Raw genomic sequence first — 103,396 nt, 5'->3', positions numbered from 1 at the left:
AATACTTTCAACCTTTTTAAATGTGGAGTCAGTTAGTTGTATCACCTTCAGGGCAAAGTAACCAGTCTGTCTGTAGTAAGCACTATAATTCTGTCAGTCTTCTCTGCTCCCCATTTGAGAGAGCAGAGGTCAGAGGGGGAAAGTGTTGTTCCCGGGCTTCAGAGCTGATTATGGAAGCAGGATGAGACTCACTCCAGGTCTCCTGAGTACTAGCCCAAGGCTTAATTAACCCTTAGGGACCTGCCCGACCAGCTGGGAGCTGAAGGGTGGAAGGACTGGGCAGTGGGGAGGCGGGCCTTAATAGACTGATCCTGGAAAACAAATAGGCTTTGGCCTTGGTTTCAACATGCTTATGAGGGGCACCTTTACACAAGAGACCCCATCCGGGTGTGGAAAGAGCTAGAACCACAAAAAAGCTTCTTGCTTGCCCTGGGCCACCCATAATTGGCCTCTGATCTGAAGGGATCTATAGAGAGAGACTCTCACTTCCCCAAATATGCTTCTTCCTGTGTCACAAGGAGCCTTGGGTCACCTCCTTCCTTTGTGCAACAAAAAAGAAGTTTCTGCCTCTGCTTCTTTTCTTTCCTGTTACCACTTTCTTTGCCTTTTCTGGGACCCAATTCTCAGGACACAGCCCTGCTCCAGCCCTGGTTGGTTTTCTCTATCAGTAGCCTCCCCCTGGCTTCCTGACCTGCACAGAATAACAAAGGCTCTTGAGCCCTGAGGCCCCTCCCTTTCCCTGGGTAAAACAGGCTCTCCTGGGGTAGTCCAACCCCTCTGCTTTTGATCTGCCAGCAGGAAGCAATAAAAGGCACTTTCCACGTGCCTGCTGTAACCATATTTTCCATGTTCAAAAGCAGGATTCATTACCCAGCCAGGACACGTGCCATTCTAAGGACTTTCGGACAAAAGACAAGAAATTGGAGCATGCCAGGAAACCCAGGATGGATAGTTGCCATGCACGTACCTCATGGGAAATTCTCTCCTCTGGGAGATGCCTACTGGAAGTGCCATCTGCTTTTGCCACAGATTCAAGGCTATGAGTGTGACTCAGATACTAGCCACAGTAGACCCTTGGTTAACTACTGCTCAGGTTCTGCTAGGAAGCCAGGGATGAACAGTTGTGTCCAGGAAACCTCTTTCCTTGACTTCGCTTGCTTGTTTTATCTGTGTAAAGATCCTAGTCCCATGGGGGCTTTGCAAGGTGTTTTTAAACTTCAACTCAGTTATAATTCTTTTAAAAATATCAATCCAATGACTTAAGTATACCCCAAAATACTGTAATGACCCATTTCACATGTCAGGTACTTGGCTGTGTACTGCCAGAGATAAAATGGTGAAAATGCCATTCATTCCAACTGTTTTGAGTCCCTACTATGGGCATGAAATCATGCTCATACTCAGGGGAGGATCCAGTGACTTCTACCCTTTCACGCTCAACTATAATGAAAATAATCATGCTATGGTAGAATGAGAGCCAGACTTGGTGTCAAAGGTCTTGGGTTCAAATCCTACCTCTTCTGCTTGATGGCTATGTAGTACTGAGCAAGGTGGTAGATTTTCAACCTCCGACTCCTCATCTATCAGTAAGGAAGTCGTAATATCTGCTGGCAGTGAGGTTGGGTGAGAAATAAATACAGGCAAGTTGTCTATGTGCCTGCAACATAATAGATGCTGAGGGAAGGTTTCCTTCCTTCCTTCCTTAAGGAGTTTAGAGGCTAATAGATAAGAACAGGTTCTGCTATAACTGACACACACTGTAGACTGACATACAAGCTCAACTAGGGATGCAAATTATGCCAAGACTGCATTCTGTGGTTTGTTGCACACAGGGTGGGGAGAAACCATTCAGATTGGCATCACTGGGGACTGTTGGCTGGTTTCCTTCCTGCCAGTTCTGTTCCAGAGTCTCCACCCAAATCCACTTTGTGAGGAGTAAGTTTCAGGGCTTTCATCAGCCACACATGATTAGAGCACAGAAAGAGCCGGTGGGTTGGGTTACCAGTGACTCTCACCCCAGAGAAGGATGAGAGCCCAGGCGCCTGGAGAGAGGTATTTGGTCACAGCGGGGCAGGCTAACCAGGAGAAACAGATAGGACACACCAAAGTATTCCCCTTTGAGTGGAAATACAAAATAAACATTTCAGATATGTGGTTTTCATCCTAAACCAAGCTGGGGAGCCAGCACCAAGTGCTCACAATTAAAAAAAAAAAAATGGAAAACCACATCTGGGTGTCCTAATGCAGTAGCATTTCACTTTTCATGTGACCTCACAGCCTAGGCTCTCAAAGATGTGAGTTTGTTTGGACCTCCCAGCACACCAGTAAGTTAAGCCGACTATCGTTACCTAATTGTACAGAGGGAAAAACTGATATTCAGAGAAGTTACACAACTAACCAAGATCACACCTAAGTGGCAAAATTGTGGCTCTAAGCTAAGTGATCTGACTCTAAATCCAGACTTCTTACAGAAAACATAATGACTTATCAATTCATGCAAGAGTTTCCCAAAATTATTGTGGTGGTGGCTATCTGATCTCTCCAATATCTATTCTCTTTTTCATAGCAATAGAAGTTTTTACTGCACATGTGACAACTCAGCTGAAAACTACATTTCCCAACTTCCCTTGTAGCCATAATCATCCAGGTAACTATGTTTGGATTAACATGAGATATAAGTAGAAGTGATATGTGCACTCTTCCAGGCCATCCCCTTAAAATGAAGGTGTGTGTTCTCCTCTTTCCTGATGGCAGGGATGCAGAATGTGATGGTAGGAGCTGAGACAGCCATTTTGGGGTGTTTCACCTCTGGACTACTCATCTGGAATTTTATATAAGAGAGAAATAAACTTAAGTTTAAGTGATGTATTTTGGGTCTCTTTGTTACGCAGCCTAACTAACTCTTAACTAATGTGGGTACCTAATAACAGTAGTAATGAGGAAAGTAGTCTGTGGGATGATTTAAAAAAAAAAAAAAAGGATGGAAGTTAAAGGAGAACATTCTGAAGGATTTGATACCAGTAGGTTTTGCCTGATGCAAGTCACCTGAATTATAACCACTCACCCTTAGGCACACAGATGGTGCCTCCAAATTCTTATTGTATTGAAATTGAGCCAGTGATTACCTGTCTTCTCAAAATAATTTCAAGTGGTATAATTCAAAGAGCACCAAACCTAAGGTCAGAAAGCCTGAGATCTAATTCTAGCTTTGCTTTTTCTGCCTTATACAAGTTATTTAATCTCTCTGAGTTTCCTTATCTGTAAAATGAAGATGATGGTACCTGCCTCCTGGATCACTGTAAAGTTTGGCTTAGCATAACAGACATCACTACTGTCTCCTGCCCAGCCCCTCTGCCTTGCCCCCCACAGAACAGCCTTGTGACACATGAGTGTTGGACAGAGTGGTAGCCCTACCCCTACTGTCTCGTGTCTCACCAGCCCACTGTGGACAAGCACACAAGGATGCATCAGCCCTTACCAAGGAGCCTGAACTTTGATGAACACAGAGAAAGTCCCAGAGTAGTGCTGGCATAGTCCAGGAATCTTTTTACAAGCAGAGTGGATCAGCGAAACCTGGAGGGAAGAGAGCATTGTGGCATTTGGGAAACATAACAGTGGGGGCCATTATGTGGCTGAAGTGCTGAAATCATGATCAGAGCCACTGGGCTCTCAACATGACCCTTGGGGTCAGAGGTGCCTGAGCAAGAATGGCTGGTTGGTTTGAGTTCAGGGTGCCCCAATTCTGGTGGCTCCAGTCTCCACCGAGAAACCTGGGAAAACCTCTCTGTTGGACAGCCCAGGGACTGACATCAACCTGAACTGCTACCAAGTATCAGGAGAAGCTTTCTTAACAAATCCAGAACAATTGGACATTGTGCGAGCAGGTAGATCAACAGTCTGTATCCAAATCCCAAAGCAAGCATTCTTGGATATCAGCTTACAGCCCCTGGGGAGAGAGGTTGTTTCCCTGGGGATGTAACTCCTCAACCCAACCTCCAGCTAAGTTCTCAGCCCTGACTGGTCCTCGTGCAGTTCTTCTCAGGCAGTGGGGCTCCACCACATATGTGCCTCTGACCCTCTGGGATCTGCTGGACTCCTGGAGGCTGAGCTCCAGTCCCCACTGGCCCAATCCTTATCAGGGGCCTGTCCATCTCCTCCTAATCTAGTAGAGTCAAGTGCAGGTTTATAAGCACACCAGGCCATCCTCCTCCTCATCTGGACAGGGATCAGGGCTCAAGACTGGTTGGGTATGAGTCAGACCAGCCCAGGCATGGCCCTCCCGACTTTACTGGAATTTCCCAAAATGTACATGCAAATCTTAGTTTGTAAGGGAATAAAAAATTTACTTCAAAGTCATACATTTATTTTAACTGGTATAGAAAAAAATAACTAGCCCACTAAACTGGTGATTTCATGGATATCATTACTTAGGACAATGCTAAATTTAAAATTGAGTAAATTTAGTATAGATCTAAAAACCATATTGAATAAATGATGCTACAGGGCTTCCCTGGTGGCACAGTGATTGAGAATCTGCCTGCCAATGCAGGGGACACGGGTTTGCGCCCTGGTCCAGGAAGATCCCACATGCCGCAGAGCAACTAAGCCTATGTGCCACAACTACTGAGCCTGCGCTCTAGAGCCTGTGAGCCACAACTACTGAGCCCACGTGCCACAACTACAGGAGTCCGCATGCATAGAGCCCGTGCTCTGCAACAAGAGAAGCCACCACAATGAGAAGCCGCACCCTGCAATGAAGAGTAGCCCCCGCTCACCACAACTAGAGAAAGCCCGCGCACAGCAACGAAGACCCAATGCAGCCAAAAATAAATAAATAAAAATTTAAAAAAATTTTTTTTAATTAAAAAAAAAAGAATGTCTAAGAAGCTTTGAAAAAAACTGACGCTAAGATAAAAATGATGCTCTTCACTAGGCTGATTGTCCTGCTGAAAGCGAGAAATATGATTGCTCAGTTGACACAAATACTCTTTCCCGCTAACAAGTGCAATCTCTTTCCAGGAGGATTATTTACCTGGGGAGCCGAATTAAGATAGCAACGGTTTACTCTTGCACTGTTGGTGGGAATGTAAATTGATACAACCACTATGGAGAACAGTATGGAGGTTCCCTAAAAAACTAAAAATAGAGCTAATTTATGACCCAGCAATCCCACTACTGGGCATATACCCAGAGAAAACCATAATTCAAAAAGACACATGCACCCCAATGTTCATTGCAGCACTATTTACAATAACCAGGACATGGAAGCAACCTAAACGTCCATCAGCAGAGGAATGGATAAAGAAGATGTGATACATATATACAATGGAATATTACTCAGCCATAAAAAGGAACGAAATTGGGTCATTTGTAGAGACGTGGATGGGCCTAGAGAGTGTCATACAGAGTAAAGTAAGTCAGAAAGAGAAAAACAAATATCATGTATTAAAGCATATATGTGGAATCTAAAAAATGATATAGATGGTCTTATTTGCAAAGCAGAAATAGAGACACAGACGCAGAGGACAAACGTATGGATACCAAGCGGGAAGGGGGTGGGATGGGATGATATATAGCTGATTCACTTTGCTGTACAGTAGAAACTAGCACAACAATGGAAAACAAGTATACTCCAATAAAAATTTAAAAAAATATAGCAATGGTTTAAGCAGATCAGATTTGCATTTTAGGGAGATGATTCTGAAATAGAGTTGCCAGATAAGATACAGGACACCCAATTCAGTTTGAATGTTAGATTAGTCATTACATGGGACATACTTATACTAAAAATTATTCACTGATGGTCTGAAATTCAAATTTAAGTGGATGCCTGTCCTGTATTTCTGTTTGATAAATCTGGCAAGCCTACCCTGAGAGTTTAAGTAATTCTCAGCACCTCCTACGTATCCTTCACGCCAGTCCTGGCAAATCAACCTTGTAATATCTTTCAACCCCTTTCCTCCTCTCCAGTTTAGGTCTTCATTGTGTCTCAGCTGACGTCTGCAAACATATTGCCTCTGATTCCTTCTGCTGCCGGAGTCATCTTCCTAAAATGCAATTCTGGCCCCTGCAAAACAGGCTGTGCCATGTTGCCCCCTTTTCTACTAAAGTCCAAACTCCTTAGCATATCCACATCTAGTCCCCGTTTTTGTCCACCATCCCAGCCACACTGGACTCTGCGTTTCCCTCCCTACTGTGTACCCTTTCATGTATCCTCTGATTTGCTTCTGCTGACCTCACAGCCTGGAAAAATCTGCTTTTGGTCTTCATCCGTAATGCCAGTGTGGACTCCTCAGTGAAGCCTCCCCAGGGCCTAGCTCTCCCTGCACCTGGCAGAGGGCGTCTGGAAGCCACTGGTCACATCTGTGACTCCCCACCCCAGGTCTGCAGTGGAGCACCTGAGAGGAGGTGACTGAGTGGGGTCCTGACCACAGCAGGAGGGGTCTGGGGACCCTCGAGGCACTAGGAGGTTAGGAGCAGAAGAAAAGGGATGAGCAGAAGGATGTAAAGAAGAAACTTGGACGTGTGGGCGCTTCCTCCGTGGGCGCTTCCTCCTCCTCTTCTTTTTTTCTTTTCTTTTTTTTTTTTTTTTTATGGTACGCGGGCCTCTCACTGTTGTGGCCTCTCCCACTGTGGAGCACAGGCTCCGGACGCACAGACTCAGCGGCCATGGCTCACAGGCCCAGCCGCTCCGCGGCATGTGGGATCTTCCCAGACCAGGGCACAAACCCGTGTCCCCTGCATCGGCAGGCGGACTGTCAACCACTGCGCCACCAGGGAAGCCTTCCTCTTCTATTTTAATCACCGTTTATCGAGCGACAGGAGCTCACTAGCCGCTCTGTGCAGACGATCTCATTAATACTCATGTCAGCCCTGCAGACATCGCGCCCAGTTCTCAAACGGGGGATTGATGATAACAGAAGTTGCATGATTTGCCCTCAAAGGCACAACTCGTCAGAACAATAGCCAGACTCAGAGCCCAAGTCTTCTTACTCTATGTCCAGCACTGTTTATGGAACTCTGCATCCCCCTCCCCCATGTCCCCTCCTCCTCGACGCCCCTACTATCCCAGAATGAGTTCCTGGAAAACAAACCATTTCTTCTTCGCAGGCTGTATGTTCATTTTCTGTACATGACAGCTTCATTTGGCTTAATATATTGACTTGGCAATGATTAGGATTTTGCCATGAATGTTTTCAGAAAAAAAATAAACAGGAAAAAAGAATGGACTCTTTAATGGCTCCTAGGGAAAACAGCTGGCTAAACAGGGGGCTGATGCATTTTGCAAAAGAGAAAAGCAGGATGGAAGTCTGGGGTAGAACAGGAACCGTTTCTCTGACCCCCGGGCTATAGAACATTCCAGGCAGCACTTCCCTAGGAAGAGATTTTTGCTTTCTGAGTCACAAGATCAGAATGGTTTTTTAGACCCCAAAAATATTGTCTTAAATTTCACCATCACTTAGGTCTCTCTTGAAAATTCAAAACACTTCTAGGGATTTTTTCTTTTCCTACTTTTAAAAATTATTATTTTAAAAATTGAGTTATGACATATACTATAGCATAGACTGCACAAAGCACACTGTTAAATGTCCAGGTCAGTGGGTCCTTGCATATGTACACACCAGTGCTCAGATCGAGATGTAAGACATTTCCATCGCCTCAAAAGGGTTCCTCAATGCTCTTCCTGGCCAATACCACTGCCCAGGAATAGCTATTCTGGCGCCCATCACCCTCAATTAGTTGTACCTCTTCTTGAACACAATATGTATTCTTCTGTGTCTGGCTTCTGCTCTGCACCATGTTTTTTGTTTGTTTGTTGTTGTTTTGGCCACACCATGTGGCATGCTGATCTTAGTTCCCTGACCAGGGATCGAAGCCGGGGCCCTAGCGGTGAGAGCGTGGAGTCCTCATCTCTCCACCGCCAGGGAATTCCCTGCACTATGTTTCTGAAATTCACCTATGTCATGTGTGTCCGTAGTTTGTTTCCTTTAATCGCTAAGTAACATTTTATTGTATGAATGATCCGCAATTTATTGACTAGGTATGGGGTTGCTGGGTTATGGAGCTGACTCTCAGAGTTTTAAGGGAATGAATAAAGTAACTCCTCCAGCAACCATATGAAGGAGACTGCCTTTAAGCAAAGCTGTAATGTAGATAAAGATGTGTTTGTTGACCTTGAAGTTTTTAGTGCCCCTTCCCTCTCCTACACCAAGACCTGTCCTGGGTACCCAATCAACCTGAGTCTGTTCACTGTTTTCCCATGACTATGGAAACGTATAAGGATACAGAAACCCAGAGAGAACAGTGCTACGAATTCCCACATGCCCACATCCAGTTTCAACAATGATCAATACATTCCCAGTCAGTCCTACCTCATCTATTCCTCTAACCATTTTTTTTCTAGAATATTTTAAAGCAAATCCTGGACCTCACATAATTTTAGCATGAATACTTCAGTATGTATATCCAACACATAAGAACTTCTGTATTTAACATCACTCTCACATCTAAAAAAGATAACATGGATTTCTTAACATCATCTGTGTTCAAATTTTCCCATTTGTCTCAAAAACATTAGTGTGTTTGAATCAGGATCGAATGAAGTTCTGCGCATTGCGTTTTGTTGATTCTTCTCTTAAGTCTTTAAATTTATAAAAGTTCCTTCTTTCTCTGTCTTTACTTTTTAAATGTCATTTATTCATTGAAGAAACCAGTTCATTTGATCTACAGAAATCCCCCATCCAGGCTTTGTTGATTAAATCCTCATGGGTCATACATGGGCCATATGCCATATTTCCTATAAACTGGGAGTTAGAACTAGAGGCATGATTGGACTCTAGTTTAGTATTTAGGTTTTTTACTTTTGCGAATATCACATCATAGGTGGCCCCATGTACTCCTTATTGCATCATATCAGGAGGAACATAATGTCCTGTTTCCCACTTTGACAAATGCTAAGATTGATAGTGCTGTCCACTTTTAAGCATCCCTTCCCCTCTCACTCCTCCCAAGGCTTTCCTAGCTTCCTGATCTATTCCTTGCCCCTCCCTCAGTGCCTGAATACTGCCCCCTCCCCAACCCACCAGACACACCTTGAAATAGCTCTTACACCTATCCACTCAAATGGGGCTTCAGTCTGTGGCTGCAGCAGTTAATCTTACGGCCTAATCAGAGAGAATGCGATAGTGTGCAAAGCCAAAGGGCCTTTTGCCTCTCCTACTGCCACTTCTCAGCCCAATTTTGTGGTTTATAATCCAAGAATCTCCACTTTCTTAGTTGGGAACTAAGAAAGTCAAGCAGTTTGAACCTATCGGAACGTAGATGCTTTATAACATCCCCCTAAGTGATTGCCTGAGATTGGCTTGTGATCTCTGCTACTGGAGAGCACACTCCTTCTTCAGAGACCACAGCTGGAAGGCTAGTTGTTATTAGAGGTTGATGCCTCTTTGTTGATGACAAGTCTGCTTTTTAAGAAAGTTTTACTCAGTCACAGGCCTGGCCTTTGAAGTAAACCCAGAGGAGTGGCACCAATGGAGGTGATTTATGGTTAGGCACATTCAAAAGTTTATACTTTTACTTCTTGTTTTCTCTTTTTTAGTTTTAATTGTGGTAAAGCACACACACATACACTATAAAATTCCTCCTCTTAACTATTTTTGGTCTTTTTTTTTTGTTTTTTTCTCTTAACCATTTTTAAGTGTACAGTTCAGTAGTATTAACTATACTCACGTTGTGTAACAGATCTCTAGAAATTTTTCATCTTGCAAAATGGAAGCTCTATACCCATCGAATAAAAAGTCCCCTGTTCCCCTTCCCGCAGCCCGTGGCAACCACAATTCTACTTTCTGTTTCCATGAATCTGACCACTCTACATACCTCATAAAAGTGGAATCACACATTGCTTGTCCTTTTGTGACTGGCTTATTTCGCTCAGCAAAATGTCCTTAAGGTTCATACATTTTGTAGCATGTGACAAGACTTCCTTCCTTTTTAAGCCTGAATATTATTCTATTGTGTGTGTGCGTGTCTGTGTGTGTGTCTATGTGTGTGTGTATCACATTTTCTTTACCCATTCATTTGTCAATGGACATCTGGGTTGCTTCTACCTCTTGGCTATTGTGAATAATGCTACAAGGAACATGGGTGTGAAAATAACTCTTTGAGTTCTTGCTTTAAATTGTTTTGGATATATACTCAGAAGTGGGATTGCTGGATAATATGGTAATTCTATTTTTAGTTTTTTGAGGAAACTCCATACTGTTTTGCATAGTGGCCGCACCATTTTACATTCCTACCAGCAGTGCATAAGGGTTCCAATTTCTCCATATCCTTGCCAACACTTGTTATTTTCTGTTTTTGTTTTTGTTTTTTTTTATAGTGGCCGTCCTAATAGATGTGAGGTGATGTCTCCTTGTGGTTTTAACTTGCATTTCTCTAATGATTAGTGATGTTAAGCATCTTTCCATATGCTTGTTGGCCATTTGCATATCTTCTTTGAGAAATGTCTAGTCATGCTCTTTGCCTATTTTTAAATTGAGATACTTGGTTTTTTGTTGTTGAGTTGTAGGAGTTCTTTATGTATTCTGAATGTTAACTCCTTATCAGATATATGACTTGTTATTTTTCCCCCCATTCCATAGATCGTCTTTTCACTCTGTTGATTGTTTCCTTTAATGTGCAGAAGTTTTAAAGTTTCATGTAGTCCCATTAGTCTATTTTTGCTTTTGTTGCCTGTGCTTTTGATTTCATAGCCAAGAAATCATTGTCAAATTCAATGCCATGAAGTGTTTCTCCTATGTTTTCTTCTAGGAGTTTTATAGTTTTAAGTCTTAAGTTTAGGTTTTTAATCCATTTTGAGTTAATTTTTGTATATAGTATAAGGTAAGGGTCTAACGTCATTCTTCGCATGTGACTATCCAAACACGGTTTGTTAAAGAGACTCTCCTTTCCCCATTGTGTAGTCTTGGCATCCTGTTTAAGAGCATTTGACCATAAACACAAAGGTTTATTTCTGGGTTCTCTTTTTCTGTTCCACTGGTCTTTGTGTCTGTATTTATGCCTGTACCTCACTGTAGCTTTGTAATATGTTTTGAATCCATGAAGTGTGAAGCCTCCAAATTTGTTCTTTTTCAAGATATTTTGGCAATTTGGGGTCCCTTGAAATTCCATATGAATTTTAGGATTTTTTTCCTATTTCTGAAAAAAAAATGTCTTTGGGATTTTGAAAGGGATTGCATCGAATCTGTAGATAGCTTTGTTAGTATGAACATTTTAACAATATTATCTTTCAGTGCATGGACACATAATGCCTTTCCATTTATTTGTGTCTTCTTTAGTTTCTTTCAGCAATGTTTTGTAGTTTTTAGTGTATTGGTCTTTCACCTCCTTGGTTAAGCTTACTCCAAAATATTTCACTCTATTTGATGCTATTGTAAATGGAACTGTTGTCTTAATTTCCTTTTTGGATTGTTCATTGTTAGTTATAGAAATGCAACTGATTTTTGCATGTCAATTTTGTATCCTGCAACTTCGCTGAATTTGTTTATTAGTTCTAATAGGTTTTTTGGGAGGCAGTGGACCTTTAGGGTTTTCTACATATAAGATCATGTCATCTGCAACAAAGATAATTTTACTTCTTCCTTTCCAACTTGGATGCCTCTTACTTCTTTTTCTTGCCTAATAGCTCTGGCTAGAACTTCTAGTACTATGTTGAATACAAGTGGCAAGAGTGGGCAAACTTGCCTGGTTCCTGATCTTAGAGGGAAAGTTTTATGTTTTTCATTGTTGAGTATCATGTTAATTGCAGACTTATAGTTTACTTTTTTTTTTTTTTTTTTTTTTTTTTTGCAGTACGCGGGCCTCTCACTGCTGTGGCCTCTCCTGTTGCAGAGCACAGGCTTCGGACACACAGGCTCAGCGGCCATGGCTCATGGGCCCAGCCGCTCCACGGCATGTGGGATCTTCCCGGACCGGGGCACAAGCCCGTGTCCCCTGCATCGGCAGGTGGACTCTCGACAACTACGCCACCAGGGAAGCCCTAGTTTACTTTTTAAAATATAGAATTCCTGTACAAATTCTGAAATATAAAATTTGGACAAACACTAGCAGGCATTTGAAATGATAGCTCAGGATTACCAACTAGCAAAAGAAGATCTGTATATGGATTTTCTAGATGTGGTTTTATGGAGACATATGGTACCATACCTGTTTTGTGAGCTATGTTTTATCGGACTTAGGTTTCGAGGACAGGGATTGACAAAGCATATCCAACCTGTGTGACTATAAGTCATTTGCCTCATGTGATCCTTTAAAAACCAACCTTGGCAGTTTACACATGTAAGTTCAGTGGACCCTACTATAATGAATGAGGGATACTCTCTTCTTGGGTCTGTTGAAGAAGAACTTGGAGAGAGACTAATCACCACTTTCCTTCTAGCCACTTAGTGGCTTTAGAGGTTCATGGTCTCTAAGTTTAGAGGTCCTTCCCCTCTAAACTTGAATGAGAGGCAGTAGGAAGAAAGCAACCAGGCCAGAACAAAATGATGCCCTCATGAGTCTTGGAACAATGTGCTGCGAATAAAAAATAGACTTTCAGCAAGTAAGGAATTTGCAGCTACAAGAGATTCCGGGATATTATCTTGAATAGACCAAGTTGCATTTGGGAACTGTCTTGGCTTTTTAAGTGTTAGGCTGACTTGGGATAAAAGGAAGGAGAGAAGCTTCATTTGTTTATTTCCCAACTGCTTCCTAAGAGAAAGTAAGTATGAATAAGCCATCTGCTGAGTAGGCACTGTAGAATATTGAGAAGACATGCCCACACATCACTCTGATATGAGGTACAGATAAGCACCCTGAAGCAATGAGGAGGGGTGGCTCTGGAAGTGCACATTGTTCATGATTTAGGCATTCCTCCTCAGCATTTACAGCTTCCCCTCAGTAATGATTCCGGAGCAGTTGGTCACCTTCCGTAGCTCATCAACAGCTAGCGTTACAGTCCCTAAAGTGCTTTCTTCTGCCCCCTCCCCATTTCCTTCTTACCAACCCGACTTCTCATTCTGGTCCACCAGCCTTAGGGTAACCACGACTTGGTGCATGGGTGTGAGAGAAAAAGCACCAGGCAGACAGACAGACAGTCCCAAGACACAGAGCCAGACAGAGAATTCATGAAGCCTTAAACACAGCTGCAGAATTAAAACAAAAATGTCAAGGGAACAGAGTGTTCCAGCTGACTTAACTTCCTGTTGATAAGTCTCTGGGGAGGAGGGCTGAGGTCTGGAGTTCTAGAACTGGAGTGGAGGAGTGCAGGGGGCCTGGCCAGAATGGGGTGGAACGCCTTTGCAGTCATGGTCACTAGGAGTTGGGTTCCCATCTGCAAGGCTGTTGACACTCACTTCCTGAGCCTGGTCGTGGTCAGAGGAGGCTTTCAGCTACTGATGTGCCCAACCCTCAGAAAAACAGGATATTCGCTTTTTTCAGATCTGATTAAGCCATGAGGTGCAAATTCCTTCCCCACCCGGACTGCGCTCCCCGACCCCTGCCATCCACACCATTCCCCCTTCCACAGCAGAGATACATCCATCTCCCTGTGTGACTTCCAGCAGGGGCTGTCTGCGTCCTGTGCTTCATTGCCAACTCAGCTGTGCGAGGCCAGATTGAGTGCTTAATCCATTACATTATGGCTTTAGATTTATGGTCATTTTGATTAGGAGTTCCTTGCCACATCCCTGGGTGACTAATGAGAATTATCATCAACTAGGAAATGAGAATGGTGAAGTAACTTTGCCCTTTAGGGCTTCCCTGGTGGCGCAGTGGTTAAGAATCCGCCTGCCAGTGCAGGGGACACGGGTTCGAGTCCTGGCCCGGGAAGATCCCACATGCCACGGAGCAACTAAGCCCATGTGCCACAACTACTGAGCCTTCATGCCACAACTACTGAGCCCACGTGCCACATCTGTTGAAGCCTGCACGCCTAAAGCCCCTGCTCTGCAACAAGAGAAGCCACCGCAATGAGGAGCCCGCGCACCGCAACCAAGAGTAGCCCCAGCTCGCTGCAACTAGAGAAAGCCCGCACACAGCAATGAAGACCTGACACAGCCAAAAATAAAAACATATAAAATAACTAAATTTATTAAAAAACAACAAGCAAAAAAACCTTTGCCCCTTAGAAAGCACATATGTGGTAGGGTCCTGGAGTCCCCAGTCCTCAGCTTGGTCCCTTTGCCTACAGAGTCTTTACAGGTAAATGGTTGTCATGTCTCTTTCCCTACTCACTCTCACCCCATCTCTTTGTCTTTACTGCTGCCTAAAATCCCCACCATGTGCAATAAAGGAAACAAGAAACAGAAAATATAAATCAGAATCAACTCTGCTCAGGTCAGTAATCTTCAAAATGCAAATATCACCTATTTTTACAGAGGCAAATACCAAGCATAAAACATTCTCAGAACAAGACTCCAGGGGCAGCAGGCTCCCTATAAGGAAGCCAGGAAGAATTCCAAACTTTTTGCCCACTTAAAGGGCTAATGTGTGCCATATTGGAGCAGACACTGCAAACCTGAGAAGAACAGTCAAAGCTGGCCTCTGACAAACCCTCTTGTCCCTCTCCACCCCCTCCTCCAGGCTCCCGGAGCCCTCTGCTCACACGACCCTTCAAGGTACCCAGAGCCCCACCATCCCCATCTCACCAAGCTCGCCTAGGTCAGCTTCCTCTTCCTCCTGTCCCCGAGGCTCTCCTTGAATCCTCCATCCTTGTCCCTCTGGCCTTCCTCAGGACCCAGGAGCATTCAGTTTTATACTGCTTCAGGACATTTAGCATTTAGTTTGCATTATGATTCAAATATTCCAGGGTCTATTAATTATTGACTCCTCAGATAAATGATAAGTTTATATGATAGGGCCCCTATGTGCGCCTCACGGGCTGAATGATGCTGGAGAGACCAAGATGAGAAAAATATGAAAACATCTCAAATACTATCACAGGACAGAAAGCAGAAAAGGTGAATGAAGATGGATGAGGGTAGGAAATGTAATAATGACATACTCCAAAAGTGGAAAAACTTTGGCACCAGGAGTTATGAGGTTATACAATGGGATGAGAGCAAGCAAACTAGTCAATAAGTGGTAAGATTTAGGAAAGAAGGTCAAATCCTTGACTACGCCAGAAAAAAACCATAGTTTCTGTGCATTAAATTTATACATTATTTAAATCAGTGTAACTTAAAACTGGTTTCCAAAATGAAACACTGTTCAAGATAGTGAAATTTATTCAGAATTGAGATGTGAGGAACTCCCTTCCCACCATTTTTTTTTTAATTTTTGGCATGTACAAGCAAAAAATACAGAATTGAATCTCAACTTAGAATATTCTAGAACAGTCAGATGAGAAGAAATAAGACAAAGATGAATCTTTCCTCCAAGGTGAGGCTGCAGCCAAGCAGATAAATTTATTAAAAGGTGAAAATTGGGAATTCCCTGGCAGTCCAGCAGTTAGGACTTGGCGCTTTCACTGCCGAGGGCCTGGGTTTGATCCCTGGTTGGGGAACTAAGATCCCACAAGTTGCGCAGCATGGCCAAAAAAAAAAAAAAAAAAAAAAAGTAGGTGAAAATCGTGAGTGGATAGCTTGGAACTGAGAGATGAACATGGAATCATGTGGAGGCAGCTGCATTTGGTAACTGCCCCTGATTAGAATCACTTCTTCATGATAAAATGCTGCTCCTATTATTCTATGACAATAATGACCCAGCCTTTATCACACTTATTATTTGTTAATGTTGTTTTAAGCATTTCACATGTATTAAATATAAATCCTTACAACTCTATGTGGTAAATTCTATTATTATCCCCATTTTACAGATGGAGAAACAGAAGCAAAATTAAGTAACTTGATCAAGGTCACAGTTAAACTCAGGAAGTCTGGTTTCAGTGCTGATCTTTAAATCTCTGTGCTGTCTTCTGTGTTACAACTTCCCATATTTGTACTACATTTTTAGGTGGACACTCATGAACTGGATTACAAAATGGATTATCTACCTCTTTTGCATGGAGCCAGTGTCCATTCACTCATCCAACATGTATTTACTCGCCAAATTTGAACCCAACATCAATCATAGGAACTTAACCAAGACAGAATGGAATGTGCTGTCTTTAGGAATAAAGTTTTGTGGTAGGATAAAGAAAGTAAATAGGTAATTATAAAGTTATCCTTGCAAGGACAGGAATAGTGCAGGCATGAGGTGCACATAGGAAGCACATCTCTTCCAGGTGGTGGGAATTGGAGGGGGGAGGTCAGGACCATCTTCCTGGAGGAAGCCTAATCTGAGAACGAAGAGATGAATAAGAGTTAATTTTGTTCTTTGTGCAAAGCAAGGAATGTGTTGCAGGCAGAGAAAAGAGCTCATTCAGGGACCTGAAAGCACATCAGGATGGCTTGACTGTGCAGTACTGGGTGTTCTCTGTTGAGAAGAGGCTGGAGAGGTGAGCATTACCATGTCAGGAAAGTGTGTGAGTTACACCCTCCAAAGTAATCTTCAGAAAGATTACCGCCTGTGGAGTGGAGAATAGATTCAGGGAGATGGTGAGACACTGTTGGAGTCAAGGACAACAATTAGCAGATATGCAGTTGAACTACGACACAGTTTTCTTAATCCAGATGAAAGATGGCAATGACTGTGATTGGTGGGAGGTTGCGGGGAGGAATGTCATTATATTTTAGAGCTAGAATTGTAGCACCTGGTTGGTGAAGATGAAGGAAGAATCAGGAATGACTCCCAGGTTTCTGGCATGAACAAATGGATGGATAGCAAGACCACCACAAGAAGGAAAGAGAAACAGGTGGGGACACAGGTTTTTAGTAGAATTTTGCAAATGCATACTTTGTGCAGAAAACTTTCCACGTAATTCTTTGCCTGTTGCCCATGAAAAAAAACAAAGAGGATGAGTGACCAGTGGGAATTGGATACTATTCTTTCTTATAACCTGTTTCACTTTATTAGTGTAGAATCACTGAAGATATTCATTGTAAGGCCATGTGGGTAACCTCCAGCTTTGGACAGCTCCTGCCCAATTCAAGCTACTGATTCATATTAGCAAATGCCTTTAGTGGCAAAACTGCAACATCACTTGACGTTACTGACAATATCCTAATAGAAATTGTGATATGAAATAACTTCATGAAAACATACCTTTATTTATTTATTTTCTTTTGGCCAGGCTGCACGGCACGTGGGATTTTCCCCGACCAGGGATCGAACCCGTGCCCCCTGAAGTGGAAGCATGGAATCTTAACCACTGGACTGCCAGGGAATTTACAGTTCTTTTCCTTTTTAATAATAAAAAAAGATAAAGGACTGTATAGCACAGGGAAGTATATTCAATGCCCTGTAATAAACCGTAATAGAAAAGAATATGAAAAAGAATGTATATATATATGTATAAGTGAATCACTTTGCTGTACAGTAGAAATTAACACAACATTGTAAATCAACTATACTTCAATAAAATATATATATATTTTTTTTTTTTGCGGTACGTGGGCCTCTCACTCTTGTGGCCTCTCCCGCTGCGGAGCACAGGCTCCGGATGCACAGGCTCAGCGGCCATGGCTCACGGGCCCAGCCGCTCCGTGGCATGTGGGATCCTCCCGGACCAGGGCACGAACCCATGTCTCCTGCATTGGCAGGCGGACTCTCAACCACTGTGCCACCAGGGAAGCCCTAAAATAAATTTTTGAGAAAGAAAAAAGACAATGGATTATCTAGACCACCTATTGTCTGAAATTTAGGTAGGAATTAAGACATTTAAAATTCTGACAGTACTCAATTTTTTCAATCTTCCCCAATGGATATTAGTTAGGTTTCCCACTCTCTTTTTCTGTTTCACATTCTCCCATCTGTGTGTGTGTGTGTGTGTGTGTGTGTGTGTGTATGCACTTCCATGCCAGTCTTTCTCCACATCTCTGCTGGACATTTATCTGAGGGACTGCTTCTTTCTCTGTACTGGTATATATGTCTGATTTTGTCTTCTTCTTGTCAGTTTGTGTATATCTGAATCAGTTGGATGCTTTTAGCTATAACAAAAGATCATACTCAAATGGCTTAACTTTGAAATAAAAAAATTTATTGCTTCACATAACAAGAATTCCAGGGGATAGTCCCTCCGGAGTTGGTCAATTCAGTGCCTCGACAAAATCATTTGGTCAACAAAGCCATTGGTTCCTTGTTCAATGAATATTTATTGAATGACTATTTGTGTCCAGCCTTGATTTAGGTACATGGGATATACACTGACAAAAAAAGAAACAAAAATCTCTGTCCTCATGGAGTTTATGTCCTGAATCTTCCCAGCTTTGTCTCATGGTAAAACAATATTTGCTGTAGTTCCAGGCATTACATCAGGTAGTACAACACCTTATATTTACACGGCATCTCTTCATATGTGTTTCTTTAGCAGAAAGGATAAAGATTTCCCCTTTTATCTCATTGGCCAAAATTTCCTCACATATTTCTCTCTAAACCAATTTCTGGCAAGAGGAATGTTATTTCCATAATTGGCTTAGACTATTCAAGATTTACCTCTTTACTGAAGCTTAAAAATAAACTGACACACCAGGCCCCACTCTGTGTTCACCTACAGGAAGTGGGCGGGTCAGGCATAGCTATTTTTTCAAAGCTCCCTGGGTCATTCTAATCTACATCCAGAGTTGAAGCTGGTGCTCAGATGCTCTGCATGATACACTTTAGGGTTGAGAAGGTTGGGGTTTCCTTGTAGATCTGTATAATTTCATTCCTGAACTTGGGCTATGCCTCAGAAGGAGAAGGCTGCAATCTGTTGAGGCCTCCAGACCGTCCCCTTTGGTTTTTTTGTCAACATTGTTCTTTGGCTTCCCCCAGCCTCACCCCAGGAAATCCCTAGTTGGCCCTTCTCAGCCGTAGACTCCCAACCCCTTTCTCAGTGTATAGCCAGCCTTCCTTCAGTCCAATTTGGTTTGGTTCTTGTGTTTTCTTCCCTTTTTTTTTTAAACATTAAATCTCTCCTCAAAACTTTATCCAAGGGCTTTCCTGGTGGCGCAGTGGTTGAGAGTCCGCCTGCCGATGCAGGGGACACAGGTTCGTGCCCCGGTCCGGGAGGATCCCACATGCACGGAGCGGCTGGGCCCGTGAGCCATGGCCGCTGAGCCTGCGCGTCTGGAGCCTGTGCTCCACAACGGGAGAGGCCACAGCAATGGGAGGCCCGCGTACCGCAAAAAAAAAAAAAAAAAACTTTATCCAAAACTTTAAATCTCTCCTCAAAACTTTAAATATCCATGTGTTTACTTCAACCACTGAAACATCACAAAGATATTTGTACAAAAAAGATTTGAATAATCTTCCCCTTCCTGTCTCCATCCACTATCATTCCAGAAGACTAGGCTCTCTCTGTTCTCCCAATATCTATCTATCTAGCTATCTATCCATCTATCCATCCATCCATCTGTCTATCCATCTATCATCTATCACCAGTGTCAACAGGCCCCTGGCCCATCCTATGGATCTCTCGGGGGGATGGAGGGGAGGAAGAGATGATGAAGGGACTGGGTAGGGAGTTAGTCTGGAAAAAAAAGAAATGGGAGGGCTCAATTCTTATCCCCACCACCTTTTTTCTTAATTTTTTAGTTTGAAATAATTTTTTTTTATTTTATTTATGTATTTTTGACTGTGTTGGGTCTTCATTGCTGTGCGGGCTTTCTCTAGTTGCGGCGAGTGGGGGCTACTCTTCGTTGCGGTGCGCAGGCTTCTCATTGTGGTGGCTTCTCTTGTTGCGGAGCACAGGCTCTAGGTGCACAGGCTTCAGTAGTTGTGGCACGAGGACTCAGTAGTTGTGGCACGTGGGCTTCAGTAGTTGTGGCTCGTGGGCTCTAGAGCGCAGGCTCAGTAGTTGTGGCGCACGGGCTTAGTTGCTCTGCGGCATGTGGGATCTTCCCAGACCAGGGCCCGAACCCATGTTCCCTGTGTTGGCAGGTGGATTCTTAACCACTGCACCACCAGGGAAGCCCTGAGATAATTTTAAGCTTTGAAAAAATTGTAAGATTAGTACAAAAGAACTCCCATACATCCTTCACCCAGAATTTCTTACAGTTTTGCCAATTCTAATAAATTCAGCTTTATTGAGATATAGTTGACAAAATTGTAAGATACTTAAAGTATACATTGTGATGATATGTGTATATAGAATAATTCCTTTAACATACTTTATAGTCAAAGGAGCCAACCTAGAAGCACATGGTCAACCCAACTGTCATGTGGTTCTAGTCTCCTTTAACCTAGAACCGTTCCCCAGCCTTCCCTTGACCTTCTTGACATTGGCACTTTTGGAAATCACAGACCAGTCACTTTGAGGAATGTCTTTCTATTAGACTTGTCCAGTGTTTCTTCATGATTATATTCAGGTTATGCACCTTGGGCCAGAATATCACAGAAATGATGGTGTGTTCTTCTTATTGCATCCCATTAGGTAGCATGTGATGTCAATTTGTCCCATCACTGGTGGTGTTTATTTTGACCACTAAGGCTAACAGACAAAAAAAAAAAAAAAAAAGACTTCCTTATGAGGTCGCCAACCCCTGCTGGCTGCCTGCTCCACACTTCAACATCCTCCCTGTGGCCCAACTGTTACCCTGCTACCTTCCTCCTCAATTTACCTTTCATATGCTACCATCTTCCTCTGAGAAACCCTCCACTGCCATTCCTTGAACACATAAAAGCACTCAAGCCTTGGTGCTTTCACTTCAGTATATTCAACTCTGTTCCCCACTGACAGTCACTTGTAGCAGAATGAGTTGTTTTATTTTATTTTTGCCACATTCCCAGGACTTAGGGCTGAAGTATATATGTTTGTTTGTTTGTTTGTTTTTGCGGTACACGGGCCTCTCACTGTTGTGGCCTCTCCCGTTGCGGAGCACAGGCTCCGGACGCACAGGCTCAGCGGCCATGGCTCACGGGCCCAGCCGCTCCGCGGCATGTGGGATCTTCCCGAACTGGGGCACGAACCCGTGTCCCCTGCATCAGCAGGCGGGCTCTCAACCACTGCGCCACCAGGGAAGCCCTGAAGTATATATGTTTTAAAGTTAGTATTTATAGCCATGAATGAACATCTGCTTCTTGCTCTTAATTTTCAAAATGGACAATCAGCAGCACAGTGTGGCCACTTACTAAGAAATGACTGATTGGAGCTCTTTGCAAGTCTGCCTAAAAACTTAGTTACTGCTTAACTTGTACCCGTCCACAATCTTTTCTCCCACGGGGTCTTTTCTCCCACTGAAGACCCATCTATGGAAAAAGGCTCTGCCTTTGGTTTAAAAGCAAAGATCCTACTAATTTGCTTCATTCATTCATCCACTCATTCATTCACCAAATATTTATTTGGTGGTATTTATTTGATGGTAATATGGGCTCCCCTGCCCAAGCTGCTCTGAGGTTTCTTGTTCCTCATTCTGCACTGGCCTTTATTTACTGCTTGGCTGCTTCAGACTACCAGGGTGTGTGAAGTGGGGAGAGTAAAGGAAGTGGGTCCTTGTGAGCCAACCAGTCCCTTACAGAGGGAGGGGGACCACCCCCTCAGAGCCACTTTCCCTTCCCCTTGGGTTGTCAGCTTCTCCCAGCACACAGAGCAGCAAATCAGCATCCCAGATAGCCCAGCAAAAACAGGGTGTTTACCAGATGGGTTATTTCCATTCTGGCTTCTGGGGACCTTCAGGAGGGGTGGGAGGGGAGTATATGGGGAGCACAGTCCCCATACCTACTCAGGGCTGCTGAGACTGAACTCTGGGCCTCTCCCACCTTTCCACTCCTTCCTCTCATGAAGGTCTCTGCCTAGGGCCCAAATAACTAAGGAGCAGCATCCCACCCTGAATGTTCTGAGACCCAGGAGCATGATGGAGGCCGAGCTTATTTGCGTTGTGGGTCATGGGTTCTTACATGGCTGAGGGAAGGCCTAAGCAGGGCGTGGGCTACAGCTGCAAGTCACCTTGAGTAACTGTGGTGCTATCTAAGTCTAACGGTTTCTTTCGGGTAGGCACTTCCGCCATCCTGTTTGTGAAGCAGAAACCTGTGCTGGGACAGCCCCGTTCTGAGCAGAAAGGAGGACTAGATGGAGGCAGAAAGGAAAAGGCCCCATGCGTCAGAGTTAGAAGATATGGGAAGAGACTATGCTCCTATCACCAACTCAGTCCTGCACCTTTAAAAAGAAGAAAAGGGAAAAAAATCACAAGCACGAGTATGCATTGCAAGGTACCAAGAAACTTCCTTTCTTGCTGCCAACTCTGCCCTAGTGCCCTCACCTCTGTAGCTGTGTGGCTGGAATGGGAAGGGACTCACCATTAATTCCTGGGAGTGGAGGCCCCATTCACTGGGGCTTAGAATGCCTGGCAATAAAAGAAATATTGGGTCCGTATTCATTTTAGCGTGTACATGAGGCTAAGCATTATAAAAGTAGCTACTGTTTTCAGAGTGCCTACCATACTATGTAGGTGAGGCAAATGAGAATCAGAGTGGGTAAGCGACTTGTCTCAGAAAACATAGCTAGAATGGAGAAGAGCTGGAATTTGACCTTCAATCTATTTCTGAAATCAAGGGTCTTATCTTTACGCTCAGCTGAGTTAAGTGAACTAGAAAACACTTCGGCATTAGGGCTGTTAGTGTTTTAGAAAGACAAGCCTTAGAAGATTCTACAGGGAAGAGGTCATGTTTCTAAGGCTGGTACCCAAAGAAGCAATCTAAGTGCCCGAAAGTCTGCAGGTCGTGCTGGGAAAAGGAGCAGAATCAGGGCAGTTCTTTGCAGTGTGAGCAAACTCTCAGCTGGTTTCTTTGATCAGTTTCTCCATATATCTTTCTTCACAGTACTGGCCATCACCTGGCCCACGGTCCCTTTCCCAGGGTGAGTTGGGTCAGGGTTTGGGGTAGGGGTGGGGACGCAAGAACACTGCAGAAAGACCCAGACGCATCCCTGCCAGACAATGCCCTTCACACTCACAGGTCCCTGAAGGCATTCCCCCTCTGCTTCTCTGCGAGCAGTGGTGGGGGGGGGGTCCAGAAGGGGCACCTAGAGCTGATGACCAGTGTACGAACTGGTAGCAGAGAGAGAAGCTGCTCCAGATTCCAGTTCCCCTGTCCCTCCCGTGCAGCTTTGTTTTCTTCAGCCTCTTTGCTGCCCAGAGAGCTGGGATGGCCCTGGGGGAGGATTGCTATGTTGGGCCTATGGGAATCGGAAGTTCAGGATCTTGTCCTTTGCGCTCTTTCTTAGAGTACACTTAGGAACAGCAAAAGGGCCCTAAGGCAACAAGAAGCTTATGGGGGCTGAAATTCCACAAAACCGAACGCTTCAATCATTCGGGGAGAGAGAAAATAGACTGCTACAGGAAGCTTGGAAAACTTTGCTTGGATTGCTTGTTTTTCGCCTCCTCCTCCTCTTCCTGATACACAGATGAGAGATGGATAGATTGAGAGTGGTTTCCTGAGAATCTGAGGCTGCGAGGTGGAGAGGAAAAGAGATGACAGAGGGGAAGGCGGTCGAGGCCGTCCAACACTGAACATTGAATGCACTGTCTGAACAGCCCCTCTTGGGGAGGGGGGGGCGGGGGGCAGTGCGAGAACAACGTGTCAATCAGGGAGGCTTCTCACTCTCCGCCCAGGAACGCCAGGAAAACCACGTATACGCTGTGAGCGCAATTTTTCTTTAAATGAGGAAAGACAGAGGGTAGGAATGTACATAAAAGAAGTAAATAGAAAAGACGGGAGATAAAAAGAATGAAAGAACGACTCTAACCTCTAGGGCAAGAAAATGAAAGGAGGCATGTTAAAGGAGGAAGAGGTGAAGAAGGACTGACACCGAGGCAAAGACCAGGGTCTTGGAGAAACTAAGAGAGAAAGAGGGGCCAGGCGGCTGTCCCATCCCCATGTTTGGGCAGATTAATGGAGTCGTGGCTCCCTCGCTTGCGTCCTGCCCCGGGAGGGGACAGTATCTGTTTAGATTTGTGTCTAAATTTAAACCCTGATCGCCGGCCTCCTTGCTCCTCCCTCCCCCTCCCCCTCCCTCCCTCCCTCCCCCTCCTCCTTCCTCGTTCTCTAGCGCAGGACGCGGGCGGCCCGGGCAGTCCCGCAGCCAGCGAGCCGGGCGCGCAGCCGCCCACTTGCGCTGTGCCCGCCGCAGCCGAACCCGGCCCCCGCGGGAGCCGAACGGAGAGCGGGGATCGCGAGCCACGGCCAGAGCGAGCGCGCGCGGCCGCCGCCGAGTCGGCACCTGGAGGACATGGAGGTAAAGGAGGCGGTGGCGCACGGGCGGGGCGGCGAGCGGGGCCGGGATCCGAGCGGTGAGCCGGGAGCACCGGGCTCATTGCTGCCGCCCCGGGAGCACGGCGAATGCCCGCCGCTCCCACGCCTCCTGGCCAACTCCGGAGGCTCGCCCCTGGTCCTACCTAGGGGACCCCTCTGAACAGGCAGGGGGTCAGCGGGGGAAGACCTCAGGGAGAGGGGAGGGGCCTTCTAGAGATACAGGTATTTTGCTTAGGGACTTAAGTGCTTCAGAAAAAAAAAGTGCTGTAAACTTTGTAAATGGGCAAACGTGTGAGCAGAAACTCTCAAGAAAGCAGAAGCCGCTGGATCTGAAGATGTGGGTATTGAAAGAGAAACAGAACTGTTAACGTGAGGCACTTTTTTTGGCCAGTCCGTTGGCTTCCCTTTTCGATGAACATTGGACTTTTTAGAGTCCGGTTGCCCTCTTGCTTCTCAAGTCCCGCTTCTGTCTGTCACATCTTCTTTCAGAACTTTCTGAAAAGCTCCCCTCGTGGGCAAATGGCACTCCTTCTGATCAGACTTCAGACTCCCCTGTATGTTCCCTGTGTGCAGGGAGTGTGCTGGCCACATATCCAGGGTGAAGCCCACCACTGCCCGGCCTGGGATTTTCCTGGGACCGCTCCAGTGGGATCCAGGAACCACCCTCCAGTGGAGGAGTGGCCGGGTGTATTCCCCTCCTCCCTGCCTTCTCCACATCCTGAGGCTTCCCCAGATTTTCCCCTTGAAACTGAGTCCTGACATTTAGCCCTAAGCCAGTCTTAGCCAGACTTGGACTTGCTTTTGAAAAGAAGAAAAGAGGAGGTGTGCATGTTACCTAGCTTTCAAGGTGATTCCCACCCTTTTCAAAAGCTGAACTGCTGCTCCCAAGGCTGTGGTCAGCACTCTCAAGATTCACAGTCAGTTCTGCTAGCTCTTCCCCGCTCCTGGCTCTACACCAGAGCTCAGGTTGGCTCTTCTAAGCGAACCTCACGGCTTGGCCTACAAAGCGCTGTGACTTCTCTGTGAGGGCAATAGCTCTGTCCTGGGCAGTTGCATTTAGGCATCCAGCTCTACCAGTTGTCTTCAGGGATCACCCTCAGGGAGGCCTTATAAAGTGCAGGGGACTGTGGGATCCACCAGAGGCTGAGATGGACCTTCTGGAAACATCTGTAAACTGGTGAAACTTCATGCAGATTAGGGCTGGGAAAGGGTGGGAGGGAAGCCCAGCAGTGGGTGTTCACAAGTCTACTCAAAGATAGCCCAGAGCGATAAGATCCTCTGGCTGGCTACAGCTTCAGGGCAGAGGAGGGAGATGGCCCCGGGATGCCCACAGGCTGAGTGAAGTTTCCTGAAGAAGTTGCTTTAGGAGTGGGTTTCCTCTTCTGAAAGTACAGGGTGCCTCAGGCCCCCAAGTAGAGGTACAGTGCGATTTAGGACCTGTCTAATCTCTTGCAGAAATGGATGGAAGATGAGAGCAAAGATTTAGGCTTAAAAGCAGGTTGCTTACTGCTTGAGGGCCAAATGCAAGTTTGAACTTTGTTCTCGGAAGACACAAGGGACTCCTTCCTAAGGTACTTTTTTCTCCCTCAGTTGAGGAAGGAACAGTGTGTGGCAGAGGCCCTGAAACTGTCGCTTAAGCAACTTCCTGTGTTTGGGGGGTGGTGAAAAGAGAAGGTCCTCCAGTGTACAAACCAAGACATGTAGCCATTGATGGGGGATTCTACCAAGATGGGGGCATTGCTTGGCCAGCCAGGAAGCCTGTCAGTTCGCGCTGAGTCTGTACAGGGCATGGATTTGCTGGTTGGCAGTGACTGCTTTTGAAGTTCTTTTGTCAAAATGCCTGGAAAAAGGACTGCAACTGCTAGCACTGGTAAAGGAAGTAAAGAGGAAACCAAGAGGCTGGAGAAGTGACGTTTTTCAGCCAGGATGTAAACTTTTCATGGTGGGACATGATATGCAGGAGTGGGATTTGGGAATTCCTGAAAAATCTCAGAGTAAAACCCTCTTTTGAGGGGTGAAACCCACTTTTGAGACATGCAGGGACCACTATATTTGGTGAGAAACTGAGTTATATTACTTCCCAGTACTAGGAATTTAAACCAGGCCAACAAGAGTTACTCAGCATTCGTTCTCTAGAGCCCACTTGCCTACTGGAAGTCTTTGGGAAATCTTTTCTTTTTTTAAGTTACTTTACTGCTATCAACATCAATCATTATTTCAGCCCTCTTTAAGCCCTCTGCAATAAACAAGATAAAGATGCCTTTTAAAAGTTCACAATCCAATAGGGAAAATGAGACTTACCATTATATCTTGTCATGTATATAATTTTCAAATGCTTAAGTGCCAAAGGTATGGCAGTTGCAGACCAAAAGTTTCACAGTATTTCAGTGTTTCTATTAAGTCTCAAAAGAAGTCATAAAAGAAAGGTAGGTGGTGAGGAGGAGAAGGCATAAGGAATGGGTGCCCAGAGAACATGCCAGCTTTGTGTAGGAAAGCAGGCCAGTTGGCTGGAGAGGAAAGTGGGGAAGCAGAGAGAGAAAAAAATGAAAGTAATAAGATAAAAACCACAGGGCCTCTGAGTATAGTGGATGCTGGCCAAGTGGGTGAGTGGGAGCTGGAATTCAAGCCATCTGGAAGAAAGGGTTACTTTTTCTTTGTAAAAAGTCTCCTTGCCTAGCTGTGCCCCAAAGGGGGCCTTTTTCTAATTTAGACAGAGGCCAGCTGCAGCCCTCAAAGGCCAGATAGTGAATGGCCCTGGATTCTGCTCCATGGACAGTAGGAAACTGAGTGGTGTTGAGTAAGATGGCGGCCACCATGTAGCAGGGATGATATGGCAGAAACACCAATGCATAGAGTGAGCAAGGAAACCAGACTCAGGAGCTTCTCTGAGAGTCCAGGCATATTCTGACTTTGAGAGCAAGAATGGAAAAGATAGAAGAGTAAAGGCCATGTGTTATAAGAGAAACCAGAAATGACTTCTGTGTTTGAGCTTGCCAGGGTGCCCAGATGAGTAGAGTTCTCTAAGATGCCAAGGAGAATGGCAGTATTGTTTTTATGCCTCTATAAGCCTTTTATAGGCAAGGACTGTCTTATTGATCTTTAGGTCTCCAGAGGTTTGCACAGTGCCTAGATAATCATATAATTTCTCGAGAAGAACTTGCTTGATAAATGAATTGACAGAAACAGGGAACTCTTCCCCTCTCAGCCTGCAGCTCCAATATCTCTACCTTGGGAACCTTCACAGATGCCCTCAGAGTCTACAGCACTCTCGGCACTTTTTTCAAACTGAATTAGAGTACCAGGCAGAACTGTAACTGTCTGCTTACCTGGCTCTCTCCCTGGAAAATTCCTTGAGGACTGGGGCCATATCTTATATATCTAGGGCTTGATGGCACTCAAATGCTTGTTGAATGAGTAAATAAACGGTTGAAGATGGGAGAAAGATCAGATTTTTTTTTTAAATACAAGGTTTAGATATGTTAGTTTTGATTGTTCTAAGCAGGAATGTCCAGCACTCCATGAGAAGTACAGACCTCTTATGATGAAAATATGATTCTTCTCTAGAAGAGATAATAGGTGAAGTTACTCTGGATAGGAACCCAGAAGGGAGAAATGTATATATAATAAAGAAAGAGCTGGAGACTTCGGACATCAAAATTAAACTAACATTCTTAGTTGCTTAAATATAAATTGTAGGCAGTACCAAATAGCCTGAGAGTTCTTGAAAAAGTTTAATTAAGACACAGACCTACTAGAGAATGGACTTGAGGATATGGGGAGGGGGAAGGGTAAGCTGTGACAAAGTGAGAGAGTGGCATAGACATATATACACTACCAAACATAAAATAGATAGCTAGCGGGAAGCAGCCATATAGCATAGGGAGATTAGCTCGGTGCTTTGTGACCACCTAGAGGGGTGGGATAGGGAGGGCGGGAGGGAGGGAGATGCAAGAGGGAAGAGATATGGGAACATATGTATATGTATAACTGATTCACTTTGTTATAAAGCAGAAACTAACACACCATTGTAAAACAATTATACTCCAATAAAGATGTAAAAAAAAAGTTTAATTTTCCACTGAACAAGTAATGAATTTCTAATTTAGATGAAGACAGTTAAGGAGCCCTTTTCCTTAAGGTAACTCCAAGTCCTTTCCAGATATTATTTGTCATTCATCCATTTGTTCAGTGTTTATTGAGCATTTATTATGTACTAGATCTTGTGCAGTAAATGTTAATTAAATATTGGGCTATCATGTCTTTTCATCCTCACAGACTATCTGTATTACTGATGATGGGTCTGTGTGTATGTGTACATGCTGGTACATATAATGTGTTCATTTGGTAACCTACTTTTTCAATGATATATTTTTACTTCTTAAATTTTTTTTTTTTTCTTTTTGGCTGCGCCAGGAAGCTCAGAGTCCTAACCACTGGACCGCCAGGGAATTCCCATACTTCATTAAATATCTTCTACCACAGTTTCACTAACAGCCTTTGCTGGTTCTGGACCCAGCCTGTCACTGAGCCATATGTTGGCTGCTGGCTGGAGCCTATGGGTCATAATTAGGGATTGCTTGGCCTCTGGGAGCTGGAGCTTGGCTGGTGGACTTGCAGGCCTGGCCAAGTACCCCGCACATTCCTGTCTGGCTCCCACTCTGTGGGACCCTCAAAGTACCACCGGCTTCCACTTAACAGGCACTTGCATTCACTGGACCGCAATGACAGGGGGAAGCTCGGGTAGGCAGACTGGAAGGGCCCAGGCGCTATCGCAGGAGGGGGTGAGCATGCATTCCTGGAGCGGAGTCAGGTTTCAGAGCCCGATCCGCAGCGTGGCTCCTCGCAGCCAGGCGAGCCAGAGTCTGGCGAGCGCGGTTCCGTGGGAAATCTGAACACTGGCGGCTCAGCAGCCCGGTAATCTTATCAGGGCCTCAAGAGAACGTTTCGGTTCCAGAGAAATCTGAAGGCAGATCTGCCTTCCTAAAGTAATAGTTTTGGGTTTGCAGAGTCAGCTTGACCACCTCTACTCAACTCATAAGAATCTGAACATCTCAGAGCTCTGGGTGGAAGGAAACGATCTCTAACTGCTATACTGTAAAGGAGAAAACAAGACGCAGAGACTGAGGCTGCCTGGGGATTTAGGCACCACTGGACCTTTGGAAAGCCAACAGCTTGCAATTTTTCTCTCACCTGGGGAGGAGTAGTTCAGACTAAACCTTAAGAGGTAGAATGGTCAGTTTCATCACAAAATCAATATCCACCTCATGTTTGGCCTTCAGAGAGTTATGTAGAAGTTTTTAATCTCTCTCTGCAGAAGAAGATACAATGAAACTGCTAATACAGTACTAAGGCTTGGTCACCAGCATCAGTATTATTGCTCCAGGGCCCTACAGGAGCTCAGCTCCCCAGTGGATCTACCTGAGTCACACCAGGGGGGACACTGCCCTCATACCGTGGTCTTTTGGGGAGTGAGCTCCCCATCTTTTTCCTTTTGGGTTTCCTGAATATCTATCTCCTGGGCATTGTGGGAAATGACAGCTGAGCCGCCGAGGCTCACCTGTAAAGTCTCACTTGCATGGGTCAAATCTTATCTTGAGGAAACGGGCTCTAGCCTCTGCAATTGCAAGCTCTGGTGCCTCCATAGGAAAGGTGAGATGGGCATTCAGGGCCTTTACACCTGTAAGAGACCCTCCTGAGATGCCATCAGAGCCCATACTTAATGGAGAGTGTTGTGGACCCCAGGCTGGAAGCACTGAGAAGTTCCAGACCTTGGAACTGGACGTTCTCTCCACCCAAGATGTCCCCAGCCCTTCATTTTGAACCTGCTTGTAACCATATCAGGACCACCTTCTTGGCCTTGGGGTAGCAATCACAACTCTCTCCTAAACTGGATCTTCCATAATTGATTGATAGCAAGTCATAGGACACCACACACTAGCTCTTTTAATTAGGTCCAACAGATATGCGTTGAGGCCGTACTGCCTGGCAGGCAGTGGAGATACTTGGCAGGCAGTGGAAATTAGAAGATGAATGTTTCACCCTGCTGGTCTCTGAAGAGCTCAGGTCTAAGAAGGGGGGCAACCACCTACAGGCGAGTGGAGAACAGGAGTTTGAGTTCATGTGGACAGAGGAGAGGTGTCCTACCCAGCCTGGGGTTCAGGGGGCTTCCTGTGAGAGATGTTTCTTATTTATTTATTTATTTGTTTGTTTATTTTTGGCCGCATTGGGTCTTCGTTACTAAGTGCGAGCTTTCTCTAGTTGCAGAGAACGGGGCTACTCTTGGTTGCGGTGCGCGGGCTTCTCACTGCGGTGGCCCCTCCCGCTGCGGAGCACGGGCTCCAGGCCTGTGGGCTCAGTAGTTGTGGCTCGTGGGCTCTAGGGCACAGGCTCAGTAGTTGTGGTGCACGGGCCCAGCCGCTCCGCGGCATGCGTGATCTTCCCGGACCAGGGCCCGAACCCGTGCCCCCTGCACTGACAGGTGGACTCCCAACCACTGCACCACCAGGGAAGCCCCGAGAGATGTTTCTAAGTGGAGTCTGTAGAGATGCGTAGGAGTTGATCAAGTGCAGAAATTTGGGAAGAGCCTTCCAGTCAGAGAGAATGGCGAGCAAAGCACTGATGCTAGCAACAGCGTGGCATGAGTTACGAGCGGTTTGTTTCTGGAGGATAAAGCAAGATAAAGGTATTTGAAGTTGGAGGACTAGATGAGGGATAAGAGAAATATAAGTTGCAGTTCCTGCCATAAAAGGAGCTCTCTTCTGTTTGGGGAAACAAGATATACACATATGACACAACAGAAAAAAATACAAGATTGTATCTTGGTAAGCTCTCAGGTGTGTGGGAGCTCAAAGTCAGCTTCTCTACTGGAAGCTAGAGAGAACTTGCTTCCCGTGCTGGGGATTCCCCCTACAAGTGTGGCTCTCCCAGGCCCCCTGGCAGCCCTGGTGGAACAAAGTTCCCCCATATCCACAGCTAACAGGGAGTCTCAACCCAGTGATTAGCACACTAGGCCTGGGACCTGCACTTAAAAGCTTTTGCTGAGGATATCTAATTTGAAATAGGCTCCAGGCCCCAAGGGAATGCCTTTGGTCACCACCCCTCCCAAGGCCCTCTTGCCTTCTCTGACAGAAAGAGGCCTCTGGGAATAAACCACATTCACACAAAAAATCTCCTCTTTCAATTCACACCTCCACCTGCAGCCCCACTCATTCCTTCCGCTGTGATCACACATCCTGGGCATGCTCCAAGAAGCCAGCATTTCTCCTTTTTGTCCAAAGGCACAACAGGGACAAGCTGAGGTGGGCCCAGGAACAGCAGCCAACCACGTGCATCAGCCTGGGCTGGGCCCAGCAAAACAGTGCGACAGAAACGAGAAGCTGAGCCTTGTGGCTTGCTATTACACAACCCAAGCACCCACGCCAGAGGTCACAGAGAATTTATATCTCTCAACATGCTGTAGAGGGCTTCCAGCTTCCTTGGGGCCTCCCTGCTAGACCCTTACCCTCCATAGTTCATTCCAAGCACATGAGCCAGATGGACAGTTCTCCCACCTTGATAGGGCCACGCACCCGCCCCCCCCACCTGCCTCCATCTCTGAAATACATTTCCAGGCTTCAGGCTCCTGGCTTGTCTTGCTTTCGAGATATGTTTTGATGGATAATGGGAAATCCATTTCTGAGCATCCATGCTGATGTCAGTGTGGGAGAAACCTAAAGCCTGCTGCATGGGAATCACTACCACTTGTTGAATGCCTACTTATATACAGAAGTTTTGCATAAGTTTATCTTTTTAATCCACATAAAGTCCTATTCCATCTGTTTTCTCTTTTTTTTAAGGGTTTTTTTTTAACTTATTTGATTTATTTGATTTTTGGCTGCATTGGGTCTTCGTTGCTGCGCGCGGGCTTTCTCTAGTTGTGGCGAGCTCTGCATTGCGGTGAGCAGGCTTCTCAATGCGGTGGCTTCTCTTGTTGCGGAGCACGGGCTCTAGGAGCACAGGCTTCAGTAGTTGTGGCATGCAGGCTCAGTAGTTGTGGCACACGGGCTTAGCTGCTCCGCGGCATGCGGGATCTTCTTGGACGAGGGCTTGAACCCGTGTCCCCTGCATTGGCAGGTGGATTCTTAACCACTGCACCACCAGGGAAGCCCCTTTATCATTGTTTTAAGCAACAAGTGCCAAGAGATCCGGAGCTAAGTCTGGGAGGGCCCCACCCCACCAGGGGCAGTACTACACCCTGTCCTACTAGCCTTCCTTTCTGTGATGCCCTCAAGGGGTCTCTCTGGAGGAGTCCTTGGCCCCTGCTGCCTAGTCATGCCTGAATCCCCTCACAAAAGCCTGAATTGAAGTACTTGGGAGGAGAGGAACAAGGATGATTCCAAGCCCTTGTGGAAATGCATGGGAGACTCAGAGGGATCCCAGTGCTCTAGGCTACTGTAGACTGAATGCCAAAGTGCTGCCCAGATGGGCATCTAAAACCAGTGGAGTTGGCAGATGCATGAGTTTGCTAGGACTGTCATAACACATGACCACAAATGAGGTCACAGAAATCTATTCTCTCACAGTTATGGAGGCCAGATATCTGAAATCAAGGTGTCACAGGAGACCCTAGGGGAGAATCCATTCCACACCTCCTATAGCTCCTGGTGGTTGCAGCTTTCTTGGCTTGTCGCCACTCTGGTCTTTGCCTCTTGTTCACTTCACCTGCTCTGTGAGTCTCTCATAGGGACATGTGTCATTGGATTTAGGACCCACACTGTTAAGCCAGGATGATTTCAGGATGAAGAGCTACTTAAGATTATCTGGGATCAGGACTTCCCTGCTGGTCCAGTGGTTAAAACTCCACCTTCCAATGCAGGGTGTGCGGGTTCAATCCCTGGCCAGGGAACTAAAATCCCACATGCCTTGGGGTGTGACCAAAAATTTTAAAAAAAGAAGATTATCTTGGATCATCTCCACCCTCAGAGAAGATTGTGCCTAGCAAGATTATAGAATTAGGGCTTCCCTGGTGGTGCAGTGGTTGAGAGTCCTCCTGCCGATGCAGGGGACATGGGTTCGTGCCCTGGTCCGGGAAGATCCCACATGCCGCGGAGCAGCTGGGCCCGTGAGCCATGCTCCACAACGGGAGAGGCCACAACAGTGAGAGGCCCGCGTACCGCAAATAAATAAATAAATAAAAGATGATAGAATTACATTTTATGTGATCTCATTTGATATTCTGTGATCAAGTACCTTATTCGTGCATTCTTCCATTCATTCATTTAAGAACATGTAGTGAGCAGCTACCAAATGAGAATTTATAAGACACAGTACCTGTTCTCAAGATCCGTACAGTCTGGAGGAAGAGAGCAGGGCAGAAATGGAAGCAATGATTGCAGAACAGTGTGATGGGCTCTGTAAAGGCAGTGTGTAAGCAGTCCAATTGGACAAGTGAGGACAGGTGATTGTAGGGGTCCAGGCAGGCTAGCGTCACTGTAAAACAATTCCATAGTCTTACTTGTTGAAAACAATGAAGGCTTGCTTCTCACTCTGTGGAGGGTTGGCTGGGGGCTCTGCTCCGTGTCATTGCCGTCCTCCCTGTGGGACGCAGGTTGACAGAGCAGCTACCATATGGAACATTGTCAGTTATCATAGCAGAGGGAGGGAGGGTTCCAAAGGACTTGCCCCGGCCGTGGCTCTGGCCTGGAAGGGTTGGAACGAGCCACATCAACTCGACCACAGGGATGAGGAAGTGCAGTCCTCCCACATGCCCCACATGATGAGAGCTAGGTACCTTTGGGTCCTGGTGGAATCTTAGAAGACTTCACAGAGCAGATGATCTTTGAGTTGGTCTGGAAGTAAGACTTGTGTCTTTCAGGCTGACAAAGGTGTGAAGGCTGAGGAAGAAAGCATTTATCTGTGCCACTCCAGGCTCACTCACTTGAGACTTAACACAATTCTCATGGTAGGAGATGTTCTTCCTCATTAAAACGAAAGCTGCTTTGCAAGCACAAAAAAATGTTTTTAGTGATTCCAGTTATTTTTCATGCTTTGAGATGTGATAAGGAGGGGCAGGTAGGTTTGAAAGGGAAGTCAGAGGATGAATAGAATATATGCCCCATTTCTATAGGTAAAAATTTCAATGAAATAGACATAAGCCATTAGGTGCAGCTGTTTAAAATGTTTCTCAAATATCTTAGCCCCAGAACAGCCAATACCCTAGACCATGCCATCAAGAGAGATGGCTTACAGGCATCCTTTTTGATTTGGAAATGCTCCCCCATAGTGAATAGGGAATCTATGCCTTTTTCTACATGTAGTTATATAACACTCGGAATTGCCTTCTTTTCCCCTATAAGCCTGTAAATAAGCCCTGCTCTTGGTGCCTAAGGAAGGGGTTAGTGAAAGTCAGCCTGTGAATAACATGGACATTAGGCAATGGAATTTGAAGGAAATGGAAACACCAGGCTGCCTTCTGCCCTCTGTCCTTTTTAGGTTTCCTTTTTGGTTGATTGCATCTGGGATAGGCCAAGGGTGTTTCTGTGTAGAGAGATAAACCATGAGACCTGAGTTTCAGGTCCAGAGTCAGTGACTAGCCTTAGGGTTCTTGTTGGTCCCTCCATCTGTAAAACTGGTACCTGCTTTCCCTACCTTATAGGGCTATTTTGAAAAGGAAGTAAGATCATGCATCATAAATAAGATACTTTTTAAAAAATTTATTTATTTTATTTATTATTCACTATTTTGGGTTGCATTGGGTCTTTGTTGCTGTGTGCGAGCTTTCTCTAGTTGCTGCGAGCGAGGGCTACTCTTCATTGCGGTGTGCAGGCTTCTCATTGCCGTGGCTTCTCTTGTTGTGTAGCACGGGCTCTGGGTGCATGGGCTTCAGTAGTTGTTGCACACAGGCTCAGTAGTTGTGGCTCGCAGGCTCTAGAGTGCACGCTCAATAGTTGTGGCACACGGTCTTAGTTGCTCCATGGCATGTGGGATGTTCCTGGACCAGGGTTCAAACTGTGTCCCCTGCATTGTCAGGTGGGTTCTTAACCACTGCACCACCAGGGAAGCCCAATATACTTTTATAAAGTACTTTATGAAAGTACCTTAGAAAGGTAAAATATCCCATAAAGTCATGGTGGTATGAGTATTAATATCTATTAAATGGATATTCTGCAAAATTGTAACAACCCTGAGTGTGTCTTCTGTAAGAAAGCTCTGGTGTTCTGTTTGCCTAATAGAAGGTGGCAGAGGGAGTACAAAGAAGGTGATGTTGGAGAATATGAGCAAAGCTAAGGCTTCCATTATGGACCAAAAAGGACACACAAAAGAGACTTTGATTTATGCAGTGGTGATAAGGAAAATACTTTACAATTCTGCTATGCTTTTTTGTCAAAGCACTTTCCCATATCTCTTAATTTAAAGCTCTAAAAATTCCCATTGTTGGCTCTAGTATGCTACAATGAACATAGTACAGTTGAACCTTGAACAACCTGGATTTGAACTGCATGGGTCCACTTACACTTGGATTTCTTTCTCTAAGTGCATCGTACTATAGTCCTACATGATCCACGGTTGGTTGAACCCATGAGTTCAGAACTTTGGATACAGAGGGTTGACTATAAAGTTATACATGGATTTTCACAGATTATTGACTTTGGGGGAAGGAGGGGGTTTCTAACCCTCTCATTTTTCAAGGGTCAACTGTATGTATCAACAAACCCTTTTGAATGAACACAGGAATGCTTCATGTTGCTTCATATTGCTTCAAGGCAGCACAATGTAGGGGTTAAGAGTACAGATCCAGGAGCCAGACAGCTGGATTTGAATCCTGACTTTGCCAGCGACTAGCTTGTGGCCTCTCTGTGCCTTGGTTTTCCCATCTGTAAAAATGGAAATAATAATAGTACCTACATTATTGAATTGTTGTGAGGCTTAAATGAATTAATACCAATGTACCTCAGTATCTACAGGGGATTGGTTCCAGGACCCCACCCCCCTCAGATTCTGTGGATGCTCAAGTCCTTACATAAAATGGCATGGTGTTTACATATAACCTACACACATTCTCCCATATACTTTAAATCATCTCTAGATTACTTATAATACCCAGTACATTGAAAATGCTGTGTAAATAGTTGCTGACCCATGGCAAATTCAAGTTTTGCTTTTTAGAACTTTCTGAAAATTTTTGACTCACAGTGGTTGAATCTAAAGATACAGAACCTATGGATACAAAGGGCCAACTGTATTTGTGTAAAGTGTTTAGAACAGTGCCTGGCACATATTTGATGCAATATGATTGTTGAATAAATGAAATTTTTATAGTCATTTAAAAGAGAATGGCCTCTTTTGCTTTTGGTGCAGCTTTGACTGGGACCCAGGATGGGCTGAAGTTCTCCCCCGGCCTGAGAGTGTTGGGTGGAGGGGTGGTTAGTGCCCGCTGCATGCTGACCCCTGCTGGTGGAGCTCTCTGGACTTTTGTATGCGGTTGGTCCTCGGAGGCAGTGCTGGAACAGTACCCACATAAGTCCAGAGTAGAACCAAGGAAGCAGCCCTGGGGGAGCCTTAGGCATGGAACAGCAAATCCAAGCTTCAGGCTCACAGGGCATCCAGGGCCTGCCAGAAGAAGGGAGTATTATTGGCTCAATAAATGCATTTCAAAGAAAGGGAGACAGCAAGTGTATTCTGTGGTTCACCCTTGTAGAGCGGGTGAAATGAGGAGGTAGGAAAAGGGAAGAACACAGTCCAACTGAAGTATGGCATCCCTTCCTCTTTCTCCTTCTTGCTTACATTGGTCACCCCTTCCCTGAGCTGTCCTCGCCTTTCACACCTGCATGGGAGTCCCCTGCTGGGGAGCTGAACAGGGTGGGATTCTGTGATTGCAAAGGCAGCTGCAGGGATTGGAGACTGAGAAGTTAACCATTCAGAGCCCTTCTCAGCTGACATCAGTCTCAGCGTGACATCAATCCCGAGCTTCCTGCTGTGCTGAAGGAATTAAGTGCCTTCATATGGCAGCAAGGGTTTTCTGGTTTCTCAAATAGTCAGGGTAGCTCAACCTGCTCTGAATTCATCCTGCCAAAATAATTACTTGCAGTAAGTAATGCAAGTAAGGGGTTTTGGTAAGATGGATAACTCCTAGCGAAGCTTCACTGCACTTTTTAAAAAAAATAAATTTATTTATTTTATTTTTGGCTGTGTTGAGTCTTCGTTGCTGCACACGGGCGTTCTCTAGTTGCAGAGAGCGGGGGCTCTTTGTTGCGGTGCACAGGCTTCTCAGTACAGTGGTTTCTCTTGTTGCAGAGCACGGGCTCTAGGCTCATGGGCTTCAGTAGTTGTGGTGCACGAGGACTTAGTTGCTCTGCGGCATGTGGGATCTTCCCAGACCAGGGCTCGAACCCATGTCCCCTGCATTGGCAGGCAGATTCTCAACCACTGCGCCACCAGGGAAGCTCAGCTTCACTACACTTTGCATCCCAGGTCCTTCCCAAGGGAAGTCTCCAACGGCAGGCCACCAGGCTCTCTTGTTGGCCCTGGCTTGTTAAACACTTTTGTTAATGACTTGGATGAAAAATAGAAACCAGATGACCCACAGCTGGGATAGTTAATATGATAGATGACATATTCAAGTTCAAAATGATTTATATAGGATGGTATGCCGGGGCCAAAACCAACATAACAAAATTAAACAGGGATGAACGTCAAGTCCTCTGCTTAGCTTTGGAATGTCAGGCACCAGCGTAGGACAGACCTGGCTTGGAAATACACACTCATTTGTTCAGTCAATTCCACATATATTTATCGGGCCCACTGTGTGAAAGGTGCTGTCTGGATCCTCAGAGGGAGTCAGATATAAAAGGATCTCAATAAGCTGAAGGTTTAGTAGCGGTGCAGGGAAGTGATAACGATGCATCTCCAAATAAATACAGGGTGCCGGGTATGAAGTGTCATGTAAGTGACAAGACCACAGGGCTGGGGGTCTTTCTCAGAGACAGATCATACTCAGCTGGTGCAACTGGAGAAGGCTTCATGGGAGAAGGTGGGTTCACAGTGGGCACTGAAAACCAGGAGTTTTTTTCTAAGCAGGTAGCTATAGTGAAGGGCAAAGAAGTAACAGTAGTGGGCAGCTAAGTGATAAATTGGGGGAGTGGGGAGCTATGAGTACCCTCAGTGACCGAGTGTGGGCATGTGTGCACACGTGTGCGTGAGTGAAACTGCCGAAGACAGAGGATAGAACTACACTGTGCACAGACCAGAAGGACAGTGTTGATAACGTGGGCTTTCTTCAGTGGGTACTGAGGGTCTTTGAAAAGGGGGGCTTCCGGGATCAAAGGAGCGCTGGAGGCCCGTTCACCTGGCCCCAGTGTGCAGGATGAGTAGGTGGGAGACTCTAGAGGCTGGAATACCAGTTGAGAGGCTAAAGCACCAACGAGAGAGGGCCTTGAGATTGGAAAGGCAATGAAACTGTGGAATAAACTGAGGCAAGGACTCACAGTTTTTGGCATTTGGTGGGAGGCTGCCGTGGGTGTTAGGGTTAGAGAGAAAGTGATCAGCGTGACTGCATTTTCAGTCCGGGAGCAAGGAGAAGGATTGGGCTGGCTTGGGTGGCGGAGAGGCTGCATTTCGGTTGAGGCCTTGACAGGACATTCAGAATTGGAAATTCAAAACTGGAGCTTGGACGGGCATTGGGCTGAGATGGGTTCAGCAGTCATCTGCACAGAAGTGGTCTCTGCAGCCTGAGCAGTGAGAGGCCACTGTAAAGCAAGGAGCAGGCCAAGGACAATGCTGTGGGCATCCCTCACATTTGAGGAACACCAGGACGACTAAAGTTAGTGAAGGAGCAGTTTATGTGCAGAGGGCTGGGAGTTTTAGCTGACCACAAGCTTCCCGTAACCTAACCCTTTTCTTTAAAAAAAAAAAAAAAAGGTTCAGTCTCAGGCTTTGTCTCTGTATCCCACAAATGTAGGACTTAAAGTTTTTCATCCTGCCCAGATGACCTCTCCAGGACTCTCTGTGTGATCACATCTCCTTTCCCCTAACCCTCTCTCAACTACAGGAATGGAGGCCTCAAGGAAATGGGCCTCAGTACTTCTAGACTGTCACCTGAGTCTGGGATGTGGCAGCCGAGGTTCAGAGAAGAGAGGGAGAGGGGACAGAATTATTTGTCCATTAGGCAAAGGTCTTTGAAGTGCTTTTAGTGGCAATCAGGTCGTGGGTCCCACATCAGATTAATTTATAGATGCACAGCCACACACTGGGAAGGTCTGAATGAGGCATGTTCTTGTTATTATTTTTAAAACAATGATAAAACCACAACCAACAAAAAAATCCTTTTTTGAAAATCCTAGGACTTGGTGTTCAGGGGTTTCCCTTTAGTTTTTTTTTTTTTTTTTTTTTTGCGTTACGCGGGCCTCTCACTGTTGTGGCCTCTCCCGTTGCGGAGCACAGGCTCCGGATGCGCAGGCTCAGCAGCCATGGCTCACAGGCCCAGCCGCTCCGCAGCATGTGGGATCTTCCCGGACCGGGGCACGAACCCGTGTCCCCTGCATTGACAGGCGGACTCTCAACCACTGCGCCACCAGGGAAGCACCCCCCCCCTTTAGTTTTAAAATATTACTTTATTATTAAGCTAATGTTAAACATTTTAAGGTAAAATTGTTAGAATTATCATCCTAACACAGCTATTTTTTTTCTTTTTCTTGCTCCCTTCTGATCCTCCATTTTACCCCCTTTATCATTTAAAAAAAAACTGGGAGAAAAAGACAATACTAAATATAACGACTATGTCTTTATTATTTTTAGCCATATATGTAATTCTTACAAAATTATAATGTGTCTATACAATTCTGTACTGTATCTTTTCACCTAATGCTATTTCCAAGACAATATCCTTGTTCCAGAGTCACATTTTCACTTAAAATGTCTGCATGATATTCTATTACACAAATATAACATCATTTAATCATTTTTCTATTTGGGGCATTTGCTTCCCTTTTCTCCTTATTGTAAATAGCATAGCTATAAACAGTACATGTATCTTTTTTCCTTCTCTTGAATTGTTTCTTTGGAAGCAATTCCCAGGAGTGGAATTATTAGGCCAAAGGACATGGTTCTTGGTAAATGTTGCCAAATTAGCCCTGGGCTGCCTTCCTTCTGCAAAGGCTCACTGTACCTGGTACACGAATTGCAGACTTAGCAAGGTGTGCCGGGAAGAGAACGTGAGGTGAGAGCGCCCTGTGGAGGCTGGTTCAGCACAGAGCCCCATCTTCCCACTGTACTCCTGTGGGTCCCCCATCCTGCCAACAGGGAGGGGGAGGGGAGGGCAGGAAAGGGGTGTGGACACCCTGGGAAATGAAGCAACCATCTGGACTTCCTGCTGGAGCAGCTGCAGATAGAGCAAAATTATGTACCAGCGAGATGGGGGCAGGGCAGAGTGAGCCTGGGGTCACCCAGAACCTCACCCATCATCAAGGATGGAAGCAGAATAGCCTGCTTGGGCTGGCCTCTAGGAAGCAACAACAACTCGCTCCTAGGAAATCCCTTGCTGTGGTGGGCAAGAGTGGTCTGGGTTAGGGAGGAGAAGCAATCACCCACTTACTCCCTCACTTCATAAAGATTTCAGGAGTGCCCACTGTGTAAGGTTCCCTGCTGAGAATTCTGGACACAAAAGGGAATACAACTGGGATCCTGCCCTTGGAGAGCCTGCGGTCTAGTAAGGGAATCAGAAGGATAACAGGTGATTATAATAGTTTGGTCAAGTATGCTGATAAATCTGTGCTCAGGACACAGATTTGGGTGTGACCTGGGGGCAGGAAAGACTTCCCAAAGGAGGAAGGTTGAGGAGGGGCTGGAGAGAGGAGAGCATTGGAAGTACAGTTGGATTTAGTGGGTAGGCCATGCTTTGCTTGACTCCCTAGAACTTGACCTCGGAAGCTCCAGGATTTCCACACAGAGGCCTCTGGAGGCACAGTCCTGTTGCACAGGGAGCGCTTACGGGGCTAGCCTTGAAGCTGAACCTGTAGGGCAGGCACACTTCTTAACTTAAACTGGATATGTATTTGGCGTGGCTGCTGAGATTACAGGGAATGTTCAAGCTCTCAAAAGCCACCTCTTTGTGTTGCCACTTGTTTTATTCCCCAAGCTATGGGGGACGGGGGTTAGGTGATCAGATATTTTTATTTGGTTTTCGTTTTTTTTCTTTCTTTCTTTCTTTTTTTTGGGGGGGGGTGGTGATCAGATTTACATTTTAGAAAGTTCACTGTGGCTGTGGTCCCCAGAGAATGGATTGGAGAGAGACTTTTAGGGGGCTGTTCAGTCGCCTGGACTAACGACCAGGCAAGGTGGGCTTCGGATAGGACTGAGGGCAGAGGCGGAGAGAGGAGATTGAGCAGGGACCCTTCCTCACAGGCCGAGAACTTTCTACCTAAGCCCTAGCTGAGGACTAAAAAAAGAGGCAGCACGGTTCCCAGGGGCCTGTGCGCTGATGGGGATGCCAAGGTGTGGCCATAGCATTAAAAGGGCATCAGATGTGGGCCTGGGTTTCTTGTGTCTATAATGAAGAGCAGCTCACCTGTGCCTCCTGGGCACCTGTGCAGGTACATTGTGTATGCGTGTGGTGGAGGAGAACCAGGTGAGTGTTACAGTGTAGCTGGAAGAAGCCAGGCATGGTGGTGCAGGAGTTCAGGGCTGTGGACCAAATTCCATTGCTGTGTGGTCTTGAATCAATGGCCCAAGATTTGGGGCTCTCACCAGGCTGATAATTCTGTCCCTGCCTGGCTTATTGGGGGGATTAAATGAGTTAATGTGTTCATCGCCAAGGACTTGGAAGAGGTATAAAGGACTGGACAGATGCAAGGTGTTGTCACCTCTGTGTTTTGGAAAACATAGGGAAATATCTGGAAATAACTTGGTGCCTCAAAGAGAAACAGGCACTCTGGAGCATGTGGGGCAGGGTAGGGGTGAGAGATCTGCGGGGCGTGCACTCCCCTTGGGCCTCTGCTTCCTGCTCTTCTTGTGGCTTTTCTTTGAAGCTCAGAGCAGCTGTTACAGATGAGAGGCCAGGTTGGGCCCTGCCCAGATCACTGCTCAGAGGCAGAGGCCGTGTTTGAAGCTACAAAGAGGCAACCAGTGGGGTGGGCAGGACTTCCTGACTCTAGCATGTGGGTCCGTCCCTGGCCTGACACCCCAGGGGCCCACCAGGAGGCCTGGGTCCTGAGGAAAGACCTATCATCCACACCAGGGAGACCACTGCCCTGTGCCTCCATGCAAGAGCTCTGTTCCAGCCACAGTCAAGGGCAAAGTTCAGGAGCTATAGGGATTCCCCCCCTGTCCAGTGAACTGTTTTGAGTTTTAGAAGCAAAATCACCAACTAACAGAGCACGGAGGGGAGAGGGCCAGTAATTGCAGCCCAGCCAATGGCTCTGCTTGTGTGAAGTTAGGCAGTTGGTTTTTTTTGGCCGCGCCTTGTGGCATGCGGGATCTTAGTTCCTGGACCAGGGATGGAACCCGTGCCCCCTGCATTGGAAGGGTGGAATCTTAACCACTAGTCCACCAGGGAAGTCCCTGGGCAGTTTCTGTAGAGTAGGGAAGAGGATTCAAGGCGCTTTTACCCTGACAGCATGCTGTGAGCAAGAGTATGCATAGCATGATGGGGCGAGGAGGACATGGGGGCTCAGCCCCAGAGGCAGCCTCCACAGGCCAGGTGCAATGCCTGTGTTAGTCTGCTAGGGCTGCCAGAACAAAGTACCATGGACTGGGGGGCTTAAACCCAGAAAGTTATTTTCTCACAGTTCTAGAGGCTAGAAGTCCAAGATTAAGGTGTCAGTAGCATTGTTTTCTTGGGACTTCTCTTGGTTTAAGATGGGCATCTTCTCCCTGTGTCTTCACAGAGTCTTCCCTCCCCGAGTCCTAATCTCATTCTACAAAGACACCAGTCACATTAGATTAGGGCCCACCCTATTGCCTCATTTAACTTATTGACCTCTTTAAACACCCTATCTGCAAATACAGTCTCCTTCTGAGGTACTGGGGGTTAGGACATCAACATATGAATTTGAGGGACACAGCTCAGTATATAACAACACCCCCAGACCCAGAGCCTCACTTCCAGCTGTGGGTGAGAATGGAAAAGTTGCACTGGAGATCAACAAGCCACAGGGGCAGAAATGGAACTCAGAGGGCTCTGAACACCCCATCTGTGGCCTTTCACTCCTTGCCTGGCAACTTCCGCCACTCCTGTCCCTCAGCCACATCCTAGAAAGAGAGCCCCAGGGCACCCTGCATTCTGCACCGGCAGTGTTGCTGCGCGGCTCTCCTACTCTCCTGCTCTCCCCTGACCCCAGGCACAGCTTCCGTTACCCCCTTCTGGGTAGATAAACTCATGTCACCTCTCCTGCCAACACAGAGCGCAACGCGATGGACTCCGACCGAGCTTTCGGCCTTCTCTGTCTCGTGGAGCTTTGCTCCTGCTGGCCTCGCTGCCCCGAGCTTCCCTGCTTTTCCCCATCCTCCTATGAGTAGTTTCGTTACGCTGGGGCTTTTACTTCCCAGTCACTAGTCCATTTATGGGGCCAGGTCTGGCCAGCCAAGACGAGGGGAAGCGGTGAGGCAAGGCAGGGGGCAGGCAAGGCAGGGCGCAGGCATGGCAGGGCCCATGGTCAGCCCTGACCCACCAGCTCCCTGGCTCCCCTCTGTTCTGAGATCACTGGGCCGGCAAGAGGAGGCTGAGCCTCTGACCTGCGTTCTCCCGCCTGTCCCGAGAGGGACCGCCCTCCGCCCCCATCTCCACCCTTATCTGGAGGGTGGGCCTCAGATGCTTCCTCTCCCCCAGACAGTCACCAGCGCCTTTTCCCACAGGAGGGTGGTGCCCCATTACCAGGCCCTGGGAGGAGATTTCCCCACCCCTGACTCCCATCCCTCCTCACTCTCCATTCCCTGTGGAACCAGTGATGCCCTCCTTATCATCTGGTCTGGAGAGGATATGAGTTTAAAGGGAACCGGGCCCCTTTGAAGTTGAAGCCTCACCATGGCCAGATACTAGAGTGTATTTTCAGCCAAGAGGCCTAGGTAGAGATACAAGCAGTTGTCAGACTGGGACCAGGCCTGCCCCTCCGTAGAGAGGGACCGACCAGTTGCTGCCCCAGCTGGGGGCACATGTTTTCTAATGACAAAACCTGTGAACAACTTCAAAGCTGATGGACATTATGTTTTTCTTCCCCCATCTTTCCAAATTCACTTCCAGTTTTTGTCTAAGTGTATTTGTTTGTTTTTGTGTAACTCTCATCACTGTGTACAAAACGCTGTGAATTTCTCAGCCCTTTTCTTTCCTTTTTGTTCCATACATATCTCCATGTGTTAGAAAGGTTGAGTGTCATTTTTAATGGGAACGTGGTGTTTTATTGCCTTTATGGTCTATAATTTACTTCAACTGTTCTCTGAAATGTAATGTTCAGATGGTTTTTAAGTTTTCACCTCATGTGAATAGCAATGCTATAGATTATTTTATATAAGCTGCATTTTCCTTTATTTCCTTAGCATATATTCTAAAAATAGAACAAAGCATTTTCAAGCTCTTGTTACATAGTCCCAGATTATTGTCTTGAGAGGGCAGAATTAATCAATGTGTAATGCTAACAGCAGCTTTTAAGGGAACAGTTTTCCCCATAATCCTGGCAGCTCTGGCTTTTTATTATTATAACATTTTGCCAATCTGATAGTTGTGTACTGCTACCTTAAAGCTAATTTGCATTTTAGTATTGACTATCAATGTCCTGTGTCTTCCCAAATGACAGCTTTGGGTCAGTATTTTCTCCCCATGCTTTGGAAGTGTATCTTTGATGCTTTCTGGTGTTCATTTTACACAGATTTCACATGCATAAATACGTTGTGTGATTTCACTTAGCAAGCCTCTCCCTGGCAGGCTTTGTCTCCACTAAGTCTTCTTTAGATCAAAGCCGTGGTTCTCAACCCTGGATGCATGTTAGAGTCCTGTGGAGGGAGTTTCTACAATACAGGACCGGGGGTCCCTTTGGAAATGAAGGAGAGGAGCTGAGCAGACTGCTGCTCTGATCTAACAGATGGAGATCCCAAGGCCCAGAGACTTGATCCAGAAGCCAGAGCCTCAATCTTTTACAATGGCTGGTGTCTTTAAACCAATAAATATTTATTGCACACGTACTATATGCCAGCCACTCTGCTAGGAATAGGGGAAAGTCGAGATAAAGGCTGTGGCACGTGTCTTCAAGGGGCTCATACTCTGGTGAGGGGGACAGACAGCTCAGTGTAGCAAGGGAGGTGCCACGAGAGAGGTTTGCATGGCTGGCTGTGATGACACAACCCAGGGGAGAGGTCCCTGAAGGCTTTTGGGAGGACGTAGCAAGAAGATGGGTCTTGGATGAAGAAGAAGAGGTATCCAGGTGGCAGGAATAAGGATGAAGGCATGTGAGGTAGAGCAACAGCACGTGCAAAGACGTAGAGGCATGGAAATGCATGGTGTGCTTAGAGGGCTGCAGAGAGGTTCACGGCGGGAAGAGTGGGATGTGGAGCTGGGCTGCCAGGGCTGGAACCCCAGGTCCACCACAGCTTTGTCAGCTTGGGCAACTCATTTAGCCTCTCTAAGCTCTGATTCCCCCATCTACATTGTGACAATCATAGTATCTGGCTGGTTGGTGGTAGATCCAATCAGCATCTTTTTTTAAGCACTGAACATAGTATTTGGCACATGGTAAATGTTCAGTAAGTGTTGGCTGTTCTTATTGAGAAAAATTATTATCTTCTAGGGAGGAAAGATGGACAGGAGCCTTACATTCTATATACTAAGAGGTACTCTATAGTAGGTAAGCCAAGCAAAGATGGTCAGATTTTAGACAGATTGTGTGGGCAGCAGAGGAGAGAATGGACAAGAGGGAGAAGATCAGAGGCAAAGAGACCAGTTGGGTGACCACAATCTCTCCCCACAGTCAAGAGAGATGATAGGGGCCCTTAAGTGCAGTGACCACAGCGAAGATGAAGATGCCAGGCTGGAAATAGAGCTAGAAGACAGATGACTAGGCTTGGTGACCTACTGTTTGTGAGAAAGCAGGGAAGAGAGTAGGATCTGAGGTTTCCTAATTCTAGCACCTTTAAATCCGCTCCTGTGCTCAGCCAGGTCCTGCAGGCTCAGCAATCATATCCTTTCCAAATGGGCCTGCCATCCCTGATCTTCAGGGCTCCAAGGAACTGACTGCCTGGGATTGGGAAGCCTGTGGAGGAAAAGCACAAGGGCCTTTTATGTCCAAAACTAGATGGAGGCTACCCCTCTCCCCAAGGAAGTGAGCTCAGCTTCCTCAAACCCTCCCTCCTACAAAGGAAATCTGAAGCTTGGGGACTTGGACCCTACTCAGGACCCTCATGGACAACCATCTCAGGCAACCGGATGTCCTGGGCTGTCAAAACGTGTGGTCCAGGCCTATGTCTGCCTGGGGAGGGTGGCCCACAGGAGGGATGTGCTTTGCAGAGCGGAAATGGCTCCAACCAGATATTACCTTGTTTGTTTTCCCTGTGAAGAAAAGAGACCATTTTACTTTCCTCTTTTATTTATTTTTTAGGGATCAGGCAGATATTTTTAATTCCTCTAGTTTCCTGCTCTCTACAGGTGTTTCCTATGGTGTTGCTCTCAGAAAGGACAGAGCCGTGACATAATCAGTTTTGTTCCTGAGATTTCCAAAAAGCCTCCCCACTCCGTGTGTGCCGCCTCAGGTCCCCTGTGGGCAAGGTGAGGTGAATACAGACCCCCTGCGTAACGGGCTCTGTGTTCTCCACCGTTCACCTGTGGTGCAAGGCAGGGCTTGCTCTGAAGACCAACCTAAGCTGCACTGTTGGGGAGAGAGGATGAGAGGAAGGAAGTCTTTGGTTTCCAGCATTACTCTGGTTGTTGAATCCCTAGCAACTGTGGCCTTACAGAGGTGCCAGGTAGCTCCAGTAGAATCACTCTTTTTTTTTTTTTTGGCCGAGCCACACGGCATGTGGGATCTTCCCCAACCAGGAATTGAACCTGTGCCCCCTGCATGGGGAGTGTGGAGTCTTAACCAGTGGACCACCAGGGAAGTCCAGAATTACTCTTTACTTCTCATACATAAGGACAATTCTCCCATCTCCAACCAATTATGACAGCCTCGTAGAACAGGCGAGGATGTCTTTGCTATTGAAAGGGCAGAATGCTTGTTCATTTTTACCCCCAAAAAAGTTATGCATAAACTAAAATTTTAGGGAAATCATCATGTTTTTCATGCACGACAGAAGCCCACAATGGGAAATCCTTTTATCAAGTGAAGAAACCATTGATAAAGCAACATAATCTCTCTCAATTGATCTATTTTACAATGTTTATGGAGCCTCACACCTGTCTTTTAGAAGGAATGGAAACAAATATTTATTGAATACCTTTACCACGCAGCTTGTCTTTTAAAACCTTCACAGCTCTTCTGTGAGTTGGATATTACTGATCCATTTTATTAATAGATTAGGAGACCAAGGATAAGAATGGTTAAGGGGTCTAGTAGCCCTGACGGGCAGGAACAGAACTTGAACTCTTCTCCTTCCATCTGGAGTTCTATATTCTAATCCCCCTTAGAATTCAATGAGGAGGAAATAATACCTTTGATATTATTTAATATTAAGAACAGTGATATAGGGCTTCCCTGGTGGCGCAGTGGTTGAGAGTCTGCCTGCCAATGCAGGGGACACAGGTTCGTGCCCCGGTCCTGGAAGATCCCACATGCCACGGAGCTGCTGGGCCCGTGAGCCATGGCCACTGAGCCTGCGCGTCCAGAGCCTGTACTCCGCAACAGGAGAGGCCATAACAGTGAGAGGCCCGCGTACTGCAAAAAAACAAAAACAACAACAAAAAAACAGATTCATGTATTAAACCAAAAGATACCTCCTGGGATTATCCAGGAAAACTGGTCGAATAGGGTAAAAACATTCTTCACATGAATCAGGAAGTAGCAAACTGGTAGCCTTCTGGGCCAAATGCTGCAGGCAGACATTTTCTACCCGCACTGAGGTTTTCCTTTCTTTTTTTTTGGTAACTGAGATGATGTTAAAAACGGAATCAATACATGGCACTTAAAAATCTGTATTTTAATCTCTTGGAAATCCAGATCATCTGGTGATGCTGGGCCTTGAATGATCTTTTGAAAAGGGGTTCAGGGTGCCCCAGACAGGCAGTGGGCTGGAGCTGAGTAGCAGGGTCACCCACCCCCGCTTTCCATTTCCTGTCTGGCCTCTGAAAGCATTGGAGTTTGCAAGGCCCACCCCAGACGATGTGGGAGAGGGGTGTGAAAACAGGCTGCAAAATACACTCAGGATCTGCATGGGTCTTACACGTTGGGAAAGTCTCCGTTTCCCATCTGCTCCCAAAGAGGTCATTGCGCCCAGCTGTCAGGCTGCATTCTCAGAATGGCAGCTCCTGTTCAGAACTTACATCGTTGACATCTAGAGTAGAAGTAGATTGCATAGAAGGGAGGATGGCTGGGTCCTATTAAGAGTCAGAGTGGCCTGGTTTTGAACCCAGCTCCACTACATCAGCATGTGACTCTGAGGAAGTGACCTTATCTCTGTGCTTACTTGTAAAATAGGACTAATAATCTAATAATATCTACTTCTCAGGGCTGTTGAGAGAATTCAGTGAGCTCCATCTGTGATGTGCCCTGCACATAGTAAGCACTCAGTCAATATTGATTCCTGATCTCTCTTTCCTTTCCAAAAGTGATGAATCCATAACCCCCCTGAGGGCATTGTTTATCACCGGGGATGTAAATGAGTCCATGCTGAGCTGTACAAGATCTTAGAAAATCAGGGTGTGGGGTCGAAAGGAAATCACCCTGTTTCTTTTACTTTTCTCTGGTCTCGTTATTTGGTTTTCCTACATATCTGCTGAGGTGGAAGGGGATGTTTTGGCTTCGCATTGATCATTTCCTTGAGCAGAGAGCAGTTTGTAATAGCGAACAGAAAACATTTTAAAATGGTTTGGGAGCTACTACAAATGGGGTAAGTGGCCCTAGATCTTAGTAAACCTGAAAACAGCTTTAGGGTGCATGTATATAAACTTAGTGGCACAATAGCTTTATGGAATTATGAACTTCACCTCCTCCTTCCCTCTGGGCATATGTGTCCTGTCCCCAGATGCTCAAGCCCTTGTTTTGATATTTTGAGAAGACCGACAACTCACTACAAAGTTGTTTTCAGGTATTTGTTCACACCAGACTTTCCCAAAATATTTGGGGAATAGAACTTGAAACTCTCATTTCAGTATTTAAAAAATTTTTTTAATTTGGTGTTTTTCATATTATGTCTTGGTAACTTGCTTTCTTTTCCTTGAAAATAAATCATGGATGGCCCTGTGAATTAGTTCCAATTTACTCCTTCAAATACACATACACAATTTTACATGACTGAGATCATAGCAGGCATGCTGGTTTTTTCAGGCAGTGTTTTTCTTTTGGTTTGCCCCTCCCAAATCATCTCTCCTCCCCTATCACCTCAGCTTCCAGAAACCTCATATATATACCTTTCTGTAGGATATTTCATATTCTTTAACTATATAAATTATTACATATACATTATACACACACATATGATGGATAGGTATGTGTACACATAGACACATATGGGGATAGACTGTGTTGCTTTATAAAACTGGGATCATATTATACACATTTCTCTGCATCTAACTGTTCTCACTTTACAGTTTTTCATGGAAGTTTGGAGTGCTCTAATTCATCCTTTTTAATGGTTTCATAATAGCTTGTTATGTGAATGGACCATGAAACGTTTCCCTTGTCATGGGTATTCACTTTGTTTCCAGAGTTTTGCCGCTGTAAACAGTGCTGCGGTCAGCCTCCACGTCCTTATATACCGGGGCTTGTGTGTCTGTGGAGTAGATTCTCAGGACTGTGCGGTTGAGTCGAAAGATTTGTGTAATCTAATATAATAAATGTTCCCAGATAACTTTCCTAAAAGGCTGTACAACTCATATTTCCTCCAGCAATCTGTGGCGGTCCCTTTTTCCTGTTTCTGAAACGGCAATGGCTGTTTTTTTTCTCTCTCCCCTCTCCTTGCCTGCCTGATAAGCATAAAGAGAAATCTCAGTGTTAATCTCATTTGCATTTGCCTGACAACTAGTAAGTTTGAACATCTTTTTATGTTTATTGGCTTTTTGAATTTGCCTTTCTATGAATTGCTTATTTATATCCTTTCTTATATATTGTTCTTGTCATTTTGGGAGAGCACTTTATATAACAGATATCTCCTTTTCATCTGTGATACAAATAATTTTTCAGATCTACTGTGTTCTGTTTACTTCATTTATAGTATTTTTGCCATTAAAAAGTTTTACTTTTTTTTATAGTAGAGGGGCAAAAATATATATATATATGTGTGTGATATATATATATATATATATATATATATATAATTAGCCTCTGGGATTTCTTTCTTAGTTAAAAAAGGGAAATGTTTCATTTTAACACTCTTTTATCCTATATTCTGCTATTACATCCTATGTTTCAGCTAACTAATCTCAGTTTGCCTTCAAAATGACATGAACCCCAGAGGCAGGCATGGGAAATCAGCAAAGCATGCTGGGAACTGTTATCATAGGCTCCCCTTAGAACCACGTGTCCATTCTCTGGCCAGATCGTATAGCTGATACCAGTCTGGAATTTTTCTATCCCCAGCTCTTAGCCTCTGTCTTCTCCTCCCTCCCCTGCCAGTCCCCTCCCCCATTTGCTCCTGAAATAGAAGTCTTCTTTCCATCTTCTCAGCTCCCTTCTATATTTTGTCCTTCTTTCTGGTGGGATAGATGGGGAATGTCCCTGAACTCTCCATGTGCCTGCCCCAGGGCCTCCTAGGGTCACAGGGTCCTTTCCAGCCATCTGAGCCGGGTCGCCCACCCTTCCCTTAATGTCCAACCCTCTCTCCAAAAGGATGTCTGCATCACTGTGGGGGCTGCCTGACTGCCCCTCTGCAGTTCTCCTGACTGCCCCTCTGCAGTTCTGGTTTGCGTAGTGGGAATTCAGGACAAGTGTTTTCCTTTAAACTCCTTGCCGGATTTACTTCAGGATAAATTCCAAATACCTTGGCTTCGTGTATAATAATGGCCTGCATTTAGTGAGCATTTATTGTGTGCCAGACTCTGCTGAGTACTGTACATCTCTTTTTTTTTTTTTTTAATTTGGTTGGGTTTATTTTTATTTTTATTTTTGGGTGTGTTGGCTCTTCGTTTCTGTGCAAGGGCTTTCTCTACTTGTGGCGAGCGGGGGCCACTCTTCATCGCGGTGCGCGGGCCTCTCAGCGTCACGGTATCTCTTGTTGCGGAACACAGGCTCCAGATGCGCAGGCTAAGTAGCTGTGGCTCACGGGCTTAGTTGCTCCGCGGCATGTGGGATCTTCCCAGACCAGGGCTCGAACCCGTGTCCCCTGCATTGGCAGGCAGATTCTCAACCACTGCGCCACCAGGGAAGCCCCGTACATCTCTTTTGATTCTTAAACAAGCCTATGACGCAAATGTTGCTATCCTCACTCTGCAGACAAGGCCCCTGAAATTTACAGAGGTTGGTTACCTGCCCTCGGTCACATAAGGAGCAGAGTGGGGATGTGAACCAAACATTCTGTCTCCGGAGCACTGTATGTAACCACCTTCTGATCCAGTCTTACCCACCGATCCTTACTCCATCACCTCTCCTTCCTGGGTCTTCAGACGCAGCCACACTTACAGCCTGTGCTGCTTCTTGGGCCATTAATCATGCCTACATGGATACAACTTCTTGTACCACTGTCTGCTTAACTTGCTCTTGTATTGAATCGACCTTTGCTTCATATTTCTCCAACTGGACTGTCAGCTTCAACAGAACACGGACCATGACTTAATTTCTCTGTAACTGTCCCCTCCCCAACATGTGTTGGTTGATTGCTTCAGGAACCTTCTCCAGCCTTCACTAAAATGTTTCACCAAGACTCTGTAGGAATATTGAATCTTCTTCTATCTCACTTGGCTTTAAAATACCCGCAACAGGGCTTCCCTGGTGGCGCAGTGGTTAAGAATCTGCCTGCCAATGCAGGGGACACGGGTTCGAGCCCTGGTCTGGGAAGATCCCACATGCCGCGGAGCAACTAAGCCCGTGAGCCACAGCTACTGAGCCTGCGCATCTGGAGCCTGTGCTCCGCAACAGCAGAGGCCGCGACAGTGAGAGGCCTGCGCACCGCAATGAAGAGTGGGCCCCACTCGCCGCAACTGCAGGAAGCCCTTGCACAGAAATGAAGACCCAACACAGCAAAAATTAAATAAATAAATAAATTTATAAAATACCTGCAACTATGGACCCCCCAAAATCTCTGCTTAGCTTAGGGTCTTGACTACTAAAAAGGTTCTAATGCCAGCATAAGCCAGTTCTTGGCCTTATTAAGTGAAATCAGTGGAAAGTAGGAACAATCAATCAGTCAATATTGGCTTGTAAGACACTTCCCATGCACGTTTCACTTCATCATGTTAATGACCCTGTGTAGTAGTTCTCGTTCCCATTTTACGGAGGAGAAAGTGAAGTCCAGAGGAGATAGATCTGGGACTAAGAGTCCTCTTCAAACTGCATCACAACAACCTGTGCTTGGATGGCAGGATGATTGCAGAAGTGCCAGCATGGGCCAGTCTGATCTCATCACCAGCACCATGCTGACCTTGGGGTGGAAATGAGCACCATTTCTACTCTCTGCTTTCTGTGGGGGTGGAGGAGGGGTGGAGGAGGTCCTTCTTCAATCCCAGATCCTCTCTATGTGAAGTGGCCTGGAAGCCACTAAGCGTGGAGCCACCTCTCCTGGAAGAGCCACAGCAGCTGCCATCCTGGGCTCCCTGGAGGCAGCCAGGAGGTGTAAGTGTGGGTGTGCTGGAGTGATGGGATAAAGTACTGCTGGACTGTCCGTAAGAAAACCAAACCGTCTTGTGAGTCATCCGCTCAAATATCTACATGAGGAGCACATTGGCCATTGTCCAAAGAGATTTCTCATGCATGTGGTGGGGGGCGGTACAATTGCTGATAAGAGGGGAGCAAGGGGAGGTTGGTTTACTTGTGTCTTAGACCTTCTATTCATGTTTCTTCTTGCGCTGGGGGCCTGTATATTTCTGTGTTTGCTACTGGGAGGATCTTTCTTGTGAGGAACTTCTGCTCAGAGCCTGGGAGCCCCCCTGCAGGAAGGGCAATCCCTCCCCTCTCCCTTGGGGCCCCAGAGACTCGCTCACCCTAGAGGGTTCATGAAAAGCTCTGTCTGTATCTACTCCAAATGCTTTCCTGCAGGCCTGTTCTATTCTTAGAGCCGCCCCTGGTTCCTGCTTCAGAACCGTGAGGCTCTCAAGCTGGCCAAGGCACTGAGCCCTTGGTGTAGTAGATAGTAAAAAAAGTAACAGGCCGAAGGGTGTGAATGAAAGAAAACAAAACCTGTAGTCATTCCATCTTGGTATGACTTCCCGAGGAAACCAAAATGAGGGTTATTTTTTTCCCCAGCTGGGCAGCAACACGCCTGGGGAAAAACCTGAACTCTCTACTCAGTTACTTTTCCCCTTTACAGTTTATACTTCTTTCGGCCTTTGTATCCCTTCACTGGTCATTGTTCCTTGTTACTGATTTCTCACCCACTTTCCTCTTGAATGGCTTTTAAATGCCTAGGCTGTTTGAGCCCTGTCCTCTCCCTCTCCTGAAACTCTTCTTTTTAAGAGAATAACTAACCCCGGTTTGCTAATTTGGAATGAAGGGATTATACTGCATTGCCATTTGATTCCTGGTTTGAGAATAGGAGAGCATCCCATTCTTAGAATCTTCTTCGGAAGAGTCAGATGCAAGAGGGATGATGGGGTGCTTTACTTTGCAGAGCTGTGTGTCAAGGTGGTGGGGGCCGGGGGGTAATATCGATGCATTTCCGTGGGAATTCCTGAGCTTCCTTGCAGAGTTTTTCCAGATTCTGCCTAAATTTAGTCAGGTATCCATCCACCTGTTCATCTACATGAGAAAGGTAACTTAAGCGTTCCCAGTTTTCCTCACAGTGATGTTAAAGTTAAAGAAGTAGTTAACCAGCCGAAAGGGCCTTGGAAAGCATCCTTGACAAGCCCTTCATTTTACGGGCGAGGAGCGGAAGGGCAGAGAGGGGTGGAAAGTTCACACAGCTCTCCTGACTGCTGGGTCAGTGGCCTCCCCCGCCCCCAAGGTGCTCAGCTCTTGAAATAACTCATCGGGATCTTCCCTTCTGACTGTGCAGGACAAAGCATGTCTGCCCAGAGGCATAACCTCTTATTCCCACTCCCTGCATCATTTGGACCCAAGCATGTTCCCTGGAGAGCTACTGTGGCCATTCACCCACCATAGCCCCTGAGGGCCCCTGCTCCCACTTGATAAACTAGCCTGATTAGGCTTGGCCCTACAGGAACAGGCACCACCCTCAAACTCTGGCCATGGGGCTTTCCTTTTATGGCCTTTCATGGTGCAGGGCCCTGGGTGAAAGGCAGGACTCCCCCTCCTGCAGAAGAAGCCAGAGGCAGGCTTCCCTTTGATGGCTCGTTGTGCCCCCATTACTCCACCCCACATCCCTGAGACATCCAACTGAAACCCAGCACGTGAACGGCCCTGCTATGAGCGAGGCTACTCATGGCTGGAGTCCAGAATCTCACTCCAATTAGCCAGTCTGCCCTTTTGTGTGATTCAGAAAATTCCCACTGTAAATTCCCCTGACATGAAGACACAGTGCCAACCCACCTGGTCTGCAGACTTGTTCTACAGGATGGGAATGGAAATGACTTGGCGGCAGCAGATCCTTGCTGTCCCCCTGCAACTCTTCAGGGCCAATGGGCAACAGCCTGCTGTCCCTATAAGGCATGCAAAGGAGCCCACATTCCAACTAATACCTACTGAGTGGTGACCAGTGTCTTAGGTGACAACGATAGCTAAAATGGGAGGGAAAGCTTATTATGTACCAGGCATTAATTATCTCATTTGGGCTTTATAACAATCATATGAGACAATTGCTATTATGAGCCTTATTTTACAAGTGGGGAAACTGAGGCTCAGGGAAGTTAAGTTTTGCCTAAGATCACACATCGAGTAAGAGGCAGGATTTGGATTTGGATCCAAACTGTCCTATCAAACACTATCTCTTAGCATCTTCACGACCCCATGGGGGTGTATTAGCCACATTTTACAGATGAGACTCTGAGTAGTTAAGTCAATTGCCTGTGATGCCACAACCCATAACTTAGAGAATGAGATTCAAACCTGAGCTTGTCAAGCGCCAGATTCTGTGCTCTCATCACCATTCTTGCTTCCTGAGTGCTGGTGGCTGCCCTGGGTTGGACAGGAATGGCTGGGTGTGGCCTGTTCCTAGCAGCTGCCAGAGGCTGCCAGCCTCCTGCAGCCACAGCACCTTCTTGCCAGCAGCCAACACCATGGGGCCCATGGGGCTGGCATCCTGGGACTGAGCCGACTCCCCTACCCCCAGGGCAAATGAACGAAGACCTCATGCAGGGGGAGTGTGCCTCAACCTTTTTTTTTAAAACTGGTGAGCACGTTTTTTTAATTTAAAAAAATGTTTATCACATTTACGAGATAAAATTTACACACAATAAAATTCACCTATTTTTAAACTACAATTTGATGAGTATTGACAGCTGTATATAGTTTTGTAACCACCACCATCACAAGATATAGATCACAATCAAGATATAGAACATTTCTTTCACCTCAAAAGTTCCCTCATACCTTTTGTAGTCAGTCCTCTGCCTCTACCCCTGGTCCCAGGCAATCAGTTAGTTGCTTTCCATCATCATAGCTTTGCCTTTTGAAGAATGTTATGTATATGGAATCATACTGGTAGTCTTTCATGTCTGACTTCTTTCACTTGGCATAATGCGTTTGAGATTCCTCCATGCCATGTGCATATCACTAGTTTGTTCTTCTTCATTGCTGAGTGGTATTCTGTGATTTGCATATAACATAGTATGTTTGTTTATCCACTCACCAGTTGATGGACATTTGGGTTTCTAGATCTGGGCTATTAATAATAAAGCTGCTCTAAAATTTGCATACAAGTCTTTATGTAGACACGTTTTCATTTCTTTTGGGCAAATACCTGAGTGGGATTGTCTGGTCATCATTTGGTTGGTGTTTATGTTTAACTTGATGAGAAGCTACCAAAGTATTTTTCCAAGCGCCTATACCATTTAGCATTTCCTCTAACCATGTATGAGCATTCCAGTTGCTCTGCAGGCTCACCAACGTTTGGTATTGTCAGTTTATTTAATTTTAGCCGTTCTTGTGGGTGTGTAGTGATGTCTCTTTGCAGTCTTAATTTGTGTTTATTGATTAATGTGCTGATTAGCCATTCATATATCTTCTTTGGTGAAGTGTCTGTTCAGATACTTTGCCCTTTTTTTTTATTGGGTTGGTTGTTTTATTATTATGGAATTTGATGAGCACCTTTTAACCCCAAAATGTGAACTCTCAAATGCTTTGGCTCCTGGAGGCATGTAGCATTGTGGTTCGGAACACAGGCCTTCGTAGACCATCTGAGAGTGGATTCTAGACCTACCATTAGTAGCTGTGCAATCCTGGACCACTTACTTGAGCTCTCTGAGTTTCAGTTTTCTCATGAGTAAAATGGAAGTGATTATGAAACCCATGTCACAGAGATGTTATGAGGACTGGAAGAGATCATCTTAACATAGTATCCAGCACAATAAATTTACAGTAAATTAGCTGCTTTATTATTGTTGAGAAAATACATGACAAAAGGCTACTATTACTAATTCAAAACCAGTTTCTAAAGAGAGCCATTTGAGCAATGGTAGTAGGTGTAGTAGAATCACCCAGTAGGGGGATGATGCTGGTCACAGAGGGGACTTGAGCAGCTCATCAGGTCTGGACTCCTGTGGGACTCTTGACCCTAGAGTGCTCTCAGTCGGTGCCTGGAAGAGACACTCCCACTGTGAATCAGCCCCAGGCCCAAAGGGAGCAGCCAGAGGGAAGGACAGGTGGAAAAGAGAGATCAGGCCATCTACAAGCCTCTGCAGGCTGACCCGTCAACCCTCCGCCCCACCCTTCCCAGTCAGCTGTTTTGTTCTATAAAGCCCAGTAGACCTTTCAAGTGAAGCAACTTAACTCAGCTTGGTGGTTTTCTTTTCTTCTCTCTCCTTTGGAGGGTGTGGCAAGAGGAGATGGGAAAGATCATTAGAATAACTGCTTCAGAAACCTTTTGGCCCCATCATCCCAGTGAGTCAGCTTCTAAGGCAGGTAGAGCCTGTCCTGTGCTTTGCATGGGGCCTCTTTGATATACTGGAGATTATGGACTCCTGCCTGGAGCATCCCGTGGAAGCAAGGTAGGGAAGGACAGCCTTGGTGTCTGAGAACAGCTGCAGAAACAGACCAGAGATGTGGATTTCAGATCCCGGGCAGACACCATTCCACACCACTCTACCCTGATAGGGAACCCATGCCTCCCTGAGCCTCAGTGCCTCCTTGATGAAATGTGTCGGAAAGTCAGCAGCCAACAGAAAGATTCAACCATTCTAGATAAAAAAAATAGACACATTTAAAGTATTTTTTAGATAGGTCATGTTTTAGGATAGATTGGGTTATTAAAACTAGAGAAGACAGATATACCCAGGGATGGGAATATGAAATTATAATGCATTTCTTAGCTCCAAGTAGAGTCTGGAGGCTCAGACTGTTAGGTATTAGATTCATCAGAGAAGGTCTCATTCTTTGCCCTCTAGTTATATTCCAGTGACCTTGGACTAACTATTCAAGCCTGGTATGCCTAGAGCCAACCCTGGCTGACACTTTGTTTCCATTTTTACTTCAAGGCTCTGATCTATGTTTATCAAGCCCTCACAATGTCAGCCCATTGGTGTTGGTTTACTGAGGCATCATTCATTTATTCATTCATTCATTTACCGGCATTTGAGCACTTAATATGGTAATGGGTTAGGGGATGGTGCTTACAGTGGAAAGAAATAAGCTTGCAAAACCCTGGGTATTTGATAAGCTCCCTGATTCCCGGCCACATTCATTGGCCTTCTTTTATTTCCTCAAACCCCTCCTGCTCTTCTCACTTCCAGGACTTTGTGTAACTGTACTTGGAATGCCCTTGGATACCCCCCCACCTTCCCTACCACACACACTTTGCTTGGATCACTTCTACTTATCTTTCACATCTCAGTTTAAATGGGTCGGGTCCCCCTGTCACTTGCTTTCCTAGTCCTTTCCCTCTGCAACATTTATCGCCCTAATAAACAGTAAACTGGGGTAAAAATAATGATGGTTGTTGAACAGTTACCCTCACTAGACTATAACTTACATTATGAAAGAGTCTGTATCATCTTGTTCGTAGCTATATCCTCGTGCAGGGCCTGGAGTACAGGAAGAATGAATGAATGAATGAATGAATCCAAGATGTGGTCAAAGAAAAAGGAGCACAGGACCCAGCACCACACCCTGACCAGGGTGACCCAACCCACAGAGCACCCCAAGGGGCTTCCTGCTAAGAGTCCAGCTCCAGACTGCAAGGGAGGAGGGGAGGGGGTGAAGAGCAGCCGCTGTAACAGGAGAGGCTGCAGCTGACTGGGAGGCACGCCCTGGTCCTTGGGCGACTTGTTCTAATCTTAGAAGGTATGCCTGGGCTTTCTGCTGTGGCATGAGGGCAAATGTCCCAGACCTCAAGACACACTCACTAGCACTCCTGCTTAGGGAGCAGAAACAGCCCCCAGGGAAGGATATTCTTGGCGGGGGGGCTCTGGCTGCAGCAAACCCCAGGAGTCAGAGGGGCTCGCGGTGAAATCAGGTTTATTACGGGACTAACCAGCACAAGAGAGCATGTGACAGGAGTCTCTGGACTCTCTTTGAAGAGCCAACGGACTGTAGATTCACTTGTTGGCCTAGGTGAGTGAATCCCTCTGCATCACCTATGCTAACTATGCAGAAGCATTTCTTCCACACTCTTCCCCTTTCCCCTAAAAAGAACAAAAAGAAGAAAAAAACAAAAACAAAACAGCTAGCTGCTCTGAGGCTGCCAGACTGACAGGGTTGAATTTGATCCTCCCCCGCTGCACGTCCACCGGTGGGAGGAGGAAGGAGAAGAGGAAGATGGCTGTGCGTGCACCGCCTGGACCGCGAGGTCGCTGCTTCTGCCTCCTTGTCCCAGCACTGTCTCCATCTCCTTCCCAGCCTCCACTCACCCTGCCTGTCTTCAGACTCAGCCATCACCTTGTAACAGGAGCCAAGTTTCAAACCCAGGTTCATCTGACTCCAGAAATCCCAAGCAGGTCTTTCAAGGGTCTGTCCTGGACCCTCTGCTCTGTTCACTCACCCCTCCTGGGCATCTTTCCCTTCTCTCGCCACCTCTTGCCTCTCTCTTCCCAGCCATGCTCTCCCCGGGGCTTGCCATCTCTGTGGATGGCACCCCTGTCCACCCAGCAGACAGAGCCAGAAACCTGGGCAGCGTCTTGGCCCCTCCCTGCGCCTACCTGGTCAGTCACCACTTCCAGTCAATCCTTCTCCTAAGTTGCTTTTTTTTTTTAATATTTTTTTATGGCTGTGTTGGGTCTTCATTGCTGCGCGGGCTTTCTCCAGTTGCGGCGAGCAGGGGCTGCTCTTCGTTGCGGTGCTCGGGCTTCAGACTTGCGGTGGCTTCTGTTGTTGCGGAGCACAGGCCCTAAGCACATGGGCTTCAGTAGTTGTGGCCCGCGGGCTCAGTAGTTATGGCATGCGGGCTCTAGAGCGCAGGCTCAGTAGTTGTGGCACACGGGCTTAGCTGCTCCGTGGCATGTGGGATCTTCCCAGACCAGGGCTCCAACCTGTGTCCCCGGCACTGGCAGGCGGATTGTTAACCACTGCGCCACCAGGGAAGCACCTAAGTTGCTTTTGAGTCCTAGTAATGTTCTTCATCCCTATGGACCCTACCCCAGTTCAGGCCACCATTCTGTCTAGTTCCACAGACTCCAGAGATCTACAGAGTGTTGGCTCCAGCCCTATGTCTAAGCCAGCCTTAAGATAGTTACTAATTCCCAGATGGACTTATCTGCTCATGGTCACCCTTGGTCCCAGTTTTCTGCCTCTGCTGAATCCTTGTTCTCCATTCTCCTATAAGCCTAGTAGACTTAAACACCCTGTGAATCCCTGGCATGTGTAGGGCTCGTTAATATCTACTGAATGGTTGAATCAATAACCTCTTCTTGCTGAAGGCATTCCTTTACCAATGGTGGGCCATAGACACTTTTGATTCTCACAGTACCCCTTTCAAAAGCATCCACAAATAAAAAGCTGCTGCTTTCAGTAGAACTTCCACTGAAGGTTTGCAGATTGCAGGAAGCGATCATATGATACGACACGGCTAACAATTGTAAATCAGTGACCAGAGATTCCTGTTCATCAAAACCCTTTCGGTCACCCCATCATCAGGGGTTTCTTTCATAGTGGCCATTTCCCCCACAAGTGGCTGACCCTGTCCACTCCTCAGGGTCTCAGCTGCCCCGTCCCCTCCTGTTGTCCTTTACAGTCTTCTTCCCAGCTCCCTTGGTAGATCCGGACCCAACAGGAGGCTCCGCTCAGTGAAAGGACTTTTGGGGGCCAGGATCCATCCCCCTAGGAGGCAGTAGAAGGGACTCCCCTGGCGGTCCAGTGGTTAAGACTCCATAGGAGGCAGTGGGTTGTCAATTTGCTCATTTTTTTACCTTTCATGACAACAGCAGTGGCCTCTGAACTGGTCTCCCCACCCCCACTGCAGCCAAAGGGACCATCAAAATAAATCCAGTGATTTTACCCTTTTGCTAAAATCCCTCCAATGACTTTGCATGGCCCTAAGAACAGGGTCCCGGCTTAGAGGGCCCTGCCTGCTCTGGCCTCTGTTTCCTCTGCAGCCTCATCTTGCCCCTCACACCGCACGCCCTGTACCAGGCTTAGGGACTTCCAGTAGTTCCCTGGGATGCCCCTGGCCTTGCAGCCTTCACATGCAGCTAGCTCCCTCAGCGGGAGAGTGACCAACTCTGCCCACCCTTCAAGCTTGGCCAGGTTGGTGGTTCCTCCTGGAAGCCCTCCTGGATGCCTCTGGCCAGGTTGGGTGCCCTGCTGTGCTTTTTCCCCTGTCCTCCTCCAGTCACAGCATCGTGAACTCAATGTCACCTCCCTCTGCTTCTCCTCGGGGAGGCCTCCTTTGACATGGCACCTAGCAGTAATCATGTACTACACACGCACTTGCTTATTTGTTCACAGCCTGTCTGTCCCCTGGAACTTGAGCTCCAGTGAGAGTGGGGACTCTCTCTCCTTTAGCACTACATCCCCAGAGCTCAGAGCCCTTAGTGGGTGCTCAGCAATACTTGCTGACTGCTTTAGTTTCCTATGGCCAGTGCAACAAATGACCACAAACTTTGCAGCTGAAATAACATAAATTTATTATCTTACAGTTCCAGAGGTCAGAAGTTCAAAACAGATCTCACTGGGACTAAAATCAAGGTGTTAGCAGGGCTGCCTTTCTTCTAGAGGCTCAGGGGGAGAGACCGCTTCCTTGCCTTTTCCAGCTTCTAGAGGCTGCCTGCATGCTGGCTCTTGGCCTCTTTCTCCATCTTCAAAGCCAGCGATAGTGGGTCAAGTCTTTCTCACATCCCGTCACTCTGACGCTGACTCCTTTGCCATCCCCTCCCACTTTTAAGAAACCTTTGGATTGCATGAGGCCCACTTGGATAATCCAGCATAATCTCCCTATTTTAAGGTCAGCTGATTAGCAACCTTAATTCCACGTGTACCCTTACTTCCCCTTTGCCATGTAACCTAACATATCTACAGGTTCCAGGATTCGGATGTGGACATCTTTGGGGACTGTTATTCTGCCTTCCACACTGGCTGACCCATCATACTTTAAATACTTGCCTAATTGCCCCTGTTCCCCAGTAGGCCATAAACTCAGGGGTGCAGGCAGTATCCATCCTACCCATCTCTGTGTACCTCTCCTCCAGTGTGCTGTCATTCACTGTGTCCTTAGAGCCTCACAACTATCCCAGGAGGAAGGCAAGGCAGGTGCTGTTCCCATTGTACCGATGAGGAAGCTGAGGCTTCACTAGCTCATGTGACTTGACCAAGGTGGCACGAGAAAAGGCTCCAAGTCCATGCTCAGGACTTAGCCAGCGTCCTTACTGGCAAGCCTCCGAGAGTTCCCTGAATTAGGTGGCAGGAGAGCATATAAAATAATAGCAATAACCATAATCAGATGAAGAAGGAGGAAGAGAGATGGAAGGGTAGAGGAGAAGGAAGAAGGGTCATGACCCTAAAAGCCATAAAATTAAACTTAGCTTTATTATTATTATTATTTTTTTTTTTTTGCGGTACGCAGGCCTCTCACTGTTGTGGCCTCTCCTGTTGCAGAGCACAGGCTCCGGACGCGCAGGCTCAGCGGCCATGGCTCACGGGCCCAGCCGCTCCACGGCACGTGGGATCTTCCCGGACCGGGGCACGAACCCATGTCCCCTGCATCGGCAGGCGGACTCTCAACCACTGCGCCACCAGGGAAGCCCTATTATTTTTTTAATTGCTAGTTAGTACACACATCAGTTTCTCTGGGCTGGTTTGAGAGCTCAGGAATGGAGTGTCTGTTAAGTGCCTGTTAAGTGTAGCCCACCAATGGCTGACTCGTGACGGCCCACTCTTGGACTAAGGGTGGCAGGAAGCAGCAGGGAGCACAACCTAGCCAGCTGGGGCTGCCTCTGGGAGACCTGTGCCCCAGAGAGAATGGAAGGGCAAGGGTAGACTAGATGAGACCCTGGGCATCCCTTGGTGTATTCTCCTCATTTTACAAATAGAAACTGAGGCACAGACAAGTTAGGCAACTTGTCCAAGGCCACAGAATGAGTATATGCAGAGCCTGTCTTTGAACCCAGGCACTCTGGCTCAAAGCCTGAGCTCTGTGCTCTCCTACCCCAAATACAGCACTATAACCCCATCATCTGTGCACTATGCCTGGCACAGACAGGGCTGATTCTGAATCTTGTGGGGACTCTGGGGATATCGGCTACCTCCTGCTGTCCATGGGAGAAGGGTGGTGCAGCCTCCAGACCACAGGGGACATGTTGCGATCTGGGTTGGGGCAAAGGCTGATGGATGTTAATAATCTCATTTACCAACAAGAATCCTGAGGCTCAGAAAGGTCCACCCCAATATATGTCAGAGCCGAGACTGAAACCCAGATCTGGTTCTGAATTAGCTGTTCTTTCCACTCCTGTCATATGGTCCCTGTGCATCCGCAACCCCATCAGACTCAAAATAAATTTTTATTCTTATGCTTATACAACAGTTAACAGGTTTCACAGAGAAATTTCACATACGTTATCGCTGAGATTTCACTGATAAGGTCCTACACTATCATGACGTTCAGAATGAACATCTCCCTCCCATTTCTCTGTTGTCCCTGCTGTTACCTGGGAATGTACCTGGACACTAACCCTGCCTGTGCCACCACTACCAAACCCACTGACCCCACCTGGCTGGCCAGCCAAGCGTCTGAGGCTGTGGGCTACCCTGCTTCTAAAACCACTGAAGCGGTCAGGCCGGTGTCCCGTGACTGAGGGCTGCTGAGCCCTGCCCAGGCCACTGGGCTGCAGCACCACATCCTGGGAGGAAGTGGGAAGCACTGGAGGTCCCCCGGAGGGACACTCTACCCGGGGCATGGCGCATGGATCCTTTGTGTGAGCAGAGCATCCTACCTGGGTTTTTCCCTGGGAGAGAATCGCAGAGGCCAAGGACCTGCCGTTTTCAGATTCTTAAAGCCGACAAGTGGGTAGGTAGGGGATATTTGGGACTTTTTTGGTCTCATGTGAAATAGTCGATCGGCGTTCACGTGTACTTGTTTCTCTTCTGCCTTGTCTAGTTGTTGTTCTTCTTTTTCACCTCCTCTCCACGCCACCACCACCACTCCCCCAATCACTGTTATCCCAGTGCATCCTGCAGTGTCTACAGATGCTCAAGAAGTGATGAATACATGACCCAACAGTATAGATGGAGGACAAGAGGTTTTTCCCTTCCCGTGACATTCCAGGGTTTTATCCCCATCATCTAAGCCAAAGAACTCTTCTGGCCTTGACCCATCCTGTTGGCAATCTGCACCAAAATGTCTGTAAGGCTCCCACTGGGATAACAGGAGCGGTCCCCTCACCTTTGTGAGTGAAAGGCAGCTCAGTGCTAATGAGACACAGCTGATAAGGAGTTCAGTCTTTGGACCTCTCCCCTTCCCTGTTCTATATTTCCTGGTTTTAGACTGTCCCGTGACTTCAAATACTATCTCTATCTAGTGACTCTCAAAGTTTTGTTTCCAGCCTGGACGCCTCCCCTGAACTCAAGACTTGGGTATATATTCAACTCCCTCCACTGCATCTCAACATGGATGTCTAATAGGAATTAGGATTGCACTGTTATCCCTAGGGTAACTTGTTCCGTTGATCAAAACTTTGGATCAATAAGTGATATTATACTTTGGCTGGTAGGCCTGGGTTTTAATCACTCAGAGGGTCTTTTGTACTCCGAGGTCACCCCAACCGAGACTGTCAACCCATATAAAACGTTGTGATCCTTAGTGGTTTGGGTTTGTGATTTTTGGGTTGATTAATTGAAGCTCCATAGGGTCTTCTCGTCTTATTTTATTATCCCCGCCTCTTCACGGGGAGGTCAATTTCACTGATTGAAAGTAAGAGACAGTGGAACCCTCGTGTGGCCATTCATACAAGTCCTTATTTAGAGAACAAGTGATTATGCTACCTTTGCACGGTCAGGATACCGCGGCCAGGATACCACGGCCAGGATACCGCGGCCGTTTAATGACTGTCACTGGGCAGGCAGTGCCTCTAATACTGGTTATGCTAGAGGTGATGTTTTTGGTAAACAGGCAGGGTTTGTGTTTGCCGAGTTCCTTTTACTTTTTTTAATCTTTCCTTAATCCTTTCCTTTAAACTTTCATGACCAAGAAAGAAAGAGCTGTTCACTCCCCGTATACCCTCACCCACATCTCTCTCCAACAAGCCTTCCCCGACCCAGGAAAAAATACCCCCATGCATCCTGTTGTCCACGTCCAACATCTACGAGTCCTCCTTGATGGCCCTATTTCCCTTACTTCCCACACCCAGTGCATCAGTAATTCCTAGCCGTCCTAACTCCAGATCCACCCCCTCTCACCATCTGCTGCTACAAGCCTGGTCTACTCCACCATCGCTGCCCAGCTGGAGCACTGCCAGAACCTTCCTCCTGGTCCCCTCTGCTTCCACTCTCATCCATCCTCCACAGACAGCCTTTGGATGTGTAACTCAGGTCACATCCCTCCTCGAAACCCTCCAAATGAATAAAATACAAACTGCTGATTTTCCCCTTCCAGAACGAGTGTTGTTCATTTCACTTCCTAAAATAAAATAAAAAACCTAAAGAAAAAGGTTCCCATGGTCCTCGGGGCCTCACGCAGTGGGCCCCAGACTGCCTCTTATCCTTTGTCTCTCCTCCTGTCTCCTGGATGCAGCAGGTCCCTGCCACACCTCTCTTTTTCTCTGTCCCTCAGCCTTTGTTCTTCTCTGGGCTTTCTGCTCTGAACAGTTTTCTTCCCATCTTTTCCCCAGCTGGAATTCAACTCACATGACCCCTCCTCAGAGATGTCTGCCCACACCGCCATAGATAAAGTGCCCTATTTCCTCTTCTTCATGGCATTTAACACGTTATCTTACTTATCTGCCTCTGTGTTTACTGTTTGCTCCCCTTGCTGGAGTAGCAGCAACTCCTTAAGGGCAAGAACTCTGTCTTGTTCACTGCTTTACCTCAGGGCCTAGGACAATAATGTTTACTGATGAGAGACTGAATAAGATGACTCTTGCAGTGAAAGTCTAGAGTTAATATAGCATGTCCGTGTGGAAAGAGATCTTTGGAATCCAGATAAGGCTGGTGCTGCACTTACTAACTTGAATAGTGAGTTAGCAACTCTGGGCCATTTTCTGTTTGAGAAGAGGTGTTGTGAGAGTGGTAGAAAATGTATCAAGTGCTGTAAGGACAGTGCCTCCCCGATAGCAGCTGCTCTAAGTAGGTAGGTAAGTCAAATGGGCCAACCCGGTTCCTAGTCCATTGTCCTCTCCATCATCCCCGGGTGGTAATGGTTAAACATTGGGGTGAATTGAAGATTTAAGGGTAAGGTAAGTGTAAAGGAAGACCCTGGAATCATTGTGGCATCCCAAAGAGGCTGTCTATTGTTCCTTTTCAAATGATGGTTTAAGTATGGTTATATTGGAAGGGGGTAAGTGGTCTTAAAATCCACTATAGTTCTAGAAGAGCAAAGAAGCAAGCATACCTTATACTTTGAGGCTCTGGCTTGTCTCACCTGTTTCTGGTGAGCAAGACAATCTTCCTTTTAGCTAAGAGCAGGGGTTCCTCCGCCCCCAGGCAGAGCCCTCTCACTGCTTCTCCCCCAAGCTGTAGATGAGGAGGCCTTCCCTGGTGCCTTGTTTCCCTAATCCGTGGCCCTGAGACTGGTAGATACTTAGACCTTGGACCAAGGAGGAGGATGGAGAAACAGGGGCAGAGCCAGGGAGGTACGTAGAGCCCGACTTGGGCCTGTACACAAAGGTTCAACTATGTGGATGGTCAGCGGCATCCAAATTGTATTTACTCAGCATGGCAACAGTGAGGGGGAAGTTCCATGCTGTCCAGACACAGGGGTTCCTCAGTTCTCAGAAGAAAGTCCCATAGAAAACAGAAAATAAACATCACTTCTGGCCTCGGCAAAGTCACAGGAACCACAGGAGTGGTTTCCAAGCTTGCTGGCAGAGCCAGGCTGGAACGGTGGCAGTGAGGGCTTGGTAAGCAAGATCTGGGCCCAGGAAGATGGAATGGGGTCAGGGGGACTGCAGTCTGTAAAGATGAGGGTCAACTAAAGCAGGACGCAAAGGGGGATGAGTTCAGAAAACAGATTTAAGATGTGGAAACTGGCCCCAAGAAGAAAGGACCAGCTGAGGTCAAAACAGTGACCAAGACCCGGAATGTGGATGCAGGCGAGAGAGGGGTGAGTTTAGGGTATCAGTGACTCTGGGAGCAGGTGCCCAGGCCCTGACATCAGAACTAGGTTGGATGGGGGGAGGGGAAGAAAGCACCCTTCGAGGAGGGCTTTCTGTGTTCCCGGCTCTATGTTCAACACTTAATGGACATCTTTGGAACAGAGAAAGAACTCTAAGTCCCAGAGAGGCTGGGGTGGGGGGTGAGTTCCCAGGAAATCTGGGGACTAGGCAGGGACATTGAAGTCATTCTCAGATCTAGGAACAGTCAAGGTGGGAGCAAGACCTTACCAAACCAGCCTCAGGGCTGAGACAGAGAGAGAGAGAGAGAACACATGCAAGCGAGCTATACGGAAGGAGACTCTCACCTGCCTGGGGCCAAGGTGGTGTGATGTTGAACCACTGGAGGAGGTCACTAGTGGTACCTGCTAGAATTGCAAGGCAGAAATCCAGGCAAAGCCTCAAACAGGCTGAGCCACAGTGCCTGTCCACGTCCAGAGCCATGCTTCTTCTGTACCTGTGTAACCCAGCGGCTTATAATAGTTTCACTATTTATATATCGCTTTACAGTTTTCAAAGCACCTTCACAAATTAGGCTACTTAACTGATGTCCATTGCTGCATTATCAGGCCGTGGGAGTCACGTGTTTCACAGATTATTCTGTCTGGCTTCTGTGTGACTCTGGCTAAGCTACTTGCCCTCTCTGGGCTTCGATGTGCCCAGCTGAGAGGAGGCAACAATCAGTCATTCTTCTACAGCACAGGATGAGAAGCATCTGGAGAGGTGCTGGTAGTGAGTGGATTTGCCAGGCTTCAGCAAGCTCTGGAGTCCATAGACATTCTAAAGAAAACCCATTCACTGGGCTCCAGGAAAACAAATTCAGATGTATTATAATCTTTCCTTCAACCCAGCTTTTAAGCCCTAAATGCTTCCAGAAGCCTTGTCATTCTCTCGCCCCTTGCCAAGCCTGGTTTTGAGACAGGGAAGTTAGAGAGGAGTTTCTGATTCCTGTACGGCTCTATTTTTATCTGGAATGTATCTTCCTGCACCGCCAGTGATTGGCGCCTTCGGGGCCGAGGGTAAAGTGCGCTGTCAGCAGGACCCGAGCAGTATATAGCAACGGACAGAGAGACTGAGCTGTTATGGGGGCGGGAAGTTAGACAGATGGACAAACTGATGGGCCCAGCATCTTTGCCAAGAGCAGCTCAATTAATCACGAGGACAAGATGTTCGCCTCTGACCACGCCCAGCGTGACACATGTAGGGCACTAAACAGAGCAGGCACTGGGTTCCCCGCTCGCGCCAGCACTGTCGGGGACTCTGGCATCTTGAAGACAGGTGAATCCTTTTCCATCTTTATGTGAAATCAGCATCTGATGTTTAGGCTGGAATGAGAATAAACTTGACTTACAGCAGGAAGCAGTAAAGAGGGACCTGTCTTTTCCTCCAGAGCAGCCTGTTCGCAGATCCGAAGGTCTGTGGCCACTGTAGTTCTTTCCTATCTCTAAGCAAAGCCGCCTTCACAAAGCTTGGCCCCCATGTAACTTCACCCGAGGCGGTGGGGGGCGGCCGTGTGCGCCTCGCCTGCTCCAGGGTCAGCATCACGGTGTGACCAGCGACGTTTCCTTTGGAGAGAGCACCCAAGTAAGAAAGCTTGGAGACGCTTCTAGTGCAAAAAGGAGGGCCTAGGAAGTGAATGTGAGTGTGTGTGTGAGAGAGAGAGAGAGAGAGAGAGAGAGAGAGAGAGAGAGAGAGTGTGTGTGTGTGTGTGTGTGTGTGTGGTGTACAGGGATGCAAGCTTGCAGCTGGAGCGGAGCATGCTTGGTCTTTGTAGGCCATGAGCCCCTTGGAAAGACAGAAATGGACTTTCTCGGGCAAACTGCTACCCAGATCCCCCCAGTTTCAGGCTAGACGTGGGCAGAGGGAGTTTGCAGTCTGTGTATGAAATGCCATCGCCATGGTCACCAAAAACCAAAGCCGAATGTCTCTGAGACTGGACATTTAAAAAACATTATTAGGGGCTTCCCTGGTGGTGCAGTGGTTGAGAGTCCGCCTGCCGATGCAGGGGACACAGGTTCGTGCCCCGGTCCGGGAGGATCCCACATGCCGCGGAGCGGCTGGGCCCATGAGCCATGGCCGCTGAGCCTGCGCATCGAGAGGCCACAACAGTGAGAGGCCCGCATACCGCAAAAAAAAAAAAAACATTATTAAAACTGTGTGGTTCCATAGGCCGCATGTAACAAGGCAGAAGTGAGGGGGCTGTTTCCAGTGCTTACTGACTCACCGTATGAGTCTTGGTGACAAATGGCACATGGGAGTGAACAGTGGCCAGGGTGCATCTTGGCCTCTTCAGGGGGCCTAGAGGCACCTTGGGGGAGGGAAGGCCACAGGAAACCAATGGTTGCACTGGGGGTAGAGCAGGGGCATGGTAACCAGCTGGTCACCAGTTTGCAGAAAGCTCACAGCAGAAAGGAACAGAATAGTAAAAGGGGTGAGTCTCTCTCAGTGAGGACACTGTAGAGAACAGTAATGCAATATGCAAATCCCTAGAACTGAAGTCATTACAGGGTTCTTGGAAGGAAAGACCCCGTTGCCTGTAGTAATAATAACCCTTCTAAAGCTCTTCTTATGTCCTGGGCCCTGTCCTCACACTTTAGATGTATAGTCAGTCATTTAATCCACAGAACAACCTTGTGAGTGATGTGCTACTGTTATCCCTGTCAAGGTACAGAAAGGTAAAATCATTTGCCCAAGGTCACTGAGCTAGGGAGATGGAGCGACTCAGGGGTCGAATCCAGATAGTCTGGTTCTCATCGCCGTGCTACTTACGTTATTTGAATATTTTCTGAACATTTCTATGCCCAAGGCACTCAATTAAGTAGGGGAAACAAGACACAAAAATACTTGTCAAAAGTTCAATCAAGGGGCTTCCCTGGTGGCACAGTGGTTAAGAATCCACCTGCCAATGCAGGGGACACGGGTTCGAGCCCTGGTCCGGGAAGATCCCACATGCCGCGGAGCAACTAAGCCCGTGCGCCACAACTACCGAGCCTGCACTCTAGAGCAACAACTGTGGAGCCCGCGTTCCCTGGAGCCCATGCTCTGCAATAAGAGAAGCCACCATAATGAGAAGTCTGCTCATCGCAACGAAGAGTAGCCCCCGCTCGCCGCAACTAGAGAAAGCCCGCGCGCAGCAGCGAAGACCTGACGCAGCCAAAATAAATAAATAAATAAAAGCATTAGATACATTTACAGGCCTCTCTCTCCAGTGCATTTTGCCAGCCTACAGTTTTCGAAGCCTCATGTGACAAGGGGAAGACGCTGTCACCGATAGAGCCCTCTCCGGGCTGGATCTCCCTGGGATGAGGAACTGGCCTTGTCCTGCCTCCCAGATCCCTGGGTGCCCTAACCTCCACCCCCAGGGCAACACCAAGTTTTATTCCTTTCCAGATCCCCAGAGCCACACCCAGGGCCAAGGACACTATAAACATTTACTAAATGCAGTTGACTGAATGGGTTTTTTACATCTTTGAATGCAGGAGCCAATTGCAAAACGCTGTGAAAAGACCTCACTGTCGCCGCATCCCTGCTTGTGGCCACATAGCAAGCACCTTGTGTGGCACCCAGTGCTGATGCTCAGCAGTGCCAAGTGCATATTTGCTGGTTCACTTTGGCTTCCCCTTGGTTTGCCAGGAAAGGCCGGCAGAGACCAACGCCAGTGTGGACGACTCAGCGCCCCCCTCGGTGGCCCAGCTGGCCGGGCGATTCAGGGAGCAGGCAGCCGCTGCAAAGGAGGTGAGTCAGGAGGCTTCAGAGCCCCTCTCCTGGGAGGGGGCTGGAGGAAGGAGAAGTCTGGGTCAGGCCCAGAGGAGAGGGAGGGAGGAGGCTTGGTAATTACCAAATTAGGAAGAGAAGCCAGAGAGGGGTCTCTCTGAATGTGAGGAATGTCGCCATGCTGCTGGGCCTGGGCAGGACCGTTCCCCACCAGAGTGAGGCTTACCCTGTGGCCAGGAGAGCTGCGAGCTGAAAGCCCTGCTGTTAGAGACGGGGGGTCTGGAACCCAGGGCTTGTCCACCTCAGTCGTCCACTGATAGAGACTTAGATCTTGCCCAGCTGTGCCAGGCCTGGACTGCTTCAGAATAAAGAAGTCCCCACACCAGGCTCCTCCCCGGAGCTTAGGAAGCTTAGGAATCCGGACGGAGCAAGGGTGGATTCCAGAAGGAGAATTGGGAAGAAAGAGAGGACGGAAAGGGAAGCACTTCAGATAGGAAGCCAGGGATCAGGAAGGAAAGGGATGCGGTGACCAGTGGATTCTAGAATCCTGCTGGAGAGGACAGTGTCAAATGGGGCATTGCAGCATTGGAGAGATTTGGGCTAGATTTTCTTGAGTCCTACAGTCTGAGGAGCTCCTTAGAAGTGAAATGAGGGAAGGGAACCCCAGTGTCGGGGGAGGTTTATCATGGCCCCTTGGGACAAACGAGAACGTAATTGTCATGCTTTTTTAGGTGCGTTCTGCGTCTTTATTTTCCCATCTGAAAAATCGGTCCATAATTTCAGACAGGATAGGAATGTCATAAAGGGTGAAGGAGATAGTATCGATCTAAGGTGCTGGCAGTGCTTAGAAGCTGGTTGTGGGTGTCATGGTGAGATGTGGCTTCAGGCAGGCCAGTGAATCACAAGTAAAAGAGGATGCTCCAGCAGGAAAGGACTGGGAGAGTCTGAAAAGGACTAGAGAGCCTGGAAGTCAAAATGGGTAGACAGTTCCCTAGAATGACTTTATAAAGTTAATGGCAGTCGCAAAGACATGCAATCCCTCCCTTCATTCTTCTCTCCACCAGACATCCCTAAACATTCCTAAAACCAGTTTCTACTTCCTTCCTCTTCCTCCCTGTTGCCTGATGAGCTCTCTCTCTTTTTCTCTCTGTGTGTCTGTCTGTCGCCCTCCCCCTAGACACCAGCCAGTAAACCAACAAGAAGGAAACCACCCTGCTCCCTCTCTCTGTTCCCCCCCAGGGTAGAGCTGGGCCAGAATGGTGAAGAGGTAAGTGCTTCTGCTGCTGGGGGCTCAGAGGATGCTGGTTAGGGATTTTCTTTCTCCTTTTTATAGGAAGAGGCACGCAATTCACACATTTAGACTTGAAACCTGTGCAGGGACTTTCTCCATTTCAGATGCTGGGGCGAATGTCCTTAACGCTTCCTGAATCCTTTACTTTGAAAACGAGGTCCCTTCCTACCCCCTGTTACTGAGCCTCCTTTATGGTTTTCAAGGACAGGAGCACTATTTTTCAAGCCTGAGCATTGCAGCCAAGAGAATGGGTCCATAGAGTATTACCACACCAGATTCAGGAGTCATGAAAGTCATGTTTGACTCCCAGGTCTGACTGATAACGATCTTCCATGTGTGCAAGGCATCTGGAAAGAGGGCTGCATTCACATAAAGCAGAACTGCAGTGTGAGAGAGTCGTGGGTTTCTGTGGTATCTTGAAAAGGCTGGCTATTGTTCTGGATCACTGAAAGAGAACCAGAGCACACAGGAGGCCTCATTACCCTCAGATATAAATAGCCAATGTTACCAACATAATAAAGGCTCTGGTATCATAGATCATAGCCAGCAATGGATTCCCGGCCTGCATGTTCACCTACCCTTACTTATCTAATTGTAGCTATAAGAGCAACTTGTCCACACCCTCCCAGGAACCCATGAACCTTCACTGTGGTCGTGGTCCCCACCAGAAATGGATTAGCATGTTCTCTTGTCCAGCCTGGGAGGCCAACCCCAAAATAGAGCAAGCAAGCCAAAGACAGTCCAATTCCCACATCCCAACTGCGATACCTCTTTCCACCGCTTCCTTTTTGGGCGCCAGCATCCTGACGACAGACACTGGATAGCCATGTGGACTTGGGCAACGCCCTTGGTGTCTACATTTTCTCATTTATAAAGTGAAGCATTTGGAGTCGATCAACGGTTTTCAAACCTTTTTGTCAACCCAAGGCATATGAGCAGAAGCCCATCAGATAAAGCAGAAACTCAGAGCTGCTCTCAACCAAGTGGGAAGGGGGTGGGGCCCCCCATATGCTCTGAGAATACTCCCCCCCAAAACTGGACAGGGGTCTTCTGGGATGAGAATGCCCGAAGAAGCCCAGTTTAAAAAAACACTACGTTTTTGTTGGGGTCTCCTCAGGTGCTAACATCATGATTCTGACCCCATCTTCGTGGGGTCATCAGCCAGCATTCCGACCAAAGCCATACCAACAACTTCTCTTTACTGAGGGTGAACTTCTCCTGTGACCTTCACCCTGAGGGCTTGGAGCCTGTGTTAGACAATAGGCTGAGGCTGGGGCCACTAGGTGCCTACCGTGAGGCTGCCCCCTGATGACCCGGACTCAGCCCCAGAGAAGTCACTGCACTGCACCTGCTTCCTTTTTTGTAAAACGGGACAAGAACACTAACCAGACATGATGGGGGCCAGATGGGAAAAGTGGAGGGAGTTCAGCGGCTCTGGGAGAAATACGTTTACATGTTCCATCCCATGGGGTACCACCAGCAGCTAAATGGCATGTAATAGCCAAAGGCTGGATGAATGGGCAGGTGGATTTAAGAGGGAAGGTCCCGCATGGAGTGACAGGCTGCTTGCACACGGGAAGGACATTGCTTCCAGAGATCAGTGACTTTTTGTCACGAGCTTGAAATTCACATAAAAATAAAACGAGCAGCCAGCTCTGTCTGGCTGGGTTAGAAAATTGTGGAGGCTGCTGCTACAGTTCTCCTTCTGGACTCCCATGGCACAGCCTGCAGGAGCCCTAGTGCCGGGAGCCTTGGGGGCCTGGGAAGGCCTCAGTCAGGCTACCCCTCGGTTCCCAATGCACAGTGCCGGAGAGGGTCTTCCCATCCCTTCTTCATCCCTGCCCCCTCCCTATGCCTGCACAGGCCTGAGACGGTGGAGCCAGCCCCTGCCGACAGGGTATCCTGGCGTTGCCCCTCTCTGGAGGACCCACCCAAAAGAGTGTTTAATATGGCCACTGAGCCTGCCTTGCCTGCCCACAGAAGGGCTGGAAAACAGTTCCATCTGAAAAATCTGGTCATTATTCTAGACATTATAGGAATGTCATATATGGACATATATACATACATAAAGAGAGATGTCAGGCTGACTTTTCTCCACCAACTGTATGAGCGGCGGCCACTTGTTAAAACAGTAAAGAGCTGCTTGTTAAACAGTAAAGGAAATACTGCCACCTGCAGCCGTTCCCAGGAATGGCATCGGTGGCTCTTTTGGATTCTTCCTGCTTTGCAGTTCAATTCAAATCAACAAGGATCTTGTAGGACGTGAGCTGGGTTCCCAGCACTGTCCTATGATGAAGGGGCTGTGTTTATTGAATTTTCACTCTCTTCAGAAGATACTAGTCAGTTGCAGAAGAGAATAAAGTATTACATAAAGTGAGCTTTGTCAGCACAATTGTCGCTGCAGTTCCTAAACAGTATCTTCAGAAACGCGGCCTCATATGAACTTCCACTGTAAAGCCCAGAAATTAAGGACACCTGAGGTTGGGCTGGAAGCTCTTTGTTCTCACGGTGGACACAAGGCTCCTTGAAAGACTGACTACTCTGGAAATATGTCTGATGGTGTAAACTCATGGAGCCAGAGGCACCTGAGAGCTGGAGGAGGCCTTAGAATCGTTTATTCCAACCCACCCACCTGCCTGGGTCTTGGCCGGGGAGGCTGAGGCCGGGGCAGCCATCCATCTAGCTCTCGTCAAAGCCGGAGTTAGCAGGGGCTGGGGAAGGGAGCTCCTGAGTCCCAGCCAGTGGCTGCCCCACGCTCCAGCACCTCCCCCGCAATGCTGGGCCTTAAAAAGGTCACAGGGAGTTCAGTTGAATGAGTCTGTCTCCTTCCATCACTAAAATACAATCATCTCACTCAATAACTATCTCAGAATATTTATAAGAAATTGTGTTACTCTTCTTATGATTCAAGTAAATTAGCACATGGGTGCAAGGAGCAGGGTCCCCAAACCATAGGAAAATCTGCTCTGGTCTCTGTCCGACAACGTGGAAGTCATCTTTTTCATCATCATCATCAGCACTGTCACCATTCCTACCTGTTGAGGATCAATATAGCTGTGGAACTAGAATCAAGTTGTAGGGATTTTACACAAAACAGGAAGGAGTCAATCTTTTTAGATAATATAAAATCCAAAGACAGGCAAGATTCCTGACAATACATTCATCACAAAAATATCCCAACTAACAGAACATATATATGGGTGTGTGTGTATATATATATATATATATATATATGCACAATATATCTCAGACATTTACCACTCTCAGAGGGCAGGCGCTCAATCATATTCATTTTTATGTAACCAACACAATGCCTGGAATGTAGGAGATACTCAATAAATGTCTGTTTAATCAAAATGAGTAGTCAGTGTTTTAGAATATGATCATTTATAAACAACCCTATTGGTGGGGTTTTCCAAAATATTATTAGCTTAAGGGAAGAATTTCAAGTTACCTCTGTCAGGTTTCACTCCAGCTCTGTGGTTTCTTATGTTTATGACAAAGAGAATGGATGGTCACTGTGCCCTTTCTCTTTGAAATCCCCTCCAATTGTTGGCTTACGTTGTTGAAGGCCATGAGGTGAAGATCTTGTCCCCCTCAGACATAGTCTGTTCCCTCATAATGACCATGAAGGCATTCTTCCTGGAACAGGAGGCCGTCCTGCCTGCTCTGATCCATAGATTCAAGTGGTCTTGTTAGTGGTAGGGTGAGGGAGAGGGGAAGGGGAGTCTGCCATGCCCAGGACCTCAGGAGGTAAGGGAGCTCCTGAAGCTAAGTGATGAGGTGGTAAAACCAACGTTTTCTCCTCCTCTTATTCCAACTGTGGCTTCTGGGCTCCAGCCAGAACCCCACCTCCCTTCACCTCACTCACTTGCTTGTTTTGGTCCATTTGCTTTTGTAGAAGTCACCGCCCAATGCAAACCACCCTCCTAAAGTCAAGGTGAAGAGCTCGCCTCTGATCGAGAAGCTCCAGGTAAGTTCAGAATCGATGCTACCTCCTATCCAACCCCCTCTCTTATCCAACATTTGCATGTCTTTGGGGCTCCTAGGGTCGTCCCAGATGTCACCTGGACAGTTGACCTCCGATAACCAGCTAGTGACCAAATTGCCCTGAAGGATGAGGGGCTCTACCTGGGGGCAAAATGCTAAAATAAGGACCCTATCAAACAGGAGCTCATGTCATTAGTACCTAATGGAGATTGAGGATAATCAGATGCCTCAAGAGTCTTATGGGAAAGGATGTTATATACAAGAAACACTCCAGGAATAGCCAAGTCCTTTCCATGGCCTGAATGCAAGCCACAAACCGTTTCAGCTTTACACAGGGCTGAAATTCAGGTGCTAGTCATTACACCACTACAGCCAAGTTCATTGTTTGGAAAGCATTCCATCCTACCTCGCCACCTTATACATCCAGAGCCCTCACCACTGTGCCCACAGTGGGGCTGGCTTTCCCGGGAGTGTAAATGAAGTATATGACACTGCATTTGATCTCACAATCTTGCTGGGGAGACAAGGTTTTCACACATGATACAATAAAAGACATATAGGAGAGTAAACACCGGATATCTAAATTGTGGGTAACTATCTGACTCCTACTGCTCTAGACCAGGACGTTTTTTTTTTTTTTTTTTCTTGCGGTACGCGGGCCTCTCACTGTTGTGGCCTCTCCCGTTGCGGAGCACAGGCTCCGGACGTGCAGGCTCAGCGGCCATGGCTCACGGGCCCAGCCGCTCCACGGCATGTGGGATCTTCCCGGACCGGGACACGAACCCGTGTCCCCTGCATCGGCAGGCGGACTCTCAACCACTGCACCACCAGGGAAGCCCTAGACCAGGACTTTTTACCTCTGCGTTATTTGGGCTGGTAAATTTTGTTGCAGGGGCTGCCTTGTACACTGCAAGATGCTTTAGCAGCATCCTTGGTCCCTATCCACTAGATGCCAGCAGCACTCTTCAGTAAACTGTGACAAAGAAAAATGTCCCTGGGCATTGCCAAATGTCTCCTGGAGACAAAATCATCCCCCTGCTCCCTACCCCCGCTGAGAACCACTGCGGTAAAATTTTAGAGCACGAAGACAGTCAAGTGGGCAGGAGTAATTAACAAATGCTTTAGGAAATACTTATTTCCTGAGTCAGTCCTTAAGAATAGTAGCTGGAAAGGAGCGAGGAAGGTACTCCTGGTGTGGGAACAGCATGAGCTAAAGCACAGAGGAGGGACAGGCATGATATATCTGGGTGGGGCCTGTAGAAGATGCTCCAGCTTTCACCGCATCTCTGTGCATCCACCTAGGAGAACAACAAGGCTCTCCTGCACTAGATCCTCCCCTCTGGGTCCAACTAATAAAATTGGCTCGTCTACCTTGTTCTGAAGCCATTATTAGGGGTGTGTCAAGACAAGGAGCCACAGCCTCTGCAGTTCCCAGCTATGTGAGAGACCAGGGATTTGGCCCCAGCCTGATTTGGGGTTAAGGGAAGCATCTCTGGTTTGGGTTATGAGCCTACCTCATGGTGGGGGGGGGAGTCTCCCCTGAAGTTTAATTCATACTGAGAAGCCCTGATCCCACCCCAGCTGCAGGGAGGGAGTGGGCTGCCCATCTGCTGTAGGAGGCTGCAAGGCTCCCATATACATAACAGGGGTCTCTCAGAAGGGACCCCAGAACTCAGACATTCCCTCCTAGCAGCCATCCAAAGGGTGTAGCCAAGAACCCCTACCTCTGTCTCCCGGCAGCCTACCACAGACCTCATCTAAGTGCCAGAAGTTAGTTTGCAAGTGCTGTGTACCCTGCAGTCTTGGTCTTATTCCCCTTTCTAGTCATTAATAGGCCTCTTTGGGAAGCATCGCAACCTGAGAATGAGGTTTTAATCTCTAATGGTTTAATCTCATGAAGAATGTCAGCGACAGTATATAATTTGGCCAAATCCCATAGGAACCTTACTTTGTTGGAAATACGTGGGGAAAGAACTAAGAAGTGCATCATCAGCTTCATTTTGCTTCTAAGTATTCTATTGGATGAGTTAGGAACTATGATTTTTCTTCACTAGAATAGTCCATAATTCAAAGTTCAAGTTTTCCGCTGGCTAGAAAGACCCATTTTATTTGCAAACAGTCTTACAGAGGGAATGTCCCAGCTTGACCCTGAGAGGGCAGGAAGACCTCCTTTAATGCCCACTTAATATCCCCTCTGCCCTGAAGCCCTCTGAGCCATCCTAGCACACCATCTCCCACAGCCTCTCTGGTCCAAACCTGTCCCTTTGTACCTGCAACATGCTGCTTTTAGACAGGGCGTGGGCTCACACTGTTGCTATTTAACTATTATATTTTTAATTGGATAATGACACAATCTTGTCTATATTATAAATTCTTTCTTAAAATCACAATTTAAATACTAACATCGTCCTAAAAATGTGTAATGTTCTATACTGTGCAAGTCCTAAAGTACATGTCGGAGTTCTCCAAAGTGACAGAGCCTCGTCTGGCAGGAGGGTGGCACCGAGGGGAGTCTGGAGGGAAAGGGTGTGAGTTGGGTAGTGGCAGGAGAGAGTAAGGGCACCAGATCATAAAAGACTCTAAAGGTCAGGCTCAGTCGATGGGACAAATAAAGACTCTGAGACACCGAAAGGCTACTGGACTCGCCGTAGGTCACACAGCTATTAAGTGAAAGAGGCAACATCTGGAGTTGGGTGTGTCTGCGTGGAGAGCATCATCTGCCCCTCAAGCCTGGTCCCTTCCCTTGGAGGCCTTGCTGCTGGCTCTCCTGCTCTGGAGGATGCAACTGCGCAGTGATTTGGAAACGCAGAGGTCAGAGCAGGAGGAGCAAGAGCCCCTAGGTGGCGCTAGAGGACCCAAGGCACTCACGTCCAGTCCCTCCGTAGACATCTGCACCACCACCTTCTCCGAGGCAGTCGGATAGATCTGGCACCACCGCCTCCTCCCCCACCAAACTCATGACTCCCTCAGGCCTCGGTTACCTTCGGGTAACCCCTCCCCTTTGCTTGCCCTCAAGGTTCATTTTGTCTGGTTGCACCTGCACTGCGATGCTGCAAGTAGGGTCACACACTGGCATCTGCTCCGCTGGCTCCCCCCTGGAAAGGCATGGTGGCCTGCTGTGTCCACCACTGTGGTCTACCGAGAGAGACCCTGTACTTGGAGACTGAGGGGCAAACAGACCTGGCTTGAATCCCAGGGCAGATTCCTTAAACACTTTGCTAATTTGTGCCATGAGAACAAAACTGAACATGTAGGGTGGTTGTAGATAGGAAAACTGCACATGCCCAGCAAAGAGTAGGCATCCAGTAAGCGGTAACTGCTCTTGACTCTGATGAGAAAGATGGGAAAGGGTGCTGACAGCGTGAGATCCTGGTGCCTGCAGGTGCTGGCAGTTGCTATTCTGGCCTCTCTGTCTATAAATCGGGACTGTTCCAATGCATTTTTGCTGGATCAAATCAGTGCTTCCTGGGCATTATGGAATGCAGCCTGGGTTTGAAATTCCTCATCTTTTCTCTACAGGCCAATTTAGTCTTTGATCCAGCGGCCCTGCTGCCTGGGGCCTCACCCAAGAGTCCCGGACTCAAGGCCATGGTGTCACCATTTCACAGCCCGCCTTCTACCCCCAGCAGCCCTGGCGTGTGGTCTCGGGCCAGCGAGCCAGAGGAGGTGCCCGTCAGCTTTGACCAGCCTCCTGAAGGCACTCATCTGCCCTCTTACAATAAGGTAATATCTGGATCCTAAGTACTGTGGTGTGTCTGTGGAAATGCGGACATTGGGCAATCCTGAATCACCTCTACCCTGTTGTCCTGGAGAAAGAAGGACACTTCTGAGCTGTGGTAAGATGTGGGGTTTTTTTGTTTGTTTTGCGGTACGCGGGCCTCTCACCGTTGTGGCCTCTCCCATTGCGGAGCACAGGCTCCAGACGCGCAGGCTCAGCGGCCATGGCTCACGGGCCTAGCCGCTCCGCGGCATGTGGGATCTTCCCGGACCAGGGCACGAACCCGTGTCCCCTGCATCGGCAGGCGGACTCTCAACCACTGCGTCACCAGGGAAGCCCAAGATGTGATTTTTAACAAAGGAAATTTCTCCTCTTCCTGGCAAGTGATCCCTGAGCTAAGATCACCCTCTACCTCGCCTGCCTCTCTCATCCACTTTCCCTATATCTGTGCCACTCACCTGAAAGACAGATGCAGGGGATGGAGTGCTCCATCCTTTGTGGAGAGAGGGGCAGGAATTCAGAACTGATCCCAGCTGCACAGAGAGTTATGTCAAAAGCTGAAAACAAAAGCTAAAGACCTGATCAGCGACTCAGCAGAAGGGAGGGCAAGGTCCCTAGGTTGTCCTGTCCTGCCTTGATATGAATACTCCTAAGTGTCCCAGGATGGGTTCAAATCATTCTTACTGCATCTTGCCCCAGTTGAAGAATGTCCAAATCGTTCCCTTTGCAAAAAGATGTATGGCAGCACTTGTTTCTGTAGATACTGCCCTAACACTTGTGTGTGTGATGTCATCAGATCCCTGCCCTACTAGAAAGAGGTAAGAATCAAGAGAATCAGAGGTACATACAGTCCAATACACTCCAAGCAGGTACCCAGCAAATCTGGACCAGAGCCACGCAGGGGCTAAGAATTAAAGGGCTCTTTTCTATTTTTTGGTTGGACCGCGGGCATGTGGGATCTTACTTTCCCGACCAGGGATCGAACCCGCACCCCCAGGCAGTGCAAGTGCAGAGTCTTAACCACTTGACCACCAGGGAAGTCCCTGAGTTAGAGGGCTCTGATGCCAGGAAAAGTTAAATGAATATGACCTTAGAATTAAGGAGGGAGAGAGCAGGGTCTTCTGGGCCCTTCCAGAGGATCCATCTAGGAAAGAGGTCAAATGTGTTGAAACAGGTAGGGCCCAAGAAAACAAAGTGGTGGCAAGGAGGTGATGGGGTAGGCTTGAGCCTGCTGGCTGGGCACAGAGTGGAGATCCTTCAGCCCAGGGCAATGGAGAGACCCCCGACAGCAGAGAGGAACCCAGGAGAGAGCCCTGTCTTCTCACAGGATGTCAGTGGGATGTAGAGGCAGGGAGGGAGGCTCTGCCACCTGATCACAGTACTGGGGGCTTTAGTCTATGACTGCAGTAAGGGAGCAGGCAGGAGTATTTCTGAACCCTGCTGCCCATGAGGGCGGGGGCCTTGAGAGCCTGCAGGGCTAGCCTCGCCGTGGTCTCAGGAAAGTTCCTGGGAAGCCCTTTTAAAACCAAGTATTCAGGGCTTCCCTGATAGTGCAGTGGTTGAGAATCCGCCTGCCAGGGCAGCGAACAGGGCTTCCCTGATGGTGCAGTGGTTGAGAATCCGCCTGCTAGTGCAGGGGACTATAGGTTCGATCCCTGGTCTGGGAAGATCCCACATGCCGCAGAGCAACTAAGCCTGTGTGTCACAACTACTAAAGCCTGTGCGCCTAGAGCCCGTGCTCCGCAGCAAGAGAAGCCACTAAATAAATTTATTTTAAAAAAAAAAGTATTCATTCCAAACTTCTGAGACAACTAGGATTGACAAATACCAAAATGCAAATCAGTGAGAAAATAAGATTTAATTTGCACATAAATTTTTAAAGACACATCACTTGAGTAAAGTCGGACACCCACTATAAACACACCCATTGAACTTCTGACAAAGTCCAGTGGACCCAGGTGAGGCCTGGTTCTGAGATTCACACACTTCCCAGAGAGAAAATGGTTTTCAGGCAGCTCTGCTGGGTGTTTCTAAGGTGTGGCTTCTGCTAGAGTTGGACCTTGCTGGAGAAAGCAAAGGATTCTGGCTGCTCAGCTCTCCCGGGGTTAGCCAGCTTTGGGGGGGATGGGGCAGGGGGGGAAAGGAGGAAGCTGATCACCGGCTGTCCAGCTCCACACCCGTGAGGTCACGGTACCAGCCACCCACAGACCCCCAACCCTCTTTTCTGTTGGGTTCACCTTTGTCAAAGTAGAATCTTCAAAATGTTAAAACATGACTCTGATACAAAATAGAGAGAGATTTTGTTCAACTTGTTAATTTAGGAGGGACCCTGTAAGATGGTAAAGCTCGTTCAAAGAACTGGTTATTTATAAGCAATTAAAAAGGACAAATGTTAGAATAAAATTGCTAAGTTAGACACTGAACTGATTGTTATTTTACAGGCCAGTAAAATCTTAGGTTATCTTTTTTACTGGATAGACAGCATTTTCATCTTCACACACACAGAAAAGAATCTGCAGGTTACCGTGTAATACCACAACCCCATAGGGCTCTAACCTATAATAAATAGCAAGCAATGGTACATCCTCCTAGAAAATCAAATGATCCTCAGGTGGGCTTGTGAAGCTGTGAGTGTGAGACTGACATTGAAAGAACATGCGCCCTCCCTTTTTGGCCTTTTTCACAGGTGTAGATCATTTTCCTTAACACTTTCTTGCAGGTGCGGACAAGGGGCTCCATAAAAAGGCGCCCTCCCTCCAGGCGATTCCGAAGGTCCCAGTCGGAGGACTGTGCGGACCTGGGGGGGCTCAGGGCCGAGGAGTCCTCCCAGGAGAATGGTGCCAAGGAAGAGAATGGGGACGAGGTGTTCCCAGCCAAGAGCAAGACCCCAGGATCCCCTCCTCTGAGGAGGACGCCCAGCAGGACAGAGAAGCAGGAGGAGAAAGGCAGGGCCTTGAGGGTAGCACAGCAGCACGAAAAGGCCGTGGGGAGCTCCGAGGAGGGGGCCAGCCGGCGTCCAGCCCGAGCCTCCAGCCCAGAGGCAGAGGACGGGGGTGGGAGCCCCAGGGAGGAGAAACCGGTTGAAAAGCAGATGGAAGAGCCTACGGAGGTGAAGGAAAGGGCGGCCAGCGAAGAGGAGGAGCCTGGACAAAGGAGCCGAGACACAAAAGGGCTGGAGGAGGGAGCTGTGGGGGAGGAGACCCCCCAAAACCCCCCTGGAGGAGGGGAGGGCAACCACAGTCCCGAGCAGGCAGCTGGCAAGGAAAAGCAAGATGAGGGGACCATCCTCGAGCCAGGCTGTGACCCTGGCACTGGTCATGCCCAGCCGGACACTAGCAGTGAGGTCCCCAAGACGGAGGTAGGTGGCCTGGCTTGTCCCCCCAACCCGGACAGGGCAGGGCCAGCACATCCTATGTCCAATGCCCTGTTCCTTACATCCATCACCAATCAGCTGGGTGTGCAGTAACACAGGGACTGGATTGAGATGGGCTGTCACTGATGGGGAGGGGACAAAAGGACCAGAAAGGGAAGCGTGTCCTATGCTCTCTGCTTCTCGCTGCCTCGGGGTTCTGGCGCCCTTCTGGATGTGACTGAGGCCCACACACCGAGGCCTGCAGATGCAGCGTCCTGGACTGGGCTCGCTGCTGTGGGGCGTTCTGAGAGGAAAAGGGGGTGCTCCGGAAAAGGGGGGGGCTCCTTTCCATACAGAACTCACAGTAATAGTGCATGAGACCAGCAGCTCCTTGGGGTGCAGTAAAGAAGGCAGAACACAGCAATGGGCAGGGCTTCTCCTAGGGAAGCTTTTTCTTTTTTTTTTTTTTTTTTTGGCGTACGCGGGCCTCTCACTGTTGTGGCCTCTCCCGTTGCGGAGCACAGGCTCCGGACGCGCAGGCTCAGCGGCCACGGCTCACGGGCCCAGCCGCTTCGCTGCGTGTAGGATCTTCCCAGACCGGGGCACGAACCCGTGTCCCCTGAATCGGCAGGCAGACTCTCAACCACTGCGCCACCAGGGAAGCCTTAGGGAAGCCCTGGGGAAGCTTTAAAGGAGGCTTTATGTTCCATCCGTCCACGCACTGGTGTTAGACACCTAGAGCGCATGAGGAGGGGTTGCCTCAGTCCCGTCCTCCTGCTGGGCCCACACTTAGTCATGTAGCTCCTCCCACCACTCCCAGGAAGCCCACCTTGAGCTCACCTACTTGTGCCCTCAGGAGCACGACCAGCCTTGCTGGTTTCCACAAGAAAAGCTCTGTGTCCCGCCCCCTGCTGCCACCTGTAACAAACTTATCAACAAAGTCACCCTCCACTGTTTCCCCCTTCCCTTTATGTTAGTTTATTCATTCATTAACACAAGCCACCGTCAGCTTCTGATGACATTAGCCTCTTATGTCACTTCCTGCTTCCACTTTTTCTGCCTACATAGTCCATTCTCTGTACAGCAACCAGAGGGGTGTGTGTGTGTGTGTTTACTCATTGCTAAAATTACTTACGTCCTGTGTTAGTTTCTTAGAGCTGCCACAACAAATTACCACAAATTGGCAGCTTGAAAACAACAGAAATGTATTGTCACACAGTTCAGGAGGCCAGAACTCCAAAATCAAGGTGTTGGCAGGATTGGTTCCCTCTTGAGGCTCTGAGGAAGAGTTTTTTCTAGCCTGTCCCCTAACTTCTGGTGGCTGCTGGCGACCCTGGGAATCCTCTCTTGTCTCTTCCAGCTTCTGGTTGGTTGTCGGCAATCCTCGGTGTTCCCTGGTTTGTAGACTCATCACTCCAACCTTTGCCTCTATCTTCACATGGTCTTTCCCTGTGTGTGTGTGTGTCTCAAATCTCCCTCTCCTTTCTCTTATAAGGACACCCGTCATTGGATGTGGACCCACCCTAAGTCCAGAATGATCTCATCTTAAGATCCTTAATTACATCTACAATGATGCTCTTTCCAAATAAGGTCACATTCACAGGTACTGGGGGTTAGGATTGGACATATCTTTGCAGGAGGACACAACCCATGGCACTTCTGCTCCCCCTTGTCCCAGAGCACTCAAAACACAGATTCCAAACCCTCTGTGAGGCCCTGCATGGGGGGCCCCTGCCCAGCTCTCCCTGACTCTCCCCCATACTGTGCCCCAACCGTGGTGATGTTTTTTGGTTTTGTTTTGTTTTTTATGTGGTTAATATCTAGATCCTTGAAGTGACTTGGTGAAGTAATTTATAAGCCCCAAATTGGTTGAACAGACTCAGAACCTGTAGCTCTCCAAAATGCCATCTGAGAGCTGTTGTTTAGGACCGTCCCCAAATCACATAGGGCTGGCATGTGTACATCCTTCCAGCCTTTCTTCTTTGTGGTTGTATTTTTATACTCCAGATTGATAGTGTTCAGGGTCTAAACGTGTTGCTTTCGAATGTTCATTAAGCTTTCTTTCATATAGTAATACTTTAAAAAATTGGGGGAATGCCCTGGTGGTCCAGTGGTTAGGACTTGGAGCTTTCATTGCTGTGGGCCCGGGTCCCATCCCTGGTCGGGGAACTAAGATCACACAGCCGCGCAGCATGGCCCCAAAAATATAAAAATTTTTAAAACTTTTAAAAATTTGGATTTTTAAATTTTCAAGACACCATTTTCATTTTTTGTTTTATTACTTAAATGCAAGGTGCTACCTCCTTACAAGAGCTTAACAGCATATAATTTCTCATTTAATTGCACATGTCAGATCCTCACTATGTGCAGAACACTGTACTAGCCGTAGTGTGTGTGTGTGTGTGTGTTTGCAACAAACATGAACACACATCCACTCCCAAGGAGATTTTAATTAAAGAATATTATAAAATTCTTGAGGATTTAATATATTAAATTCTTTAATATACAAGGGTAAAGATGGGTATGTGTTTGAGGTGCCAAATAAACAGCAAAAAGACTTGCTTGAAAATATGTCTTTTGCAGAAATTGTACCTCCAAACTTTCCATTTTTCCCTTGAATCATACTAATAATAATTTGCTACTCACTGGGGCTTTTCAGTTTATTTACTTTTCATGAGGAATTGGCAAAGTTTGATAAGGTGAACAAAAGGTCTGGTCTCGAGATTCCTGTTGTGGTTTTAAAATGGAAGCAGGCAGACAGAGCATAGCCTTTCTCCTATTTTGCCTAGTTAATATCAATTCATAAATTAATGACTTAAGTACTAATGTGTTAGAGTCATTTTCCAACTGACCTATATCTAAAATTACTGGTAAAATTGTCTAGAATAATTTTTATTCCATACTGCATTGAATACAGTCTTTTTTTTTTTTTTTTTTGCGGTACGCGGGCCTCTCACTCTTGTGGCCTCTCCCATTGCGGAGCACAGGCTCCGGACGCGCAGGATCCGCAGCCATGGCTCACGGGCCTAGCCGCTCCGCGGCATGTGGGATCTTCCCGGACTGGGGCACGAACCCACGTCCCCTGCATCGGCAGGCGGACTCTCAACCACTGCGCCACCAGGGAAGCCCCTGAATACAATCTTTTAAAGATTCTAGCCACATAGAAGTATGGAGAATGAAAACTTTTATTGAAGTATAGTTACAATGTGTTAATTTCTGCTGTACAGCAAAGTGACTCAGTTATACATATATATATTCTTTGTCATCTTCTTTTCCATTATGGTTTATCACAGGATATTGAGTATAGTTCCCTGTGCTATACAATAGGACCTTGTTGTATATCTGTCCTATATATAATAGTTTGTGTCTACTAATCCCAAACTCCCAGTCCTTCCCTCCTCCAACTCCCCTTCCCCTTGGCAACCACAAGCCTCTTCTCTATGTGACTTTCTGTTTCATAGATATGTTCATTTGTGTCATATTTTAGATTCCACATATAAGTGATATATGAGAATGAATTTTGAATCTCTACCCTCATCTCCCTCTTTGCGCCTCTCTCCTTAGTAGACATAATCACCATATATAATTCAGTGTTCATATCTTCAGTCCTATTTGGGTTTGAAGGACTGAGCTGCAGTTATTTTGGACAAAGATGTATTTTTTTAATTGCTAAATATATTTATCCCTTCCTCTTGACAGTCTGACACTGAGCATATTCCTCTTGTTGTAGTTTATCTGATCAATCTACTTCTACCAATCAAAGAACAAGATGGGGATTAAATCGGGGGCCGGAAGCTGTCTCTTTAGTGGTGTGTGCTGCCTCTGTGAAATCCAGGAAGGACCTTGGACAGGCTTGGCGTGCTGGGGAAGCCCGTGACACAAGGGGCCCACTTCACAGTTGTCCTCACTGGGGAACCCTTTGGCGGTACGCGGGCCTCTCACTGTTGTGGCCTCTCCCGTTGCGGAGCACAGGCTCCGGACGCGCAGGCTCAGCGGCCATGGCTCACGGGCCCAGCCGCTCCGCAGCATGTGGGACCTTCTCGGACCGGGGCACGAACCCTTGTCCCATGCATCGGCAGGCGGACTCCCAACCACTGCGCCACCAGGGAAGCCCTTGGTTCTAACTTTGACCAGGCTTGAAAAGACCAAAAGAGGATTGGAAGCAGTGCCCTTCCCAGATTAAATAAATTATGCAGATGTACAGAGGTGCTTTGTGAAGCAGTTTATTCTGATGAGTAGAGCTGGTGTCCTTGTGTCAACATCGAGCTCTGTGACCTTGGACAACTCCTGTCCATTCTTGGAGCTTGGGTTTCTTCCTCTGCAAAACCAGGGGGTTGGACTAAGGTTGTCCAAGTTTTGCCACCTTCCTCCGCTTGCGTTTCTACCTCAGTCCCTCCCTTAGCCTCTGAACTACCCTCCACTGAGATCCCATGTCCCTGCCCCGCAGGCTCCCTCCGTGGCCAGTCACTTAACGAGCTGTCCTTCCGCATGTCTTGTTGTTGTCCTGCACCTTAATTTCCCTCTCACCATCGACCTGCTCTATCTTTCTGTATTAATCCCCAAAGCTAAGTCACTCTCACACCCACCTTCTCTGCCAAGACTTGTGAGTGTCATTGGTGGAATTCACGAAACCATGCTGCCTGGATCTCTTATAAACTCTTACCAACCCAGCTGAACCGTATCCAACCTCACTGCTGCCTGGACACCCTCCCACTGCTTCTCTATCATGCTGTTTTCATCCCCGTTCATCCAGCTCACTGCCTACCTCTTCCTCTCCTGCTCTGCAGATGACCTCACCTCCTTCCTGTTTACCTAAAGGGAAGACCAGCCTGTTTGCCACTTGCTCATACCCTCCAAGAGTCTCTTCCTCCTGCACATCTGAAGAGAGGCCCCTTCTCCTTGATAAGACAACCCCCCCTTGTCTGCTGTGTCTACCATTTTCTGGACTTTTCTACAAGATATTTGTGGAGCATGTGTGTGCATTTTAAGTGAAGCATTACACTAAGATTTTCCCTTCTGTTACTCTTCTGTATTTCCAGCTCCTCACTCGCTCGCCCCTTTCTGCCTACAAACCTGTTTGGATCTCTCTAATCCTAAAGAAAAATTTCTCGACTCTGCTCTCTACCGCCACTCCACCCCCAGTTCCTCTTTCTCCCCTGTGATCTCGCTCTTATCAATGACTTTTTTTTTTTTTTTTTTGCGGTACACGGGCCTCTGACTGTTGTGGCCTCTCCCGTTGTGGAGCACAGGCTCCGGATGTGCAGGCTCAGCGGCCATGGCTCACGGGCCCAGCCGCTCCGTGGCATGTGGGATCTTCCCGGACCGGGGCACGAACTCGTGTCCCCTGCATCGGCAGGCGGACTCTCAACCACTGCGCCACCAGGGAAGCCCCCTTAATCAATGACTTCTGAAGCTCGCACACGCCCTCCCGGCCACCAAAGACCGGTCATGTCTCCGTTCTTGTCATCCTCACCGCTCTGAAACAGCTGATGCCGGCAACCTGCCCTAAAAACCACCTCCTTCCTTTAACCGCTGTTTAGCTGGGCTGCCCTGGCCCCCTCTCTGCCTCTTAGGGTGTTGTCACCACACCCTGACCTTGGCCCCCACTCCCAGGCTTCATCTCCTTTTGTCGGTGACTCCTACACCTGGTCTTCACCATTACCTGCTGGCCCCTCCTGACTGCTTAGCACCAGCCCGGCTCTCACCACGGTCCCAACCACACATCCACAGGCCCCCTAGTCCCTCACGCTCTGTATCTCCAAAACCAAACTGCTGCTCGCTTTGTTTCTTCACTTACATTCAGTCGAAACCTGAAATTCCGTTGTTAGCCTCACGCATTTCTGCTCATGAGGTACTTCTCTTCTTTCTCTTTGATTCTTGAGCAGTGTTTCAGGATGATGAAATTAATGGGGATGAGTGAGGAAGTAAGAAGCTAGGGCAAGGAGGACATGGGAAGCCATGCATCAAGGAATAGGCAGTGTCCTCGTTGAGGGCTCAAGCTCCGGTCCCGGGGTTTAAATCCTGACTCCACCACTTACTAGCTGTGTGACCTAGGGGAAGTCACTTGACCTCTCTGTGCCTTAACTACCCCACCTATAAAACAAAGCTAATAGAACTACCAAACTCATATTGCTTTTGTGAGGAATAAATGAGTTGATGCACGTGAAAACCTATGTCAGGCCCATAGCATTATTACCACTATTACCCGACATAGCATCCCCAAGGAGACAGGCTGAGTGTCCAGATTTCCTACTTTCCTCCTAATTTATTCCTTCCTCCTCTGCTCACAGGATAATACCCCTGTCCAGGACACTAAAATGTGAAGAAGATCTCTTTGTGCCTAGTGATGAAGCTGCTGGAGCCGTGTCCTTGAAGTAGCAGCAATGACTGTAGCGGCAGCAAAGGAAGCCATCGCAGAAGCAGGATGGGCTGAGGGTCTGGAGTCAGCCTGAGGACACAGGGTGAAATTTCCCGACCTCCGCACCATCGTAGACAGAGATTGGATCTGAGGGCAGCAGACTTTTATCAACTTGATAAAAGTTGTGTCACTTGATGGACTTGGTTTAAAAAAAAAGTATTTAAAACAATTTACTATGGTGACAACTCCCCAGGGATACTGGTCAAACTGTGGGGCCCATATACTGTCCACACCCACCTAACCCTATAGCTGACCTCAGAACTGGACTGGGATCTACCTAATCAGATTGTGTTTGTGTAAGGTGATAGCCTTTTTATTGTTCTTAAGTTTTCATGATTCTCAAGTGTAAGTAAAAACTCATTTCAAGTAGCTAGAAACAAAGTAGTATCACTGGAAATATAAATCCTGTAAGTTACAGAAGACCTTAAATTGTATGGAGACCCTGAGACAACCTTTCAGCTTGGTCCAAATCTGGCCAACCAATTTTGAAAACATTGGACGAGAAGAGATAATTATTGAAACATTGAAAAATATGTGTCTGTTCCAGCAACAGGACCTTTTCTGTCAGGTAATTCTCTAGCTGGTGATACACTGGGAGGCGACCAGCTCAGCTCACCTGCTTCTGCCAGGGGGAGAGCAGGCAGAGGCAGGCAGCAACTCCTTTGGAGAGGCAGGATGTCTCTGTGCTGCATTTCCTCATCCTGAAAGCAGAGCAGTGACACCTGGACGATGCCTGCCCTCTGGTTTATACTGGGAGGATGAAGTTTGTGCTTCCAGAGGGGGAGCCTCGAGCGTGGATTAGATATCTCCTGGGAAGTGCTTTGAGCGTCGTCATGTGCAAGCTACATAATGAGAACATCCTTCCTGGCTTCCCTGACTTGAATGGAAACCCAGGCTCTCCTCCCCGACTCGGGGGGGTGGGGTGGGTCTTCTGTCTGTTCCTCCTGGGTAGCTCTTGCTTTTTCGGTCTGTTCGGAGAGTGCATGAGGCTTCGCCGGGGAGACGGGGGGCCTGACTACCCCTTCCTTGACATATCCTCTCCCCTCTTCCCACACTCCTGCTGAAAGATGCTCATCCAAATAAATGTTTAATCTTAAGGGTTGGCCCTGATTCAGATTTGAGTATTTCAGTATCTCAACATGCTGATTTGGTAGTTGGAACAGTCATTTTTCTGGAGGTCTCTTAGACCACACTCTACTCTGACTTCAGAAAGTAGTTTCCCAGACTAAAAGGCCTTATCTCACTGCTGGTACCTCAGTTTATTTTGGGATATATATTTTTTCAAAAACTATTTTTATATCAAATGCAGCTTCTAAACCTTGTAATCTAGTGAAGACTGATACCATAATAAGCTTTGTATTTTAGCAGAGTTTGGGAGATATGTGTGTCAGTTATTTTGAGATCCGTATAATATCTATCATCTATCTAATCTATCATCTATCTGTCTATTGACAGAGAAGTGTACCCCCTAAACAATACATGGATTTATTTATATATGTCTTTGGGTTGTTTATATACTCATGCACATATCTGGGCAAGAGTTTTGAGAATGTGAGCATGACTGTGCAATGAAAAGGGGAAATCTGCCAATTCTCTTACTAGAAAAAGGAATGGGACAGATGGGATGTAGACGTAAAAATAAAACTCTATTTTTCTTCTGGAGGGTCCATACCTTACAGTAGCAGATGAAGAAGGAGCGATAAAAAAATAAGAATGTGGGCTTCCCTGGTGGCACAGTGGTTGAGAGTCCGCCTGCCGATGCGGGGGACATGGGTTCGTGCCCCGGTCTGGGAAGATCCCACATGCCGTGGAGCGGCTGGGCCCGTGAGCCATGGCTGCTGAGCCTGCGCATCCGGAGCCTGTGCTCCGCAACGGGAGAGGCCGCAACAGTGAGGGGCCCGCGTACCGCAAAAAAAAAAAAAAAAAAAAAAAAAGAATGTGACACTGAAGGAGCATGTCTGACGGTGTCCAAACATCTCCCCAGTTCCCTATTAGTCACATTATTTGATCTATCTTGTGAGAACACAAAGGCCCCACCACAGGCATTGTTATTAGTGATGGGGTTCTTGGTGGGGAATTCAATGAAGCGAAGGCAGGACCCGTTCCCTGCGGGCGCTGCCACCTGACTGTTTAATGCTCTCCTTTCTCAAAGTGACCATGATTCAGTGTTTCAACGCCATAGTTGAGACTGGGATTTCACACTGGGGATTGAAGAAATCCATTTGTGTCTTAGGTGGCACAGAGTCATCGCCAGGCCAGGAAGACTTTCATCAGGATTCCTTAACAGGCTTGAAGGAAAACACTGATTCTTCACAGCTACAAGGCTGAAGAGAAGAATCAGAATCATTCTTCCACTACCTTTGTAATCTAGCTTGAATATTAAACTGTGTCCTTCCTTTCTCCAGAGAGGGAGCAAGAAGAAAATTTGAATGCTTTGAAGGAATATGCCAATATTGAAAAGGGGGCTGCATGTGGAACTGGGTAACCAGATATGACCATATGAGGAGCTCAGGGCCCTCAGAGCTCCACTCTCCTCACTGAGGTCACCCTCAACAGGACCCTGTTTGCCAGACCAGTTTTGGCCTGTGACCAGCTGACTATAGTCACTCCAGAAAATGTCAGATAAGGGACTAAAGGAGTGGACAGGGCTTCCCCGGTGGCGCAGTGGTTGAGAGTCCGCCTGCCGATGCAGGGGACACGGGTTTGTGCCCCGGTCCAGGAAGATCCCACATGCCGCAGAGCGGCTGGGCCCATGAGCCATGGCCGCTGAGCCTGCGCGTCCGGAGCCTGTGCTCCTCAACGGGAGAGGCCACAACAGTAAGAGGCCCGCATACCGCAAAAAAAAAAAAAAAAAAAAAGAGGAGTGAACAGACAACCAGTTCATCATCATCTTTTGATTCAGGACTCTTGGGAATGTAAAACTTCAATGCAGTTGAATGAATGAGGACCTTCAGTTGCTAATGAAAAGAACCCAACTCAAACAGGCTGATGCAAAACAGCTATATCTATGAATCTCCCCCTCTCTCTCTTTCTCTGTCTGTCTGTCTCTCCCTCCCTCCTTCTATACACTGAGTAATATGTTTTGACAATCCATGGGCAGACCTGAATACAATCACTTAAGCAATGTCAGAAATATTTCTCTGTTATTGGTCTCTGCTTTCCTCTGTGTTGGCCATATTCTCAGGCAGGCTCTTCCCAGCCTGCAAACCCAATGGGAAGAGCTTATTTTTTCCCAGTAACTGTGGGAACAAATCCTGCAAAGGTTTCCTATAGGCTTGGTGGGGATCATATATCTATACCTGAGCCAATCATTATGACCAAGGAGATGCAGAGGTCAGATTGGCCGGCCCTCCGTAACTCTCTTGCAGTTAGGAGCTAGGTGAGTTAATTCTATTTCATCTGCAAGGACTGTGAATGGAGCAACAGGGTGCCTCAAGGTAAAATCAGAGTGCTGTTACTAAAAGATAGGACGCTGGGTGGGAGAAACAACAACAATAGAGCTCTGAGCAAAATCTGAGTGCTACTCAGATAAAACAATTCGCTTTCATAAGCCACCAAAGAAAATCAGTCTCATTTTAATAATGTATTACTGTGTCCAGAGCCAGCCTGGAGCTCCATGAGAGTCAAGTCCGTCTGTGTAGTTTATTGTGCCAATGCCTCATGGATTATAGGTGCTCAATAAACATTTGGTAAGTAATGAATGATTAAACTGATTTCAGAGCTGGAATAGGATTATTTTCAACATTTATCACTGCCCAAAAGCTCCCTCACTGATACCAGATGCCTGAAATGTTAGCAACTGATTCCGCTGGCTCTAGTCTTCTTCCCAGTCAAAACGTGTATCCTGAGAGAGGTCATATTTTAGGCCTCCTTTGTCATCACATCTTTTTTTTCCCCATGGTCTGTTGTCTCCTTGAGGTAAGTTAGAGGAATGAAGGGCTTCTTCTTAAGGGGAGGTACTTAAGAGGAGGTCTTTATTCTTGGCTGCTTTGTGTGTTCGTTGCTGCACGCGGGCTGTCTCTAGTTGAGGTGAGCGGGGGCTACTCCTCGTGCGGTGCGCAGGCTTTTCATTGCGGTGGCTTCTCTTGGTGCGGAGCACGGGCTCTAGGCACGCAGGCTTCAGTAGTTGTGGCTCTCACACTCTAGAGCGCAGGCTCAGTAGTTGTGGCGCACAGGCTTAAGTTGCTCCGCGGCATGTGGGATCTTCCCGGACCAGGGCTCGAACCTTGTGTGCCCTGCATTGGCAAGCGGATTCTTAATCACTGCGCCACCAGGGAAGTCCGGTCATCACATTTTGAGCTGAGTTGGTTCTAGAAAGCCTTCCCAGAAGGGGTTGAAAAAGAAGAGCAAAGTACATGAAACTCTAGGGGCAGTTGACACACTTTCCTGACTTCCGCATCTTGCTTAGGGTAAGTCAGGCTCCCATTTAGCCCAGTGATGTCCTGACTAGAGTGGCTGTGGAGGCTGAGAAAACCATTACTCCAGTTCTGCCCTCAAATTCGAGGAGAGCTGTGGGAGAGGCCCCACTGTGGTCAAATGGGGCAGGAAACTGTGGTTCTTTGATCCTCTGCAGAGGAAGAGGAGGTGAATGTGTTAAATGCCTCACAGCACAAAGGGAGCCACCCACTTCAAAAACAGGAGCAAAGGGATTTCTCCTCCTCCTCCTCCTGGAAAGTTCTGGGCTCTCCATGGGACCTGCAACGCCTAGGCACAGCCAGGGAGATGCTATGAAGGAAACAGGATGTAGAAGGAAGAGGTCGAAACAGGCTAGGATTCCCCGCTGGGCACTCCTGTCAGTAATGACCCAGACCCTTGATGGTGTAGTTTTAAATGAAAATGTGAAAAAAATGACTTAGGCAAACCTGTAATGCCAGTTATTACATTTATCAACTGCTTCTGTTTTAAATCATGAGTGTACTGAATTGCACTTTAACCAAAATTCAGAAGCAAGATTCTAGAATGATTATATGGTTGGTACTCAAAGGATGGTATTACCAAGGGGCAGATATTCCTGCTGCTCCAAGAAAATAATAGGACCTCAAACACTAGTCGCTAGTGTTGGATTGTCTAAGGAACCCATGGGTGCTGGGTGGTGCCAGGCACTCACCATCACGGCCGAACCTGGCCCCTCAGGAGCAACAGTAGCAGCCTGCTTGACGACCTCTGGAAGCAGCTGCGATAGGAAAGGGCAAAAGGGCCTGCTTTGCATCACCTCTAATTCTGTGCCTCTTTTCATTCTACCAAGCAAAAGGAAACACATAGTTTTAGGAGCCGTGTTTTCTCACGCAGGTGAGAGGCCCGCGTACCGCAAAAAAAAAAAAAAAGCAACATCGGGCTCTCAAACCTTAGCTCAGTAGGAAGAAGAAAAGTGATCTCAGACAGGAAGAGGGTGTCAATAAAATGTTTACATACTGAGACTTCCCTGGTGGTGCAGTGGTTAAGAATCCACCTGCCGACTGGGGGGACACGGGTTGGAGCCCTAAGCCCGTGAGCCACAACTACTGCAGCCCACATGCCTAGAGCCTGTGCTCCGCAACAGAGAAGCCACCACAATGAGAAGCCCACACACCACAATGCGCACAGAAACGAAGACCCAATGCAGCCAAATAAGTAAATAATTTTATTTAAAAAAATTTACATACTATCAAAGCAAATGGAAGGCTTAGACAAAGCGGCCCACCCTACACATGTCCTTCTACTCCAGGGAGCAGCATGGCTCTGGGATCTCTCTACATGGCCAGAATGGGTTATAGAAAGGTTTTCCAGCTTTAACTCTTTGTTTTGAAGTGTTTTCACTTGTATTTCCCCTGTCACACTCCCCAAGGGTGTGAGCTCTGGTCCTGACTTTCTATATTCAGTGGCACCCCCAGAGCCCACTGGCATCAGGAGGAAGGAAGGGATCAGGGGATGAGCAGAGAAGCTGGTGCAAATGGAGAGCTTTCAGTCAAAGGGTGAGAGGACAGAAACACCACCTGGACCCTCAGAGAACAGTCTGACCAGGGTTTGAAGGAAAGTATTCCAGTGACCCCCAAATTCATGGTACCTTAAGGATGGAAGAGGGCTTCAGAAATGAGAAGCCTCTGAAACCCAACAACCAACTCAAGGGTGTTGGGGAGGGAGAGGGGAGTGCAGGCCAAAAGCAGGCAAGATAGCTTAAGACCCTGCACTCCTGGTCCACTGGGGTTAAGGGCTTTAGGATGGGCTCAAACTATGCGGCAGAAGTGGCGGGGGTCGTGTTAAGGAGTCCAAGCTGGTACTGCTCACTCCTCCACAGGGCAACAAATCAAGAGGAGAGTTGCTGAGGCAAGGAATAGCAACTTTATTTGGAAACCCAGCAGACTGAAAAGATGGTGGACTCGTGTCCCAAAGAATCATCTTGCCCAGGTTTGGACGATTGTTTCTTTTATAGAACAAAGAGGGGGAAGTGAGGAGGTAAAGTTTTTTGGTTTTTGTTTTTGTTTTTAAATGGGTGACCACAACAAAAGCAACAATTATTGCAATTACCAAACACGAAACACATCATACTATGTTGTAATATTGACATTCAGTCCAGTAATCCTCCACTGTAACAGCTCCTTTACTTTGCAGTGAACATTGATTTGTATATTTTTTGCCTCTGAGTCCTTGTGGGATTTTTTCTTTTTTTATTCAAACAGAAAGTCACAAAAATTATAATCATCCTCATCAGTTCACTCAGTCCCATGTAATTAATTTTTTTATCTTGATCTTTTGTTAGCACTTTTATGAATTCATCAGTTTTCCATTAGAATTCTGAAAATGCATATTCATTCAGTTCAGCAGTATAGTCAGTTACCAGAAACCTGTACTTGTCAGAGTCTTTTCCATGAATTCCTTGAAGATGAAACCCTTTTATAGGAATATATTTGCAAAAGCATCAGAGTACACCCAGAACTGTCTGTAAATGACGAAAGACTTAAAAATGACCACGGTTAAAGATTTGATGAAAGTTCATCATAATGCAATTGACAAGGAAATTTACTTATTTCTGAGATATACATTTTAAAGTAATAACTAGAATTATGACTTATAACATTATACCAGAACATATAAGAGGTAAAGTTTAAAAAGAGAGAGACAGAGACAGAGACAGAGAGGGAGAGAAGTTATTGCAAACATTTCCTGGCTCTGGCCAGACTCTGGAACGGATGTGTTACTTCCTTCTTTCTTGCAGCCATTCACAGGTGGGCCTGGTCAGGATGTTTCCTGTGAGCTTAAACAAATGTGTTTTAGCTTAACTTTCACGCCTGGGAGGCAGGGTTACCAGAGATGGGCCATCATGTGTACTTTAAGCTACAGGCAACAGCCCTTTAGTAATTAACTTGTAACAAAAGCAATAGAATACAAAGGTTAAAGTAAAAGAAACAGATCCAGTGAGTCAGATTTGTTCTTCCCTATTACAGTAGGTGATGGAGGTGGGGTGGCGCCAGAGCGAAGGTCCTGCCCACTACCACAGCCTTTTCCACTCCTCTAAGCTACCAAGGCACCCAACTCTGCCCCCTTGCTCCCCAGCCCCTTTCACGGCCCTCGCTATTAACCCCACCTTCCACGACCTCGGTAGTTCCTGTGCCTGCGCTACCACTTCCTCGCCGCCGTGTGGCCTGTTATCTCACTGCAAAATGAGGATAACAGTAGTAACTAAGGGAAAATTGTTACAAATATGCAGTCAGTTCAGTACATGTAAAACGCCTAAAAGAGTGCAGGATCTCAAAATGAACGTTCGAAATAAGTTAGCTGTTAATACTCTCTGCTTTGCAAATTCTTCGCCCCATCACTCTCTCCCAGGGATAAGGTGTATCCCTTCCCATCTCTCGCCCGCTCCTCCGCGCTATTTCCCGCCCCGCCCACCCGCGAGCGTCGTCCCGCTGCAGCACAGGGGATTGGGATGGGGACGGGGGTGGGGCACGCGGCACACAGCCAGGTGCTCTGAGGATGGTCTGAGTGGAGAGCGGCGGGAGCTCCCCGCAAGGAGCAAAACTGGCGGCGTGGAGACACGGCGGCGGGCACCCGGCGGCGTCCCGTATGTCCGAGGGGCCCTGCCCGCGCCCTCCTAGCTCGGGCTCCCAGCGCCCGGCAGCCACCGCGCTGCAGGGGCCATCCTGGCTCTGGGGAGGCGGCTTCCCGGATCGAGTGCGGACGGCCGCAGGCCGAGGCGCAGAGCCCGGGCGCTGGATGATACCATCGGCCCCGCTGGGCAAAGTGCACGTCCCTTCCTGGTGCTTCTTCGGGTGGCGAGGAGGGTTTTCCACCAGAGACCTGGGGAGTAAAAGAAGGGTCACCGGCTGGGGTCACTCAGGCAGTGCGGCCAGAGGCGAGGTAAGGCTGAAGAGAGGCGCTGGGAGCGCTTTTGCGGAGAGCGGCTCGTTGGTCTAGGGGTATGATTCTCGCTTCGGGTGCGAGAGGTCCCGGGTTCAAATCCCGGACGAGCCCAGGCTTTTTCTGTCTACGCCTAAAATTTAAAAAACAGTTTCTTTTTCTCACACGGCTCATTTAGAGGCTGAAATGAAACTAGTCCGCTCCCTTGAGCTCGAATCTTGATCGTCTTCGTTTTAGGAAGTAAAGGATTGGATGAGATCAATTCGTTCAATACGTGGTCTTTGTACGTCTGAGGGCAAGGTATGAAAATGCTTGTACCATTTAAAACACACGTACTTGGAAAAGAGACACGCCTCGTGCGGACTCCTGGGCACCCATCGAACACTCCAAACGTGAGCAGGGGGCGCCGTGGATTAGCGGGACCAGGGTGATGGGGTGCGCTGTCCTCCTCGAGTTTAAACCGCACCTGTAGGCAACCGAGATCGGAACTCAGTTCCTAACACACGCGCTCGACTCCGAAACTGGCAGGAATGGGGACAAGCGTTTTCAAAGTATTACATGGTTAGCAAACTTTATACGTTTTCATGTTACGTCTTTTAATGGTATTTGAACGTAAAGTGTGCTCTAAGTTCAAAAAGGCTCAATTTTGTATTTTCCACCAGCATGTATTTATTACATTTATGGATCTATTCTAAAGTTAATTTCTTTAGAAACGATTAATTCATGAAGAAAGGAAAAAGAGGGCTCGTCCGGGATTTGAACCCGGGACCTCTCGCACCCTAAGCGAGAATCATACCCCTAGACCAACGAGCCGTCGTGTTTTATTCCTTCCCGTCATCATAAAAGGAGGAACTACTTAGTCCCGCGCCCCCAAGTGGTTATCTGGGTAATATGTTTATATCCTTCAGCTGTTTCGCGTTCTTGTGTTTTCGATTTTCTTTCTTTTCTCTCTTGATCTTTGAAAATCAATGACAGAGAAGAAAACAACGGTGTCACTACCAGTGGCATATTTATAATTCCATTTATATTCATGGCTGATAAATTGCAGTGAGTGTGTGGCAATACCCCTGTGGCAGGCGGATTCCAGATTCTCTCCCTTGCTGCGTTCAGGATGTTGCTCTTTCCAATGATAGTAAAATTGTCCGTTTCTTGCCTACACCTTTCATCCTAGTGTTCAAAGCACCACCTTTCCAGCCTTGCAAATTACCATCACTGTGTTTTTACTCAAACTGTTTTCTTCAGCTGGAAAATCTGTCTCTCCCTCTCTTTTCCATAAACCCCAAACTCTGACCTTCTCAGAAAAAGATCCTTTAACATATTAAAACCAATTTTATGTGGTATATAATTGGGTTGCAGTCTTGTCTCCTCTAATCATTATTTATTAGAGGACAAGACACCAACACTAACAGGAACACTGAATTCTACTATATAATTGACAACCAATTGTTATATAATTGGTGCCCAATTGTCCCAATATCTTTAACGCATGGCTTCTTTACTATATTTTGAATTATTAAATACTTAGTATTGAGGCTTATGCTGGCAAAACTGGTGCTCAGTGAATAATTTCTGAATGACCACCAATTTGTTCCAAATCCCTTAAAAATACAAATTTTGGTATTTGGACAATCACTAATTGTGAATTGCAACTTTAGCAAATAACTAACCAGATAGGAAACTACAAGTAGACAGGGTGACTATCGTGAACAGGCCTATTTGTTTATTTTATGTTATATAACATTCATTCTCCAGTTTATTCATTCATCTGATTGCTCATTCGTTCAACAAACATTTAGAAGCGCTATGTGCCAGACTCTGAGTCGTCAACTTTCTTCTTATGGTTTGACACGAGTAAATTGCAGTTCTGGAGCTCTAACGTTCAGTCCCCACCCTTTGTTTTATTGGAAACTGTCCTAACTTGAGTCTTCAGTCCTCCTTAGGGCCCAAGGCAAGGAGAATAAGAATACCTTTTAAGATGTTCGTTAGTTCTAGATGCCAGCAGAGTTTATTCATCAGAACCTAACTGGAAAAAAATGTGCCCTGGACACTTAAGAAATTTCTATTTCTCCCAAGAATGAGGAAACTACAAAATATAACTCATTAGGTAAAATCATGTAACCACTTCAGTTTTCTGGAAACCTCCATCTCTACAGTTACCAAGAGGTCTCTCGCTATGCTTACCTTTCCTGCTGAATTTACTACAGTTACTATCATTTTAGGGCTTTTTTTTTTTTTTTCTTACTCCTACTTCTCTCTAGTGATTGAAAGGGTTTGTCTTTTACTCTGCAGGTGCCACTAGAGTATCACATTTGCCCTCCCAACCATGCTACAGGAAGAGGAAACTGACGGTCACGAAACTCAGGATATCAATTGCCCAACTCACAGTGAGAATTGTCTCTATCCTGGTGAGAGGAATGTCTGTGCTCTCTCTCCAGTGTACATTCTCCCCTCTTGGGTGAAGCAGAAGTAGTACATAGGTGGCAGCAAGGCACAGGGAGACAGAGGACCTTGAAGAACATTTTATTCCAGCCACAGTAAATGAAGAAGCCTGGTGACATATCCTTCTATACAATGAACCCTAAAGACGCCATTACCCGTGTTCCCCCAATTTGGTGCCCAGGGACACTCGAATTTTCAGATTTTCAAAAAGTTCCTAGAAAAATGCAACCCCTTTCCTGGATTGAGACATTCTCTCTGTAGAAATGTTAATGAAACTGATTTAGCGCCAGGTAAATCTTTCTCAGTGTGGCCTGGGATTCATCTTTGACTCTATCTGACATTCATCAAATCTCAGTCATCCTGGAATGGCTTGCTATCACCACCCACAGATCACAGCATTCCATTTTCTTCTGGCAACAGATCTTAAAAAAACAAGGAGGGAGAGAATGCCAGTGAGAATACAGGGGGTGGAAGAGAATTCTACTACAATCACAGAGATGTTGGAAATTTTGGTGCCTGACACCCTCTTCCTACTTCTCCCATTAATTCCAGCTCTAGAAAATTCTGTCCATACATATTTGCCATCACTAGTTGCTCCTGGGTGCCCCTTATCTGATCTCTATTAAGAGAAGACTTAACGCCTTGAGATGTTCCCAAGGCAACCCCCTCCTTATTAGTGCATTTATTGTGCAGTGCGTGGAGCGGGAAGTCTTTGAGGCCAATGGATCTGCACACAGGTAACTAGTATCAGACAAGACTCTGCACATGATTTTCCTTCTTACTGACTCTGTGGGGAAAATTCTCCCCAAGGAGCCCATTCTTTTCAGAGGCAAGGCAGCCCATTAAAAATGACTTTTCTCACCTGATGGAAAGTCTTCAGTTGATTCTGACTGTATGCCTGGACTGATTGAGCTGAAAAGAGGAGTTTCCAGGAGGAAGAAGGAGGTATCTGAAGAGGAGGTTTGTTGAGTGAGACCTTCAGGCTCACAGTAGTGATTGAAATCCAAAGCTTTTGTTTGTTTGTTTGTTTTCCTTTTACTATCTCTACAGAAGAATCAGAAACTACAATACAAGGCCTATGGCTAAAACAACCTCACGATTTTGTTTTTCTTTGTAACTTCTCTAGATTAATTCAATAAACATTCATTCTTCTATTCATTCGACAAATATTTATTAAGTATCTACTGATGGTCTGATATTGTTTATCATGGAAACACTTTGCTGCCCCAGCAGGCTCCGGTTTCACGGTAGCCCTTCTGTTGCTTCCTTGGGCTCCAGACCTAGATATCTAACTGCCTTCTGATTGACCGGGGTGTTCTCAGCTCTTTCAGCTGTGTTCAAGGCCCAGCTCATTAGCTTTCCTCACAGACCAGGTTCTCTTCCTGGGTTTTTAGTCTTAGTTAACTGGTAGCATCATTCACCACTCTGGCTAGAAATTGGAGGTCACATCTCTCTTTGATTAGACTTCCCATCTAATTTATACCCAGTCTTGTCATTCCTTTTGTGAAATGTTTCTCCAGTCCTCATCTTCCTCTCCACCATCACTGCCAACACCTTATCTCATGCTCTCTTCACTCTTGTCTTGTCTGTTGCAGGAGTCATCCTTTTAAAACACAGATCTGAACTTGTCACTTCCCTCTCATCACTCCCCACTGCCTATACGATAAAGACAACTCCAGGCTCTTCAAAATATGACCACAGCCTACTTTTCCAGCATTCTCTTTCCCCTCTTTCACTCACTCCCCCTGAAGTTCCAAACCACACAGGATTAACCCACTATTCCTTGCACCTGATACTGCTTTCTTGTTTCTGAGTTTGCTTTTCCTGTTTCTGTCTGGTGAAAATTTATTCAGCCTTTAAAATCCACCTCAAATGCTACATCCTCTGTGCATCTTTTCCAGACACCTCACAGGCCAGTGGTTCTCACAAGAGGGAGGTAGCTGTATTGAGGTACATCACAGTCAGTGGAGAAACGTTTAACGTAACGTGTCTTTGAGAACCACTGCCCCGTTGGCCTTATGGTTTCTCCTTTATTCGACCTTCTCTTCAAGCATTGAAAAAAATTTAGTTCAGTGCATGCTTGCTACACTGACTGGTAGACTCTGTGCTTCTTGAGAGTAAAGTCTAGGTATTCTACATCTACAGCACATAGTAATTGCTCACTTAATGCATTTGTATTCTTTCCAACCTATGACATTCCAGAAACACTTCATGAGGATCTTGCTGAGAGAGAAATAGGGTGAAATGGTTCTGTCTTTTTCTTTTTAGTTTTCCCTCACTAGTGCTAAAGTCATTATTATGAGTTTGCTGAACTATAAGGGTAGCAGGCTAAAATAGCTAAAATATCAGGAAGGGTGTTCGTAAGGTTGACTTGAGACAAAACCCTGAAATGAGGGGCTGCATTTGGGTGCTCTCACCATGCTCTTCTCCCACTCTCATCCTAATTGTCTAATACTTGTTTCCTTCTCTCACACTACTGGCCTCCCATCTGGATTTTTTCCTTTTCTTCCTTCCCCCTCATTTTTCTTGTGCTCCTGTCCTTCCGTTTCTCCCTTTTGTGGGCTGTTCTCATAAGGACTCTTCCAAACACTTTCCAGAATTTATTGGGCAATCAGTAAGTGGCAGACGCCGCTCTGGGCCAAGGTAGCCAAGTGGAGCCGGCTCAGAACAGCACTTCAGAGTCTGGGTGGGGAACTTGACAATTTTTATTGACAAATCGAGGGATATTTTGTTTACAA

At 47.1% G+C, this 103,396-nt stretch overlaps 1 protein-coding gene across 3 annotated transcripts; it reads left to right on the top strand.

Annotated features, from left to right (window-relative positions):
* The first annotated feature begins 24,107 nt into the window (after nt 1-24,107).
* On the top strand, nt 24,108-91,381 carry RCSD1 (RCSD domain containing 1). 3 transcript variants are annotated; one of them, XR_014293588.1, is made up of 8 exons: nt 24,108-24,286; nt 71,036-71,137; nt 72,294-72,383; nt 76,309-76,380; nt 79,917-80,120; nt 82,835-83,473; nt 87,198-87,392; nt 89,758-91,381. XR_014293588.1 is itself a non-coding variant. In XM_082616277.1 (7 exons), exons 1-7 carry the CDS (start codon nt 24,281-24,283, stop codon nt 89,788-89,790), a joined length of 1,146 nt encoding a protein of 381 aa, XP_082472403.1. In that variant the 5' UTR covers nt 24,108-24,280; the 3' UTR covers nt 89,791-91,381. The 3 variants fall into 3 exon arrangements, 2 of the variants coding, with proteins under 2 accessions (XP_082472403.1, XP_082472404.1); XM_082616277.1 differs by lacking the exon at nt 87,198-87,392; XM_082616278.1 differs by having other exon boundaries at nt 87,198-91,381.
* The last annotated feature ends 12,015 nt before the right edge of the window (nt 91,382-103,396 follow it).

This window comes from Mesoplodon mirus (genome assembly GCF_964341445.2).
Source record: "Mesoplodon mirus genome assembly, chromosome: 3".
Taxonomy (NCBI): domain Eukaryota; kingdom Metazoa; phylum Chordata; class Mammalia; order Artiodactyla; family Ziphiidae; genus Mesoplodon; species Mesoplodon mirus.
Note: the sequence above shows the minus strand (reverse complement) of the source record. Positions and strands in the feature narration are given on the sequence as shown.

What these genes read in the sequence shown, in the direction of transcription:
- RCSD1 (XM_082616277.1), top strand. An exon ending in TGGGCCAGAATGGTGAAGAG is followed by an intron (nt 72,384 to 76,308) that starts GTAAGTGCTTCT and finishes TTGCTTTTGTAG; the next exon opens with AAGTCACCGCCCAATGCAAA. An exon ending in GTGAGGTCCCCAAGACGGAG is followed by an intron (nt 83,474 to 89,757) that starts GTAGGTGGCCTG and finishes CTCTGCTCACAG; the next exon opens with GATAATACCCCTGTCCAGGA.